Genomic DNA, 140,111 nt, shown 5'->3' with positions numbered 1-140,111 from the left:
TATAGGTCAGGGTACTATACACATTCAGGAAATGTAACACAACCTGTGAGTTCCGGGGCTGACATGCTAGTGGGATGCAGGACAGTTGTGTTAGCAACATATAGAGATGTCTTTGTGAGTGGTCCGTCCACAGTTGAGAGAACAGAAAGACAAAATTAGCAAAGCAGAAATGGTTTCTTTTTCTTCTCATTTTCTTTCTCACCCACAAAGAAGCTGATCATTCGGTTGCACGTATTTATTAATTATTTCCTCTTTCTGCACAACAGGAAAGGAACCTTTGCCATGTGGGTGGGTGTGCTCTTATTCAGGGCTTTCTTTAAGGTGGGGCCACAGGAGAAACTTTGCATTTTCTTTTTTCTTTTTCCCAGAAGTAAGATTGGACCATCAATGTTGTTCATTCAAGGTTTCTTGCCCCAAATGAGGCTGATCTGGAATTATTCAGTCACCTTTTTTCTGAATAGTTGCAAATCTTTCACTTCAGACAGATTTGTTTTCTTGTTATCACACTGTTGTAGAAACACATCAGAGACATTGATTCATTTACAGGTGGTCCTTGTTTAACGACCATTTGTTCAGCAACTGTTCAAACTTATGACAGCATTGAACAAGTGGTAATTACGACGGGTCTTAATACTTACAGCCATCGCAGCAACCCCACGGTCACGTGATCACAATTTGCAGACCTTCCCTGCTGGCTTCCAACAAGCAAAGTCAATGGGAAAGCTGGCAGGAAGGTGCAAGTTGCGATCATGTGAGGTCCTCACTTGACAACCCAAACAGTCCTCGTTGAATGACAGCAACCAGGACTGTTAGCCCTCTCAGGTAAACCAGACAGAAAACACGATTAGATGAGCTAATCCTACTTTATTGTTAAGGCTACATTAACAGAATCTTGCAAGTCTGAAAGTACAAATCTCCTACCCTCCCTATTTACTGCCTGAGTAGTTAAGGCGGGTCCTTCCTAACTTTCTTTCTCTGGCTATTACTCCGTTGTGGACTCCTTTCTCTTTTATCTGATCGTTCCCTAGGCAGCATCTCTTCCCTTTGAGTCTCAAGGTCACCCTCACATTCCATCAGAGGGACTGCCAGAACTTCTGTCACTAAGCACCATATTCACATGATTATTCGACTTTCGACCACATCACTTAACAACAGAGTTTTCAGTCCCAATGAGCATTGTTAAGCAAGGACTACCTGTATTAGATTTATATCCCACCTTTATTTTGTGCAACTCAAAGGTGATGTACATAATCCCAACAGCAACAACAACCTTGTGAGATGAGTTGAGCTGAGAAAGAGCGATTGGCCCAAAGTCCCCAGCTGGCTTCCGTGCCTAAGGGAGGACGAGAACTCCCTTAGGATTTGGAGTTTGGAGTGGTGAAGGTTCTAGCCCAGCACCTTCACCACTCCACCAAACTGGCCCTTATTACATTTAATCAGGGGCACTGAGCAGATGCTTGACAACATCGCTTCAGAATGTTGAACTGGAGCGAATGGTTCTCATACATTAGGAGTGACATTTGCGGGCTTCTAGATATTGGTGAGTTTCACCTCCCAGCATCCCTCATCACTGGTCCTCAGCTGGGATTTGCATTCAGCCGTATCTGGAAGACTCCAAGCCCCCAACACAACCCCTGGTTGCAACCTTGCAGCTGCATTTGTCCACCTTATGAATTTTACTTGCACTTTTTGGCTGAGTGCACTGTATAAATTCAACCACTGGCATTAGTTTATGGTTCAGTGTATTGGTGCAGATCTAGGAAATGGGTGAATTCCATAACCAGCTTAAATGTGCTGTGTGAACTCAGCCCATACAGACAAATCAGTGCCATATGCCAGGATCCAATAAAGTACGGGAAAAGCTGGTCCGGTTGCATTTCTCCAGCTTCAAGTTCCTTCTGCCACACACAGTGGCAAAGAAGGATTGCTTCTCCCATTCCCTGCCATAAATGGTTGGTTTGAGCCACACCCTGGGAACTTTGGATCTATAGACTTGCAAAAGATAGTTGCTCTGAGAGAAAATCACCTGTGTAACACCTAGAAGGACCACAGCCCTTCTGGATTCTACATTAAGTGGAATAGAGAACATTGGCAAGGACCAGAACCCTTCCAGATTGTAAGGTAAGTGGAAAGAGGAGTCAGTGGGAACCAGAGAAGCTGATTGGGAAGATATTTGCCTCTGTTGATTGGGAAGAGCTGCTATTCATACTGTAGTAGTAAAATCAAATAATTAATGCTATTCCCTCCTTACCTCTCCTTATTTGACTACCCACCTTTTCCTTAAAGCAGAAATGCATAAACTGAATTCTGAGGACCAGAAAGGACTCACTGGACACCTTGGATATATTTTTCAGCCTGGGTCTTCCTAATCCAACACTGACTCCTACCCCACCTTGGCTCCAAATTATGATTTTGGATATAAATCAGTGGAAATGATTAACTGCATGAAGGAGAAATCTATGAAGTATAATTAAATGGACAGGTTGTGTCCTGATCTCACCTACTTCTTTCTCATGGTCCCATCGCTTTTGGGAGTGTGTCTAGGGCTAACAGCTCTGGGGTGCAACCATCTGGACAACTGTTGGATGGCAGGAAAGAAGTAAAACGTTCAGTGCCTCTTTACTGCCACCTAATGGTGACCTGACGTTTTGCAGCTCAGAAATGCCCCTAGCATTTTGTCGCTTGGCGGATGCAATTCTAAACCACGTTTTGCACTGTGGGAGAACGATAATCCTTGCCAGCAGAATACAGTGGTGTGCATCTGAATCTCTGCTTCTTGTTTCTTTTCCTGTGAAATGTTGCAAAGAACAGGAAAGACAATTCTACTCCTGGGAAGAATGCACCTAGCATTCTTATGCTCAACCATGTGGATGAACTTTTGGCCCATAATGAAATAAGCAGGAATGTGGGTGTGGCTATATGCTGGGTTTTGACCTTGTGACTCATAACTTAAACTCTCTATCCTAGTTTGAAAGTTCAAGAAGAAAAGCAAACACATGGTCTTCATCAGATGTAGAAATGCACTTGTAGTGTGTGAGTTATCAAGGAATGCGGAATTGGACAGCAGCTATTTTTGACGTCCTCACATTATTGCTAGTTTTCATTGGTTCATAAGTGCTTTGTAACTGTTAGCTTGTTTATCCAGTCGCTCCCGCTTTCTGAGATAGTTAAGCCAAAGAGATACAGGCCATTCAAGGTCATCCAATGAGTTTCCAAAATGAGCACATATTTTGAGCCAGAGGCACTTCAGATAGCAATGTCCTTCCCCCACACCACTCTGTGTGTAATTGAGTTTCATGCTAAAACAAAGTCACCATTTCTTTCTACCAGGGCTTCTGTGCCCTGCAATGGCTACTTAACGGATGCTTGTGGAAGGAGTGATGTTCTACACTTGCAAAGACAAAGTGAATGATACCAGGCCTGCATACAACCACTAAAAGGGTCCTGAATCTCTGCTGGGGATGGTAGGGGGTTAGCTCAGGGAGACAAGAAAATGGCAAAATATGGCAGAATTGCTTCATCTTGCATCTTTAAACAGGAGCCATTCAGCAGAAAGCTATACCCATGGTCCCAAAAGCTTCTTCCAAATCATTTTCAAAGCACATGCAACCCCATGCTTTGGAAATCATTTGTAAAATGCAATGCTATGCACACACACATCTTCAGTAGCTGGTCACTCTGAACCCAACTCTGTAGACTTCCATCTGTGTCACTTCCAACTGTTAGCTTAGAACGGGATTAAAGATGGCAGTGTTTGGAGTGCAAAAAGATCATATCTCATTTCTCACTTGAACCCTTCAGCCACAATCAGCAACTCCAGTCCATTATTTCTCTAAAAAGCTGGAATGCAAGGTTACCTTCCTAGCTTCTGTTATCAGCTTCTCCTTTCAGCTTCCCTGGAGAAAGGTCATTATTACAAGTTCCATTTCTTTTTATGTTTACTAGTAGTATCCCTTTCAAAGTGAGAAGGGCTGGCAAGCCATTCAATTAGAAATAAACCAATAAAATTGGGGCAATAAGCCAGATGAAAAAAAGCCTTTGAACCTGTTTGTGAATATATTGTACTTTCCCAACTGGGAGCTGAAAAGCCACACAGCCCTTAAGATGCTGAGAAGCCAGAAAGCTTAGTTGTGACCATCTCCGTGTTCTTCTTCCTGCATTCTCTGTCTATGTGATTTTTTCCCCTCCATTTTCTCTATCAACCAGCCAGTTAAGTTGTGATGTGGGAAATCCTCAGTTCTCAAACAATTTGGGGGAGTCTGTAGATATTATCTACTATCTTGAATGAAAGTTATTCACCCATGTGATCATTCCAAAGAGTGAACCAGAATGGATGGAACCTCTTCCATGTACAGTGGAACCTCAAGTTACAAATTTAATCCTTTCTGTGACTCTGGTTGCAACTCGAATTAGTCGCAACACGAGGCAAATTTTCCCATAAGGTTCAATGTAATTACCGTTAATCCGTTCTGGCGTGGAGGACAGGGAGGCGGCTATTGCTTGGAGGGAGAGTCAGGGGCGGAAAAATGGCCGCAGACCACGTGTCAGGGGTGGAAAAATGGCCGCGGACCACGTGTCATGGGTGGAAAAATGGCCGCGGACCATGCGTCACGGGAGGGAAAATGGCCGCAGATCCGATTCGTAACTCAAGATGGTTCGCAACACGAGGTAAATTTTTGGGGCCGGAGCTGGTCGTATCTCGAAAAATTCGTAAGGAGGGGCATTCGTAACTAGAGGTACCACTGTATAAGGCCCAAGGAATTACTCTATTCCTCCCCACAGAAACTCTGACATCCTTTCTTCCTTTTTCCATCTGTGCAGATGGCTGATTTTGCAGGTTGTTCTCACCTAATCCAGGACTACTGGGATCAGCTTGTGTGCTGGCTCGAACCATGTCCAGCTCCTCTGCTCCATTGGCTTCATGGCTCTGGCCTCATCACCCAGTCGGAGTATTTCTCCTTGCTGGAGAGCAGTCTCAGGAAGAACCAGGTTATTGCCATTCTGGAGAGGGTCAGTCACAAGCCAATAGAAAGCCAAATATTCCTGGAGAAGCTGAAGGAACTGCAAGAGATCTACAGCCCCGATCTTCAGCATTGGCTGCAAGAGAATGTGTCCAAGCCGAGCGTAGCAGAACCTTTTCTAATTCTACCAGGTATCACCATGGCACGATTGGTATTAGCTAAATGGGAAACAAGGCCTGACTACATGCTTGTTCTTCAGGGGCTCTTCTGCCTAGGGATTAGCAAGTCACTCACTTAATGTTCATCTCCCAAGCCAATCCTCAAGTTTCTGTTACTATATCTTTACCATAAAAGTAGTATTGGCTTACATGACTTTGGTTTCCTGGTCTGGTCCACCTTGAAGGGCCAACATATCCACAACACAAATGGGGTTGAGAAAAGAGGTAAAACATTATTTTATACCTGGAACAGCTAAAGTTGACTTTAAGCTGCTTCAGCTGTGGGCTGGAGATTAGATAAAGTACACGTCACAAGGCAAAAATGGTTACTGGTGTAATGATCATCCTGCAGTTAATGGGACAGGAAGATGAGCCCAGTGAGAGGAATAATTTCAAGCCAAGAGTTAGACCTTTTGCAGCTTCTAAATTGTTTCTATTCTTTCTAGATCCTCCATCTAAAAAGAAGAAACCCAAAAAGTACAAGTTGCCACAGATATCTGCAGGTAAGTTATGTTTCCACATCACCCTATGGGGAGTTTTTATTTGTTTAACATATTTATTCTGGTTGAGATGGTCTTTTAAAACTGCTTACAATTAAATCTGAGGCTAGTTGACCAGATTTCTTTAACTGGGTAGAGTTTGCTTTAGGACATTCAGTTGATACCTGAGTTCCCACATTGCATTAAGCAAGTGTTTCTCAACCTCAACAATTTGAAGATGTGTGGACTTCAACTCCCAGAATTCTAGAGCTGAAGTCCACACATATTTAAGTTGCTGAGGTTGAGAAATACTGCATTAAGCTATAATGTAGTTTGCTTGTCTCCAGCTTACTGAGTCATGCAAACCCAGACCTGGGATGCCAAAACTCCAGATGGCCGATTTCACAATGATCTTCTCCTGTCCCAGCAGATATGCAAAAGAACAACTGCTCAACTTTCCGCAGGGGCTTGAATCGACAAATCAAAGGTAAATATATCAAAAAGTGAAAAACAGGGATGTTATCAGCAGGTTTGGTATGAAGTTCTTGCAAACTAGTTGCCAAATTCTTTCTTTTCCCTTGAGGCCCAGCAAGCTCAGGTTGAGTGGAGAGGAGACCTCCTAGTCTTCAGCAGCAGGCACAGGCTGGTCACCTCTATACTCTCCTGTCTCACCTCTGCCAGCTGCCTCCTTTACAACCATAGCGCCTGTTGATGAGAAGGAAGCTAGTTCAGTCCCCTCTTAAGTAAGATCCAAGATAAAATCCAGCAGTCCAACCAAGCTGGAGGAGAAGGAGGAAGCAGGGGCAGAACTGGTTGTTGCCCAACTTTGGATAAGATCCTCTAGCAAAGGAATAAAAGAAGCAGATTATCCAACAAGAACCAAATAGGGGGATGGGACATGTGGAGAAAGATAATCCCAGGAACAGGAAGGTATGGATGAAGTTTGTTAGGAGCAAACAACTGGTGGCCTCTGATCAACCCTGGCCTCAATGAGCAGGTCACAGCTGCGGCCAAGAAGGCCTTTGCACAGGTTCATCTGGTGCACCAGCTGAGCCCTTTCCTGGATCAGGAGGCCCTTCAGACAGTCACTCATGCTCTAGTCACTTCACAACTCAATTATTACATAAGGCTGCCCTTGAAGACCACTCAGAAGCTTCCAGCAGGGTTGGTGCACCTTGGGTCCTTTCAATCAAATAGTGTCATCTTTCAGGACCCAAGAGCTGCACCTTCTCTGTCACAGCACCTACCCTCCAGAAAGCAGTTTCCCCTGCAATCTGGGTGGCCTTCTGGAGGATCTTGAAGACCTGACTCTTCTCCCAGGCCTTGGCCTAGGGTAGCTGGAGCCCCTTCTGAATTTATTGTTGATTGGATTCACCATCTTGTTCTTTATCTTCTTTTACTTAATTGTTTTGTTGGTTCTGCTTTGGATTGTTGTTGTAGTTTATCTTCTTTATTATATTGTGAGCTGCCCAGAGTTGCTTGGAATTGGGTGGCATCTCAGTTGAATAAATTAAATTAAATTAAATTAAATTAAATTAAATTAAATTAACCCTGACTTAAACATGTTCACCCAAATTGCTACCATAGCGGGAAAAGAGGAATTGGAAGGAGCAGCACTGATGATAAAATACCGTCATCCTACAGCTGGCAAACTGGGGAATTTCTCAGAAATCACGGCTTATCATAAATAAGCTGAGTCTTCCTGTATATAATTTATTTCTGTGATCCCCATTAGAGACTGTAAGACAAACAAGGTTGGGTCATGGGCTACCTGATCTGCACACTGATCCAAGCGTACAGCCTAGTTTCTGATTCTGTTTTGTGAAAGGAGCAATAAGCCGGGACCAGCTAGCTGACTTCCATAACCCTCATCTCTGAGCTCCACCATGTAAAGATATTCTTCAAATGGGAATTTGATATTGATTTGCATACTCCCTAACATTCAACGCTGCCTATTTCATCAAAATCATACTGCAAATTTACTTCTGTTCTTGCTTTCCCAGCTGCCCTGCAAAACTACCGTCGCTTGTTGCTGACCCAAACTGACAAGCTGCGCACCAATGTGGAAGATAGTGAGCCATGCAAATGTCCTGCAATCTACTATCCTGACCTCCTGCTACTCAACAGGCCCTATTCCAGCCCCACCAGCCATGACTACGTGCAGCTGGCCTCTCAGCGGGCATGGCTCCATTCCTTCCATGCCTCTTCCCGCCTGGACCTGCGTCATCTTTTCTCTCCTCTTCCCCAGGAGAGCTCCCCACCTCATCGTGTGATGCTGAGTGGCCCTGCCGGCATCGGCAAGACTGTCACTGTCCAGCAGATCCTCCATCACTGGGCACTGGGCACAGCCTTCCAAGGTTTTCTTTGTGTCCTGGATTTTTCCTTCCAGGAGCTGAGTCTCATCACCACAACCCAGAGTTTAGAAGAGCTGATCTGCTGTAAGTTCACACACCTGAACGGAGTTCTCCCTGCACTGCTGGAGCGACCGAGGGAGCTCCTCCTGATTTTGGATGGACTGGATGAGTTCAGGCATCCACTGGACAGCAAAGAACCCTGCCTCTGGTCACATGAGTCAGCCCATGTGAAAGATCTGGTGTGTGGTCTCCTCTATGGGACCTTGCTTCCTGAGTCCACCATTTTGGTCACATCCAGATCTTCCATTACCCTCCCATCAGATCTTTTTAACCGTCATGTTTTTGTCCTTGGTTTACAAGAAGCACAGGTAAAGGACTATTTCTTCCAGTTCTTCCAGAGCCCCAAACATGGCATGGAAGTGTTGAGCTACATCTCATCTCACCATGGCTTAGCCAACTTTACCTTCATTCCTCTCTACTGCTTCATTCTCTGTACAGCTCTGGGGCAATACTTCCCAGATGAGGGGATGAACCAGGCCTCCCCACCCAGCACCATCACGGAGATATATCTTCTTTATGTGTGCACCATCCTGCAGTTGCACAAGCCTCCAACTCAACAAGCAGCAGCAATTCAGTGTGATCTAAGAAGGGACAAAGACTTGCTACTGCAGCTTGGTGAGCTTGCCTATGCTGGTCTGCTAAGGGGACAGACTGTGTTCTATGCAGATGACCTACAGGAGTTTGGTTTTGATCCACAGAACCTGCCATCTGCTTACCTGAATCAGATTTTCTTCAAGGAGACCAATGAAGTCTACAGCTTCTTCCACTTGACCATACAGGAGTTTTTGGCTGCATTATATTCAGTGATTATCTTGGACTTCGATGCTAGCGAATTAACTTCTTGCCTGGATCTCTGGTGGAATGGAAAAACTGCAGAAGATGGAGCTGCCAGTAGCCCTCTGTCCCCAGCAGAGGGATCTGCCAGTGGACTTTACAGTTATACCTGGCAATTCCTGAACAGAGACCCACAGTGGGACAAATTGCAAATGTTTTCCAGGTTTTTCATGGGGTTGTTGACCGCTAGACTAGAAGGCAAGCTGGAAGGATTGGCTGGGAGTTTGACAGGGAAACCATTCAGGCGTTTGGCAGACTGGTTTGGGAAGAAGGTTTCATATGAATCAGGTCAGAAGTTGCTGTCCTTGATACATTGCTTAGCAGAGCTGCACCAGGATGATGTGACCCGGCAGGTAGCTTCCAAGATGGACGAGGTGGATCTGTTCAAGGTGTCATTGAACGTGGCTGATTGCGCAGCTTTGGGATATGTACTGAGTTGCTCACAGTCTCAGGTGCTCCAGAATCTCAACTTGAGCTACAGCAATATGGGCACCGAAGGACTGAAGCAGCTTCAGGAGCATCTCTGTCACTGCAAAACTTTGCAGTGAGTATCTATTTGGCAGTTGGCTGGCTTTGACCTAAATAGGTGGGGATGATGAGATGGCAAGAAATCAATATCCTATTCCCAGCTATGCAAGAGAGGCAGAATCTGGGGCAGATCTACTCCACATTGTAGAGGTGCATTGCTTTAAAACTACTTTGAATCCTCTGCCTTTTCCATGCCGTGACATTCCTGGGGAATTAGAGTTTTATGGATGTGCTAAACCTTGAAGACTAATTCTAGAACCTCTCCTGTTCATAAAAGTGTAGTTGCTAGGATGACCTGTCCATGGAAGGAAGGATTATTTGTAGCGTCTTCATTAACTTATTCAGAAATTGGGTTACACTGTTGGACTTCCTAGCTCCTATCCACTTTTTGGGGTTTAACATCATTACACTCAACCCAATGCTTCCACCCTGGTTGGGGCTCCAACCCCTTCCTGGAAAATTCAAACCTAAACAAAGAGGTCACCACCACCCCAAAAGTATAATTATTCTTAGTCTTCTTATCCAAACTACTTTACAGAAATCAAATACTTAAAATGGAAAATGCGGTTACTGTCCTCTTATACTGCAGTAAGAATCATGTGGAACAACTCTGTTGGGAATTGATCTAGTGAATCCCTTTCTTGTCTTTATAGCAATAGCTCTTGCTAAAGGATCTTGCAACTAGCCCCTTTCCTTCTGCATACACATGGGCACGCACAGACTCAGAATCGGCAACCTTTCCCTGAGGTCTCTTTGGAGCTGGTCCCTCACTGGAGGCTTGCGGTTGTAAAGCCATAGTACCTGCTAAGCAATCCAACCACATGTCCTGCCTGATCAGCCCAATTCTTCTCTCTCCAGCCTGTCACCTTCATGTCTCCTCCTTGAATTCTGCCACCCATAACCATGTTGTTCTCTGCCACAATATTTCCTCTGCCCCCACCTCTCATTTTCCTTGCGTAGTTCTGAGTTCCTACCTAAGTTTCATTTCTGCTCTTTCACCCTTTTAGAAAGTCCCTTCCTCAAGCCTTTGTTTAAAGTTTGTTTTTTTTCTTTCTCCAACTAATCTCTTGCCAAAGAAACTCTCCCATTCCAATTGCAACTAGGTGGTGCATATTTATGCCGATGGGGCATCCTCAATCTAGTGCCTTCCAAATGGGTCACATTATATTATGAAAATCAAGGAGCTGAAACCCAAGCCCATCTGGAGAGGATGGTTAGGACAAGCAGTTGTGGGTGATGGTGGTGCTGCTTTAAATACCACACAAGTTCCCTTTTCTGGTTCATTAAATCCTGATCACACTTGTCCTAAAGAGGAATCTGACCTGTTTAACCAGGGCAGCTAAAGATAGTGACTGTAACCGTACAAGCACGCCAGAGGTGGTTAACCTTGATGTTTAATCGGTTTGATAAGCTGACGGTTCTGTGGGTTGTGTAAATCCACAAAATGGGCTAATGGGTTAATTCTGTAGCCAAGTGAAGCAAACTGAGTTCATTGTGTTTCAGACTGCGATATAATTCTCTGGACTGGCAAGCAGCAGCAATCGAAGCAGCCGTCCTAAGATCCCCCCGGTGCTGTCTGAAAAGACTGATGTGAGTAGATACTCTCATAAAATGCTTCCTTTAAAATGCAGGCTGGCTGGGGAATTCTGGGAGTTGAAGTCCACATATCGTTTCTCAACCTTGAGAACTTTAAGATGTGTGGACTTCAACTCCCAGAATTCTGAGAGTTGAAGTCCACCCATATTAAAGTTGCCAAGATTGAGAAACACTGCTTTAGGACTACTTCTGATGAAACTTTCTTCATGCAATTAAGCTTCCTAAATTACAGATTTTTATAGTGGGTTTTGGACTTCCTATTTGGTTTAGAACCCTCCTGGATTGTCCCACTGTTTCTATCAATGGAAGGTTGGAAAGAGATTGAAAGAGAGACTCTCTCCCTCTCTCAGCAGGATAACTCTCCAAAAACTGAACCCAAAGTGACCATCTTTGGTATGGTGGGAGAAGCCAGAAAAAAAAAAATCCAACCAGGGTGAAAAATGGACTAGATCTGGCCAGGGGCTACAAAGAAAAATAATTGCCCCAGGGCATCCCCATTGGAGGGATAGTTGGGCAGTGCCTCAGAAGCATTGCTGATGCTCCATTCTAAGCTCCACCTTTCCTGGCCACCTTATCCAGAGTAGAGCTTGCACGCATACACACAATTACAACATATCATTTTGTTGCACTGGAGCCTCCTATGCCAACTGTTGGTAAAAGGGATGGAAAGCTTTCCAAAAATTCTGCAAACTTTCCCCCCTTTTCCCCCATCTGTAGAAAATTTATTCAGACAAGAAAATGAATAAATAACAAAGGGACTGGTTCTTTGGGTGGCTGGGGGCCACAGCTGATATTCTGCGGTAGGAAGAGAGCCTCACCAGGAGACCTTATTATGCTAACTGGGTGGAACCCCCTTACTATATGGCCAGGGTGGGCTCTTTAGTCCTTTCTTCAGTTTTATTTGAAAAACCCTAAGATCTGCCAGATTGAATCCATTCTGATAAAACCATCTGCACTTTCCTACTTAAGACTTCTCAAGATGTTGTGAGTTGGAATGCAACGTCTGGATGATTTTGGCAGGCTAAATAAAACTGCCTGTTACTTTGCATACATTTTCTACTCCACCCTAGGCTTTGTGGAAACTGCCTGAGATCTCACGGGGCAAATCTCTTATGGAATGCCCTTCGCAATAATGCCACCCTAGAAGAGCTTCACATGGACATGACGGACATGACGGACAGAGGCCTCAATAACATTTTGGATTCTCTATCAGGAAATACAACACTCAGGCTCCTGAGGTGAGTTTGGTTAGCTACTTGTTCATTTTGAGACTTTTCGCCAACACTCTGATTGCCTTAATGTTGACTTTGCAAAGATACATGGAAAATTAATTCAAAATCCTAGGTGAGCTGTCACCAGTTCAACTGGAGGTCAATTCACTTGATTTCGAGCCAGCATTGGGCATCTGGCCTGAGAATTATGGGAACTGAAACCCAACATAATTGAAGGGCACTCAGTTGGGGAAGAAGACTACCTTAACAGAATTACAAGAGAGGGAAAAGAGTGGAACCTGTTACAAACCATCTGTGTAAAGGTTAACAAACAAAAATGCTGGAAAATTTAGTGTACGTATTATTGAAGACACCTCCAATATTGATATATTACACGTGGGATGGAAATAGCACCACTCTCATTATAAGTTGTGCAAAATTGCTCCAAAGTTTCGCTTTTCTAAAAAAATTTTTGGGATACTTCATACAAGAATTGTGTGTAGGTTGGATTACAAGACCCATCGTACCCCTCCACCTTGTGGATAGTCTGTCTGGAGATGAGAGGAGGTTCAGCCCAAGAAATAGGGAGGACTACAGGATGGGGAAGGCTAACCATCATGATGCCATCATTTTTTTCTTATAGTTGCTAATAAAATACAGTAAATTCTCATTATTTGCAGTAGTTACATTCTATAAAATTGCTACGAACACTGAATTAATAAATACTGAACCATTGTTCCTAGGGAAATACAGGGTTAGAGTCCTATAAGCCTCTGGTCACATCGTTTTAATCAACCAATCAATCAATACATAACCCTGTTTTATTGTGCTTCTGTTTAAAGGCACCTTATTTCATGTTTATATATTTCTTACAAAAAAAGAAGCCCTGGAAAAAAAAATAAAGATTAAGCATTTAAAGTTTTATTTAAAAACCTTACTTTTGATGGCCATTTTAACCAGCGAGACCACTGAGAGAACGCACACATGCACAGAGCGGTGACTAAAAAATGTTTGCCCCTCTGTGCATGTCCGCAAATAACCAAGAACCGAGTCTTGATTTCGGGGTTACAAATAAATTTTAGCAAATAGGCAAATTTGCAAATATGGAACCTGCGAATAACGAGGATTGCCTGGCCACACAGCAATTCCATTAGAAAGTAAACGCAATTGTACCTTTTGCTTTTGGTATTAGAAGTAATTCATCGCTTATCTTAGCTTTATTGTAACAGCACTCCTTTTAACTGCGTCTCACCACACCAATTTCAAATCCTTTCTCAGTGTCCCAGGAAACAGACTTAGCCAAACGGGCCAACAGATCCTCTGTGAGTTGCGTCACAGAAAACCCAAACTTAAGATTGTCACCAGTTTCCTGTCTGATGTGGGTTTGCTCCAGAAGTATCTGGATTGGGTGGAAGAGATCCAAGTCGAACCCAAGCAAATGGAGTCTGTCAAGAATGCCAACGCACTGGACTTGATTCTGGAAACTTTGAAAGACGCAGATGATCCAGATGTTAGCCAGGAAGCTCAGGAAAAGGCTGGACAGCTAAAGCAGAAGATCCATGCTCTCCTGAAAGAGAAGGAAGAAGAACAGAGCAACAAAACCTATTTAATCTGATCTGTAAACTGGGACAATGTTTTTGAGTCAACAGATACCCTCTCCCAGGAGAACTTCTCGTCTCTTCAGCTTGAGCCCATTCATGCTTTTCATTAAACAGGACAGTATTCCTTGACTTAGCCCTTAATTAATAGTGATATAGGGATGATAACTTACATCAGGTGGAATTATTGGTCGTAAATAACAAAGAATGATCTATTTGGCTGATGTTCAAAATCTCAAGAAAATGGTGCTTATGTTGTCTCCTAACAGTATCTTTCTAAGTAAAGGTGTTACATTCAGTTCCTTCTATAGGGGCTTTACAAAACCAGAAAAGGAAACACATGTGTCTTTTGTTAAACCCAAGTGTTTGTGATTTTGCAATATCCCACAGCTGGATAAATGATGTAAAGGGCTTATAGGTATGGTCAAGCAGTGCAGAAAAATCAAGAGTTTAAATTTCCTTTAGATGTTGATGAGGTTTTGGTTCAATTCATACAACCCAGAGTCAAGGAGAGCAGCAAATGCAGCTTCTTTCCCCCAGAGGTTTATTGTTCTTGTTATAACATGACTTGCCATTTAGGCAATGATTTCAGTTAACTGGCAGAATCTTCATTTATTGTATTTTTGGCTTGAGCTTAGGGGCAAACATGCTTCAGATTAACATCTTGTTTTCTAGGATCTCTCCCTTTAGAGCAGTGTTTTTCAACCTTGGCAACTTGACGATGTGTGGACTTCAACTCCCAGAATTCCCCAGCCAGCATGCTGGCTGGGGAATTCTGGGAGTTGAAGTCCACGCATCGTCAAGTTGCCAAGATTGAAAAACACTGCTCTAGAGTTTGAGAGACAAACAACATGAAGGGACATTTTATCATGTTGGTGGACATGTAAAAAAGCTAAAAAATTCTGGATACAAATACATATATTAATTCAGAAGATTTCAAAGGTTAAAGGAGAACTGAAAGCAGAGATTTTTCTTTTGGGATTAATGTCATGGAACTTTGTTTTTATATATGACAACTGCAGAGAGACTATTATGTGCTAATATGGTGAAGATGATGGAACTTGCAGAGATGGTTAAATTAATGTCCGTGATCAGAGAAAAGACAATATCTACAGTTATGCCTGACTGGAAACCCCTTACAGACTTTTTGCATGAAATGGGGAAAAAAATGCACTTATGATTTGTGATTTTGATGATTAGGAAAAAAAATGGATAACAGAAAAAAGTGAGTTTTTTTTTGTAATTGTAGAGTAAATTTTGTAATGATACTTACATTTGCTAAAATGGAAATTGGAAGCACTTTCTCTTCATTCTTTCTTTCTGCACTTTTCTTTTTTTTTCTTTTTTCTTTCTCTCTTTCTATGTTCTCTTTATTTTGAATTAGTTTGTGTTTTTATGTTCTCTTTAAAACTTTTCATAAAATTTATATATATGAGAGAGAGAGAGAATGAAACCAGGGTATAGGGACAGCAGTACAAACAGGATACGTGTCATGCGTAGCACTACATAAATCATCTCTCTTTTCCTCATCTTGATCTGTTGTGAGATGTATATTTCCACCTACAACCTCCTTCAAACATTAGGACAAAAATCCAGTTGCTCAATTAAATCTTCATCTGGGACACATTGGGAAATCAATGGGGCGGGTATAGCCTTAAGTGGGAAGCTGAAAACACTCAAAAGGGGAAAGGTAATGGCAGATCAAGTCTATCTTGTTGCCAAGAAAACTCCCTGGGCTGGTTCACGCGGTCACCAGGAACGCAGCTTGGCTGGAGCAGATCTTCGGCCCTTGATGTAAGGAGGCAGACCTTCCATAAGTTTATGAGAAATTCATTTATAACCAGAGCGATGCAGGCCCCAGGTCTGCTGATGGGACCTGAGATGCGAAGGGAGCCCAAAACATCCCTCTTCTGCCCATCGGAAAGGAAATTCATATGGCCAAAGAGATGCACGGATTTACTTTCCTGCCCTTTCTCTTTCCAAGGTGCATCACGAAGAAGCTTCAACGCCACCCCTTTAAACAAAAAAGCCCCCCCCCCCAATATCTGCTGTTAAGAATTAAAACAACTCTACTAAGTAAACTAAACTGAGTCAAGGAATTTCGACTGCTGGGATCCAGGAAGAGGGCGCTCTCTGGAACAATCTACCTCCCGAGGTGCGGTGTGCCCCACTCTCATGGCCTTCAGGAAGAGCGTGAAAACCTGGCTACGCCAGAAGGCTTGGGGGCCAGATGGGGGCTCCCACCAGTGGAAGTGGCTTGTGGGGTAATTGACCTTGCCCCCCCCCCGGTCATCTTGAATGGTTTTTAGTATTTACGTATAGGGTTGTTTTCGAATCGGATTTTAATTGATTCATTCATTTTCATTCTTTATATGGTATTGTTTTTTAATGGCTTGGGTTTGTGGTAACTGTGAGCCGCTCAGAGTCACCTGTTGGGGGAGATGGGCGGCATACAAATTTAATAAATGGAAGGGCATTGTTTTAGTACATGGTTTGGTACCATGTGGGCGTGTTCCACCTAATGCATAACATCCATTTAATAGTGCATTTTATTTTACATTATGTTGAAAACTTGCAACTTGCTTTTTGCCTTTTAAAGAGCACAGCATTCCCCCACCCCATTTTCCTTTAGAAACAGCCAGCCGTTAGATGCCTGACTGTCTTTGAATAAAGAAGTTGTAAATTAGCTTGGTACCAGGCAAAGAAAGTTGCCAAGAGAGAGAGACCCTGAATTTCAAAAAGGGACAAAGAGATAAGAAAGATTGACAGGATGTTTCCTTGGTAACAAGAAAGCTAAACTTAGATTCACCTCTTTAGGACCCATCTTTACCCCTCCCCTAGACCATCCCAAAAATCCTTTGTATGGGCATGAGAGGATGCACTGATTTGGATTTTTTTACACCTGTACCTTTCTATAAAGCCTCTGATGTTTGCTTTGCAAGGTGTGGTTTCAATCAGCATTCATTGCCACGGTGTTGATTGGGCTCAGCCAGTTGTGTCTTGGCCAAGATACATCTGTTAACTTTTACAGAAGTCTCGTCTCAAGTTTTTGTTGGGCTCTCTGAAACTTGGGTAGCGAATGAATGAAATAAAATAAGCGTGCGGACCAGTGTTTCTCAACCTTGACGACTTTAAGATGGGTGGACTTCAACTCCCAGAATTCCCCATGCTGGCTGGGGAATTCTGGGAGTTGAAGTCCACACATCTTAAAGTCGCCAAGGTTGAGAAACACTGGTTTAGGGCGTCCCAAAGTTTGCGGCGACACGGATGCAGGCGGTGGCGGGTGCTGGGCGGACTTCCATAGGGACTTGTGTAGGTTGGCCCGCGCTATATGTCAGCTCAAAGTCTTACTCTGCCCCAGGGTTTCTCAACCTTGACAACTTTTAAGAGGGGTGGAGTTCAACTCCCAGAATTCCCCAGCCAGCAATTTCCCCCTCTCTCTTTTTCTTTCTCTTTCGGTCTCTCTCCCACCCCCACCAGGTGAGGTCTTTCCCCCTCCCTCTCCCACCCCCAAGGGGCTTAACGTAGCTTGACATGTGCCATATGTCAACCAAAGTCTGCACTAGGGTTTCTCAACCTTTGGCAACTAAGATGGGTGGACTTCAACTCCCAGAATTCCCCATGCTGGCTGGGGAATTCTGGGAGTTGAAGTCCACCCATCTTAGTTGCCAAAGGTTGAAAAACCCTGGTGCAGACTGTAAGACTTTGAGCTGACATATAGCGCAGGTCAACCTACATAAGTCCCTCATTGGTGGGAGAGGGAGGGAGAAAGACCTCACCTGGTCACCCTGGGCGGAGAGATAGACCGAAAGAAAAAGAGGCGGGGGGGAATTGCTGGCTAGGGAATTCTGGGAGTTGAAGTCCACCCATCTTAGTTGCCAAAGGTTGAGAAACCCTGGTGCAGACTTTGGTTGACATATGGCACATGTCAAGCTACATAATTCCCTTGGGGGTGGGAGAGGGAGGGGGAAAGACCTTACCTGGTGGGGTGGGAGAGAGACCGAAAGAGAAAGAAAAAGAGAGAGGGGGAAATTGCTGGCTGGGGAATTCTGGGAGTTGAACTCCACCCCTCTTAAAAGTTGTCAAGGTTGAGAAACCCTGGGGCAGAGTAAGACTTTGAGCTGACATATAGCGCGGGCCAACCTACACAAGTCCCTATGGAAGTCCGCCCAGCGCCCGCCACCGCCTGCATCCGTGTCGCCGCAAACTTTGGGACGCCCTAAACCAGTGTTTCTCAACCTTGGCGACTTTAAGATGTGTGGACTTCAACTCCCAGAATTCCCCAGCCAGCCTGGCTGGCTGGGGAATTCTGGGAGTTGAAGTCCACACATCTTAAAGCTGCCAAGGTTGAGAAACACTGCCCTAAACGCACCACTCGCGCTCAGAGTTACACGCGAGATCCATCTACATGTGATCCTGTTCAGCCCCGTTGAACTCGGGGGTGGGAGAGGGGGGGAGGAAGATTGTCCTGGTTGGGGCGGGGGAAGAGAGACAGACAGAAAGAGAAAGAGAGGGGGGGAAAGTCTTTTTATGTATAGGATTTTTTTCCCTACAGTCTGACTTTTTAACTAATTAAAAGTTAAAAGTGGGTCTTTATATTTTAAATTGTTTTCGGGTTTCACTCGACCTGCGAGCCGCCAGAGTCACCCTCCGGGAGAGATAGGCGGCATACAAATGTAATAACTAACTAACTAACTACCGCAAAAACTCACACCTTTCTTCCTCGCTGCTGAAATTACTTGCTCATTAGCATTCGCCCCGCCCCTTCCCTTAGCCCCGCCCCCGCCGCAGCCCCGTGCTTTTTCTCCGCGAGCGAGATCGCGGCCCGCGAAAAGGGGGAGGGAGACACGCGGCTGATGAGGTCTGCGGACGGAGGCTCCGCGGGCTTCTTTTCCCCACCTTCTCCCCGGTACCACTGCAAGGGGCTTGGAAGAGCCCCCCCACGTCCGGATCAGCGCAGAAACTTTCGCGGTGGGGAGAAAACCCCGTCCCCAAAATGTAGAGGAGCTGCGTCCCCCAAGCTGGGTTAAGCTACAGGATACGCACTGGACCAAAGCCGCTGGCTGGGAGTTGTAGTTCAACTGAACTTAGATAGGACAGTATAAAGAGGATATCTGGTGGATCTTGGGGTGGGGGGGTGACGGGATTTCAGATCTGGAGAAAATAATGCTGTCTCTTAGGACTTAACTCGCCCTGGGCCGTCCTTAACTTGGGCAGAGAATGGAGTGCTTGGGGTTACTACAGGAGTAAGTCAACTACTGGTAGTTGGCCTTTTGCAATGAATATGCAGTGCTAGAAAGGAGAGGTGCTGGGTTTCTCATCAGTTTGCAATGGGTTCCTTATTTATTTATTCATTCATTATATTTACTTATTTATTTATTCATTATATTTATATAGCCACCCATTTCACAGACCGTGACTACTACACTATTAATTCCAGAATAGGTTAAAGATATATTAATTTAGAATTTTGTTATCTTCTCTCTCTCTTAATAAAGAAGCTGATGAATGATCTCCCAATGGCATCCAGAACCATATTAAAAGTACAAACCTGATTTGGGTTTGCACAGTATGCCTAACTGGGTACCGAACCCATATTCTGTGTTGATCTACTGAATCATACTAGGCCAGTGCTTTTCAAACTTGGCAACTTTATGATGTGTGGACTTCAACTCCCAGAATTCCCCAGCCCAGAATTCCCTAGGCCAGCCTAGAATTTCCCAGCCACCACTAGGCAAATGTTTGGGGCTGTACAAAATGCAAACATCCAAGGTTGAAATTTAAGTTTACCATGCTGGGTTAATGTACTAATGAATCTTTTTCAACCTGTTGTATAAACCTGGTAGTATGCATGATCTTGTATTAAATTCTGATAAAATGCAATCACATTTTTTCTAAAGAATGAGCTATGGGCCTTAGAAGGGCATATGGTATAAATACTATGTCATAAACCTACCTACTTATAATGATATTCTTTTTCAGAGTAAATGAGTGTTCTGCAGGGGAGAGAAAGAGAGCAAGAAATAGCCTAGTATTGTCAACACTAACTAGAAGCAACTTCTCAGGATTTGAAGCAGGAGGGTTCTCTCCCCCCAAATCTCATCCTTCTTGAAGAGACCTTTTGCAGGTAAAACAGGTGCTCTTTCCAATAGCTATTTGCCCTCTCTCATTGGAGACTAATACAGGGGAAGGGGGGAAAGAGAGAGAACGATAGTTTATAAACCACAATGACTAAATTCTTTAAATTTCCTAATATTATTTATTCATTTGGGGCTTATCGTGATGGTTGGAGTCTGCTGTGCTTCCTGTACAGGACAGAGCAGGAAGATGACTCGTAGATTTGATAAGGAGGCCTTTTCCTCGGTAGAGAGAGAAAAAAAAAAAAAACCTGTTTTCCAACATGTTTAAAACATGTTGGAGAATTAAATCGTTTTCTTGCCATTGATTTTGTATTCTCCTTCCTCCTGTAGTCTTTGTGTCTCCTAGTGGCTTTAGAACCACATAGCAGGTTCTATGGCAGAGAAGCAGCTGCCCATTAATACTGATGCTCCAGAGAGAAGGCCAGTCTTGGTGTCATCTGGGTCATCCTCCAGTGAATTATCCACATCTGGAGCTTCTGAGCTGCATCCTCTCTCCCTGGGACGTGTGTCATCAAGCCATCTGTCCTCCTTAACGGTGCCTGTGCGCTTGGATGTCCTCTACTTCTTGCTTAACAGTGCCGCCAAAGGGGCACAGAGTGCCATGGCTCCCGTACCTACTCCTAGTGGGCAAGGGTCTGTCTCTGCATGTCATTGCCCAGTTGCTTTACAAGCAGTGAGCTGCTGTAACAGCTGCCACCACTCCTCTCACAATGCTTCTGACGGTGCTCCTTACACCGGGCGCCCCAGTGGGCCTCACCATGATGAAACAGCTTATGGAAATTATGGCCGACACGGAAGATTGAGCACTGGAATCCCAGACAGACAAAACAACAAATGGATCAGGGTTTCCCAACGGAATGATGGGAAGAACTGGTCTGGATCCCTTCAAGCAGATTTGGCAAGAGGATGGAGAAATTCCCACTCCCCACTGGGATGGCAGGAGAAGCAGAGGGATGAAGGTGGAAGGCATGGGAAAGGGGACAACTGGCAAGGAAAGCAGGCGAATTTCAGGAAGTCCTGGGGCAACCGCAGAGAAAGTCTGGCTAAGTCAACCCCTTGGAATTCAGACTCACTGGATAGAAGAAGAGAAGGCACATCGTCATTTGGAGTACCTTCTGTAAACATTAAGAAGAACCAAGATGGAAGTTGTTGGCAAGCGATGTGTGATGCCCCAGAAGACCAAAGACATGTGGCCCATACCCAGATTGGATGGCAAAAGAGCCAAGGGACACAAGAACCTGCTGCTGAGCTGACTGATACAACTGGCCAGGATAAAAGAGAAGATTGGGAGGCAGAATATGAAAATACCCAAGAAACCTCCAGTGCTCCTGAGTGGTTTTCCAGTTCTTCCCTTCAGAGCAAAAAAATGGATACTTCCAAAGCAGGAGGTAGTTATGATGTAGAATGGGCTGCGTCTGCTGATCCACCCAAACAGAAGCCGGAGACCTCTCCTCTTCCCAATTCAGTTTCCCAGGATCAGGCAGGTACATCTACAGAGAAGGAACTCGCCAAGTCTCGCTCAGATTGGAGTAAGAATGGCAGGTTTGCCCGTTACCTCCAGGGCCTTTATTCTGACATGCCAGGGAAGTCAAGCTCTGAGAGTTCCACAGATCTGGCCATCAATACAGATGCAGAGTCATCCAGTCGGGAGAAGGAAGAGGCTGCAAAGATGGCAGCTGATGGAGAATCAAAACCTTGGGAGTAGATTATGGCTAGGAGATTAGCAAGGAGAAGAAGAGGATACTATGTAGTCTACAGACCTGGGATCTAAGGGGAAACTTCCCCAGAAGTTTTGATCTCTGGAATTTCAGAGCTATTTAATTGGTTAAGATAGAAGTTTGACTCCCAGTGTCTGTAAATGGTGGTCATTTTGTCTTGTTTTACAGTTTATTCACAGCCCGTGTTACCCTTTATTCACGGAACAAGGGTCTTCTTAAATAATCAGATACGCCTGATATCCGTTCCAAAACAGGCTAACGAATGGGCATATCATCCAGTAAATGCAACCAGTATCCAACCAGATACCTTTCCATCTGAAGAGAATAGAAAAAGCAATGGCGAATCGTGTTGGTGGCATCATTGCTCTGGGTATTCTAAGATACATCAGATGGGGTTAACCATCACAGCCAGGATTGTTCATTTAGCAGTTTGTTACGACAGAAGCATCCTCCTGACTCCGTACAGTCACCCACATACATGGGTGACTTCTATAAAAGCTCCATTGTGGGTTCTGTAGAAAGAATCCATGATTTTTAAACCAAGGTCTGTCTGGTTTGAACCCAAAGGTTAGTTGGTATTGGATCTACTAGCTTAAGCACAGGAGGCTTGAAACCGTCATGCAAATCTCAGGATACAGATGATATCATTTCAAAGATTGTATCATTTCAGTACATGGGAGAAACGGTTAGCAAATCCCATGAAAGAGCCATTCTAGGCTGCTAATTTTTATTTTTATTTTTTTGCACACAGAGATGGGTATGTTAATTTAATGCTGTCTGTCTAGTATATCTAAATGTTACTCTAGCTGTTTAAGCACTCATAACTGTTACGCTGAGGTTGTTTAGAAAGTTGTAAAAACATCTTTGTATAATCTTACGTAGTGAACCTGGATTTAAAAATCCCAAGAAAAGCATCGCTGATGATTTGAAGTACTTTACAGTAGAATATTATGGTTTCCTGTAGTTTTTCTGATTACTTGTCTCTTGTTGCAATAAAGTTGGCACTGTGTTAGCAAGATGGGCTGTTCTGTTTAATAAACAAGGCATGAGCGGATGTATTTAAACTTGAGTAGAACTGTCATTGTGGGTATTTCAAGGATGCAGAGAAAGTTGAGGTTCAATTTTATTTACCTAATTTTATTTCTCCAAACAGAATAGCATGATCAAAGCAGTGTGATTGAAAAAGGACACTGGGGAAGTCAGATATGAGATCATCTCCCTATATAATATAGCAGTATTTTATTTTTATGAGAACAGTTCTCTCTGTATAACCACTATTTATTTATTTCTGCCTGTATTTCACTATTAAAAACAATTTAAAAACCCAATGACTAGGATGGATGGATGGATGGATGGATATTGATACAACAATCAGTTTAGCAACTTCTTGAGGTACTCCTATGTAATTTCAGAAGTCTCTTTGTAAGGAGTCAGAATTGATACCATGGAGTCTCTGTCCACCTTTCCCCTTTTCACCTCTTCCTCCTCCTCCTCATGCTTCTATCCCTTCACAAGGAAGTTTATAAAATTTAAATTACAATAAAAACAACTTAAAACACTCTTCCCCTTGTTGCGCAACATTAATTGGCCAGAATCCTTGGGGACAGAAGAACCCCAAAACCTCATTGGTCGGAATTTGCACCCATCAGTGCAGATTCCGGTGGTAGTCTAGGAAACCAGTGGTGGTAGCCAAGGCAACCAGGTTGATTTCAGAAGAGGTTGCTGTTTCTCCATCCTTGCTTCCATTGCAGAGGTGTTGCCCCAAATGGCAGAAAGGTGTGGCTGTTGGACCTGTTGTGGGAGGGAGAAAGGGGTAAGGTCTAAAAAAAAGAATTGGAAACCTTGACCTGTATTTTGTCCTCCCCCACCCTTTCAACACCATGAGGAAAGTACAGTGGTGGTGGTTCTTAGCTGATCAAGATTGCCCTGCAAAAGATCCATAGAAATACATGAATCAGTGCATTTGTAATTATTTCCTTGTGCCTCCACCTTTTCCTATTCCCATTTGAAAAGCGAGGGATTGTACACAGTTGAGTTCTGTTCACAAATTGCCAATAGGTTTAGTTAATTGTTAAAGAAACAACCTTCAAATGTAAAGAAAGGATAGATGTACATATATTTTAACATCTGTATAATAAATTATTCTAATTAGATGGATTGGTTAACGTTTACAGGTTTCATGATCAATTAAGTTTTTCAATAAAGTTGTTTCAGATGTGTGGTGATAGGATGAAAAGTAAATACATTGATCAACTTAGCACCAACAGTACAAACAATATTTAGCTATTGTTCTCCTGGCGTCATCTGTATGAATGCCAGGGTGTACCCCATTCTACAAAGATGTTCTAGAGACCTAAGAAAGAAAATGATTTCTAAGAAATTTGTGTAATAAAATCAGAGATGGTACCTGATTTGAATGGGCCCTCAGCATCCTGCAGATGGTATCTTCCACTCTGATTTTTCCTCCCCATACCCTCGATCATTTCTTCCTCAGGAAGCCCACCCATCCAAATACTAAACAGATCTGGTCCTGCTTAGTTTTTCAGAGGCCCACCAGCGTTGGTGAGATGCTTACACCAGGACTAAAATTCTTCTCTTGGGATTTAATGGAAGCGGGAAGTAGGTAACTAAGGAGGAGGTAGACTTTGAAAGAAGGGACGCATAACTCCAGAGCCATCTTTAATTACAAGGGGGCCTAAGAGTTGAGTATATGTCCATTCATTCATAGCTAAAAGTGCAGTGATCCCATATCCCTTTGAAAGTCTCACGTGGTCAGAGGAAAACGACTTGATATCAGACCTGGCTGTTACTAAAAGAGACAAGATGGAAATCAAAAGAGAGAGTCATCTAGCCTATTGCATAGCTTGGGTACAAATCAAATGCATAAAAATATGTTCAATTTCACTATAAATAGATTACTTTTGATACAAAGCAGTTGCTGGAATTGTTTCAGAATAGCTTCTTAATTTTTCTACAATAAAAATTCCTGATCAGAAATTCCTGGATTCTTGTGTGCCTGTTGATTCTTTCCAGTCCAGCCTGCCAAGGAGAAGCCTGACAATTCCATCCATGAAAATCCTACTGGGTCATTTTTCTCTTAAGTAAGAGAATGAGTAGAACAAGAAATCTCAGAAGGGTATTTTCAGCACAGCACAGGGCCACAATCTGAGATCCTCCTGCACCTTCTTCCCAGGCCTTGCAAACAATCCCGAGGACTTTTCTCCAAATGACTATTAATCAGGAATTAAAAAATAAATAAATTAGGAGTGAGCATATTAATGCATTTAATTTACAGTTTCTTTCCTCATCCTCCATGCAGAGAAGCCACATCCACCGCAGTTTCTTTAACAAGCGTCACCAGTTTAGAGACACACTTGTCTTTCTTGACCCATCCTCTGAAGATCAGCAGTGGACTTTGCTCAGCTGGCAGTCTACTGTTGGAATATATGTCCTTGACTACCTCCTACTGGGTATTGGAGACAACTCACAGAGGCATGGTTCATAGTGGTCTCTGGAAGATCTGCTTAGATCCAAAATGCCACCTGTATCAGTTCAATCTCTTAGGTAAGATCTCTCCACTCCATCTTGTAATATCTTAAGGTTGATCATTCGTTCATTCATTCATTCATTCATTCATTCGGTTTATATTCTATCTTCCCTCTAGGATGTCAAAGCAGCCTTCATAGTGCTCCCTTCTCCCATTTTGCCCCACAAAAAGAACCCTGGGAACTACTCTGGGTGGAAAGAGAAAGGGGATCAGCAGTAGGAGGCTGCTGAGACTTTGGCTGAATTTACAATCCGGTTCACAAAAGAGAGGGTTTGCACTTAATGCAAATATGCATTCAGGGATGCTCCCAGTTTTGAGAAGCCTTAGGTTAGGAAGGATGCTCTCTGGGGGGCTATTTCAGCTGTTGCTACAGCTGTTGTTACAGAGGTGGCTGTTTTCCCAGCCCAGAGCAAAAGAAGCGAATTGCATTTAAAATGAATTCTAAAAGACAACACCTTGGAGCCGAACTCAGGATGACGATGATTTACCATTGCCTTTTTCCAGGATGTTGATCTAATTTCCCCATCTAGCCTCTAACCCTGGATTTTCCCATGCAAACACTCGTTTCAAGAGCAGACAAATGTGGCGAGGTGCTGCTACCTAGTGGGGCCAAATTGAATTTACACCCCAATTAAAGTCTGGCTAGGTGGAGACGCAAACCCCCGCTACTTTTTAAAAATTCACTTCTGCACACATCTCACTTCACCTTCCACCGCTAGCGGTGTGATAACAACAGTAACTGACCCCGGGGTTCCTTTTATTTAAGCTTTTTTTTTTTTTTTACATCCAAGGGTTACAAGAAATGGTGAGCCAGACTGGAATTTTCAGACTTCTTTCTTTTCTAAGTGGAGTTGTAGGGTTGTTAGTAAAAGGGAGCATCAAATATATTGGGGGTTTAGCATGCCTCTTATGGGGGTTATGATTTAGACGAGGCAACTTGTTATTAAATGTTGTGGTGCAATCTTTGGAGTACTGTTTGAGGCACAAGAACCCACAAATGTTTTCTTTTCTCGGTCACAGCTTTGCACATCCATGTTACCCGTGCCTTCCTGCTGACAGCGCTCTTCTGTGGCCTCACAGGATTGCTCTTCATTTGCATTTCTTTTGAACGTCATAAGCTCTACGAGGTATCGGTGATAAAAGCAGCTGCCGTCTTCAGCTTCAGTGCAGGTGGGTCATAGGGCCAGGCATCCTTTTAGAATTAATCTAAAAAAAGGTGTTTTGGAGTGGGTACAGGGTGCAAACATAGCCTCTGCCTGCAACTCTTTAAAACAGCTGGGTCTCTTCCTGGAATCATGTAGCTCTGCAGTGGCTGCACCATCTCAGGACGAAACGTTCAGGGAGGGGCTATGTTCATGCCTCCACATGCTCAAGGCATCTTTTTGGAACTTGAATCAGAAGCATTTCTCAGCTCTTATTTGTGGGACTTTGTAAATACAGAGGCCATCCCTCGGGCTGAACCTGTGCTTTGCATGCAGGATGCCCCAGGTATGAACTCAGATATCTCTTAAATTATTTCATCTATCAGGCTGTTTGGCAACTGTCTAAAACCAAAAGGGATTTTGCAGGCAATCCTTGCTTCCCAAAGCAGCTCAGACAAGTTGAAAAGAAGGAGCAAAAGAGAGAAGCACTCCCTGTCTTTAGGGTCACAATCCAAAGGGACACGGGTGGAGAGAGACCAGCCCTTCCAGCCCAGAAAGAAATAGTGAGCTATAGGTTGGCCTTGGTGGACCATTCAAGTCAGCTGGTCACATGTTGTTGGAGCTCCTGCTCGGTTACTATGGTGTAACTCTCGCTCCTATGGTTGATGGATAGCCCTAGTCTGGGCAGTCCTTCAGTTCCATTGTCCTAGAGCAACTCTCAGTTAATAGCTGATGAACCTAAGAAACTGTCCACAGTGGTTTCAGCTGTAGCCAGTGGAAGAACTTCAGCCATGGTGCTCCTTGAAGATATGGGGTGCAGCATCCTAGCAGCCTTGACTGCTTGGTTGATGGGTGAGGATCAACTAAGCTGCTCTTCAACACTCAATAGATTCCCACACTTTTTTTCCTTCCCTTTTGGCCTTAGGTTTCCTCATCCTGGTTGCCATGTCTCTATTCACAGCCATTCTTAGGAGTTCCCCAGGGTACGCCCAACATTTACTAGTATTTGGCTCATCCTTCAGCTTGGGCTGGGCCTCCGTTCTTATGTACATCATCACCGGTGAGTTGTGTTTTCTAGAAGTGCTAAAAGTCCTGCAGTTGTCTCTTTTCTACATTTAATGCCCATGTAATGCTTGTGTCACTAGCAATGGTTTGAAGGACTTCACAGTTTCTTGCCTTTAGCCATGCTGGCTGGGGCAGTTGAGAGATGAAGTCCAAAACATCTGAATTTCAAGGCTGATAGACAGGTGTAGATAAGCACCAGGCATGTTTTTTTTTAAATTAATAAATGAAATATTACTATCTCTGGTTTTGACTTAGGTGTCTTAATATGCCTCATTTTTTTCTTTTCTCCCCCAGGTATGCTACTTTTGCTGACTGACAAAACCATCATTTCTTAAGTCTAGGCATCTACCCTTCCACTGGGACTTTTTAAAAAGTCACCCATAGCAGATTTATTGGTTTCATAATCATGGAAACAATTATGCAGTAGGGCATTTAGCTGGGGCAAATGGAACCTTATCCTGGGTATAAGAAGAAGGTGTCACATTTCTCCTCATTCCAATCTAATCGGGCCATGATTTGCTACTATTAATGGCCTTCAGTCAGTTCCCTCCCAGTTTGACAGAACACTGGGTATGTAATATTGTTTGACAGCTGGTTGTGACCATGGCTTGCTATGACATTCCAAAAACTATGATCTGGGAAAATATAGGTGTTTGCTTCACATTTAAATTAGAAACCGTGGTTTGACTTGGGGTTCCAGTTCTGATTTGCAGCTAAGCAATGACTCGTGCTAATTTCATACAAGTTGGGTATCGTAATGCGTCACAGAGGGCTGAAGGCAGGAAATGAGAAGGGAAGAGATAGATAAGAAGAAAGCACATGTGAAGCTACTCCTTGGCACTCATTGTAAATAATGCCTCATTCGTCTTCATGCACCTCAAAAAGACACCTTAAAATTACATTGCAGTTGTCAGCAAAGGCAGGCAATATTTCAGCCTTTCTCCAACTGAAGATGAGTCACACCATGCGTAGGTTTGCTGAAGGGGCATTGGCTTCAGCTGTAAGTGAGTGAGTATCTGGTAGTAAGGTTATGCTGGTAAAACAGACATCTTAAAGAGAACAGTGGCGTCCATTTTGTTTAGGCCTTCTTGTCTGAGGATCTATGTGCAAATGCATGTGAATCTGGCATGTAAATATCTCTTTGTGGAGATCAATTTACCTGTGAATTGTATTTGTCAGTGAAAACATACATGAATATGGTTTTGTTTGCTAGTTGTTGTCAATAAACTCTCTTAACTGTGTGTTTTGCCCCAGTGTTGCCTATCCTCTCTTGCTCCACTCAGATTTTCTTGACCTCTTTCTAGATCATGCCTGTCTTGTTTGAAATTAAAGAAGCCATTTTTCAATGTTAAAGTGTGCAATGATTTTTTTCCCACAGCTGGCATGATGAGATATATAAAGGGTTTGATGTAGGCTGAAGAGATCCAGGTTAAATATTTGTTCAGTCATAAAGTTCATGAGGTGGTCATTGTGTGCTCTTTACACAATAGCAATCATAATTTGTTTTGGCTTAACATGAGTGACAACCCAGCCAACTATTTTATTCAACAGATCATGATTCATTAAAGCATATCTTGACAAGTTAAGTGAACCAAGTTGTTCTTTCTCATCCTGACTTACTTCCCATGAGTGTTGCAAGGCTACAGAAGGTTGAAGAGAGAATCAACAAATGTCTCCATGAGCTCTCTAGAGAAAGTGGGAAAGAAATCTAATAAATAAAAGTACCTCTTTTCATCCCTCATTTGACTTGACTTTTTATTAGTATGTCTGTATTTCAAAATACAAATGAAACAGATTAACATATTTAGGGCAATGGGGAGACCTGTGCGCAGACAAAATATGATGGTTTCATTCAAGTTCTAGAGTGAATTCTGAGGAAATAGCTGCTAAAGAGTCTTATGTTTAGTGGAACCCTAGTATGGAAATTAGTATTTGGAAAAAGATTCCTTGGATCCCCTTTTATCCCATAATATTACTTTTCAGGGAAGGAAGTTACAGGTTTTACCAATGGATTCATATTTTGCAGATATGGATACTATAGCTGGCACTTGGGTCTCCCTCAAAGCAACAGAAAGGAAGGAAGGCTGGCAGGAAAGCATGAACTGAATGCCATCAACCTGAATGGCAATGTGTGTGTGCACTGCCACTGTTTACTTTTTGGTTCAGAGAATAAGGCCAGTTGGTGGAAATTTTAGTTGATTAACTGGTCTTGATGATTAATACTTCTCGAAAATGAGGGGGGGGGGGGGAAACCTCATGGACTCCTACCAAAAGAATTCTGCTGTTCAAATTGTTTCATAGATGTCTTCTCTCTCAGTTTGGTGGGCTCACTCAGTCTGGGTTGACAATTTTCTGAGAATAATGGGAAGGAGAAGACCTGAGCTGGGGTTCCTCCCATCAAGCTTTTGTGGTTAGATAAGAGGCCAGCAATAGCTGGGGAGGACTGAGGGATCACCTTCTCCTTAATGGAGCCTCCTGAACAACCAAACTTTTGGTGAGGACTTGCTGGCAGGTCAGAAGTAGGAAAATGAACAAAATGTTTTGTTGTGTATTGTACAGAAGACCTCTAAGTCTGCACAAAGACCTTATGAGAGCTATTTGTCATCATAGGTTGTTCTATCTTGGTTTAAATTGTGCTCTCTCATTCAAATCAATGGGACATGGGGAGGCATTGTCTGCTCAGGTCCAGCATGGCTTAGCAGGACTGGGAATTAGGGAGGAGGATAGATTAGAACTAACCAAGCCAAGCATGAGCTGTGTTCAGGAGCCATAGCATTTTCTATGAAACAAACCAGAAGTTAGAAGAGCACTGACATGAATGATTACAACAAAAGCAGAGTAGAAAACAAGGCAGCTTAGCAGGACCCATATGACTTCTGGCTGAAAGCAGGCTGAACGTTTCCAGAATGGTGCATGACCACTTTCCCTGTTGCTATATCTGATTGGTTTAAATCTCCGCATGTAGAACACTCCAAGAACCTGATTGGTCAAGTTTTATATTGCTTGGTAGTGACTGGATCAGCTGTAGTATCCTAGGCAACTGGATTTATTTCTGCAGGGGTTGATGCTTCTCCAGGGTCAACCCCCGACATAAATATGGCAGACAGGTGTGACAAGAAGAGAACCCATTGTGGTAGGGGAAAGGGAGGAAGTGTAGAACAGACAAGATGTCATGGAATACCTAGGGTATTGTGTGGCAGAAGGGTCATGTGAAGCTATCCAATTTTGTGAACTGATGTGAAAGATGTGGTAGGGCTTGATCTCATTTTTTAGGATTTTACATTGTCTCCTGAGATCTCCAGGAGAAGATATGCCCCAGAATCAAGAAGGTAGGAGAGCTATTTTCTGCTTAGCTTGAGAAGCTAAGCATCATTCTTATAACCATAAGACATCAACGGATTCTCCTAGGCACAGTCAGAATCTGCCCTCATCTTCTGCATCCACCAGGCACTGAACTGAATTGCTAAATTGTTCATTATTCTTAGCTGTTGGGTCCCTAGCCTGGAGGAATGGCCTATTTAGTTTTAATAATAACCTAGTCATCCATTCCACATAATAAGCAACATTATTTCCAGACTTGATGGACATGGATCTTCATATTGTCTTCTAAAACAAATGCTATTCTGAATTGTTCGCTCCCCTTTCATTTGTCCCAGTCATGAAAATTGGACACGTGTGAGAGTGAAAGGAGAACGGAGAGAAAGAAGAATGCACGTTCATTCCAAAATCTGGGGAAGAAGAAGAGGCACTGCCTTCTAGTGGTAGCTAAGGCAGTCTTAATTTCCCCCTTTTTTTGGTTTGCTCGTGTTTGGTTTTAATTGTGCATGCCTGTCCACTTACAATGATGGGTGGGATCTGCTTCTACCTGTATTTTTTGGGACAGAATGATCACCTAATGTTGGATATCACATGATCTCTTTTCCAATATGAGCTATTTTGATCACTAAGGCAAGTGGCAAGAGATGGATGAGAGAAGGACCTTCCCACATCTGTTTTTCACCTGGCTGTCATTAGTCAATCGAGCCTCTGTCTTTAAAGACAAAGGTCCCTTCCTGTCTCTATCTTATCCTCCCCTTTCTTCAAGATGTTGTTTTGCTAGAAGGGAGATTTTTTTGTCCCTGAAGAAAATCTAGCTCTTTCTTCAAATATGAATGTCTGTTACCATTCATTGACAGCCAGGCTAGATTCCAACTAGCTACACTCAAGACTACTATTATTGTGACTCCTTTTTTAATGAGAGATTCTGTTACTTAATCATTTAGTACTCTTGCAACATTCTGCATATCCTCTCCTAAGGGCTTCTACTGAAGTTAATTCTCCAATCCTCAGAATTACCATTCTAGAATACAGAACAGAAAGGAAACAGAAGAAGAAATAGAGATCTTAGAGGCTGGAGGTCTTTGTTCAAGTAATGGGAAGCAAGCAGGGTGGTCTCCCCCATTAAGCACCTAAAGAAATATAAGTGACTTCCTCTTCCTCTTCTTTTTTCTGGAAGAGGGGAAGCCCTGTCTCTTTTTAACCATGGTGACGTACTTTGCAAACTCCAGGGACCGGATTTGGTGCCTCTTTACTGGCCACATCTTTTGCCCTGTAGCTTCTCTTTCACAACAAATGGGGATAATGTCTCACTTCTCTTCCATTCTAGGAGTATCTCAGCCATATCGGTGTATTCTCAGAGTAACTTCCGTTTCTTGATGCAGCCCCTCTGGTTCAGCAGCCTGGTTTTTTGCACTGGAAGTCTAACGCTGATGCTGACGGCCTTGTTCACCCCTTACTGGGTGACAGAAAGCACACCCCATGGCCTGCTTCATGGGGGTCTCTGGAAGATTTGCTTAGATCCAGATTGTGACTTTTATCCAATTAACCTAGGTAAGGCTTCCCACTTTGAATATTGTGCAATGAATCTCTCAAGTTCAATTTCTCTCAAGGTCCCATTTCTGCCATGCATGCATAAATACACTGATGCTACGTCTGCTCTATGTCTGCACCGGCTTACAGATTTGCCAGGGGCAAGGCCCTGGAGAATTTTTTTTTCTGCATTGGCAGGCTCTATTCCCTTCATATATATATATATATATATATTTGCATATGTGTTTTCCTGGTGTGCAAGGTTTTTGTAAATCTTTGGTAAATCTTTATGGTAATATTGACAAAAATTCTACTACACAAGTTTTCTATAATAAGTTATAATAAGCCCTTTTCTCTGATATCTGTGTTTTCAGGAGTGGTGTCATCCAAAGTTTACGTGTTCATGGGGTTTGATTTATTCATTTTATTTATTTATCAAATTTATATGGCTGCCCATCTCACACAAAACAATGCTGGGCAGCAGACAATACAACCAACAATTAAAACGTTCTACAAAACCACTTAAAAATAATTAAACTTAAATAAAAAATTGAATGCAAAATTGTTTTGGGATGTAAACACATTCAAGTTTATATATAATTAATGTAAAAGGGGAAAAAAAGACTCCAACTGATTTTTATATTATATCCAGAGAAAATGACCCAAGGAGTGTCACGAGTGGATTTCTTTTGCATAAATATCATGATCATCTAGCTGACAACAAAATAGGGTTTTTTCCCCCCAATAAACCCAGATGTGTGTATGTTCTTGTTTTGTTTAACCATTTAAGAATTAAACGCATAATTTTCATGGAGCACGCATGGAATTTTTGTTGTTATTTTTGTTATTATGCTCTTCCTCCTGAAGAAGTGCAAAGCAGTGCACCACAAGTAAGAAATCAAGTTGCCCTGAAAGCAATGTTGCTAAAAGAAGAACCTGCTAGAAAAGCCACAAAGATACAACCTATTTATTTATTTATTTATATTTCAAATGTGGTCACTGCCCGTCTCACTGAATATAGCTACATAGCTATTGTTCAACTTACTTCTCCTGAGGTTCTGCTGATGGCAAAACTTATTTTGTTTTTGTGAAGGTGGGATAGGAGAAACCATCCATCTATGTACCATCACTGCATAATGCTTTTCTTATCCTTTTCCTCCCTGGCTCCCAGCATGGTTTGCCCACACTATCAGGACCTTCCTAGTGCTTGGAACAATCTGTGGCTTCCTAGCTTGGTGCTGTCTCTCTCTCTCGTTCATCCGTATCCAGGTCAACTCTGTCTCCCTGATCTTGCTCTCTGCTATCTTCAGCATCGCAGCAGGTAACAATGCTTGAAGTTCCTCCTTTTTATTTTATTGTATTGGCAGGCCCACCCTTCTCTCTTGAAGGATGCCCCATTCTAAAGCTGAGGGGAAAGCGATTTAAAGCAGGCTCTTCTTCACCTTGCACAGTGTGAACCTGTGCATGATGATGGCCACTAATTTGGACAACCTAACAAAGTGGATTGGATGAATTAATGGGGTACCCGTATTTTTCCGACTATAAGACGATACTTTTTTCTAAAATCCTTATCCTAAAAACTGAAGGGCGTCTTATTCAAGGAAGTCAGCCAAGAATCGCGCGGTTCCAAACTGCCCATACTTTGTTTCTGCAGAGAGGCTTCCTCCTATTGCTAGCCTCCAATCACGAGGGAAATAGCTTGTCTCCCAAACAGACTTCCTCCAATCACGAGCCTGATGTAACTGACGTCAGCTGATGCTGAACAAACCAATTAGAGGAAGGCTGTTTGCAGAGACAAGCTATCGGCAGTTTCAGTCGTGCTTGAATGTAATCAGTTATGCAAAAGAGCCTGGAAATAGAGCTGCAGAGAGACGGTTTGGACCTCCTCCCACCGAGTGTATCAGGTCCATGTTAACTAATTACTAAATAAAAATGTGTTCTGCGCTATCTTTAAAATATTGATTTTTTAATTTTGGGCTGGAAAAGTGGGGGACGTCTTGTACATGGGGGCGTCTTATTGTCGGAAAAATACGGTATTTAATTCTTGAGAGTCATTGTTACCTCTAGGTTGGGAGCAGCATGCCTTCAAATACCATTGTAGGGGAACAAGGGCAGGAGAAAGGTATGTCATCACGTCCTGCTTCTGGTTGACCATGGTTGGTCATGCTGACAAATGGAATATTGGACTACGATGGGCCTAGCCCTGAATTGGAAGGACTATTCTTTTGTTCTAATCAATGGGAGGCAAGGCAGAGTGGTTGGTTTCCCTGGGCCTGTGGGACATGATGTATCGATACCCCGATTGGAGGATGGTATCACTTCTTATTATCTTATGTTCTTATTATTTATCAGCTTATGTATTGCGGTTTTGTGTCCTTTTCGTTAGGTTTGATCAACTTTGCTGGAAGCCAGCCAAAGTCACTTTGATTGAGTTGAGTGGCCATGCAAATGGCTTTAAATAAATAAATAAATAAATAAATAAATAAATAAATAAGTATTATATGATATGCAATGTTCTTTTGAAGCAAATTCCTTTCTTCTCCCCCCCCCCCCTCCTATTTGGCCCTAGGTATTCTCTTCTTAGCTGGCATGTGTATATTCACATATATATACAAGAACAGCAGGCCTTATATCCAGCACTTAATTATCTTTGGATCCTCCTATGGCTTGGCCTGGGCTTGCATTCCGATGTTCTTCATCACAGGTGAGCCATGGCATCAGTGCTGACTACGATAGCACTGATGTTGGTACCTAGTCGGGTAATGAAACGTCTGCAAGCAAACATCCAAGCTCAGAGAGCACCAAGGACTCCACAATGGGTTTAAAATGAAATAAGGGAAAAGAATACAGATGTAAAAAAAAAATGTGTAAAAAAACAAACAAACAAGCAAGAAAGCTAGCCTATTTTTAAAACAAAAAAAATACAGCTGGAATAAAACAAATATGAGATGAGCAGCTAAAAAAATCAGCCAAGAACTCAACCAGGAGAGAATACAGTTAATAAACACCAATATATACTAGGCATTAATATAGTAAAAGTTGAAGATGCAGGAGAAAACAACTTTGTAACTGAAGCAAATATTTTAGCAGCAAACCAAACCTCCTGATCAAAGTGTTCAGTCACCGGGCAGGGGTGTAAAGGAATGCCCTGATTTCTGCCGGAAGCACATTTGCGTCCCATCCAAACTTTGCAATGGGACGAATGCTAGCCCTGAAGTCTGCTAGCACCAGGGCTGCCTGCAGGGTGGGGAGGGGGTGGGTTGCATTCCAGATATGGGAGCCTCACTCTTTATAAACAATGAGGGCTTGTTTGGATGAGTCTCAGCTTAGTCTTAAATTAACTTATTAATTATTCTTAGGACTGTTTTATATTGTATTTTAATGAATTTTATCTCTGCTGTAAACCACCCAGAATCATTTCAATGAGATGGACAGTGACAAATTTGATGAATGAAAGAATGAATGAATGAATGAATGAATGAATGAATGAATGAATATTTCTTCCACTTTCCCATCAGGTGCGTTACTGATGAAGACACACCGAATCCTTTTCCCTTGATCCTGGAGCTGCTGGATGCCCAATTTGCCTGGATAATCACCAAGGAAAGCATAGTTGATTTCCTGTTACGATTTTTCCCCAGGCAGTTGTCTTAGCTAGATAAAACAGAGTTTCATACTAGGAGTGGGGACACAGTTACAATATAATGGTCTTCTTGTGTCTCCATTGGAAAGGCAATGTACAATACTAAGTATGTCCTAAGAACTTTTCGGTCTGTTCTTGAACTAAGGAGGACTAAATAAAAGTCTGAGAATTTAGTCTATTCCATAACACTGTTTAACAGAATAGGTGCCGCGATTTTAAAGGATTTTATTTTTCATTTCAGTAGGTCTTCAGCTAGTCAAGATTTTGTCTTCTACCTGTCTTGCAATCAGTCACAGGGATAAAGTTGCTGAGTGAACCTGTGGCTTCTGAAAAAAGAAACAGGTTCCCACTTCAATCATTTTCCAACTAATGCTCCTGAGTTCCAAAACACAGTATAGGTTTTCAGTCTGTCTTTTGAACTGGTGTCTATCCTAAATTCTCAGAGTTCTATTCAATTCTACTTGGTTACAGCATCAGACAGAACCGTAATTGATCTTTTTACTGTTGAATTAAACAGTTCTAATAATAAGGGGGAAAAAGATTCTAGGGCTGACTCTGAAATTGAATTAACTTATTTCTGGGTTCAGGTTGACCTTTAGAAAAGTGAATCATGACATTACCAAACTTCAAACAAAAATGAATCACAAAGGGCTTTTCTACCGAAGCACTCCAAAGTTAGAATTAACTGTTTTGTTTTCTCAAGCAAACCATTTGAGGGACAGGATTACAGCCTGTCACCTCAGAAACTTACATTGCTGTGGAGTATTAAGTATACAATAAGTAAAGTGATGTGATTGTTTGACAGTCTCTGTGTCAGTGGGGTTTTCCCAGAACTACGTTGAAAACTCCTTTCTACTTTTTGAAAGAGCTTCTTGTTCAACGTATCCCTTTTCAACACAAAAGTTGACACCACGGTTTACATTTCAGAGAACAAACTGTCTTCTTGGCTTTTTATGCCAGGATTTTAGCTTGTTTGTTTGCTTGCTCTTTGATCATTCAAAGGAATCAAAATATCAGAAAAAGTTAGGGCATTTATTCTGAAGGAAGTTGCCCATAAGGATCGAGGACGAGTGAAAAAGAGGCTTTGTCCCTTATTCTGCTTTAAGCTATTTTAGATGTTGTTTCTTCATCTTGACAGGGACTTTTTCAATAGCGTAACATTTTTTTTAAAAAAAAAGTTAAAGATGCCTCCTTTTCCCTTAGTGTTTTATTTTAATGCAGAAAAGCTAATTTTAATCAAGTGACCAGAAATGATTATTTGTGTTTCTGGCTTGTTTGGTGTAACAACTTTCAGCAAGTGTATATAATGCTCACACTTAAATCCTAAGGTGGGGTTTCTGGCCAATAGTAACTGGAAGGACAATTACTAGGAAAAACTGTTTAATTCTGCCCATGCCTTCAGTGGTACAATGGATTAAGCTGGTACCGCTGAACTCAATAGGTGTGATTTAGCATAATGGAGATTTCTTGGATTCCTTAGCCTCTATTTAAGGCATATAAGGTTGTTCTGAAGATAAAAAGATGCTTAAAACATGCAATAAAACAATTGAAATATAATTAATGAAAACATAAATTAAGATAAAGTTCATTTTTGTCCTGGGATTGTCTGCTTTCTGGAACATAGTCTCTGGCATCCAACATTAGCAGTATAACATTATATTGTTGTTTGTTTTAACTGTGTCAGCTGCCCAAAGTCAATAGAAGTTGGGTGGTGTCCAAGTCAAATAAAGAAACAATCTGAGAATAGTATTTTCTTTTCATTATATGTTGCTGCTGGCCTAGCTTCTTTTAATAAAGATGGTCACAGCTCCATAGGGATTGTTTTTAATTTTTTAAAAAATGATACTATTTGGCCATTTGTATTTGTAATGATAATAATATAATGCTGCATTAGGTGAGAAAAATAGCAGGTGGTGCAAAATAATTGTGCAAAGAGTTTACACAAGAAGTCCCCTGTCTGCAGCACATCTTCTGTTTCTGGTGGTGAGCGAAGCTCAGTATAGTTGCATTGAGCAAGCTCCTTGCACTCATGTTTCGACCCCCCTATTTACTTTCAATCAGCGGCAAGAAAAAGACCCACAGAAAAATCATATGATCGATATAAAATCAATATAATTTGAAGGTACTGTTATAATCTATGATAGCTGTGTGAGAAATGGCATTTTCTTCTCTGCAGCTCACGTTTCTTACTGAAAAAAGTAATGGCCCACTGTGTCCACTTTACAAATGTATAGGGGCAGATTTGACAACATTTATACTTCATTGCAGGACTTTTCCAAAATCTTTGTTTTCGTGTTTATTCTTCAGTCAAAGCAATTGGACTGAGCCAGACTAGAAAGCAGGAGACGGTGAGTTCGAGTCCTGCCTCTGGCATGGAAGCCGGCTGAGTGGCTTTGGGCCAGTCCCTCTCTCTCAGCCCAACCAACCTCACAGGGTTGTTGCTGTGAGGAAGGAGTATTAGGTGTGTAGCTGCCCTGAGTTATTTATAAAAATATTAAAAGCAGGATAAAAAATGGAAGGAAAATAAGTGAGTCACTGATCCCATGCGTTTTCATTCCCAGTCGGGAGGGAAGAGCTGAGATGGCAAGGAGTGCACACACGTTGTCTACGTGCTCTTAAAATCCTTTTTTATTTTACCTTATTTTACCTTGCCTTTATTTTTATATTTTATCATTATTTTTTTACTGAAGCCTGAAAAGACTTTTTTAAAGAATCCACATTACTGTCTGTTGTTAAAGAGTCAAATAGTCACCCACTGCTCCAGTTTATTTTCCTAGTGAACACTTTTAAACACTTTGTGGAACAAGAAAAAGAATGGAGAAAAGAAGTGACGCAGAATGAATTTGGGCACAACCATCCCTTGAAAGCCTTCAAAGCGTCCAAAAATTGCCGGCTATTCAGCCAAGAAGAACAACATACCAGTAAGTAAATCTAATAATAACAGTGATGGTAGAAACTGTGCTCATGTGAACCGACAGGATACCTTGGAGTGGGATTTGCAAACAGAGACTGAGCAACAACAACTGTTAGATCTCTCTACCTCTCTTCAAGAAAATGGCAAAAATGCTTTTGCAACACACTCTTCTCCTGAGGCCCCGATGACTTTAGCTCCCGTTAGGGAGGGATGGGTCAAGAATCTCATCAACGGGTGCGCCCATGACTTTTTATCTTGACAATGTCTTAACAGCACAGATTTTATTAAGATTCAGCTGTTCCCAAATCTTCGACTATTTAACAACAATAAACAGCAACGTGGATTCTTTAATGAAGTCTTTTGAGGCTTTTCCTCAGAAACCATTAGACCAACTGACTGCCCTTATGGAGGAACAAACTAATGCCAGGACAGAGGAGCCTGAGTTCAATAGCAAAAAACAGTTGGACTCCAACTGTGACACCAAAAGGAGAGAGGACTCCCCATTACTGTGCACTGAGAAGAGGGAGAAGGGAATTGGGAATACTTGAATCCTTCAGACAAATCAGGTCGCCCAACATATATATCTTAATAGAGCTGCAGGGGTCGTTGGGATATAAAAAGAGCTATTGCTCTATCCTTAAGTCAACTCCTCCATTGCCAACTCCATCGGATAGACTTACAGGGAGCAGAATGGCTACCCACTAAAAGAGGAAGTAAAAGAGTCTTGCTGATATTTAAATGTTCTACCATACCTGGTATGCTGCTTAAAATGAAACCTTTTCTCGGTACATTTCAAATACGCCCATTACGTGTGTTTCAGGAAAATAAAATATGCTCACTTTTCCACCCAACTATGCAAGTTGAAGTCTCCTTCTACGTTCTAGGAATGATAAGCTGCCCACTGCAAATAACCTTGAGAGTTTGATCTTGGCAAAAAGCCATGTGATGGCAGAAAGGTTTCTGAGGAAGCTTTAGAAGCACAGCTGATTCATTCTTTTGGCGCACTTCCAAGTAGCGAGCCAGATAAACTATTGAGAAAACAACAGACACTGTTAACAACATGTATAGCAGCAGAACCTCTGATTGAGTTAGTGGCAATGTCTCCTAAAAAGGGTTGCAAGCAACAATAATAACGATCTACAGACACCTCTGATACATTTTGATCTAACTGAGGATTTTCAATAGAGCAGTAACCAGAAGGAAGGCTACCTGGCAATTCTAACAGAGGATGATGGATTGAACTGCAGCACCCAATCAATGACTGTATCTCCCCTGATGTAAGACCTGGTTCATGGCATACCAATGCTTTGCTTGTCTCTCAGGCCACAGTTCTACCAAATGGACTGCAGGCTACAGGGACCTCTCAGAAGAAAATTGTAAACCCTTTGGATGAACCCCCTGCCATGAACAATTTAGCAACACCTCTATCCCAGCAAACTCAATCAAATAATGGAGACAGCCAGATCCTCAGGCACATTGAACTTACAATAGGTGACCCTAACACCAGTGCATTGGAGTGTCAGGTGAAGACTCACATGGACACCAGACAAAATACTACAACAAAAGGAAGTCAACATGGTGAAGAATCTCATACTCCTAGTAAGCTACTTCGCTATGGAAAATCTCCATGAAAAATTCAAGTCGCTAATCAGTGTGTAGACCTGAATACCTCAGGTTCCCTTGATCTCATATCTGAAGATGAATGACTGAACAAGATGCATTACAACCCACCCCCAGTTAGTCTCTCTTACCACTTGCCTATAGATATGATTAATGATACAACTATTTGTATATTAACTTGGAATCTAGCAGGATGGAAGAACTATGTGATTTATCTGAATTTCTGTCAAATTTTGCTCTGATTGCAGTACAAGAGACGTGGTTAACATCTGGAGATGAACAGATTTCAATACCTGGCTTTAAGTCCTGGATCACCCCAGCATGGAAAGTAAAAGAGAAAGGCTGGGTGATACGGGGTTTGGCCATATTGATCAAGGAAGAACTAGGGTGGAAGGGCATAGATCAGGAGGCATAGTTACAACAAGGGGGCCAAACAAGCATGTATACTGGCTCCCATCTTGTTTAACCTCTGAATTAATGATATTCCAAAGTCCCTTTATTCAACCAATATGCATATGCCTGAAGTTAAAAATAAACAAATATTCTGCTTTATGCAGATGACATGGTATTGATGTCATACACCCAGGTAGGGATGAGAAGACTGCTGGGTAGGTTTAGTTGATACTGTTCACTCAACTACCTGAACATCAATAAGTCTAAGACCAAGGTAGTTGTTTTCAGGAGGAGGTGGACTAGCTATAACTGGAGCCTGGATAGGGAGCATATAGATCAGGTTAAATCCTATTTATACCTAGGACTTGTTTTTACAGAAACAGGCTCCTGGCTCCCACATTGTAAGAGGAGGTCTTTAAGGGCTACGGCCGGTGCCAACACCATAAGGCAACTCACCAACCACAGCTACCCAGGTTCTCTAATTCCAATCATAAAGGTATACAACAGCAAAATAGTCCCAATGATTACATATGGCGCAGAAGTATGGTCTCCTTACTGGAACAGATACAGTCCACTTTCTTGAAATGCATCTTGGGAGTGGACAAATCTACTCCAGCTCCAGCAGTAAGGACAGAGTTGGGTATACCCCCTGTGCAAAGCCATTTAGTAATTAAAGCACTCAATTATTGGCTGAAGATCTTATCTATGGGCCCAGATAGACTACCCAAGCTCTGTTTGAAGAGCAGTTGTATAATATGCCTTCTTGTGCTTGGGTTGTCCAACTCTCAAATGCCATATCGCAAAATGGATTGTCCATCCAATTCCCAGTCCAATCAGATCTGAAGGCCAAGAAAAGTTTCAAACCAAGGGTCATGGATGTGGCTGCCCAAGAGGATATTGCATCCCCTTAAACATGTTAAGTCCTTGAAGTGGCTGGCTCAGCACAAATCAGCCTCCCAGCTAGAAAGTATTTAACAGCTTATATGCCCCAACATCTTAGAAGAGCTTTTTCAAGAGCTTGTTTTGAACAAGTAGACTCCATGGTAAGATATGGGAGGTTCCATGGAGTTCCATTTGAAGAGAGACTGTGTATCTATGGTGCACCAGCTACTGAAGACATTGCACATATCCTCTTTGATTGCAAATTATATCCAACAGAACGGACTGTTTGCTTAGATTCCTAGTTAAGAACTAAAAAATACTGGGATATCCAGGAGAAATTGTCTTACTTTTACAGGGGATGAACTTGCATATCACTAGTAAGACTGCACTCTTTATTTCAAAGGTGATTTTGAAGAGGACAGATTATTTAGATCAGATTGGGGTTAACTGCAAGGGTGATGACTTATTATGAATTTGTTCTACTGTTTTCTTTGTATTTACTTGTATACTTGTATTGTTTTTATACTTTTGATATGGTCATATGACTAAATCAGTAAAGTTTCTGTTCTGTTCAGTTCATTCCCAGTCTTTTGAGATGACCATCATGGCTATTCCGTTAATAAATGGTGGCCTATTTGATCAAACACTGTCTGACATCTTCATTTCTGGGAACAGATTACCCTTCAACATTTCTGCAGGTGGGTGTGGTCAGTGAGTTTAAGTGAACAATGCTATTGTATCTGAACATTTTTGGCCCTCAAAGCCTGCAGTTCTTTGGAAATTGTAGAATGTGATAAGACAGGAAACACACCATACATTTTGGCAGAGGAATGAAGTCAGTAAGTCCACAAAAACAATTTTGTGATGTTTGGCAAACTACAACCTGAAGTTCTTTGGAAAATGAAGATCTTGATAGCTATTACTTATTAACAAGGAGTAAAGAGGCCTCAAGATCTGATTGGTTCCTAGAGCCTCTAAGGTTTGATTTGCATTTTCTGGGATTGAATATAAAACGATGGTTGCTCATCTGTATAACTGAGAGCAGCATCAGACATCAACCCAAGAGTTGCCAATCATGGCTCAAAGATCAGGTGACCACAAGGTGAGTGTTGTCTCAACATTTCAGCTTTTCCTTCTAGGTTTTCTTTAGCAGATTCAGAGTTTGAAAATGAAATGAGTTGAGAAACTGCCTCTTCCTGATCATGTCTGCCCGTCTTGTCAGGTCCAGCAGAAGAGGTATGTTGCAGGTCTCATCTGTTAAGGAGTTACATCTGGCAGGACCCAGGAGATGGACCTTTTCTGCCATGGTGTCCACCCTGTGGAGCATCATCCCCCCCCCCCCCCAAAGTTGAGGTTAGCCCCATCCCTGTTAGCCTTTTGGAAGGCTCTGAAAATGTAATAAAGGGTCAATATTGCTTCCATTCCAATACCCAACTGACATTTACAATCAAGCCCAATGGTTTTACTTAAAATTAGAAAAATTATAACCGTAATAAGAGTGACATAAACTGCATATTTTCCTGGGAAAATAACCCCTAAGTCTTTAATAGCTTCTGAACAATATATAAATCTTTTCCCCACCCCCTACAGCCTCTGGAAACTTCTTACGCAAATTTATACTGGGCTCAGAATAGATAACATAGAACGGTACCAAGTCTACCCATTTACATGATGGTTTTTGATAATCATCGACAAAATAAAAACTGGTCAAATTACTGGTGAAACATGGCATAAGGCCTGATTGCTTGAGGGACCACCTGTCTCCCATAGTATTGGCCCGACTGGATTGATCTGGCAGGGTTGGTGTGCTCCGGGTTCTATTGATTAAACCAGTTCTCAAACTCAACAACTTTAAGAGATGTGGACTTCAGCTTCAATTCATTCTTTCTGTTCCCTTCTGGGCTTGTCTCCTTTGCCCAGAAGGTCTTCTGTCTTGTGCTGTTTTTGTGTGGGTGGTTTTTTTCCTATTGTTTTTGTTTTTAAATGTTTTAATGATTGCAAGCCACCCAGAGTCACTGCGAGTTAGGAGGCAATTAAATTTAATAAATTATTATGATTGGTCGCACAGTCAGCCAGATGTTTAGACTGGATCTGGCATTTTTATCCACCTAGTGAGTCCTTCCCAAGGACCTGGTATAGGCAGATGTTGTTGTTTGATTGTGTTAAAGGTTTTTTTAAAATAATAATAATAATAATAATAATTATTATTATTATTATTATTATTTGCCTTTAGTAATCATACCAGTAGAAGGATGAAGTTAATAAATTATAGTGCATGTAGTCCTTGCTTAGCTACCACAATTGGGACCATCAATTCCATCACTAAGCACTGTGGTTGCTAAGCAGAAAATTCACATGACTGCAACAGACTTATGATGTCACTTCCCTTTTGGTGATTAAGCAAAACTTCACATGACCACGACTTATGATTTTACTTCTGCATTCTCCATTAACTCTGCGTGTCACAAGCCAGTTGGGAAGCGTGCAAATGGTGATCATGTGACCACGAGATGCTCCAATGGTCATAAATGTGCTCTGGTTGCAAAGTCCCCAAATGGTGATCATGTGAACATGGGAGACTGCAACCGTTGTAAATGCAAGTACAGTGGCACCTCGGTTCACGAACTTAATTCATTCCGCGACCCGAATCAAATTTTCCCATAAGGTTCAATGTAAATACGGTTAATCCGTTCTGAACCATATGCATTTTTTTTTAAAACCACAAAAATATGACACAAAGTACAGTACGAAGAGAGAGAACGCTAACCTTGCTCGACGTGACTTCTGGCGTGGAGGACAGGAAGGCAGGTGGGGAGGCGGTTATTGCTTAGAGGGAGAGTCCCCCTCCCTACAGGAAGCCACGACCACGTGTCACGGGAGGGAAAATGGCCGCGGATCCTGTTCATCACCCGATCCAACGTTCGTGAACAGAAGCAAAATTTTGCGAACGGTGCTGTTCATGACCCAAATTGGTCGTGAACAGAAGCGTTCGTGACCCGAGGTACCACTGTATTGGTCCCAAATAGTTTTTTACACTGCCATAACTTCAAATTGTCACTAAACGAGGCCATTGGTAAGTGAGGACTGCCTGTATCACCCAAATGGGTAGAACCTATGTGCATTTGAAAGAATTTATCTTTTATTGTTCAAAGTGCAAATCTTCCAACAAGGTTGTATTAAGATATACTATTTCCGCTAATTAGGATATTTTGTCAGTGATATTACCATGGGTTCATGATGAAAAATCAAAATTGAAGTAATCTTTAATTTTTAGGCTAAGATAACCATCAAATGAGATTTTTGTTTTTGTTTTTTTGTTTTTTAACAAAAATCTTACTAACATCTCCTGCTGAAAAATGTCTGGCCAATGCATGTGGATGATTGGCTCAGACTAACAACGTCCTTCTTGGCCTTATTCCTTCTGCAGAGGAAGCCTTACTGCACAGATTTCCCTGAAGGACTCGCTGCAGGGCAACAACTGAAGATTGAGGCCTCATTGCCCACGGATTGCATCAGGTAACCATAATTCCACCAGCATTTCAGAAGGGTGGGTGGACAGCTGCTATCTTGACATTAAGGCTGTGCAAAGCTTCAAGTGTTGCTTCAGCAGAATCATCCAGTGAACGCAGGTTTGTGTAGTCAGCAGAGATCCCCTTGGATGGAGGAACTCAAATCAGTTGATAAGATGTTCTCCCATGGAATCCTGGGAATCATCGATGACCACAGGAAGCAGCTGGGATGCTTCATTCCTTATATCAGCTGGTCTTCCAGGGCTCTCTGACAATTTCAAAATACTAGTATGAGAAATAGAACCTCAGAAATTGAAACCAAGATATAATGAGATGGGGATTTTGTCAGGGGAATGATGAATCTGATAGGAACGTGAAGGACTGAAATCTCAGTCAAGGTTGCTTTCTTTTCTTTTCTTTTCTTTTCTTTTCTTTTCTTTTCTTTTCTTTTCTTTCTTGTCTGTTTTTTTTAGCTTCATGGTGAATTTCCTGTGTGGTAAGGAGGAAAAAGCCAACAGTGCCTTGTTGCTTTTGTTCAAACTGGGTGACCCTAATATGCTTATACTGAACAACGTCCTGGATAAAACCTTTGGTAAAGAAGAGAAGTACAGTAATGTTCCTATAGCCAAAGGACAAAATTTTGACCTGATTGTCATCATTGAAAAAGAAGGCTACAAGGTATGGGTATGAATAAGGTCATGCAGAAGTCTTGCATTTTAGAATTTAATTTATTAGTAATTTCTTTTTTCTTGCCTCTCTTTCTGGTAAACTCAGGACACCTAAGTAGGGCCACCTTCTATTTTCCCCACAACAACCCTGTGAGGTGGGTTGGGCTGAGAGAGAACAGCTGGTCCAAAGTCACCTAGCTGGCTTTTATGCCTAAGGGAGGACTAGAATTCCAACCAGGTCTCCCAGTTTCTAGTCCAGCACCTTAGTCACTACACCAAACAGGCTTCCTGAGATCAGAGTGGTGAATCTGAAAAGCAACTTGTTCCCTTCCTCCACTGGATAGATGGGAATAAGTAAACTACCTATAAGCAGACCTGGTCAAGATTTCCCTCTGAAAAAAATTCTGTTTTCACTCAGAAAAAAAATGAGGTGGCGGGAATTTCCAAAGTTAGGCAGGAACCTCCCTCAGAAATCCTCATTCCAACCAGGTATTTACATTTCATCAATTGCCAAAGCAAGATGTACATTTCAGCCCATCTACTCAGAGCCTTACAAGAGTCCAGCGGAAATATGTTTCCTGGTTGTCCATGCAAGATAAGCCGAGTTCTTCCTGTCTGGGAGGATTTGAAAACCAGCCTGGAAAAGTGAGATTTATCCAGTTTAGGCTTTTCAAGACCAGTGTTTCCCAACCTCAGCAGCTTTAAGATGTGTGGGCTTCAACTCCCTGAATTACGCTGCCAGAAAGTTGCCCAGGTTGTGAAACCCTGCATGAAACTATTCAAGTGAAGGACTTTTGTAGACATCAGTCAAGTTAGAAACATGGTTATCCTTATCCTGTTGCCTCACTGAAGCCTCTATTATCCTAGCAGGCTGGGAGTACTTTGCAGAATTTCAGGCACAGGTTTTCCACCCTAATCACCAGTTACACTTATTGGAAGCTGATCTTGAGATCTTTAGGACTCTGAGCAGAAAGTAAGAAGAATGGTAATCATGGGTAATGGAAAATGTGAATGTTTTCAATCTACAGCAAGCAATCATTTCCTTCCTTCCTTCCTTCCTCCCTCCCTCCCTTCATTCTCTTCTTCTCGACATCCAGGTATCGATCAATGGTGAGGAGTTCTGCCAACGCAAGCATTACATCCCAGTCGAGCAAGTGCGTTTCCTGCAGGTGGAAGGAGATGTGGATGTCGAGGCAATCAAACTGGCAGGTGAAAAAGAAAACAAAGTCGAAGAAAAAGAAGGAGGAACAGACGAAATTCAGTCCCGAAAAATGTATGCGTGTAAAATGAATTTTGGATCTGCATCAATTATGGCTGTATGTCCGCCATGCCCACCATGTCCACCATGTCCACCATGTCCACCATGTCCACCATGTCCACCGTGGTATTATTATAACGCTCGTGGTTGCTGCCGTTGTGGTTGTTACATCTGTTGTTGCTGATTTTCTTCAGATGTTAAAAAACTGCAGCCATATAGCAGACAAGCTGCCAGTAAAAATTTCAGGTATCTATTGATGACTTGAGCTTCTTCAATACGATTGTCTTCCATTTAATATCGGTTCATCGTTGATATATTCTTCTGTTTCTCAACCAATCACAGTCAAGGGAGGAGGCAGCAATAGTGGAAGATCCTAATATTGAGTCAAATTTCCTTTTGGGCCCTTGGACAAGCATTTAGGACATGCCATTAGTTATTTTAAAAAGTCTATAATTATTCAGGTCAGTCAATAAAGTTCATGTTTTATACATAATGAAAAACATATGTCTCCCTTCCTTCCTTCCTTCCTTCCTTCCTTCCTTCCTTCCTTCCTTCCTTCCTTCCTTCCTTCCTTCCTTCCTTCCTTCCTTCCTCCCTCCCTCCCTCCCTCCCTCCCTCCCTCCCTTCCTTCCTTCCTTCCTCAAATCTAGCAAGTAAATGAAGGATAAAAGAATTCCAAAAACATATCTTTTACAATAAAGAATAAAATGAATAATACTTTAAGCGCGTATCACATATACCGCATCACATATTTCCAGCACAGCACAGGGCCACAGCCTGAGATCCTCCTGGACCTTCTACCAGGCCTTGCAAACAATTCCCAGGACTTTTCTCCAAATGACTATTAATCAGGCATTAAAAAAAATAAATTAGGAGTATATTAACTCATTTACTTTACACGCATGTGTAAGATTAAGATTTGCAGAGATCAATTTACCTGTGAATTGTATTTGTCAGTGAAAACATACATGAATATGGTTTTGTTGGCTAGTTGTTGTCAATAAACTCTCTTAACTCTGTGTTTTGCCCCAGTGTTGCCGATCCTCTCTTGCTCCACCCAGATTTTCTTGACCTCTTTCTAGATCATACCTGTCTTGTTTGAAATTAAAGAAGCCATTTTTCAATGTTAAAGTGTGCAATGACTTTTTCCCCCAAAGCTGGCATGATAAGATATATAAAGGGTTTGATGTGAGGTGAAGAGATCCAGGTTAAATATTTGCTCAGTCATAAAGTTCATGGGGTGGTCATGGTGCATTTTTACACAGATAGCAATCATAGTTTATTTTGGCTTGTTTTGGCTTAACATGAGTGTCAACTCAGCCAACTATCTTTTATTCAACAAATCACGATTCACTAAAACATATCTTGACATGTTAGGTGAACCAAGTTGCTGTTTCTCATCCTGACTTACATGATTGTTGCAAGGCCACAGAAAGTTGAAGAGAGAATCAACAAATGTCTCCATGAGCTCCCTAGACAGAGTGGGAAATCAACCTTTTTTCATCCCTCATTTGACCTGACTTTTTATTAGTATGTCTGCATTTCAAAATACAAATGAAACAGATTAACATATTTAGGGCAATGGGAAGGCCTGGGCGCAGACAAAATATGATGGTTTCCTTCAAGTTCTAGAGTGAGTTCTGAAGATGGTGGAGTAATCTATATACTACTAATACTCGCCTGCCTGTAACCTTCAACTGGTGAAATGGTGTATCAAAGGACAACAGTTTTTGAACCAAGGTACCTCAGATGGGCTACCTTACAATTACAATTTGGGAAATTTGTGGTCATTTCAACAATGCTGTGCTGCCACGCCACTGCCGTCAGCCCAGGTCACATGATCGTCACAGGCATATCCCCGACCTGTTTCCTGCCTCCCTCTGTCCCCTGCACCCAACCGGCTGGCGGTGAGGCCTGACGGGCAAGCACCCATTGGCTGCTTTGGAATCGAGGCATAAATTTGAAATCTCTTAATGGTGGTTGGTGTTGAGGGAATGACTTGGGTTTCTGCTGGCGAGGTAGGGCTGGCTTGGGGGCTGGCAGTCGATGGGTGAGCCCTCTTCCTCCCGCGAGGCAGGGGGCCCTTGGGGGACACGCCAGAATGGAGAGTGGGGCCACAGTTTTCTCATGGTCTGTGGATCCCTTTGTTCCATCTCCCCCCAGCAAAGGGGCAGGCAGTTCTGCAGGTCAATTGAGGAGGAGGGGGAGGCTTCACTGGGGCTCTCCTGAGGGTTGTGAGGGGAGGGAAAATGGCGCAACCCTATATTATATGGGGGGGAGGGAGGGAGGGAGGGAGGGAGGGAGGAAGGAAGGAAGGAAGGAAGGAAGGAAGGAAGGAAGGAAGGAAGGAAGGAAGGAAGGAAGGAAGGAAGGAAGGAAGGAAGGAAGCTGAGAGGAAGCAAGGAAGCAAGGAAGGATTTCTGACGCTCCCTACCAGCTTCCCACAAACAAAGTCAATGGGGAAGCCAGCAGTAAGTCACAAGTCACTCCCACTCCCACTGCTTCTTTGCCCTTGGTCATTCTGTTTCTCCGTTTAGGTAAGGAAATCTCTCTGAAATGATGACCCAACGGGTCACAGTTTGTCTAGTCCATTCTACAAATGGGTTTTAAGTGCTTTTTAAGTACTAAGTACAATCTATTAGTAATACACCTTCCTTATTTGGGCTGTCAGACTAGAGAGAGAGAAGTGTTGTCTTATGTCATACTAGAGGTTCCATGACTCCATAACCTCAGAGGGGGGCTTCATCAAGCATATATTCCTATGGTTTTACACATTATGGCCACAAGGAGGCAGTGTATGACTGGTTTTGTCCTTATTCCCAGCAGGGGGCCAAAGAATATACTTGTTTTTCTGAAAGAGTTTGCTGGGCTCACTCAGTCTGGGTTGACAATTTTCTGAGAATAATGGGAAGGAGAAGACCAGAGCTAGGGTTCTTCCCATCAAGCTTTTGTAGTTAGATCCTGAAGAGGCCAGCAATAGCTGGGGAGGACTGAGGGATCACCTCCTCCTTAATGGAGCCTCCAAAACAACCAATCTTTTGTTGAGGACTTGCTGGCAGGTCAGAAGTAGGAAAGTGACATCAGGCTCGGGCGACAAGCTGGTTGGTCAATTCCTGTCACAACCAATGGATCAACATTAGGCTGATCTGAAAAAAGTGGACCTTGCACATGAGGGTAAACCACTAGGAAGGAAAAAAAATGAGATGGAAGGATGGAAGAGAATCAAACATAGGAAAAAGCCAACACATTTACCCCCCCTTTAGATATGGAGCAGTCTTGAAAAGAACGGAAACTAACAATATAACTGCACGAAATGACTCAGAATGAAGTCAAACCCTATAAGGGTGGGGAGAGAATCTGGACATCAGACTCATTATGTTTTAAAAGAGGTATTGTAGTTACATGTTAACATATAGTAACTGGGGAGTAGAGCCTTACTCCAGAGAGTTATCACCTGCAGAAAGGCCAAGGAACATATTCTAAGCTGGTGAGATAGTATTTCTTTAGATTTTTACAGGAGGGAAAATATTTTCTTTATTTCTTTAATCATTTAAGGGCTGGCAAATTTTATGCTTAATGAGCCCCAGGAAATACTGAGGGGGTCTAATGACTAGTTTATGAAATCAGTATTTTACACTTGACTCATTCAGACAAGGGAAAGGAAAAATTACATCTTTTTTGCTTGTTCAATAATACTTCTAAATTCTATTAGTTTTCTAACCAATGAAGTTAAGAGACCTGGTTTATTAGCTCAAAACGTCTTGAGAAATCTTGAACCTCAGGATACACCTAGGCTTCTTAAAATGTTCACTAATTTCTTGTAAATGTGATCACTTGTCAGTTTGAATGATAGCACTCTGGGTGAATGGAGGGAAGGCTTATGACTTTGAATGGAAGATGTGTTGGAATTAAATATAAATGGAAGGGCACAAAAGAAAATGGGCTATTGAATCCAGTTGTCAGAGCTTCTGTAACAAACCTTTAAATTTCAATAAGATCTGGGGTGATGTAGTGCTAAGAGGTGCTTCCTGAAGATGAACAGAAATAGTTCAAGACATTGTGGGGAAAATTTATGTGAAAAAAAAGTGAATGTCTTGCCTAGAATGATGTTTTTGTTTCAGACAATACCTGTTTTGACAACCGATGCAGCATTTAAACAGTGGCAGAAGGATACATCTAAATTTGTGTGGCAGGGGGGAAAACCATGAGTTAAATATAAAGTGTTACAAGATACAAAGGAAAGAGGAGGATTGGGTTTACCTGATTTGAAATTGTATTTTGCAGCTTGCTGTTTGGTTTGGATGAAAGAGTGGATGTTGCTGAGAAGTAGAAGGCTCTTGGGGTTATAAGGACATGGCCTGAGATTTGGGTGGCATGGATAATTGTGGTAGGATAAAGTCAAGGTTAATGTGGATTTTAAAAATCATTATGTGAGACGTGCCATACTGAGAATATGGAATAGACTCTATACAGTCTATACACTCTATACAGAGACTTCTCACAAGGAGACCATAAGACAGCAGTCTCTGGTGGGTTTCAGAGCTCTGGGAATCAAGGAAAAATCATCCTAACTAAGCTGTGTTTTGGCACCTTCAAACGGACACTGGGTTCACATACTTCTTCTCTTAACCACCTTAGGAAATTGCTTGTGAATGGCTTTTTGGATGGTAACAACCTTCATAAGGGCAAGTTTCATTACACCAGGTGAACTTCCTTCTATCCTTGATGAAAGAAATTTCGTACAGGTTTAAGGACTTTAAAAGAAAAAAAAATACTTTTGAATAAACAGCAAAAGGGTGGCTAGAATGGCGATTTTGGAAAGTTATAAATTAAGGGGCCAAATGGACTTGAAGCAAGTTTCTGAAATTAATTACAAGAATACTTCCTGTGGGTTATTTAAAATTTTACAAAATATATATATGAAGATTTTGAAACTAACTATAAGAAATCTTCCCATGGGAAAGAATTTTTGATTAGGAAAAAAAACATGATAGGAGGGGACTTTGAAGTTGAAAATGGATTTAAAAGTGTCAGGCTACAAGAATGATACGGAAAATGAAGTTACACTGGATTTACAAATGAAACCGGCTTGTGAAGGAGTTTCTGCGAGGACACAAAGAAAAAATGAAAAGAAATCAACTTGTGGGACACTATTTGAAGGGATTAAAAATCAAGCTTCTTAAAAGTAAATGGAAAGAATACACATCGGGTTTATTTGATCAAGGTTAAAATATATGTTGTTTTTAGTAGCTCTTAATGGACTTTTTTTTTTTTTTACTAGGACCAAATGATGATTTTTCCTAGGACCAAATGATGAGGCTTAAACAGTTATTTATAACTCCCATATAAGATATGGGAAGATTTTTTTTTTTTTTGCTGTATTTTTAGAGAAAGTGATAAGTTACTGTGTTTAAAAGTAAAAGAAAGAATATAAAACTGATTTATTTGATTAAGGTTAAATATGTTATTATTTCTGGTAATTCTTAATGGGCTTTTGCTGAATAGGACTGAATGATGAGATTTTATAATTTGTTTATTGATAAGAGATGAGATATTGGAAGAAGAGATCTTTTATTGAAATATCAGAGAAGATGATAAGTTACTGAAGTTGTTTGTACTTGTCTGGAGGGAGGGGGAGTCATTTCTTTATATATCTTTTTTCTTTATTATTATTTTTTTTTCTCTGCACTTTTCCTTTTTTTTTCTTTTCTATTTTTCTTTTACTTTTTTCCTTTTCGTGCATTTTTAGCTTTTTTCTTTTTTTCTTTTTTCTTTTCTTATTTTATATGAGCTTGTATTCGTTTTTGTCTTCCTTTTTAAAATCTTCAATATTTATATACTGGATATGTGAGGGGAAAATTATTAGTAGTTTTTTTATATGTTTTAATGTAAGAGAGTTCATTTAATAAGGCCTAGATAACTGATGTATGACCTGTGGGGGCATTTACGGGAAATAAGAGGAACTAACAAAGTGAAGGAAATTACAAATATGTTGACGAGAACAGAAGGCTAAGCAAAGGGCACCGACACGACACGTGTCGACATCTGTGCTGGGAATGATCTGATCATCATAATATGGTTTGTGGTTTAACGGAATAAAAAGGATAGCAACCAGGTAAATGGCACCTCTTGAACAAGCTGTCAGTTTGATGGCTCGGGCAAGCAGGTCGGCATTGCAATGTGTAAGTACCTTGTATGTTGTGATTGCATTTATTTTTATGCTGAATTTTATTTTCAATAAAGTTTTGGTAGAATTTAGAACTTTGAAGTGACTTGTTTTATGGTGTGTCTGCCTTCCATGTTTAACGTGGCTTTTTCCTTGACAGTTTTGGTGCGTTGGCCGGGAAAGGACAAGCTGAGCATTTGCTCTCAGCTGCTCCTTCCTGGAACTACCCACACCGTTGCTTCAAAGGTCTAAGGTAAGAATATATATTTCAAAAGACATTCTTTTTCTGAGAAAATGTTTGAGATTTTTCTCTCTTTCCTTCTGTCCACTTCCCAGAAAAAAAGAAAAAATGTGGAATCTTCTTTAAATACTCTCTGTTCTTTCAGAGTCTCCCATTGCAAAGGTGAGAGGAATAGTTAGCAAGTAAGTCCGGGAGTGGAGAGAACTTGATTTAAATGCCAATATCCACTTTCGCTGAGTGAATTTGAGTTGGGTGCTTTCTCTCAGCAGTAGCTACCTAACTTTTAAGTTTCTGAGCAGGATAAAATGGAGAGGGGCTCTCTTCTCTCACACAGGGAGAATTACTTTAGCTCTGGAAGGAAGGACAGAATATAAATGGCCTTAAGGCCTTTGTACAACTTGCAGTTGTTTCTCCAGCAGCCACAGGGCTTATACTGAAAGGAGACGAGGATTCCAACTTCAACCGCTTAAAAAATGGAAACGTAATTGATTTCATAACCAGGCAATGGCTACTGGCAGCACAAACAGTATTCCCTATTTTTGAACTTCCGACAACAGTAAATGACAATGAGGACTCTCTAAAAGAAACCCTCACCCAGCTCACAATCAACCAAACAGCCCTGCTGAGTCAATGAAATCCCACAATTCCTGTGATCTAAAAGCAGCCAGCTGTGAAGACAAGGTTGATCCTACTCTTGAACTCAGAAAGAGAGAGAGAAAGAGGGAGGGAGGAATGAACAGGGAGATTCAAACACATGCCCACAAAGGGTGAGAGGCAGGTGCCAAGCTCCCAAGAAATACTGGACAATGGGCAAGAAAGTTGTAGATGTTTCCTTCGGACTAATCAGATTGTCCTACATATCCAAAAAAACAAAGTAAACAGAAGAAAATAAGAATCTAGAAGTGCAACCAATCTGTTCCTAGCCCAGCTGTGTGTTTATTTATTCAATTTATATAGCTGCCCATCTCAGATCAGTGATTCTGTGAAAGGCGGCTGATACAGAAGGCTGAAGGGCTTCCATCCAGAAGAGACAGCAAACAAATTCCCTCACTCTACCATCCCTACGGCTGGATCATAACTGGTCCCTCTGACATATAAATGTAACCTCTATATTTTAGAAGGCAAAGAAATTGGTTTTACTTTTCCTTATATGTATCACTGAGGGAATTCCAGCAGCATTTTGGACTCCACATGTCTTACAAGTAGCAAGACTGAACTCTTTTCAGATATTCAAGTCCATGTGAGGGAGGTCAGCAACCATCACTGATCACTGTTAACTTCTATGGCAGTTCTGATTTTCGATCATCCATGCCAAGTGATAAGAGGCTACTAGCTGACTGTGAAGTGAGGCAGAGCAGAAGGCTCAAATGGTCCAAGGTGGACACCAAAGCAATAGCTAGCTTTCTGAACTCAGAGCAGGCCCAGATTTGGAGGAAAGCCATCTCCTCACTGATCCAGGTCCTGGTGAAATTCTCACTGATTATACTAACCTGTGTTTTATGTTAAGAAGCTTCCTAATAGACAACTTATTTGATAGGAACCTACAGCCAATAAGACCTAACTGGTTCAACTCTGTCTACACATGAGAAAGATATTAAGGGCAACCATGCATCTGGCCCAGAGATATCCTACCCCAAAATAATCATCCTAAAATGCTAAAGCACAGTTGCCACTACAAGAATTTAATAACCACCAAGAAGGCCCAGTACAAGGTAGCACTTTGGTCACAACTAGAAATATCATGGAAAGAGACCAACTCAATCATATTTTAGAATACCATATCTGGAATATGGAAGGAATGCAAGTTCCTATTTGACATTCCCATTCCAGCATCAACATGGGAGAATTTTTATGCTAATCTATTTGCTAACCCCAACCAGGGCTCCTCACATAAGTAGATGCTGTGACACTAATTCCTCAAAACCTTCCTCTCTGACCACCAGTGTCAATGACAGAAACTAAACTTATTATGGTTGCTTGCACAGTCGGTCAGATGTTTAGACTGGGTTTGGCATTTTTATCCACCTATCGAGTCCTTCCCAAGGGCCTGGGATAGGCAGATATTGTGGTTTGACAGGTATCATCGCAGGACATAGGCTGTTCCAAGTAAAGCTGCGTTTTGCAATTGACCAATGGTGATTTTGTCAATGCTGATGGTCTTCAAGGAGTGCTCCAGATGTTTTGGGATTGCACCTAAGGCACCTATAACTATTGGTATTACCTTGCTTTCTTTTGCCGTAGTCGCTCTACTTCTATTTGCAGGTCTTTATATTTTGTGATTTTTCTCCAGTTCTTTCTCTTCTATTCTGCTGTCTCCAGGTATTGCAATGTCCACTATCCAGACTTTCTTGTCTTTCTTATCAACAATTGTTAGGTCTGGGGTGTTGTGTGGCAGATGCTTGTCTGTTATTATTATTAATATTAATATTCAGACATTGAATTCTAACAAGATGCCCGGTGAAGACTTTCTAACTCCAGAACACTTTAGGATACATACTGACTGGTGGGTCCCATTGCTGGCAGGACTGACTTCTTACATAAATAACAGAGGCCACATCCTAGTAGAATGGAAAATTCCCATCTAGTCCCCATATACAAAAAAGGAGACAAGGAAGATTCCCAAAACTATAGGCCCATCCGTCTTATTTATACAGTCGCCAAAATGTATGCAAAACATCTTTTGAGCAAGATATAGGACTGGATGTGGGGGGAAAAAAAACCTCTTGGTGGAAGAACAGGCTGGATTTAGACTGGGATGTTCCACAATAGACAACTGTTTTACTCTACAGCACACTGTGGAATATACAACCATTGGCAAGAAATTGTTTACCATCCTTATAGCTTTTGACTCCATAAATAGAAATATCTTGTGGAAGAAACTGGCCATGTTAAACATGGAACCCAGACTCTTATTTCTGGTAAGGCCTTCTACTCAAATACCTACTTGAAAGTTCAATTTTCCCAGGGAGTTTACCATGCACTAAAATCACCCAATAAAATTCTTAACATACAAAGCAATTAAGATGTATAACCATAAATGATCAAAATAAGGAAGTATCAATAACATAAAATCAATGTTTTCCTCCAGTTCCATCAACAGACCATTTGGTGGTGACAGACCAGAGCACTCTGTAGAAATGAATGCCCTGCATATTGGTGTAGCAGTCTGTTCCTGCATCAGCCTTCTGTTCCTGCTCCTTGCCTTGGGTTCAAACAATTGGATAGAGAATTCAGTCACCAGTATTGGTCTGTGGAAAGTGTGTGTAAACACAATATGTACCACATATAGTATGGATGTGGTGCCAGGTAAGATCTCCTCTGTCTTTGTGGAGAAGAAGCACAAGGGTCTTCTTATGAGTTCCTTAGTACTATTTTGACCTGAAATCCTGGGGAGGGCTTAAGGCTGGGAAGACCTTCCCAGTTCAACTAAGGGCCAGTCTTGTTTTTTACCAGGTAGGACAATCAGGAAGTTTCATCAAGATACTCTCTAGGAGGGCTGAGAATGCTATAGAGGAGAGTTAGGTAGGAAAGGACAGGTTATATGATTCAGTTATTGATCCAATCCCAATCCAAATACAAGGAATTATTAAAGACTCTATAGAGATCAATGAAGGGAGCTTGGGCTCAGCTTCATCAACTTCATCAGCTTCTCGGTTGGTTTCCAAGATTGGCCATCTCCTGTTTGCCCCCAGGTAGCTAGGAGTAGATGTAAAAGGCAGAGGGAATGTCCTTGAGGGACAGGAGGAAGAGCTGCTGCCAAGGCAACAGTTAGATAAAAGAAACCTGAGTCCTAAGGCAGAACTGTAATATATGCAAACATCTCCAACAATCTCCTCCCTAGTTCATACAAAGATAATGGGAGGAAGGGGAGAGCTGCATTCAGACTTGTAAGATTCTGTTACTATAATCTTACAATAAAAATAGTATTGGTCTACATGACTTTGGTTTCATAGTCTGGTCTATCGTGAAGGGTTGGCAGTGAATAGTATGCAATTTCTGTATGCAGAGGATCTATTTTCCCACCATATGTAATAGCTACTGTTAGCTTTATCTTCCATCAATTTGTCCAATCTTTTTTTTTTTTTGAAGGTAGCCCAGTTTCAATCTTGCACTACCTGTAGACAATCCAGTGCTATCTTGCATGAAAAAGTTGAGTCAGTTAGGATGACACCTTAGATCCCAGATGCCAGGCATACTGTAGGCATTCAATGTAAAGGAGAATAGGGTGACACAAGCTTTTGTTAGGAAAAAAATGATGGATTGCATCCTAGTTCATTGCGGGAAAATATATTCACGTATTTATTTAACTTGGTACACCATCAACTACAAAAGGAAAAGAGGAATAAAGGGTGATAGGAAGTATTCTGACCAGCGGTGGGGGGCATGGGTGTCTGCAAGGGGAGGGGGTAAACAAATGACAAAACATGCATCACAACATCATGGTGCAAAGTCCACCTCTTTTACGTTTGCCTTGTGACATTGCATCCAAGTATCTCAGGGCAGAACTTGCCTCATGACATCACAATGCATGCTTCAGCATTTTGACCAAACCCTGATTTCTGCTGTCAGCTCTTCGAGGTTATCCGGACTTCACAAGAAGACTAGAACTGCAGTAATATTTATTGAGATAGCCTATATTAACAAAATCCTGCAGGTCTGCTCATGTTTTCCTGCCCTCCCTCTCACACCCCAGTGAGTCAAGGAGGAGACAGCCTGAGTCTCTTCCCAAGGCTGTCCTTTCCCAGAGCTTAAGGAATGCTTCTGCCCTTTTTGTTTCTGTAATGGCTTCTGAATATTTCCCTCAAGGCCATCTCCATGGCTGTCTACATCAGCAGACACCCATGGGGAGGAACAGAAGTTAGAATGAATGATATGGAGAAATCTGATTAGAGCAGTCTGTTGCAGACCTAGTATACTTGGGTTACAAAAATCACAGATGGCAGCAAAAAGAAACAGAAAACATGAGAACATGTGTTGCCTTCCCGTAGGCAGGGCAGATATGGTAATCCAAATGTTTTTTGGCTGGCTATGTCCCACACTGGAGCCATTATGGGAATGAGCACTCATCCATGGCAGCCATTTTGTGAGAGTGCTCCTGACATGGTCTCAATATTCCAGATGTGTCACTGTTCTGAGATGTGCAGAAACCCCGGCCTTTAATTCTTACCTTGTCTCTCCATTGACTCCCTACAGCCTATTTCCATGCCACCCGAGCCTTCCTGATTCTGGGGATGATTGCTGGAGCTGTCTCTTTTGGTGGCCTTTGCATCATGTTTAGTCAATCCAAGATTGGCAATATCTCCTTGAGCTTGGTATCATGTATTGCCAGCTTTACTGCAGGTATTATCTTTAATAAGAACCTTTACAAGAATCTTTTCCCAGATATGATTCCTATCCTTTGTGTTGCTTAACTCAATACCATCAGCAGTATTTGAAACTTCCCCAGATTTGTGCCAAGAAAACTTGAACTGAAAAGAACTTCAAAAGCAGGCAGAGTGTAGGATCTGGAATGGTGGTATGTGTGAAATTTTTCAAATTATTTGATAAAGAGTTCTTTAAAACAAACATATGGGCATCTTACAGATGACCGCCCAGGAGAAAATTCTCTTGAGTTCAACAGAACTCATGTCCCAATATACTGGTTGAAACCTTACTCTTATGAACTGTTTTTTAATACTTGGAATTTGGAATGGCGGCAGGGGGGAGTTTTCAAATTACTAGTGTAGAGTGCTTTCAAAACAAACAAACAAACATATAGGCTTTGAAACCCTTCATTTCATGAAGTTCTATTTTTTAAAAAAATGGTAGTGTTATCTACCATCTCAGGAGATGGTAGCACCTACCTGTCCTTGGATGATCTCAAAAAATTAAGTAAAATTGAATCTGCCTAATATTTGATTGGGAAATCACCCCAAAATCCCAGAGATGTAGGCTAGATGGGGAAGTTGAAAAGGCATTCCAAAAGAAGACCAATCACTTACTATTGTTGCCAAGACTGCAACAATATGGACAGGTCTATCCATGATGATGATGATGATGATAAAATCAGAAAGATGCAAGGCAGAGTACAAAGTTAAAACATCAAAAAAAAAAAAAAACACACAAGACCAAATACAGAAATTAAAATATTGGGGAAACTGTATATAGGTAGTAGGACTTATGACCATTTGTTTAACGACTATTCGAAGTTCCAATGGTGCTGAAAAAAGTGATTTACAACTAATCCTCACATAACTGTCACAGGGTCCTCGTGGTCACGTGACCAAAATTTGGGTGCTTGGCAACCAGCAAGTATTTACAATGGTTGCAGCGTTCCACAGTCATGTGATCGTTATTTGTGACCTTTCCAGGGGGCTTCCAACAAGCAAAGTCAATGCATTTGCTTAACAACCACAGCAAAAAAGGTTGTAAAATCAGGTGCAACTCACTTAACAACCACATCGCTTAGAGACAGAAATTCCAGTCCCAACTGTGGTCGTAAGTCAAGGACTACCTATAACTCTAATTGTACCAACTACCCATCATCAACCAGACGGGATTACCCCAGCCTCTGGCCTGTTTGAAAAGCCAGGTTTTTAAAGCTTTTCTGAGGGACAGCATGGTGGGGGCCAAATGAACCTCAGGCCTAGTGGGTATTTTCAAGGGCGGGAATAGCATCAGAAAAGGCACGGCTCCAGTATCTCAGAAGTTGGCATTGTTTAGTTGATGGGAGATGGACCATGCCCACCTTGTCTGATTTTATAGGATGGACAGGGACAATTGGAGCAAGATGGTCCCATAAAGAGCCAGGAACCAAATAATGAAAGGCTTTATAGATGAGAACCGACACCTTGAATAGCACTCAGAAACCAACTGGCAACCAGTGCAGTAGAGATGTCAGATGGACATACTGAAGTGCATTCGTAATTACTTATGGACCACCTTTAGTTTCCAGTGCATCTCTCCAGTGTATCTTCAAGTGTGGCCCCATGTACACGAGCCCAGACAAGAGGTGACTAAAACATGAGTGATTGTGAGAAGTGTCTGTTGATCCAGGAAAGGATGCAGTTCAGTATTAGAAGAGATTTATAAATGGAAAAATCTGTAACTACATTTTAAAATACAATTGGCAAATCAACCCCTTCTCTAATGCCAGCTCCTGAGACTGGAGCACATATGAAGAACTTGGACTATCCCAATGCAGTAAACATCCCAAGAGGCTGCCTCCTTCTTTGTAGTGACAGCAGAAGAGCCCACTGGTATCTTCCATACTTTTGAAAGAGATGTTTCTACCTCCTTTTTGATTTCCAGCCCTCTGTGTCATGATTGCTATGGCCGTTTTCACAGCAAAGGCAGATTCCATCGCCCCATATGGATGGTCTTTTGGCATAGGTTGGGCCTCCTTTCCTTTGTACCTTATAACTGGTAAGTATATATTGTGTATACGCTGGTAAATTTTTTTAAAAAAATACATCTTTATGCATTCTGTATATTTTTACAACTGCTAAATGTTTTTCATGCTGGGGTGGGAACTAGCCACTTTTCCCTGGCTGGAGAGGAATCAGCAACATCTAAACATCCGAACATCCAGATATTTTGGATTACAGCTCACACAACCTCACACAGTTTAAAAGGCACTAAGTTACCCAGTACACCTGATATCAGGAGTATATGTGGTTTAGAGAAATAGCTCTATTCTGGACCATTGACTTTTGAGGGACAGAGCTTGGTCATAAAGAAACTAATAAAGAGATGAGCTTGAGTCCAGAGCTCCATAGGTTCCTGGGTTGTTGTTTTTTTTAATTCTACTTCATCTGCTGTGTGGCTAATCCATGTTTTTTCCCCTCTGGACAGGTGGGCTTACTTATAAATTGCATAAGGATGAAACAGCTTAGGAGAAATACGATGCTGCATTTTGAGATGACCCTTGAAGCCACATTAGTAACCTGGGGGCACAGAGAGTGTCCAATCAGAATTATATGCACTGGAACAAATTCATACATTTATAAGACAAATGTGGAAGGCAGAATAATTACTTTGGATTTAGAAGGCGGCCATGATTCCCCACCCCCAACCCCACCTGCTTTTCTCTAAAATATTCAGTTTCTTTGAGGAAGCAGGAGAGTTGTATTCACACAACATGCTTAACCAGGTCAGTTATAAACCTAGTGGCTGTGCTCAAAGAACATGCTAATTTGATTAAACTTACTAAGCTTGATTAGTTTGATCCTTGGCTAGTTTGTACCTGACAGGGGCTTAGTATAAGCTTAGACTGGCCAGTTTAAGCTTCAGCATATTGTAGAAATCAAGAACATGTATTAATCCAAGAATTAGGGTAAGTGTGTTGTGTGAAAACAATCAAGGGGTCGCTTAATAAATTCATTGCTTATTTCAGCTCGACTGATATCGCTCACTCCAGGTCATTTGGAACTGAATGTCCATTCCTATACAAAAATCTTGTGCTCTGTACTTGGCAAAGCATTTTTCAATAGAGCAGCCATCCTGCGCATTTTGGGTGGATAGCGTGCCTTCAAGTGAAGTTTCCTCTCCTCACTTGTCTGGATACGTATTTGCAAAAACTCACATGGCAGAGCTCTTTCCATATCACGTTGGTGTACTCAAATTGTCAAGTGTGAAATGTGTGAAATTACTGGCATCCCTTCCTTCCTCTGCTGGTGATCAAGGTTGTAGAATGGGAGTTCTCTGGCTACAAGCCCAAATTCACCTTTGCTGCATCTCAGATTTCCCCCTTTTTCTAGTCATGATATTGCAGCTTTAAAATCTGATTTTCTAAAATCAGAGTTCTTGTACTTTCTGGACTTGGATAGGGAAATCCAAAATATTATATAATTTTTGGCATACACTCTCAGGGTACATCATTTTACAATCTTGTCTGTATGAATGAAGTCATCTTTCACCATGTTCTTTAACAGAATCTTCAGTTCTGAAAGTTTTGGGGAAAAACCAATATTTACAATTTGATTGATTTAACATAATGAATGCCACTACTTTGAAAGATGGTGGTTGAGTGTTTTTATCTCAAAGCTTGTTATGTGCAAAATGTATTCTTCAATAAAAAGGCATAAGTATTTGCAGTGTTTCGTGAGAGTTTCACTGGAAAAGGGAAACGTGGTTTGATTCGGATGCCAACTAAATTAGCTGCCCTTCAGTGCCAGTGAAATCAGTGGGAATTAAGTAATCATTAACATTTTAATGAGCTTCAATAGGGACTTATTTGTACCTTAGTGAGTCCAGTTTAGGACTTAAGCCTCTGATAATAAACTCAGCTAAAACTGTAATAATCAATAATAAAGACGATTAAAGAACAAACCTGTTCAATGGCCAATACTTAGATAAATAAGGAGAAAGAAATGAATATAAAGAAATGTTTATTTGATCACAGACCAAAATACATGGGACCAGCGGGAAGTCACTCCTAATTTACAATAAAATATAATAATCAGGAGGCTTTCATATCTGGCATAACAGCAGTGAAGGTAATGAGGGGCTTGGAGGCTACATCCTATGAAGAATGGTAAGGGAACTAGGTGTGTTCCTTTTGCCTAAAGAGAAGTTTAAGGAGAGATAATAGCATTATAACAGTCTTCCAGTACTCAAACAGTGTCACAGGGATGTTGATGAGCAAGGCCTTGATGACAATGTGGAGGGAATGGCCCCGTCCTGCAAAAGCAAACCTGACTTGGGATGCCTCTCATAGGCCCTGTGGAGATCTCCAAGGCTGTTGCTCCTCTAACTTCAGAACTCTGATGCTGGTAGAGGCAAAAAGGAGAGAATGAGAAGGGATGTCATAGGCAATCGATGCAGTTCCAAAATGGTGTGGAAAGGCAGTGGACAATTGAACAGGGTAAAACTGGGGAAGGAAAAGGAGATAACCAATGTACTTAAAAGAAAAGAGACGTTAGCCCTTGTGGCAAGCTAGACAATCGTTCTGGAAGTAAACATGGAAAAGATGATTTGTTGATGTACTTCTTTAAAGTGAAACAACTGATACAGCACTCTCTGGGTACACATAATGTTCATTTGATCATAATCAGCAGGTACTTTGAGTAAATGAGAGTAGAGTATAATATCGCCCCCCCCCCCCTAACTTCCATATAAGAATTTTAAGTTTATCTTTTTGGGGAGTCATAGCTAGGTTTTAAAGTATAATTGTTTATCCCTCCTCCCAGCCCAAGAAAGCCTTAAAAAAAACTGTCGCCCTTCCAGCCACATAAACCTGGTTTTCACACATCCTTTAAAATAATGTTCTTCCTCATAAAATAAAAGGATATCGTTTCCTTTTACAAGCCAGTTCTTCAAGCATTGCAGACATTCAAAGTCCAGTTCTTCCTTCTTAACAAGAAAGTTGTTCTTAAGACTCGAAGGGCTTTGAGACACTGATAAGGGGAGAAAAAGACGTTACACTCTCTTTATGTATTTCTCCCCCCGCCCCAAACCTACTGAAATGCCATGCATCTCTATATTTGTTGCTACAATCCAGCCAGAATTTCTCTTTGTGGAGTTTACCCATCCGTCTCTATGGAAACATTCATGTATGTCTCATTTACCTGTTGGGATATGAGAATGGACATAAGAAATCTATCATTTTACTTCTGGAAAATCAAAACTGATGGGGCAACCTTGGCTTCTATGAAGCTGTTTCATAAAACTGAAAAGCAGTATTTCCCCCTGGTCTCACAGCCCCCCTCCCCACTTACTTTACAAAAAGTGGAAAAATTAAAAGTTTCTCTGAGGACAACTTGAAGGGTTAAATTGAGATGAGTTGGAAAAATTTGCCCAATTCAGAGCTCAAACCTAATCCAGGTCCAAGTGAGATTTTTTTATTGGGGGCGGGGGAAGAGAAAATGACTATATATTACTCTGTGCTTCCACTGTGAAAAACAAATCCTGTATTTACATGCAATATGCACGCACATATTCACACACACAACCCCTGTCATGTATATTCAGGTATCCATACATTGTAGGTAAATTTCTGATTTCCTTCACTCCCAGTTCTGAGATGCATTAGTAACCTCCTGCCTCTTCTCCAGGAGCTCATGGTGACTTCTATGGGAACTCCCCCTTCATTTTATCCCCCAACATCAACCCTTTGAGGTAGATTGAGCTAAGAAAGAGTTGCTGACCTGAAGTTAACCACTGTGTATTGCTGCTTGAGACTGGGTCCATATATCCCCGATCCCACTCCAGCACCTTAACCACCACAACATCTTGTCTCGGGGGTGGAGGGGGGGAATGCACATTAGCAAGGAGTAACCAATAGAGGTGAATATGTGTAGCTCAGGGTTGAACTGTGGAGTCCTTGGGGTTCTCTGAGCTTGGTTCGTTTCTTGCAAACAATTCATTACCCGGCTAGGTAACATCTTCAGTGCTATAATGGGATCGGGTTTGCTCGCTATTTATGTGCTGTGGCCTTCCTTGCCAGTGCTGGTGGGGGTGGGGGTTCTGTTTTGCTCCTCTGGTAGTTCTTTGATTGGCATATGTTTGCTGCTTGATCGTGTGCCTGGTGGTAACCTTTGCTCATCTGGATGATTGATTGCTGGTGATTGATTGCTGGTGAGGCGATCTTCTGGTCTTTTGTCTCTTTTGAATAGTATATAGATGCTGTTTATGTGTCTGTTGATTGCTGCCTCGTCTGAATACCAGGCTTCCAAGAATTCTCTTGCATATTTGGATTTAGCTTGGTCTAAAATGCTGACAGTTTTCCAGTTAAAACTATGGTTGAGTCTGTCCATGTGTTGTGAGATTAGGGAATTTTCATCATGTCTTCTGACTGATGAAACAAAGGACTGATTGAGACAAAAGATCAGAAGATTGCCTCACCAGAAATCACCAGCAATCATCACCCAGATAAGCAAAGGTTACCACCAGGCACACGATCCGTGGTTAATGGTTAAGAGTTACAGCATTCCCCTTGCCAAGAACCAAACAGCTCTGATCCAGCTGTCTTGAAAGACAGCCTTGAAGATCTGGCTGTTTCCCCAGGCTCTGAGCTAGGGTGGGCTGAGAAAGAAAGAAAGAAAGAAAGAAAGAAAGAAAGAAAGAAAGAAAGAAAGAAAGAAAGAAAGAAAGAAAGAAAGAAAGAGGGAGGGAGGGAGGGAGGGAGGGAGGACCTTTAACCACACAGTCACTATGCCAGCAAAAGCTTGAGGTACAGAAGCAAAGAAGCAACAGATTTTTGTTGAAGGCTTTCACAGCCGGAATACGATGGCTGGTGTGGGTCTTCCGGGCTATGTGGCCGTGTTCTGGAAGTTTTGTTTCCTAACGTTTCGCCAGCACCTGTGACCGGCATCTTCAGAGAGCAGGAGCACAGACAGGAGCAGTTCTCTCTGTGCCCAGGATGAGGTGACCCTTTTGTGGGTATTTATGAGGGTCACCTCATCCTGGGCACAGAGAGAACTGCTCCTGTCTGTGCTCCTGCTCTCTGAAGATGCCGGTCACAGGTGCTGGCGAAACGTTAGGAAACAAAACTTCCAGAACACGGCCACATAGCCCGGAAGACCCACACCAGCCAAGCAACAGGTTGTTTACGCTCCCTACATTCCTCCCTTTTATTTTGACCATAGGATGCGTCCTATGGAATTTTTATTAAGGGAACACATTTCTTAGGGATGGGGTTAAGGAGCAATATTTCTGCAGGCCGTTTAGTTAAAAGCTGTGTCGTCGGAGAAGCGACTGCGGCCATAGCAGAAATTGCAGATGAAACCATTCTTTTTACGAGGGGTATTGCACATGGAAGCAAAAATAGTATCTGTCTTATCCAGGCAGTTCCTGGTAACCAAGACAACCACTGATCCGAATTAGTGAACCTTTGTCTTAATTCCAAGGCCTTATCCTTCAGGTCTTTAACAACCTGTTGGACTACACCTGATTTATTGGTGTAGAAGCAGCACTCTTCCTCCAGGAAGAGGCAGAGGCCTCCTTTTTCAGCTGTGAGGAGATCAAGACCTCTTTTGTTTTGGAGAACCACAGCTGCTAGTGAATCCAGCTGGTTTTGGAGTTCTAATACACCTTGTGCTATTTGGTCTAAACTGTTCTGAAAGTCTCTTGATAATTGCTGGAACTTAGTAGCGGAATGCGTTATCCCAGCAATCCCAGTTCCCACTCCAGTAGCTATCCCTGCTGCTATTAACAAAGGAAGAATAATTGGATCTCTTTTTCTGCGAATGTGTCCTATTAAAGGTTTAGGTGGGTCTTGTTTATTCACAATAACTCCAATGTCAGGGAACAGAAAAGCCAGTGTATATACTCCCTTCCAGTTAAGGGGCAGGCATCGAAACGCCTTGTCTCCACAAAGAAAGAAAACTCCTCCTTCTTCCAGGCAAGCTCTCAAGGTGAATTCAAAGGCTTTCATAAAAGAGGTCTCATTAAACCACTCCTTAAAGGTCCCAGTCAAATACATCCCAACCAATGGCTGCACACCCCCTTCTGGGGTTACAGGAGCCTCCATTGATTTGTTAACCACTACTCCGGGGAGTGAGGGGTCCACAAAATATGAGGAGTTCTCCCATTGTCCCTCTTTTGACATTTGGGGAATGGGCGCACAATCTTTTCCCTTCTTCTTCTGTGCAAGCCAAGGAGGAAAATCGAACTGGGTGTAGGCAGGTTTATCCGAACACCAGTCCTTGTTTACCCCTCCTTTTGTAATGGACACATCAGGTGCTCTGGCCAAATATACATTATTTTTGAGCCTTAAATTCTTTGGCACATTTGTTGGATGCACAAGTCCAGTTTTCATAAGTGTGTTGCTGTGGACCAGTGTAACTATAAGTAGACAGTCATCTGGATCAATTCGTCCCACGTCGACTTGTTCTTTGGGATTATGGGGGTCGTGCTGCCTGACACATAGCGGTGCCTTTTCCAGTCTTTTTACCTCAATAGCGACAGGCCCATCTATGGGAGGCCCTTGCTTTAATCCCATTTTCTTCACCCCTTTCTTATACATGTTAAAATATGCTTGGGCCAAACTGTTTCGGGGTGTAGCTCCAATAAAAACTAACTTAGCTTTAGTTTTATACCACCATTCTGCTGGAACAGGAAGGGCTTGGTGAACCGCTGGGGCCATGGGCAGATATACCCAACAATCTTTTGCTACTTCAGGGTTATTTTCCTTTAGTAGGTTTTGGGACAGGATTACAGTATTATACATATACGTGTTATTGTGCTGATGGCGAGACACAAATTTCTTTGTGTCCTTGTGGCTTGGTAATTTGAAAGTAGGGGCAGGAGGGGGAGGTTTCAAAACCCTGTCCCTGCTTCCGCCAAGTGCAACAAACTAAAAATATTCCTGTACAAATAAGTGACGTAAATAAGACACTATCAGTGTTGCAGTATTGGCAGTCACAGGACAGCACACCCGGGAGTTGTGTGACCAGTGGAGTTTGAAGTTCCAGATTCTTTTGCTCCTCTTGGGGAAATAACATAAGCATTCCCTCCTCCCTATAACAGAAGAGAGCCAACAGTGCTGACAATCGTATGCAAAACAGTATGCCAGCTATGGTCCACACTGCCAGATCCTCAGTGTGGTACATTCAGTCTACTGTCTGCAGTGTGTTCTCTAAGGGAGAAGCAGGAGCCAACACAGTGCAGTTTTTTTTATAATGTGTAAACCCCCCCTCCCCCCCCAATTCTTCTTTCAACAGGAATGGGCCTTAGTCAGTTAGGTTTTCAAAAAGGTCTTTAGGAGTTGCAGGTGTACATGATAGTTTGTTTTAGTCCTTCACCAGATTGGCACTGCCACTGCTGAAGTGAGGCTGGAATCTTCTTGATCCGGGTAATGCGGACCCACGCCTTGATGCCTTCCACTTTCACAGCCGTTGGGGTGCTGAGAAGGACCTGACGAGGCTCAGACCACTTGGGACTGGTAGGACCCGGAAACAATTCCTTCACTCGAACCCACTCTCCTGGTTCCACAATGGGAGGTTCATCTGAGGATGGGGGCAGTGCATTCTGGACCTGTTTGGATATACAAGATAACACTTGCGCCAGTTTCTGTAGGTACTGGGTGACATTTTTCTCACCTACATCATTATTGACTTGTAGAGGGGCAACAAAAGGTCTCCCATAAAGCATCTCAAAAGGGGATAGACCTAACTTTCCCCCTGGCATTGCTCTAATTTGGGTCAGAGCAATTGGCAAAGCTTTGGGCCACTCTAAATGGGCTTCTTGACAAATTTTGGCCAATTGTGATTTCAAAGTCCTGTTCATACGTTCAACTTTAGCCGAGGCCTCTGGACAATAACTAGAATGCAAATGTCATTTAATGTTCAAGGACCTCAAGGCAGTCATGTGGTTCTCCCTCTGGTTGTACAGGGAGAAGAGTGGCTGGGTTCAACTTTTCACACCTAGATAACCTAACATTTTCTTGTTCCAAAATCTGGCTCACATATTTAGACACTCTGTTGGAAGTTGCCCAGGCAGGTAATTTCTGCTCCAACAACGTTTGGACAGCATGCGGGGTAAAAACATGTAGGGGGGCTCCCAACACAACTTTCTGGGATTCTTGAATTAAGGAGGCTATTGCGGCTATGGCCCGTAGGCAGGCAGGCCATCCTTTAACAACATTGTCCAATGTTCTAGAAAGGTATGCAACAGGAACCCTCTCAGGGCCCATCTTCTGAAGTAGCACACCAAGGGCACAGCCTTTTTGTTCTGTGACAAACAATTCAAAACCCTGGCTCTGATCTGGCAATGCAAGGCTGGTAGCTTTCACCAGGGAGTCTTTGAGAGTTTTCCAAGCTTTAAAGTGTTCTCCTGTCCAACCCCAGGCCACATCTTTCTGAGTCAGCTGATACAGCGGTTTGGCAATCAACGAATACATTGGGATCCACAGTATGGCATAACCTGTTATCCCTAAGAAAGTTCTGAGTTGTTTCTGGTTACATGGGAAGGGCTGGGAGGAGATGGCTTCAATTCTACTTGAATGCAGCAATCTTCGTCCCTTGTCCAGGACATATCCCAAATACTGGACTGTTGGCTGGACCCATTGCACTTTCCTTTGAGACCCTGTGTACCCTCTATGAGCTAAGTGGTTTAACAATCGCACAGAGGTTTCAGTCAATTCTTCTTCAGTTTCTGCTGATAACAGCAGATCATCCACATATTGCAGAAAAGTTGTATTGTTTGTGTCAAAACTCCTCAAGTCTGCAAAAAGGGCGGCAGGAAAAATGGTAGGACTGTTTTTATAGCCTTGTGGAAGCCTTGCCCATGTGAGTTGGCGTTTGTAGCCAGAATCAGGGTTTTCCCACTCAAAGGCAAAGTATGCTTGACTTTCAACAGCAAGGGGAATGCAAAACAACGCATCCTTCAAGTCAATTACTGTATACCACTGCTGGTGATGGGAAAGGGTTGTCAGCAGGGTATAAGGGTTGGCTACAACAGGATGAAGAGCCTGGATGTGAGCATTTACTTCCCTGAGATCATGGACCATTCTCCAAGAGCCATCAGGCTTGGGCACCGGGAAAATTGTCATTGACCATGGTGACTGGACAATTTTCAAAATGCCATGATCCAAAAATAGGTCAATGAAAGGCTTTATTCCCCATCTGGCCTCCCTTTTAATTGGATATTGCCTAATGGATACTGGGCTGGTATTTGGAAGTAGTCTGGCCACGTGGGGTGTGGCAAATTTGGCAGACCCAGGTATTCCCTGATACCAGACATCAGGGTTCACTTCTTTAAGAATAAAAGGGCTTGCTGAAGCTGCTCCAAGAAAACACAAATAAGCCCTCTCTGGTGGGATCTCCAGACTCACTTCTGGGGTGCATTGGAGTGAAGCTCCCAGTTTTCCCAGGAGGTCGCGTCCCAAAAGATTTACAGGACATTGAGGCAAGACTAAGAAGGAGTGTTCCAATGAGGGGCCTCTTGTGTTGGACACTTTGAAGGAAACACTCTGGGGCGCCTCTTCAGATTTTCCAGAAACTCCTACGATGGGGGTAAATTGAGATTTTAAACAGGGGACATCGGGGTCAGTCAAAACGCTGTATGTTGCTCTGATGTCCACCAGAAAGGAATAAAACTTTCCCCGACTTGGAGCTCCACTAGAGGTTCGGGGGTAGAATGAAGTCCTCCGGAGCCCCGTCAGTACACATCAGGGTGAAACTCGGGGGCATTCACACTCATCTGATAGCGGTGCGGGCATCTCTCTCGTCCACGCCGACGAAGACCTGTTTCTGGCATCTGGTCTTGGGGCTGATCTCTATTCCCCGGGGCTGGGCCCTTTCTGAAGTTGGGGCAATCTCCTCTCCAATGTCCAAACTTCCTACATCTTGCACATTGGTTCCTCTGTAGGGGTGGTTGGGGTCTGTCATCCCAGGGACCTACATCAACTCGGTTGGGCATGGAGTTAGTCTTTAGGGCCACAGTGAGGAGAGTTGCCTGTTTCTTCATCTTTCTTTCCTCTTTCTCTTCTTCTTTCTCTTCCCTCTGGGCATAGACTAAAAATGCCATCTGAATCAGTGTTTCAAGGTTCTGCGTAGTGGGGGCTTCGGGTTTCTGGAGCTTCTTCCTAATATCGGGGGCACTTTGTCCCACAAAGGTCATTTTCAGCAAAACCTCATTCTGGGGCGCCTCGGGGTCTAGGTCGGTAAAATGTCGGAACCCATCTTTCAAATGATTTAGGAAATCAGTTGGGGTCTCAGATGAATCTTGCAAAATTTGGTGGACTCGGTGAAAATTCAGTCTTAGGGACCCCTACTTTTAAGCCGTGTAGAATGGCTTCTTGTGCCCATTGGATGGTTTCCATACCAGGACCATTCACATTCACCTCATAGTTAGGGGAAAGGAGGACCTCTGGAGCGGGCCATTGGGTAGCAGGCTACCCCCCTGCAATGGCGGCCGCTTTTTGTCCCCTGTAATAGTCTTCTGCTGCTTTTAAAACTTGTCTTTTATCTTCAGCACCCAAAAATGCAGCTAAAAGGGTAAACATGTCTGGCACGTTGGGCTGATGGATAGCAAGAATATGTTGGACCAGTTCCACATATTGTTGGGGCACCTCCCTGTAAGGTGGCAGTCCTTTTTGCCAATTAAAAAGACTACTGGTCGTAAAAGGTATATGTACAAAAACCAAGTTATCCCCCAATAGAACTTGCTGGAGGGGTGCCATCATAGATGTTGCAGAGGCAGAAGGGCTGTAAGACTGATCCGTCCTGGTGTGGGGTAGACTGGCAAGTTCAACTATTTCCCCCAAAGACTGAGGTGGCAGAGGAGATGGGGGTGCCAAGGCCGGTGGGGGTGCCAAGGCTGACGAAGGCGGCACCGCTTGGGGTACTATTGGAGGTGCACTTGGTCCTCCATATGGTGGTGGAAATTCCTCCTCTGGTTCTTCTAGAATCAGTTGCCCTTTTTCTTCCAATTTCTTTTGTCTCGGGCGGACAGGGCAAATAGTTGATTGAACAGGGAAAAGACCACACTGACTTAAAATGTCTTTCCGTAGGGCCAAATTGTAAAAGAAACTTAAATAATTATCTTCTTCAACCTTCTCGTGTTCCGCAAGGTAAACGGAAAGGCTTTGTATACTTTCAGGGTCTATAGTGCCTTCTTTCAGCCATGGTCATCACTGAAAGCCCAGAAAATAGGAGGGCCACATAACTGAGCACCAAGTCTTCAATATAGGCTTTTTAAAGTTTGTTTCTACTGCCAGTCTGGGTTTCAGTGCATCCCAATAAGTCAATATACACTCTAAAGGGGTACACGGCTTCCTTATACCTGGGCCAACTCTACTGTTGGCATTACCCATGGCTCCTCAGGAAATTTCTTGGGCCCGGGCCAGTTCGAGGCAACCGCTTCGCCCCCCTTCCTCGGGTTCTGTCAGTTGCAATGGGGGCAGCGCCTCCCAGCAGGCGCTGGCAACTTTAAAGACTGCTCCCACAAGCAACACAACCCGCGGAAAGAGTTTCTTGAACAGCCAAGCAGGACTTGGGGGTAGCTAATCCCTTTCCTGATGTGAGGAACCCTCCTGAAGGGGTCACAACAGTCTCTCAAACCATTCGTTTTGGAAGTCTCTGGCCAGGGGTATGGAACCGCGGGGTATGGAACCGCGGATCATTCCTCCACATTCACTTCAGAGGCAGATCCCTTATGGAAGTTTCCTGTGTCTCATATGTACATTCACACAACACTGAGGGCACACTTCCCTTTTTCCAATATATTCCAATATATCCTAAATTATACAGTTACTCACCAATGTTCCTCAGGCACGACATTCCCAGGTGCTGAAGGGGAAAAACCTCTAATGCCAGGGCATTCAGATTCGACTTCAAGAGGAGTCTGCCACTGCACGACGGGTGAGAAGCCACCAGGTAAAAGGCTGGGCGCGCGCTGATGTCTCTCCCTCAACCAGCGTTGGTTTCTTCCGGAAGTCAAAGTGAAGACCCGCCAGTCCTAAACATGAGACTGGCCATGGGGAATCCTTTGGGGATTACCCCGAAGAAACGTTGTCTTCGGGCCCCACGTTGGGTGCCAGAAATATGTAAGGTTTTCTAGCCCAGAATCTATAATTTCAAATGAGAGTTCAGCTTTTATTTTGGCCAAGAGAAAAGCAGGATGGGCCACTCTCTGTCCGGCTGGCAGAAAGAAGACAGACAACAGCCACACCCTAAAACAGTTTACAACAGCTTTTATACCTTTTTTTCATCAGAAAGCATATAGGAGGAGGGCAAAATGTTTATTTTTATTTTTACCTTACTTAGGGAAAAGAGAAAACTGCAGACATGTCCCCTTTTCATTACCCCTGAAGCAGGCGAGACATATGTCCTTTTTGGCTTAACCACATTTCCCCTCCGTTTCCTCTTATAAAACTATTACCATCAGCATAACTTTTACATGCTCAGCATCTTGTAACTTTCACGAGTTCCCTACTTGCAAAAGCATTTCCAGTTTCCTTAATGTCAGAATCCTCGCAAGATTTAATAGTTTAATGGAGGAACGAGGTGGCGGAGCAATCAGCCAAGGGAGAGACCTCCAGCAAGGAGGAGGAGGACCTCCCACCTAGCAGAGCCAAAAAGAGCCCGATGCAGCAGCGGGGGATCTCCGTGAAATTCAGGGGAGATGCTAAGCAGCTTGCCTGCTTTATCACCCAGGTTCGGATCCACGTGGAGGGCTATGGTGGATTGTTCCACAGCGAGGAGGAGAAGGTCTCCTATGTGTCCGGTTTTTTTGAAGGCACAGCAGCCAAATGGGTGGTTGGCCTGCACCAGGCGAAGAATCGGGCTTTAAGGAAATCAGAGGATTTCATGGTGGCTCTCTGTGTGCACTTTGAAGACCCGTGCATGGCGCTAAAAGCACGACGTGACCTGGAAAGTCTTACGCAGAGGTCCAAGACAGTATCTGAGTTCTCCTATGACTTTCGGGGTTTGCCACAGAGGCTGCCTCAGGCTCATGTGCCTGAGGAGCTCGTAATCGAGTTCTTCCAGAGTGGCTTGCAACCCAATTTACTGCAGCGCATGATGTGCCAGGGTTACCCCAAAACCTTTAATGGATGGGTCGCTATGGCCGGCAAGGTGGAGGAGCAATGGCGCACTGTAGAAGCAAGAACCCGACTTCCACCCTTACCCGGAACAAAGAAGGCAGCACCCAAGGTGAAGATCAGTGCGCCGGAAAGTAGCCGGAGTCGTCGCGTCTGTTTCAACTGCAGGGAGCCGGGGCACTTTGCCGCGGTGTGCCCTAAAGCGAAGCCGGAACCGGGAGGTAAGAAGTTGGAGCGGAAGGGGCTGAAGTCTTCGAAGCCCGGCAAGAAAGAGTTGGCGGCTGTCGGCAGCGAGGCGGGCGTCAGAGTGGCCACATGCAGACTATTTAATTCCTAGTAACTCCCATGGCATCCAACCCAGTGCTTCTGGGCATGAACTGGTTAAAAAGGAAGAACCCAGAAGTAAACTGGGGAGAAAAGATTGTGCGTTTCCCGAAGGAGGGAGGAGTGGAAGTTGAAGGAATTAACGAGACGTTGTCGGAGGGGGAGATGGGTGCTGTGAGTGGGTAAAAGGCAGTGGGGGCTGCAACTCAGATTCCCAAGGAGTACCGCGACCTATAGGAGGTGTTTAGCGAATGGGAGTCAGATCAGCTACCCCCCAATCACGCTAGTGACTGTGCTATAGAGATTGAGCCTGGGGCTAAATTCCCAAAGAAGAAAATGTATGCTATGACACCCAAATAGTTGGAAGCCTTGCGGGAGTTCATTGATAAGAATCTAAAGAGGGGCTTTATTGTACCTATGCATTCTCAGATTGCTGCACCAATGCTTTTCAGGGAAAAGAAGAATGGCTCTTTACCTTTATGCACAGATTATCGGGGCCTAAATGCCATTTCTGTAGACAACCAGTACGCACTACCCCTAATGAAAGACCTGTTAGCCCATTTATCCAAAGGGAAAATTTTCCTGAAGCTGGATTTAAGGGATGCTTACTTCAGGGTGTGAATCCGTGAAGGAGATCAATGGAAAACCACCTTCAATTGCCCCCTGGGGTGCTTCCATTATGAAATAATGCCATTCGGATTAAAAGGCGCAGTGGGCGTGTTTATGCAACTCATAAATGAGGTGTTACAAGAGGATTTGTACCAGGGGGTGTTGGTCTATCTGGATGATAACTTGATTTACACTGAAACCATGGAACAGCATGTACAATTAGTTAGGAAGGTACTAAAAAAGCTACTGGAGGCACAATTGTATGCCAAGTTCTCTAAATGTGAATTTCATAAACAGCAAATTGACTATTTGGGGTATAGAATTTCGCATCAGGGAATTGAAATGGACCCGGTCAAGGTGAGGGATGTCACGGGTTGGGAAGCTCCCAAAACCAGGCGACAGCTTCAAAGTTTCCTGGGGTTTGCTAACTTTTATCGGCAGTTCATACCCAACTTTGCACAAGTAGCACTCCCACTCACAGACTTGTTGAAAACCAAGCGCAAGGACAAGGCAAAGGCCTCAAAACCTGGAGCCCCCTTGGCCTGGACTAAGGAGTGCCAGGAAGCTTTTCAAGATTTAAAGCATCTGTTTATGGCTGAACCGATCCTAAAGCACCCTGATCCAGAACAGCCATTTGTCATCCAGGCAGATGCTTTGGATGTGGCGGTGGGAGCTGTGCTGTTGCAGAAAGGAGGGGCGGGGGAGCTATTTCCATGTGCCTACATATCCCGGAAATTTTCAGAAACAGAAAGATGCTGGTTGGTGTGGGAAAAGGAGGCGTTCGCAGTGCGCTGGGCTTTAGTTTGCTGTAGACACTTGTTGGAGGGATCACCCCACCCCTTTGAAATTTGGACTGATCACAAAAATGTAGAGGCCTTGACTGCACTGAGGAAACTGTCTCCCAAGCAAATGAGATGGGCACAAAATTTCATCGGTTTAACTTCTCCCTGAAGTATGTTCCTGGGGGAGAAAAAATTCCTGGCAGACGCCCTGTCTCGATTGCCTCAACACAAGAGCAAGCGAGAGGAAGTGGTTGCCCCTGTAATTCCATGTGCCCAAGCAGCCTTAAGAGTGGTCACTAGAGCTCAGAGAAAAAGGGGTGAAGAACAACCAGAAGGAGAATTATTGAAAAGATTAAATGCCCAGATTGCCCAGGATGACTGGTTTGAAAAAAAAATAACCAATCCCTGATAAACAAACAGGGGGCATGGTGGTGGCAAGATAAGCTGTATGTCCCTGCAGACGCTAGGAAGTGGGTATTGCAAAGAGGCCATGATAGGAAAACAGCTGGGCACTTTGGCTTTGTGAAAACTTTACATCTACTCAGACATCAATTTTGGTGGCCAACTATGAGAAAAGATGTAGGGGAATATGTGGCTACATGCCCCACGTGTGCAATGGCCAAGGCGGGGGGGGGGCAAACCAGTGGGGCTTCTACAAACAGTGGCGAACTCAGAGACTCCTTGGAAGCAAATTTCCATAGACTTTATTGTAGACTTGCCAGAAAGCAACAAAAAGACAGTCATCTGGGTAGTAACAGACCTTTTTTCCAAACAAGCCCATTTTGTGGCATGCCACTCCCTTCCATCAGCCCCCAAACTGGCTAAGCTATTTATACAACACGTCTACCGAGCTCATGGTGTCCCAGAATGAGTAATTTTGGATCGCGGGGTCCAGTTCACTGCCAAGTTCTGGAGGGCGTTCCTAAAACTACTGGGGGCATCGCAGGGCTTGAGTTCTGGGTACCACCTCCAGACGTCAGGATCCTGTGAACGTCTGAACTCAGTACTGGAACAATATTTGAGATGTTTCATTAACTACCAGCAAGACAATTGGGATGAACTGTTACCTTTTGCTGAAGCAGCCTATAATAATTCAGTGCACCAAAGCACTGGCCTCACTCCTTTTAAAATAGCTACAGGACAGGACTTTGTACCCATCCCAGAACTACCTAAAGAGTCCACTCAAGTCACTTCAGTTGATGAATGGGTCCAACAAATGATGCAAGTGTGGCCTCAGATTGCTGCATCATTGAAGGAGGCCAGGGCAAAGTACAAAAAATTTGCAGATGCTAAGAGAACCCCAGAGAAAGACTGGAAAGTAGGCGACAAGGTTCTTTTGTCTACCAAGCATCTTAAATCATTACAACCTTCGAAAAAACTTGCTCCAAAATTCGTAGGTCCTTTTGTTATTGATAAAGTGATTAATCCAGTCTCAGTACAATTGCAGATACCTGCTACATTTAAAAGAATCCATCCAGTCTTCCATTGTGATCTACTTAAACCCTACAAAGAGTCATCTCAATGGCATCCCTCCCCATCGCCACCTAAGCCCATTATGGTCAAAGGAGAACAACATTTTGAAGTTAAAGAAATACTGGACAGTAGAAAACATAGAGGGGGGATTCAGTTTTTAATTCAGTGGAAACATTTTCCTAAATCATTGGCTGAATGGGTTGACAAGAAACATGTAAAGGCTCCAGATTTAGTTTAAAAATTCTATAATGCTTATCCTACAAAGCCTTAACACTTGGAATTGTTCTTTTTGGTTTTTTTTTGTTTTTCTCCAGAGTGAAGAATATGAGTCATCTGACTGACATCCTCACTTTTGGAGGGGTGGCATGTCAGAATCCTCGCAAGATTTAATAGTGGATTGTTATGTTGGCTAGTTTAGTATTTGCTTTTTACATGCTGCGGTTCTGCCATTGTAAAGCGGGGGGGGGGGGGGGGAGAAGGAATGGGAAACCATTAGAAGCAGATGGCTCCTTATCACAGGTGCTGGCATGCTCAAGGTCGTACCAGCAAGGGAATCAGGAGACCAGGAGGTAAGGGGGGTAAAGGAGGGAAAAGTAAGAAAAACAACTTTTGGCGCGCTCAGGCTCAGTCTTAGCAATGCTTTGGAACTGTACACTTGTTCTCAATAAATGAACTTTCTTTTGAATCAAAACTGGTTGCAAGGAAAGTTACTGGATTTGGGATCAGCGGGTAGCAGATCATTACACTTGATAACACTTAGACTGACCTTTAACCACACAGTCACTATGTCAGCAAAAGTTTGAGGTACAGAAGCAACGAAGCAAGAGGTTGTCTACGCTCCCTACACTAACATATAGTAACTGGGGAGTAGAGCCTTACTCCAGAGAGTTATCACCTGCAGAAAGGCCAAGGAACGTATTCTAAGCTGGTGAGATAGTATTTCTTTAGATTTTTACAGGAGGGAAAATATTTTCTTTATTTCTTTAATCATTTAAGGGCTGGCAAATTTTATGCTTAATGAGCCCCAGGAAATACTGAGGGGGTCTAATGACTAGTTTATGAAATCAGTATTTTACACTTGACTCAATCAGACAAGGGAAAGGAAAAATTGCATCTTTTTTGCTTGTTCAGTAATACTTCTAAATTCTATTAGTTTTCTAACCAATGAAATTAAGAGACCTGGTTTATTAGCTCAAAACGTCTTGAGAAATCTTGAACCTCAGGATACACCTAGGCTTCTTAAAATGTTCACTAATTTCTTGTAAATGTGATCACTTGTCAGTTTGAATGATAGCACTCTGGGTGAATGGAGGGAAGGCTTATGACTTTGAATGGAAGATGTGCTGGAATTAAATATAAATGGAAGGGCACAAAAGAAAATGGGCTATTGAATCCAGTTGTCAGAGCTTCTGTAACAAACCTTTAAATTTCAATAAGATCTGGGGTGATGTAGTGCTAAGAGGTGCTTCCTGAAGATGAACAGAAATAGTTCAAGACATTGTGGGGAAAATTTATGTGAAAAAAAATGAATGTCTTGCCTAGAATGATGTTTTTGTTTCAGACAATACCTGTTTTGACAACCGATGCAGCATTTAAACAGTGGCAGAAGGATACATCTAAATTTGTGTGGCAGGGGGGAAAACCATGAGTTAAATATAAAGTGTTACAAGATACAAAGGAAAGAGGAAGGCTGGGTCTACCTGATTTGAAATTGTATTTTGCAGCTTGCTGTTTGGTTTGGATGAAAGAGTGGATGTTGCTGAGAAGTAGAAGGCTCTTGGGGTTATAAGGACATGGCCTGAGATTTGGGTGGCATGGATAATTGTGGTAGGATAAAGTCAAGGTTAATGTGGATTTTAAAAATCATTATGTGAGACGTGCCATACTGAGAATATGGAATAGATACAAACCCAGGTTGTGCCCGAAAACATCTTTGTGGCTCTCAGCACAAGAAGCATTTTGTAGATGAGAAATAATTGGCAAACAAAAATGGCTAACCTATCATGAGATACTAGAATTTTGTCAAAAGGAATATAAAATAAAATCAAGAGAAGAACTGGTGGCAGAGGGATATATAGTAGTTATCAATGGTTCTTTTATTTACAATTATTAGAAAGATTTAAAATAGACAAAATAATTTATGGTTTTAAACATTGTAAGAATGAGTTTGTAATAGAATTGTGTACAAATGATGAACATGTAATTGCTAAAAGTATAAACTTTTATTGACATTTGAAACAGAAGAACAAATGAAAAAATGTATGATAAAATGGCCTAAATTTTTGGTTATAATATACATGTGGAACAATGGGAATATATACGGTTGAAAGGATTGAAATTTACACTATGTTATCATCTTAAAGAAAAATTTTATAAAATTATGTACCATTGGTATAGGTCACCAGGGAAATTGTCTAGAATATATAAAGGCACTTCAAATTTATGTCGGAAATGTGAACAACAAGAAGGGACATTTTATCATGCTTGGTGGACGTGCAAAAAAGCTAGAAAATCTTGGATTCAAAGACACTGATTCAGAGGATTTTAAAGATTAATATACAATTGAGACCAGAGGTTTTTCTTTTGGGATTGATGGACAAACAATTGGAAAAAAGTCATGGAACTTTGTTTTTCTACATGATAACTGCAGTGAGATTATTGTATGCACAAAGATGGAAAGATTTGGCATTACCCACAATGGAGGAATGCCTGGTGAAGATGATGGAACTTGCTGAGATGGCCAAATTGACTTCTTTGATCAGATATAAGACAATATCTACGTTTATTGCTGACTAGAAACTCCTTATGGACTTTTTGCATAAAACAGACACAAATGAACTTACGATTTATGGTTTTGATGATTAGAAAAATTAGATTAGACTCCTATAAAGAGAGTCATGTTGTAACCATAGAGTAAGAGGTAAACTTGTAATTGTACTGATAACTGCGGACTTCCAGGGAAGCAATGCTGGACTGAAGACGGCTCTGTGGAGAGCAGAGCCAATGGCCTCAGTGGAAAGAGGAGCCAGTGAATGGATCAGCTCCTCAGATTCCTCTCCGCAGTAAGGAGAAGACCAGGATCGCTCACAAGCACTCCATACAGAGACTTCTCACAAGGAGACCATAAGACAGCAGTCTCTGGTGGGTTTCAGAGCTCTGGGAACCAGGGGAAAATCATCTTGACTAAGCTGTGGTTTGGCACCTTCAAACAGACACTGGGTTCACATACTTCCTCTCTTAACCACCTTAGGAAATTGCTTGTGAATGGCTTTTTGGATGGTAACAACCTTCATAAGGGCAAGTTTCATTACACCAGGTGAACTTCTTTCTATCCTTGATGAAAGAAACTTCATACAGGTTTAAGGACTTTAAAAAGAAAAAAAAAAGACTTTTGAATAAACAGCAAAAGGGTGGCTAGAATGGTGATTTTGGAAAGTTATAAATTAAGGGGCCAAATGGACTTGAAGCAAGTTTCTGAAATTAATTACAAGAACACTTCCTGTGGGTAATTTAAATTTTTACAAAAATATATATATGAAGATTTTGAAACTAACTATAAGAAATCTTCCCATGGGAAAGAATTTTTGATTAGGAAAAAAAACATGATAGGAGGGGACTTTGAAGTTGAAAATGGATTTAAAAATGTCAGGCTACAAGAATGATATGGAAAATGAAGTTACACTGGATTTACAAATGAAACTGACTTGTGAAGGAGTTTCTGAGAGAACACAAAGAAAAAATGAAAAGAAATCAACTTGTGGGACACTATTTGAAGGGATTAAAAATCAAGCTTCTTAAAAGTAAATGGAAGGAATATACATGGGGTTTATTTGATCAAGGTTAAAATATATGTCATTTTTAGTAGCTCTTAATGGACTTTTTTTTTTTACTAGGACCAAATGATGATTTTTCCTAGGACCAAATGATGAGGCTTAAACAGTTATTTATAACTCCCATATAAGATATGGGAAGATTTTTTTTTTGCTGTATTTTTAGAGAAAGTGATAAGTTATTGTGTTTTAAAGTAAAAGAAAGGAATATAAAACTGATTTATTTTATTAAGATTATGCATGTTATTATTTCTGGTAATTCTTAATGGGCTTTTGCTGAATAGGACTGAATGATGAGATTTTATAATTTGTTTATTGATAAGAGATGAGATATTGGAAGAAGAGATCTTTTACTGAAATATCAGAGAAGATGATAAGTTACTGAAGTTGTTTGTACTTGTCTGGAGGGAGGGGGAGTCATTTCTTTATATATCTTTTTTCTTTCTTGTTTTTTTCTTTTTCTCTGCACTTTTTCTTTTTTACTTATATTTCTTTTTTTCTTAGTTTGTATTAGCTTTTTATCTTTGTATTTGTAAACTTTAATAAAATTATAAAAAAAATACTTAAAGCTTCTGTAAAGATCAGAAGCTACTTCTTTGTATCTTTTTTCTTTCTTTTCTATTTTTCTTTTTCTTTTTCTTTTTTCCTTTTTGTGCATTTTTAGCTTTTTTCTTTTTTTCTTTTTTTCTTTTTTCTTTTCTTTTTCTTACTTTATATGAGCTTCTATTAGTTTTTGTCTTCCTTGTTAAAATCTTCAATATATATATTGGATATATATATATATTTCAAAAGACATTCTTTTTCTGAGAAAATGTTTGAGATTTTTCTCTCTTTCCTTCTGTCCACTTCCCAGAAAAAAAGAAAAAATGTGGAATCTTCTTTAAATACTCTCTGTTCTTTCAGAGTCTCCCATTGCAAAGGTGAGAGGAATAGTTAGCAAGTAAGTCCGGGAGTGGAGAGAACTTGATTTAAATGCCAATATCCACTTTCGCTGAGTGAATTTGAGTTGGGTGCTTTCTCTCAGCAGTAGCTACCTAACTTTTAAGTTTCTGAGCAGGATAAAATGGAGAGGGGCTCTCTTCTCTCACACAGGGAGAATTACTTTAGCTCTGGAAGGAAGGACAGAATATAAATGGCCTTAAGGCCTTTGTACAACTTGCAGTTGTTTCTCCAGCTGCCGCAGGGCTTATACTGAAAGGAGACGAGGATTCCAACTTCAACCGCTTAAAAAATGGAAACGTAATTGATTTCATAACCAGGCAATGGCTACTGGCAGCACAAACAGTATTCCCTATTTTTGAACTTCCGACAACAGTAAATGACAATGAGGACTCTCTAAAAGAAACCCTCACCCAGCTCACAATCAACCAAACAGCCCTGCTGAGTCAATGAAATCCCACAATTCCTGTGATCTAAAAGCAGCCAGCTGTGAAGACAAGGTTGATCCTACTCTTGAACTCAGAAAGAGAGAGAGAAAGAGGGAGGGAGGAATGAACAGGGAGATTCAAACACATGCCCACAAAGGGTGAGAGGCAGGTGCCAAGCTCCCAAGAAATACTGGACAATGGGCAAGAAAGTTGTAGATGTTTCCTTCGGACTAATCAGATTGTCCTACATATCCAAAAAAACAAAGTAAACAGAAGAAAATAAGAATCTAGAAGTGCAACCAATCTGTTCCTAGCCCAGCTGTGTGTTTATTTATTCAATTTATATAGCTGCCCATCTCAGATCAGTGATTCTGTGAAAGGCGGCTGATACAGAAGGCTGAAGGGCTTCCATCCAGAAGAGACAGCAAACAAATTCCCTCACTCTACCATCCCTACGGCTGGATCATAACTGGTCCCTCTGACATATAAATGTAACCTCTATATTTTAGAAGGCAAAGAAATTGGTTTTACTTTTCCTTATATGTATCACTGAGGGAATTCCAGCAGCATTTTGGACTCCACATGTCTTACAAGTAGCAAGACTGAACTCTTTTCAGATATTCAAGTCCATGTGAGGGAGGTCAGCAACCATCACTGATCACTGTTAACTTCTATGGCAGTTCTGATTTTCGATCATCCATGCCAAGTGATAAGAGGCTACTAGCTGACTGTGAAGTGAGGCAGAGCAGAAGGCTCAAATGGTCCAAGGTGGACACCAAAGCAATAGCTAGCTTTCTGAACTCAGAGCAGGCCCAGATTTGGAGGAAAGCCATCTCCCCACTGATCCAGGTCCTGGTGAAATTCTGATTATACTAACCTGTGTTTTATGTTAAGAAACTTCCTAATAGATAACTTATTTGTTAGGAACCTACAGCCAATAAGACCTAACTGGTTCAACTCTGTCTACACATGAGAAAGATATTGAGGGCAGCCACGCATCTGGCCCAGAGATACCCTACCCCCAAAAAATCATGCTCAAATGCTAAAGCACAGTTGTCACTACAAGAATTTAATAACGGCCAAGAAGGCCCAATACAGGTTAGCACTTCGGTCACAACTAGAAATATAATGGAAAGGGACCAGCTCAGTCATATTTTGGAATACCATATCTGGAATATGGAAGGAATATAAGTTCCTATTTGACATTCCCATTCCAGCATCAACATGGGAGAATTTTTATGCTAATCTATTTGCTAACCCCAGTCAGGGCTCCTCACATAAGTAGATGCTGTGACACTAATTCCTCAAAACCTTCCTCTCTGACCACCAGTGTCAATGACAGAAACTAAACTTATTATGGTTGCTTGCACAGTCGGTCAGATGTTTAGACTGGGTTTGGCATTTTTATCCACCTATCGAGTCCTTCCAAGGGCCTGGGATAGGCAGATATTGTGGTTTGACAGGTATCATCGCAGGACATAGGCTGTTCCAAATAAAGCTGCGTTTTGCAATTGACCAATGGTGATTTTGTCAATGCTGATGGTCTTCAGGTAGTGCTCCAGATGTTTTGGGATTGCACCTAAGGCACCTATAACTATTGGTATGACCTTGCTTTCTTTTGCCGTAGTCGCTCTACTTCTATTTGCAGGTCTTTATATTTTGTGATTTTTCTCCAGTTCTTTCTCTTCTATTCTGCTGTCTCCAGGTATTGCAATGTCCACTATCCAGACTTTCTTGTCTTTCTTATCAACAATTGTTAGGTCTGGGGTGTTGTGTGGCAGATGCTTGTCTGTTATTATTATTAATATTAATATTCAGACATTGAAGTCTAACAAGATGCCCGGTGAAGACTTTCTAACTCCAGAACATTTTAGGATACATACTGACTGGTGGGTCCCATTGCTGGCAGGACTGACTTCTTACATTAATGACAGAGGCCACATCCTAGTAGAATAGAAAATTCCCATCTAGTCCCCATATACAAAAAAGGAGACAAGGAAGATTCCCAAAACTATAGGTCCATCCGTCTTATTTATACAGTTGCCAAAATGTATGCAAAACATCTTTTGAGCAAGATATAGGACTGGATGTTGGGGGGGGGGGGGAAACGGTGGAAGAACAGGCTGGATTTAGACTGGGATGTTCCACAATAGACAACTGTTTTACTCTACAGCACATTGTGGAATGCACAACCATTGGCAAGAAATTGTTTACCATCCTTATAGCTTTTGACTCCATAAATAGAAATATCTTATGGAAGAAACTGGCCATGTTAAACATGGAACCCAGACTCTTATTTCTGGTAAGGCCTTCTACTCAAATACCTACTTGAAAGTTCAATTTTCCCAGGGAGTTTACCATGCACTAAAATCACCCAATAAAATTCTTAACATACAAAGCAATTAAGATGTATAGCCATAAATGATCAAAATAAGGAAGTATCAATAACATAAAATCAATGTTTTCCTCCAGTTCCATCAACAGACCATTTGGTGGTGACAGACCAGAGCACTCTGTAGAAATGAATGCCCTGCATATCGGTGTAGCAGTCTGTTCCTGCATCAGCCTTCTGTTCCTGCTCCTTGCCTTGGGTTCAAACAATTGGATAGAGAATTTAATCACCAATTTTGGTCTGTGGAAAGTGTGTGTAAACACAATATGTACCACATATAGTATGGATGTGGTGCCAGGTAAGATCTCCTCTGTCTTTGTGGAGAAGGAGCACAAGGGTCTTCTTATGAGTTCCTTAGTACTATTTTGACCTGAAATCCTGGGGAGGGCTTAAGGCTGGGAAGGCCTTCCCAGTTCAACTAAGGGCCAGTCTTGTTTTTTACCAGGTAGGACAATCAGGAAGTTTCACCAAGATACTCTCTAGGAGGGCTGAGAATGCTATAGAGGAGAGTTAGGTAGGAAAGGACAGATTATATGATTCAGTTATTGATCCAATCCCAATCCAAATACAAGGAATTATTAAAGACTCTATAGAGATCAATGAAGGGAGCTTGGGCTCAGCTTCATCAGGTTCATCAGCTTCTCGATTGGTTTCCAAGATTGGCCATCTCCTGTTTGCCCCCAGGTAGCTAGGAGTAGATGTAGAAGGAAGAGGGAATGTCCTTGAGGGATAGGAGGAAGAGCTGCTGCCAAGGCAACAGTTAGATAAAAGAAATCTGAGTCCTAAGGCAGAACTGTAATATATGCAAACATCTCCAACAACCTCCTCCCTAGTTCATACAAAGATAAAGGGAGGAAGGGGAGAGCTACATATGGTCTCAATATTCCAGATGTGTCACCAGCCTGAGATGTGCAGAAAGCCCAGCCTTTAATTCTTACCTTGTCTCTCTATTGGCTCCCTACAGCCTATCTGCATGCCACCCGAGCCTTCCTGATTCTGGGGATGATTGCTGGAGCTGTCTCTTTTGGTGGCCTTTGCATCATGTTTGGTCAATCCAAGATTGGCAATATCTCCTTGAGCTTGGTATCATGTATTGCCAGCTTTACTGCAGGTATTATGTTTAATAAGAACCTTTACAAGAATCTTTTCCCAGATATGATTCCTATCCTTTGTGTTGCTTAACTCAATACCATCAGCAGTATTTGAAACTTCCCCAGATTTGTGCCAAGAAAACTTGAACTGAAAAGAACTTCAAAAGCAGGCAGAGTGTAGGATCTGGAATGGTGGTATGTGTGAAATTTTTCAAATTATTTGATAAAGAGTTCTTTAAAACAAACATATGGGCATCTTACAGATGACTGCACAGGAGAAAATTCTCTTGAGTTCAACAGAAGTCATGTCCCAATATATTGGTTGAAACCTTACTCTTATGAACTTTTTTTTAATACTTGGAATTTGGAATGGCAGCAGAGTTTTCAAATTACTAGTGTAGAGTGCTTTCAAAACAAACAAACAAACATATAGGCTTTGAAACCCTTCATTTCATGAAGTTCTTTTTTTTAAAAAAATGGTAGTGTTATCTACCATCTCAGGAGATGGTAGCACCTACCTGTCCTTGGATGATCTCAAAAAATTAAGTAAAATTGAATCTGCCTAATATTTGATTGGGAAATCACCCCAAAATCCCAGAGATGTAGGCTAGATGGGGAAGTTGAAAAGGCATTCTAAAAGAAGACCAATCACTTACTATTGTTGCCAAGACTGCAACAATATGGACAGGTCTATCCATGATGATGATGATGATGATGATGATGATGATGATGATGATGATGATGATGATGATGATGATGATAAAATCAGAAAGATGCAAGGCAGAGTACAAAGTTAAAACATCAAAAAAAAAAAAAAAAACACACACACAAGACCAAATACAGAAATTAAAATATTGGGGAAACTGTATATAGGTAGTAGGACTTACGACCATTTGTTTAACGACTATTCGAAGTTCCAATGGTGCTGAAAAAAGTGATTTACGACTAATCCTCACATAACTGTCGCAGGGTCCCCATGGTCCCGTGGCCAAAATTTGGGTGCTTGGCAACCAGCAAGTATTTACAATGGTTGCAGCGTTCCACAGTCATGTGATCGTTATTTGTGACCTTTCCAGGGGGCTTCCAACACGCAAAGTCAATGGGGGAAGCTGCATTTGCTTAACAACCACAGCAAAAAAGGTTGTAAAATCAGGTGCAACTCACTTAACAACCACATCGCTTAGAGACAGAAATTCCAGTCCCAACTGTGGTCGTAAGTCAAGGACTACCTATAACTCTAATTGTTCCAACTACCCATCATCAACCAGATGGGATTACCCCAGCCTCTGGCCTGTTTGAAAAGCCAGGTTTTTAAAGCTTTTCTGAGGGACAGCATGGTGGGGGCCAAATGAACCTCAGGCCTAGTGGGTATTTTCAAGGGCAGGAATAGCATCAGAAAAGGCACGGCTCCAGTATCTCAGAAGACGGCACTGTTTAGTTGATGGGAGATGGACCATGCCCACCTTGTCTGATTTTATAGGGTGGACAGGGATCATTGGAGCAAGATGGTCCCATAAAGAGCCAGGAACCAAATAATGAAAGGCTTTATAGATGAGAACCGACACCTTGAATAGCACTCAGAAACCAACTGGCAACCAGTGCAGTAGAGATGTCAGATGGACATACTGAAGTGCATTCGTAATTACTTATGGACCACCTTTAGTTTCCAGTGCATCTCTCCAGTGTATCTTCAAGTGCGGCCCCATGTACACGGGCCCAGACAAGAGGTGACTAAAGCATGAGTGATTGTGAGAAGTGTCTGTTGATCCAGGAAAGGATGCAGTTCAGTATTAGAAGAGATTTATAAATGGAAAAATCTGTAACTGAGAAAATACAATTGGCAAATCAACCCCTTCTCTAATGCCAGCTCCTGAGACTGGAGCACATATGAAGAACGTGGACTATCCCAATGCAGTAAACATCCCAAGAGGCTGCCTCCTTCTTTGTAGTGACAGCAGAAGAGCCCACTGGTATCTTCCATACTTTTGAAAGAGATGTTTCTACCTCCTTTTTGATTTCCAGCCCTCTGTGTCATGATCGCCATGGCTGTTCTCACAGCACAGACAGGTGCCGGCTCCCCATATGGATGGTCTTTTGGCATAGGTTGGGCCTCCTTTCCTTTGTACCTTATAACTGGTAAGTATATATTGTGTATACGCTGGTAATTTTTTTAAAAAAATACATCTTTATGCATTCTGTATATTTTTACAACTGCTAAATGTTTTTCATGCTGGGGTGGGAACTAGCCACTTTTCCCTGGCTGGAGAGGAATCAGCAACATCTAAACATCCGAACATCCAGATATTTTGGATTACAGCTCACACAACCTCACACAGTTTAAAAGGCACTAAGTTACCCAGTACACCTGATATCAGGAGTATATGTGGTTTAGAGAAATAGCTCTATTCTGGACCATTGACTTTTGAGGGACAGAGCTTGGTCATAAAGAAACTAATAAAGAGATGAGCTTGAGTCCAGAGCTCCATAGGTTCCTGGGTTGTTGTTTTTTTTAATTCTACTTCATCTGCTGTGTGGCTAATCCATGTTTTTTCCCCTCTGGACAGGTGGGCTTACTTATAAATTGCATAAGGATGAAACAGCTTAGGAGAAATATGATGCTGCATTTTGAGATGACCCTTGAAGCCACATTAGTAACCTGGGGGCACAGAGAGTGTCCAATCAGAATTATATGCACTGGAACAAATTCATACATTTATAAGACAAATGTGGAAGGCAGAATAATTACTTTGGATTTAGAAGGCGGCCATGATTCCCCACCCCCAACCCCACCTGCTTTTCTCTAAAATATTCAGTTTCTTTGAGGAAGCAGGAGAGTTGTATTCACACAACATGCTTAACCAGGTCAGTTATAAACCTAGTGGCTGTGCTCAAAGAACATGCTAATTTGATTAAACTTACTAAGCTTGATTAGTTTGATCCTTGGCTAGTTTGTACCTGACAGGGGCTTAGTATAAGCTTAGACTGGCCAGTTTAAGCTTCAGCATATTGTAGAAATCAAGAACATGTATTAATCCAAGAATTAGGGTAAGTGTGTTGTGTGAAAACAATCAAGGGGTCGCTTAATAAATTCATTGCTTATTTCAGCTCGACTGATATCGCTCACTCCAGGTCATTTGGAACTGAATGTCCATTCCTATACAAAAATCTTGTGCTCTGTACTTGGCAAAGCATTTTTCAATAGAGCAGCCATCCTGCGCATTTTGGGTGGATAGCGTGCCTTCAAGTGAAGTTTCCTCTCCTCACTTGTCTGGATACGTATTTGCAAAAACTCACATGGCAGAGCTCTTTCCATATCACGTTGGTGTACTCAAATTGTCAAGTGTGAAATGTGTGAAATTACTGGCATCCCTTCCTTCCTCTGCTGGTGATCAAGGTTGTAGAATGGGAGTTCTCTGGCTACAAGCCCAAATTCACCTTTGCTGCATCTCAGATTTCCCCCTTTTTCTAGTCATGATATTGCAGCTTTAAAATCTGATTTTCTAAAATCAGAGTTCTTGTACTTTCTGGACTTGGATAGGGAAATCCAAAATATTATATAATTTTTGGCATACACTCTCAGGGTACATCATTTTACAATCTTGTCTGTATGAATGAAGCCTTCTTTCATAGGAAAAAACCAGTATTTACAATCTGATTGATTTAACATAATGAATGCCACTACTTTGAAAGATGGTGGTTGAGTGTTTTTATCTCAAAGCTTGTTATGTGCAAAATGTATTCTTCAATAAAAAGGCATAAGTATTTGCAGTGTTTCATGAGAGTTTCACTGGAAAAGGGAAACGTGGTTTGATTCAGATGCCAACTAAATTAGCTGCCCTTCAGTGCCAGTGAAATCAGTGGGAATTAAGTAATCATTAACATTTTAATGAGCTTCAATAGGGACTTATTTGTACCTTAGTGAGTCCAGTTTAGGACTTAAGCCTCTGATAATAAACTCAGCTAAAACTGTAATAATCAATAATAAAGACGATTAAAGATCAGACCTGTTCAATAGCCAATACTTAGATAAATAAGGAGAAAGAAATGGATATAAAGAAATGTTTATTTGATCACAGACCAAAATACATGGGACCAGCGGGAAGTCACTCCTAATTTACAATAAAATATAATAATCAGGAGCCTTTCATATCTGGCATAACAGCAGTGAAGGTAATGAGGGGCTTGGAGGCTACATCCTATGAAGAATGGTAAGGGAACTAGGTGTGTTCCTTTTGCCTAAACAGAAGTTTAAGGAGAGATAATAGCATTATAACAGTCTTCCAGTACTCAAACAGTGTCACAAGGATGTGGATTTATTCTCCACAGCTCAAGAAGACAGGACGAGACGCAACGGGTGGAAGCTTTACATGGGGACATTCAAATTTGAAATAAGGAGGTGTTTCCTGCCTTTGAGAGGTATGAAGCAGTGGAAGAGCCTACCTCCTCAGGCTATAGGTGTTCAGACATAGAAGGTTTTCAAGCAAAGTTTGGACAGATATTTGTCTCAGATGGTATGATGATACCCGCCCCTTCTAACCCTATGTTTTTATGATTCCATATGCACAAGCATATGGTACTCATAACCAAGTTGCCACTTGGTCTTTACAGGCAGAGTAGCCAAACCTAGCAACTCAGATTGTGGTGTTTTGGCCTTGGTCATTCAGAAGATATCTAACATAACATGAATGAGAGTGTCCCACAATCTTCTAAACTAAGAGAATATTATATCATTTATGTTTATCTTGATAAAAGGTGCAGTAAAGTGAGATGGATATGGGTGTTTCACATAAACATAGATATTTGTCACTGCAGGTGCTGTTCCTAAATCCATTGAAGGAGAAGGAAAGAAATGCAGGATTCAGGATTAGGTTGGAAGCTGATCAAAACCAAATTATGCTCTGAAGCCAACTCAGAAGGCAACTAATTTCTTCCAGGAACAAAAGCAGATAATTTAAAGCCCAACAGTTTAGTTTCAGTTTGTTTGATGAGAAGTTCAGCCTCAGTTTTTTGAATGGCACCTCCACCCACTCCTGATCCACCCACTGCTTAGATGAAGTTTCCTCAGTGTCAAGGGAAATGGGTTAAAAGGTCATATCTGGGCTGCATATATTCAGATGATGCAGGATGGCAACAAAGAGTAGAGCTTTATCCCTTTGATACCATCTAGAGGTCATGCATATTTTCAGAACACTATTCTGAAACACAGTTTTTTTAAAAAAAAATCTGTGTTTTGTAATCATTCACTGTGTGCAAACACTCTCAAGGAATGCCAAGGCACCTGGTGTTTGACCATTCCTGATAGATCACTCAGAAACACAGGTTTTTTTAAACACAAATTATCACAACATGAAAGAATGCATATTATAGCCACTGTGACCCAGAGGCTTTGACAAAACTGCAATATTTTGTGAAGGGTAGAATGCCCATTGGGACATACATACATACATACAATATAGCTAGGTATGCCTGAGATTTTTCTCCCATCTCCTTATGATTCATCAGGGAAAGAGAGTTAATTGCTTACTTCAATCAAATGAGAAAAGTGGATCCAATCAAAAAATCAAAGTGGGTTTTCCCCAATTAGAGCAATTCATTCAGTAATGAAGAAGGCTTGCTGCTTAATAGTACTGTACGTTCTGAGCAGATAGGAAACAGAGAATAAAAGATCAGTGTCAGTGGCTTCAGCACCTTGGACAATACACTAAACCAGGGTTCCTCAACCTTGGCATGGACCAACTTCCAGAATTCCCCATCCAGCAAGGGTTGAAGTCCACCTGTCTTAAAGTTGCCAAGGTTGAGGAACCCTGCACTAAACTACAACAGTCTTACTTTTCGTGAGGCAGAAGGAAAAGAGATGTGCAGATTTGGACTCTGAGTATCTGCAACGTTCTGAACCATTCCTTGAACATCTTTACAAACCTTCACCTTCAAAAACTCTCCATTCCCAAAGTTGGTATCCGCTATAGGGGCAAAGAGAAGTTTCCGGGCCAAAGTAAAGAAGAACAACCCTGTTGCAACAAGGAGCAATACATTTTTTAGCAATACAAGGCAGTCACGATTAGTGTGGGTTTGAATAGTGCTGTATTCAGATTGGGTTGAATTATAAATTGATACTAAGTCATGTTTAATGTGAGCCAAAATTCAGTTAGTGAGAGGCTAGCCCATGAGCAGTTGCCATTGGGGTTTTAGACACCAATCATTGTTTGTGCAAAATGGAGAAAAAGAAGGTTCCATTCAAGGAAACCAGAAAAAAGAAGAGGCTCGCTTATTTATTTATTTATTTATTTATTTATTTATTTATTTATTATTACATTTGTATGCCGCCAATCTCCCCCAACGAGTGACTTTGGGCGGCTCACAATTAAAAATCAAAAGCCCATAAACAATTAAAATACCCCATAAATAATTAAATTACTCAATCCATAAAAATCCACTATAAAACAAACCCTATACATAAATACTAAAGAGATTCAAGGTTTTGAAGAACTAAGATAGCAGGTACACTCTAGATATGGGTTTACCCTCTTCTATGGTTATACAGTATTTCATTGATAAACATATAAAAATTTACGTTTAAAAATTGTAATTGCCTACTTCCACTGAGCTGGAACAGTTATCCTATTTTTCATAGAAATATCTTTCTGAATAGTGTGAATTTGAATAATGCGACCATTTCATAGGATCCATTAACTGCATTAATCGAGACCTTCCTGTATGGGTTTATTAAGAAAAGAAAAAAAACTTGTGGTCCTGATCTTGACCATGAACCCTTTGGCTCTTGCAGACAGCCATATCCCTCTCTCTCTAAGAGAGGCAGAAATTCAGATGGAAAGAAACATAAAGTATGGATCCCATTTTATGCTTTAATATCAGAAGAGAGAGAAAGAGGAAGGAAGGAAGGAAGGAAGGAAGGAAGGAAGGAAGGAAGGAAGGAAGGAAGGAAGGAAGGAAGGAAGGAAGGAAGGAAGGAAGGAAGGAAGGAAGGAAGGAAGGAAGGAAGGAAGGAAGGAAGGAAGGAAGGAAGGAAGGAAGGAGAGAGAGAGAGAGAGAAAGAGAGAAAGAGAGAAAGAAAGAAAGAAAGAAAGAAAGAAAGAAAGAAAGAAAGAAAGAGGGAAAGAGGGAAAGAGGGAGGAAGGAAGGAAGGAAGGAAGGAAGGAAGGAAGGAAGGGGAAGGGGAAGGGGAAGGGGAAGGGGAAGGGGAAGGGGAAGGGGAAGGGGAAGGGGAAGGGGAGGAAAGGAAAGGAAAGGAAAGGAAAGGAAAGGAAAGGAAAGGAAAGGAAAGGAAAGGAAAGGAAAGGAAAGGAAAGGAAAGGAAAGGAAAGGAAAGGAAAGGAAAGGAAAGGAAAGGGCAGTCTTGTGACCCCTGGATGGGTGTCCCAGGCCAGAGATGTTGATGAGCAAGGCCTTGATGACAATGTGGAGGGAATGGCCCCATCCTGCAAAAGCAAACCTGACTTGGGATGCCTCTCCTAGGCCCTGTGGAGATCTCCAAGGCTGTTGCTCCTCTAACTTCAGAACTCTGATGCTGGTAGAGGCAAAAAGGAGAGAATGAGAAGGGATGTCATAGGCAATCGATGCAGTTCCCAAATGGTGTGGAAAGGCAGTGGACAATTGAACAGGGTAAAACTGGGGAAGGAAAAGGAGATAACCAATGTACTTAAAAGAAAAGAGACGTTAGCCCTTGTGGCAAGCTAGACAATCGTTCTGGAAGTAAACATGGAAAAGATGATTTGTTGATGTACTTCTTTAAAGTGAAACAACTGATACGGCACTCTCTGGGTACACATAATGTTCATTTGATCATAATCAGCAGGTACTCTGAGTAAATGAGAGTAGAGTGTAGTATCGCCCCCCCCCCCAACTTCCATATAAGAATTTTAAGTTTATCTTTTTGGGGAGTCATAGCTAGGTTTTAAAGTATAATTGTTTATCCCTCCTCCCACCCCAAGAAAGCCTTAAAAAAACTGTCGCCCTTCCAGCCACATAAACCTGGTTTTCACACATCCTTTAAAATAATGTTCTTCCTCATAAAATAAAAGGATATCGTTTCCTTTTACAAGCCAGTTCTTCAAGCATTGCAGACATTCAAAGTCCAGTTCTTCCTTCTTAACAAGAAAGTTGTTCTTAAGACTCGAAGGGCTTTGAGACACTGATAAGGGGAGAAAAAGATGTTACACTCTCTTCATGTATTTCTCCCCCCGCCCCAAACCTACTGAAATGCCATGCATCTCTATATTTGTTGCTACAATCCAGCCAGAATTTCTCTTTGTGGAGTTTACCCATCCGTCTCTATGGAAACATTCATGTATGTCTCATTTACCTGTTGGGATATGAGAATGGACATAAGAAATCTATCATTTTACTTCTGGAAAATCAAAACTGATGGGGCAACCTTGGCTTCTATGAAGCTGTTTCATAAAACTGAAAAGCAGTATTTCCCCCTGGTCTCATAGCCCCCCTCCCCACTTACTTTACAAAAAAGTGGAAAAATTAAAAGTTTCTCTGAGGACAACTTGAAGGGTTAAATTGAGATGAGTTGGAAAAATTTGCCCAATTCAGAGCTCAAATCTAATCCAGGCTCCAAGTGAATTTTTTTTATTGGGATCTCACCAAATGGCATCTGGACCTGGGCCTTTAAAAAAGAAAAAGAAAAGAAATATTACCTTTTCGCATGGCACCAGGGAGTAGCACAGTGCTGATCCGCGCATGATAGACCAAGCACTGGACTCAGCAGAAGGCAGCTCTCAAGGGCGCCACCTCACCTTTGCTGAAAAATGATTTATAAGTGCCGGTTTGATCAACTTCTTTAAATGGAATGAGAAGGAGCAAAGAATCATGAGTCCATTTGGGGAAACAGGACCGAGGCACTCAAAGAAAACAGGAATTGGTCATGGGGACATAGCTCCCAGAAATATTGGTCTGTTTTATTGGCTGGATCGCGCAAGCAATATTACAATGGGGGTTTGCAGGCAAAAGTACAGAACCCAAAGCCTGACTTAAATGATCCTATAGAGTGAACACCTTCCCACCTGGTGCTTGCAATGATTGTAGACAGATACTCAGATTGAAGAGAGCCTCATCAGGATGACAGTGGACCAGCTGAAGCAAGATAGCACTAGTTACTTTGAACACTGATAGTAGGTGGAGGGCTAATTGCATTATCATCAACATCATTGTTCATAATGATACCTGTGTGACTCCCCCCACACACTATCCCCATCCCCTCTCTCTCTCTCTCTTGATTTCTTGTATCTTCATGCCACTAGAGCAGGGTTTCTCAACCTTTGAAGTTTGTGGACTTCAGCTCCCAGAATTCCCCAGCCAGCACGCTGGCTGGGGAATTCTGGGAGTTGAAGTCCACATAACTTAAACTTGCCAAGGTTGAGAAACACTGCACTAGAGCATTCACACGGATGGCAACAGCCAGCGATGCTGTTTCCTTTTTTGACATTTGGATATCATGCTGTAAACTGTACATTGGCCCCATCTTCCTGCCCCTCCGGGTGTCAGCTATGGCCAGCTTGAGAGCAGGCGTGTTATATAATTATTTAATGAAATGGGTAACGTGACATGAGATCAATATTCCTTACAACCTAGGTGGTAGGCTTTGGTTGATCTTGCAAAGCTAAGTAGGATCAGGCCTGGTTGGTATTTGGATGGGAAACCAGCAGGAAACCCTGTGATTGGAGGATAGACTGGGAAGTTGAAAATCATCCCCAAACACAGGGACAAGCCATTTTCGAACTGCTGCCAAGAAAATTATATGGATCTCTCCATGACATCAGGAGGAGTTGAGCATGACTTGAAGGAGAGTTTATCTGTACTATATTACTTTCTGCCACACCTTCCGGGTGATATTACAGGAAAGGTCGGTTTCCTTTAATGACAGAGTTTTTTTTTTTTAAAGGCCTTTTTTGGTGTGGAGAGAGAAAGGGAAGGAAGAAAAACTGGTTTTTAAAAAAGAGAGAAAGTAGCTTCATACAAACTCCAAAGATCTGACAAAATAATAAGAATCAGAAATAGAGCCAACATTTTGAAGGTGAGCTTTATTTATGTCTTTGAAACATTTCCATAACCCTTTGCATGAAACATTAAAAAGCAAAACAAAACCATGGACCATTTACGGTCAGTGGGAAAAGCCTGTCTGAAGAAGAAGGTGTGAATGCTAAAAGTGGAAAGAGTGAGGGGGGAATGAAGCTTCAGAGAGACTGCTTTTTAAGGATTATGAGCAATAAAGGATAATTTTGGCTTAGTAAGTCAACAGCCCCTTTTTTTCCCTCCCAAACTCCTCTTTAACTCAACTACGTATTCTCCTGAGGCCACATAGCTACTCCTGGAGCCCAGAAAGAGATGTGGCTTCTTGAAAAGAGCAGCCAACGGGTCTAACTAGGATGTCCAGGTCAGTTTCAAAGCACCCTTACCCACTTTGGATCCAAATACTGTACATCTGTCACTTTAGCTAAGATCTATTCCTTTCTGCTGGAAGCATCTGCCACATTACACCATCCAAGTCCAGTATATGAAGTGAGGATAGCAGGACTGCAGATGTGTACCAATTTCTAGACGATAGTAATATATATTTTTTACTCTGAGGAGCCAATAGGAATTTCTGCCTTGACTGGTATCATCGGAGTATGTTAAAACGGCTACATGCAGATACCCCACACTGTGTACAACTGGTCCCTTGCATAAGCTGGACATCCAGTCGTACATTTCTTTTAACCAGTAAATATATATTGAATGGCAGCACTGGAATTTCTTCACACCTATCTACTGTCTCTGCATAGAATTTCCAGGCAACCCATATTGGCCTGAACCAGAACATTTGCAGAACATTTGGAGACACCCTGTTGTTGGCCTGAAATGAGTGCAAGCTAACCCAAATCTCACCCAAAATATTTTTTTTCTGAGATGGTTCTGAATGCCAAGGGTCCAGAGAACATCACCTATTTTGCAGAAGTGTGGACCACTCCCAAGGGTTTTGTAACAGGTGCTCTTTTGATTTCCTATTCTCAGGATGGGTTCACAAAACAGACTAAACTCACTCCAGATGAACAAAACACGAGTGCTAGCTTACATAACATCCTGCTACCAAACAAAGACACATTAGGGCTTAACATGCTGAATTGGGTCACACAAAATGCTCGGGCAGAAACTACACAACCTCATTTGAGCTTAACCTGGAGTAATATGCCAACCCCTCCCCTTGGACACTCCCCAATTACTTCTATAAGATTCTGTATGCCCCACCTAGAAGGCTCTTCTCCCTGGCCCGTCTAGATGTTCTCCCTACTAGGGAGGCAGCTGGTCACTGTGCCAACCTGCCACATGAGGACTGAGTTTGTATCTGCTCCAACACGGAGATTGAGCCTCTTCCTCACATCCTTTTCAAACAGCCGCTGGCACCGGTATCCACTCCTGAGTCTGATCACCTCCGCTCCTGGTGTTTCGAAGGCAGTGGCAGCCTTTTTATTCACTGCCTTAGCTTACAGAACCCATTGGGTGCCCTCAGTGAATTGTTAACTTTATAGGGTTTCCTCCTTTTATATATGCATGTACTGTTACTTATGCGTGTATTAATGGCGTGCTGTATTTTTAAATTCTGTGACTTGGTCTTGGACCATAAATAAATAGATAGATAGATAGATAGATAGATAGATAGATAGATAGATAGATAGATAGATAGATAGATAGATAGATAGATATAGAAAGAGATAGATAGATAGATAGATAGATAGATAGATAGATAGATAGATAGATAGATAGATAGATAGATAGATAGATAGATAGGCCAACCCAGCTTTACAGTCCCCAAACAAAAGCTTCTGGTTTTACAAAATTGTCAAAATGTTCCAGCCCTGCTGCAGCCCTGCTATTCACATTAGAGGGCTTTGAAAATCATAGTGTGAAGCCATTAAAAGAATCAGAGAGAGATGCTAGATTTAATAATTCAGCCGTTATTCGAATCGATACCTTTTTCTTCCTTAATAGATACACTGTCATTTAAAGTAAAAGTCAACCCAGTGATCTGAAGACTAGCAAATGACATGACTGGATTTTATAGCAACGTAGGCGTTTCTCCTTTCAAGTATAAATGAACATGGTGATCTGTGCAGCTTGGGAATAACCCCAAGTAGCTCTTTAATTATAACATTTGAATGTAAATCATAAATATGTATCGCAATCTGAGCCAAGGCCATGTTGTACATTTGAGTGGCAGGCAGTGGATACAACTAGGACAAAATAAGATACCTGATCCGATTTCATTTACATTATATTACAACTAAATAGAGTTAACATGATTACTCTCCACTCATATGTTTAATAATTCTCTCCCATTTGAAGATTTCAGAGAACCACGTTCCAAACAATTTGTGCAATGCTGGGGTCTTCAGGTTGCATATTCCCAGTGTAAATGGTCCCCCCTTAAGTGCCATTTTTGAGAAATCCTGAAGGGAGTGGAAAGTGTTTTAGTGACAGTAATGATGGTGTGCACTTATTACCTGCAATGAATAAACATGCTGCAAAACAGGAGTCATTGTGGTTCCAGAAAAGATTAAGAAGATGCAGTTGTCACACGTATCAAACACTTAGAAACTAAACCTCTCTCTTCATAAGAGGCCCTTCTTTACATCCTAGCATGCCCTAGCAAAACCTATGGAGAATCTGTGGCTCCCTTTGTTGGGTTAAAACTTCCATCTTCTTGCCATGCTGGCTAGGACTGATAGGAATTGTGGTCCAGCAACTCCTGGAGGACCATGGGTTCTCTACTTTTTCTGTATAACCTGATTGAGAAAGAAATTCCCATGTGGGCATAAGCGTCATATGAATCTAGAGCAGGGTTTCTCAACCTCGGCAACTTTAAGACGTGGGGAATTCTGGGTATTGAAGTCCATATGTCTTAAAGTTACTAAGATTGAGAAACCCTGATCTAGAGTGAAGAGCACAGACATTGGGCTAGTGAAGGAATAGATGTTTCCTTATTTCTCCAAGATTTGGGGAAAAGATAATCTCATTCCTATCCATCTACACATTCAACATACTTGGCTTCCTCCACTTCAGAAGTCATATTCAAAGAACATGTAGAACCTTGACACAAAATTTCAGAAGAATACCCAAATTTCAAGCAATGCTTTGTGTTGCCATTTAGAATCGTATGAGGTGAAAAGTAACCTTGGAGGGCAAGAGTCCTCATACCATCTCAGAAGAATGCTACGCAAGCTTTGTTTGAAATAGGTCTGTAATGGAGCCCCCATGACTACAAGAGGCAGGCTGTTCCATGGCTTAATAGTTCTCATGGTCAGGAAATTCCTCCTTGTTTTGAATTTTGATCTCCCTCTATAAAGCTTCTATATGCTGGTTCTTGACCTACACTGGAGAACTCCATACCTTCTTCCCTGTGTTAATCCCCTTCAGGTATTGGAAGACTGTACCATCTTTCCCCTTAGACTTCCATTCTTTAGGCTAAATATACTCAGTTCCTTTAATCATTCTCCGTGGTTAACGGTTAAGAGTCACAGCATTCCCCTTGCCAAGAACCAAACAGCTCTGATCCAGCTGTCTTTCAAGATCTGGCTGTTTCCCCAGGCTCTGAGCTAGGGTGGGCTGTGTACCTACAGGGAGTCCTCATGTAATGACCACAACTGGAACCAGCAACTTAGTCATTAAGCAAAATGGTCGCTAAGTGAAACTGCGACTGTGCTTATGGCCTTCCTTCAGCTCTCTTTTGCTTTACAGACCTGTGACAGTTGTAAATGTGAGGATTGGTCATAAAGTTACTTTTTCATCGCTGTCATAACTGTGAACAGTCACTAAACAAGGCAGTTGCTAAACAAGGATGACCCTCTACTATGGAAGAAATACTGTGTCATATTAACAGTTTAGGGTTTTTTTTTCTCCCCTGATATGACAGTCTTTTATCTGTGGTTTTAAAGTATTTTTTCTCCATTTTTAATCTTTGTATACTGCCCAGAGGCTAACTCTAGAAATATAAATGAAAAAGAAATAAAGGTCTCATTTATGTTTCAGAGGTGGGTACATCACCTGTTGGAATTTGGACTTCAGCAAGTGTTGCTTGATTCAGGGCTGAAGAATCATAGAGAATAGAAGACTTCACCCAGAGAGCAGCTGGTTCAATAAATCAGCATAATTTTTCTGGTGGCAGCGGGGTAAAGTACATGTCATAAACATTTGTCTGATATTTACCAAAGGCAGGGGTTATAAATAGGACAAATGGCAGCTCAGATATAGTTGAAAGGGGAGAAGACAATTGAAAAGAAAAGGAACCTGGCACTGAAGCTTCACTGATGGATCCATTGATCTTTCCTGCCAAGCAATGAGCCAATTTGATGATCCACCAAAATAGGCAAAGAGCTTTTCAAAGGATACATAATGCTGGAGCCTATTTTGCTTTGTAGTTGCGCTGGAATATTTGAAGATTCTTTCACCTACAACAATATTTATTCCTATGATACATTAGTTCAGGGTTCTCCCAAGTGGTCAATATGACCCCCAAGGGTCAATGATAGTATTCAAGGGGTTGATAAATGTCTGGGGGTCAATAGGTGGTTGATAAATGAAGGTTGATTGGGATCAATTAATCTTTTGGGGTCTCTGTAGAGCCCCACACCAGTCCCTAGTCCTGATGGTGAGGTGGCTAGGGGCAAGACCATGTTCCCCAGGGTTGGATGGTCAGCTTTCTGAGAGAGGGGCCTTGAGTTGTGGTCATCATCATCATCATCATCATCATCTAAAGTAGTATTTATTAAATTATATTCATATAATAAATGTTTGAGAGTCAATCTGAAATTTCATGAAGAGGTCAATGAGCTGAAAAGTTTGGGGATCCCTGTATGGGGAAAGCCACCACATTCTGTGTGTCAAATTTGGGAGGGTGGGGAATGTACCACTGGGGTGAAGCAAACACATGGCATTGCGAAGCATGTGCGAAATTCTAGATTTACATTATTATCTGTAATGGACAGTGGTGGAAGGAATGGAATGGCTTGGAAAGCCCCATCATGGCTCTCACACAGTGTGCACAGATTATTTCAGTCTGCTGGCTAATGAAATACACTAGAAATTAAGGAAAAAACTCAGGTACAGCCTGGAACACAATTGTTTAATGAGGAGAAAAGTCAACAAGATAACAACCGCTATTAAGTCAACTGGGGAATTCTTGCTTAGAACTCCAGTGAACACACCCAACAGGTGTGTTTAGCTTGCTTAAGCAGGCTCAATGGCTCATCTATTCATGCAGATATTGGCACATTTCTGGAAATTAATCCTGCAGGTAACTAACACATAATTAGCAGAATGAGGAAGTAGAATCTCAGATACATCAACACTTCTGCTTGCAAATCGATGCTGCCAATTTTGAACATCCACCTTTGTTAAAAACAAAAACTCCATGCCTTCTTTAAAACACCCACCCACCTATATCTCAAGAAGAACATTTCCAATGTGGACCATTCCCATTCTACTCATTCTTTACTTGCAAGAAGTATTGACATTTTGTATGTATGTTATGTTTTATCCTAATGAAATAGTTAGAAGTAAGTTTTTCCTGTTGAGAAAATTGGACTCAGATACGGATGGATTGCTGTATGTATCTCAATGATAGTTATATGCATTGAATTGGGCCAATGGAATCATTACAGATTGCTCAACCTGTGACTCCTGATGCCCCATTTTTGGCTCCCCAGACCCTCCTCTGACCATGAAGTTAAAGCTCAGCAAAGTGCTTTACCATCGCTTTGAAGACGGAAATGCATGGATGCTAAGCACAGTTTTACAACCCAGAACAAAAATAATCAAAGGAAAAAACCCAGGCGGAAATTGAAAATTGCAGCCCAGATCTTGTACGTTAATACAGCCCACTCACTGCAGTTCTTGACTGATTATGTGCCATCAAGTCATTTTCGACTCCTAGATGGATTTTCTCCATGAAAATTAAGATTTTCTCCAGTCCTTGCTTCCATCCAAATATTGAAGACAGCCTCCCAGGTACCAAAATGTTGCCCACACTTCATTTAGAACAGGTTTTCTCAAGCTTGGCAACTTGAAGATGTGTGGACTTCAACCCATGCTGGCTGGGCAATTCTGGGAGTTGAAGTCCACACATCTTCAAGTTGCCAAGCTTGAGAAACACTGATCTAGAGGGAAACTCAAAGGCATATGGATATGATGAAAAAATCAGCCACTTTACTGTGATTGGAGAGTCAAGATTCATATAGGAAGTGTTTTTAGCATTGCAGCCATCCGTTTAACATTTCTGGAATTCCATGATGTAATTAGGGGAATTCTCAACCAGACAACTACAGTGTGTAACATCTGCCTGGGCTGGGTTAGCCTTAGACACGTGCCCAGCAGCAAGGTTAGGCTCCAGCCTTCTGGTGCCTGGAGTAAGGACCTCAGAATTGTAGCAGGAGTGCATTTTCCCCCTGCCCCCCCCCCCCTCCAAGAGGCTAAATACCAGATCCAGCCTTTAGATGGCAATCCCTAAAGTAGTGGGTAGGGGCAGGGAAAAGAAATTATTTTTTACTTTATTTATGTTTAAGGTGAATTAGAATTCAATCAAACCTTTTCCAGTCCCCACCAGCTTAATTTTGCCTGCCCTACCCCCAATATTGAAACACACTGAAAACACCAGTGGCATAATTGAAACTGGTGATATCCAAGCTCCACCTAGTCTCTCTGTGATCTCTAAAACCTAGTGATAAATCGTTAGCATAATGTACTTTGCTCCAAGCAATTCATTGCTCTTAATTGGGGACACTCCACCACCTCCACCGTGGTATTATTCCATCTTTTTCATCCTTCTTCATCTTACGTTCCTTGAGATACCTCATCTCGGAGTTGAAGCCAAAACTGAAGTTCAACTTCCTGGAGTTTCCTGAATCAGGAATACTAACTATGTGGTGGCCAGTCCTTTTCCTAAAGATCATCAGCCCAGTTCTTCTGTGTCTTTCTTCTGCACTGTTGTTCAGTGCCCTGTTCACCAATAACTGGGTTGTTCGTCCTACTCCCTGGGGGATATATTATGAAGACTTGAAGGTATCCTGCATCGACTCAAGTTGCTCATCTTTGAATCGAGGTTGGGGTAAGATATTTGTCAGGACCTAGCATATGACACCACCTGGGCCACTTAACTTCTGAGGTGGCTCATTTCTTTGAACATCGGAGCCAGTAGGCTTCATAGGTCTCTTTTGAAATGTCTCAGCTTCCAGAGCCTCTTCTCCTTTGCCACTGAAAATTGTTAACAATACAATTGCCCACCAGTCTTTTAGTTGGCTACATCTGGAAAAGCACTTTATAATGCAGAGGGCTGGGTAGTCTTTTTTTTTTCCTGAAAGTTTTGAGATGTGAAAAACTGCTGAAGAAAAAGTGAATATCTAGAATGGTTGGCATTTGAGATTTGAGGATGATATTTAGATGAAGTTAAATCTGAAAAATATTTTGAGACATTTTTATTAATTGATAGCTTCAACTGATTTAGTACTAAATATTAATTTATATCCTGTCTCTTTGGATATAAGAGTCTGGTCCCACCCACTTTCCCTTCTTAACCTCATTTATAGTTTTGCCTGTCTCCACCCATTTTTCTTGAGGTATTCTTATGAATTTTTATTTCTGCCTTCCTAGCTTTTAGATTCCCAAGGTGGCCAACAGTTTAAAATAAACTATTGGACTTTGGAAAAATAACAACACACCAATTGGATTTGCACGATATATTAGACTAAGGACTGGGCAGTTTGTGACCCATGTTGTTGTCAAAACCCAGTCATTGTATTAGAATGCTGTTTGAAACAAGCCATGATACACAGCCACCATAAGGTTGATTTGCTTGGGCATAATCCATAATGTCAACATAGGAACTGTATTTATTAACCTGGAGTTCGGGCTTAGAGTGTTATGTGAACCCAACCTATGAGTAATGTAACTCAAAAGTCCTGACTCGCTTCTGCGTTCTGACACAATTTGCTATCATTATACTTCTGCAGAATATAATGTCTTCGTCATCGGCTTTCTTGGAACAGCAGCATCATATTCAGCCCTCCTAACCATTGCCCTCCTACTGCTCTACATATTCAAGACGAACAAGAAACTGTCAAAATATTTCAAAGAAAGCATCTTAATGCCAGGTATCTACATCACAAAATTCCCCTTCTGACACAGAATGGATGTGCTGAGCTCACAAGTCTACCGTAACCCTAACCTGTTAAACTTGTTCTTATTATCCCGTGGCAGTATTTATTCATTAATAATTTCCACTGGAACCTTTCTCTAAACATATCAAGGCATATCTTTTTATATGTTTATCCATTGCCCAATCTATTAATTACCCTATGCTGCAGTGCAAGCATTGCAAAGCTGGCCAGCTCATAGTTTCCTGCTTATCCAACTTAAATCCAACTTATAATACTTGGATTTCTAGAAAGATCTTTAGTGCTAGTAGGGTAGTGTAACAGAATCTTGAAAGCCTCCCCAAGTAATTATCTCACAAGTTTTATACCTAGTATAATTAAGGCAAAGACACTCTCTTTCTCACACTTTCTCCCCTCTCCTGGACTCAATAATCCCTTTTGTAATGGCCCTGTTTTCTCCCTGAACTGTTTCCCCCTATGAGTTCCCAAGATCTATTAAGAATACCATCACTCATACTGAACAATAAATTTGTTTCAGATTATCTGAACCTAAAGGCTATAGAATCAATCTGAAATACTCTTTAAAACAAGATGAACACCAAATAGCCATAAAGCCATAGCTCATTCTTAGCTAATTTATTAAAATGAAAGGCCATGAGTTTTCTTTTTATATTCCCTTTGGTTTAAAATGAAATACCCCTTTGAAACTGATTCATGAAGCAAAGTTTTCCTCTTGTCTCTAAAAAGGGAAGGTAGGTTCTCCTTCACATTGTTGAGTGTTCTGGAGGAGATGTGACAAAATGTGCCCCGCTCAGGTAAACTGTATCATGGGCTGCTTTGACAAGAATAGTGTTGCTAGGCACCTTACTGATGTGAAACATCTGTCTCATGCAGATTTAGAGTTGACCTATTGAATTGTCCGTTAAACAAGTGGGCTGGGCTTGCACAACATGTGAAGCCATAGAAAAGCAGGCTGGGGTGAATGCTAAGCAATCTTCGCATGAGGTGAGGAAGCCTCTGCTAGGTCTTTGTCCAATGTGGCTAAATGTGTTGTGTGAATGCATCCTGCAAGAATGACTTAGTGCTGGTGTTGCAAGTTGGTCCAACCTCACAAGTTAAGAAAGCTGAAACCTTGCAAAGGAATGCATGTCTTGGGTTACAGTGGTATCCAGGACCTGAAAAAGTGACTGAACCCTGGCTTAGTGTGCTCTGTGAAATGACAGGCTCTTCTGAGCCTCAGATCTTCACCCACCTTTGAGGTCGCTTTCATAGCTAGGCATGATTAAGATGTTTTAGTTCCAGCTTCTTGCAATCAGGTTCCCCTACGAGCAGGTACTTTAAACCACTTCCTCTTAAGCTTAACTTTCCCACAGTTTGTCACTTCCCCTGTTTCCTTTAATGGCACTTAATCCCCTGAAACTATGTGTATGCTTTCCCTAATACCTTGGCTCCGGCCGCTTATGCACTGATGATCTTCATTGTGTGCTGTGTGCACTCACATTATCATGACTAGCCATGGAACTTCAGAACTGATCCTACACCTCTGAGATGTTTCAATTTATTTCTTCCTAGTTGGTGCTACATTGATTGCAATGTCAGTTTATACTGGATATTACACAAACGAAGCGGTTATTGAAGACCGTGGGTTTTCCTTTTGGCTAGCCTGGTCCTCCTTCCTTGTCTCCTTTGTTTCTGGTGAGTTCAATGGGAGTATTTGAAACTTGGGCTTCATCCATTTTTGATCTTGAGAAGCTCCTTTTTCCAAGTTGAGCTTCTTATTGTTCCCTGAGACATACCATCTTGGTTGTCATCCTTCAAAAATAGGGGGTCTCTGGAGAGGCCAGACAAAGTAAGATAGACTAATGATTGAACTTTAAGCACACCCTTTGGAAATAATGGGATTTCCTTTAAAGCAAACAGCATCTGTCACAAAGCAATGTGTGGCCTTCCAGCTGTTGTCAAACTGCAAGTTCTCCTTGCCTCATTATTGTCCATTGTAGCTAAGGGTGATGAGAACTGTGGCTTGACAACTTCTGTTACATTGATCCAACTTCTGCCAACAGTAACAAGCTGTTTTTCCAGGATGAGTTTCATCTCCAGATGTTGAAGGCCTCTCACCAAATTTCTCCTATCATGCCTGTTGGTCTTTCCATTTTAAGGGACTGTTGGAGTCCATCATTGGCTGGGTGAGAAACCTCCATGAGCAGAGCAGAGAAAGAAAGGAAAGAGGGATGTAAATAGAAAGGACAAGAAAAAATGATGTATAACACAGAAGCAGAAGCATTTGACTAAATGCCCTACCAGATCTTGTTTGGATAAAATCAGGGCTCAACTATCACACACTTTATTGTCATTGCTAAGTTTCACAAGTAGAAGTCAAAAACAGCTTCTCCTTAAACAACGCTACTTCTTTCCTTATTTTTTTTTTTGTCTGCGCTCAGTCATTGCTGACCCTGCAGTGACTGCTTGGACGAGTCCTTGCAGTTTTCAAGGCAACTGTTTTCAGAAGTGGTTTGCCAGAGCCTCCTTCCTAGGGCAGAGCCCAGCTGGCAAGCGCAGGAGGCGGGGTTTCCGTTGCTTCGCACCCTTTTTCGGGCGCGCACAGTTTTTCGCGCTTACCGGCAACTGCTCCCAACTCCTTTTTTGCAAGGCGCCGCCAGCATTTTTCCTCCCACCAGAGTGAGAGTCCCCATTTATCTACTCACGTAAGTTTTTGAACTGTTGGGTTGACAGGAACTGGGGAGGAAACAGGAGCTCACCCTGTTTAACGCGAAGGCTGGACTCGAACCGCCGAAGCGTCAGCCATTTCTGGCCGGCAACTTTCGGCGTCATTAAGCTGCTGCGCCACCATAAATGTGCTTGTTCTTTGGTAAGAACACTGAAATTTAACAATGTATAATAAATTTATGAAGCGGAATGAACTGGAGGCTAAATGACTGCACAAAACAAATTAAGTCAAAAGAAGAGAAGAGGAAAACTTGAAATGCTTAGCTCTAAAACCTCTTCCTATGTATCCCTGAATGTTCAACCATGATTGCAGAGCTGAATTCAATTTGAAACCATTTATTCCCGACCAGCAACTTATCTTTCATGCCTAGATGGAAATCAGTCAGTCATGCTCCTCTCCATGGTGGGAATGGCTGAATCCCATCACCTATTCAGGGTATCAGTAGCCCCACCTGAAGTCCTTTTCAAATCCAAAGTGATCTGGAAGAGGAATGTTCAACACAGAGTGTGTGCCAATTGCTCTTTGCATTGTGGGAAGAGAAAACAAAACAGATGCAAAATAGATATCATGAAGGCTTCTATTGAAACTCAAACCTTTGAGTTTCTTAGAGTATTTCTTCTGGCAGATGAATTCTTGCATCTATTATTGCAGACTTGTCTCCTTTATTTGCACACCCACATGTACCCACATGTGTGCATGTGTTACATATACGTATGATAGACCTGTAAAAAAAAAAATAAAGACTCCTTTGAATCCAGTTCACTCTGGGTCACATGGGCATGTGGTTTCCTTAACCATACAGAAGGGATTTCCCACTAGTCCTTCTGGGATGTTTTGTCAACTTTCCACTTAGTCTAGAGTTCTGGGATTTCCTAGTGTCTCCCATCCAAATATTAACCAGCTTCAACACTGCTTAGCCTTTTCAAGATCACCCACACTTGTCTTAGTGCTACCATTGGCTTCTCATTTACTGATAGGAAAGCACAGAGCACAGGATGGGTGGAACATCAGTGCTCTGGAGCATCTTCCCCCTAGAAATGTGTGTATAGGTTCTTAGAAGTTAGAATGAACAAAATTTCAAACTAGCACTTTTATGCAAGCAGATAAGATGCCTGATTTCTCTCTCTCACCTCCTAACCCCTTAGCAACTACATCATGAAATAGGTCAGACAGGAATGAAATATTCAAATCCAAGGCGGGTGAGATTTCAGGGTAAAGATGATCAAAGCTGAATTTTCAGTGTATTTTCAAGAGAAATCTAGTCTCTTCCAGATCCTAAAGATCATGATGCATGTTTCTTTGGCTTTTCTTCTTTGTCCCCTCCAGTTTTTGCAGCAACGTGTGTTCTCATACTCCAGGAAACCCAAGAAGAAGAGGAAATGTTAAGTGTAATCCCCGGAGTCTGAAAAGCACGAGGCCACGGAATATGGTTTATGGATTTCAAAACAATATTTCTTGTTTAAATGAATTCAAAATGAGATGCTTGCATCAGAAATGCTGCTTGGCTTATAAAAGACTCAGTATGGTTTTTATTAATTTAAATTATTTCATTATACAGCAGAATTGATATACTCCATTAGGGATTCTCTGTGGTGCTCTCTCTTAAGGCTATATTTTGTACAGAGCTTTGCATGCACAACTGAAGCATACTGAAACTGAACTTAAATTTTCTAGACAATATCATTTTCATGCCTTCTCTTTTTCTCACTTCCCCTTAAAAACCCACACACACACACACACATTGTATTCTAAACAATTCCCATGGTGTGTGCTCTGGTCTCCTCTGACTTGGACATGTCAGAGGCTGAGGGAAGGGCCTACTTCAGAAGATGGAGCCAACACAGGAGCCAACACAAGATGGAGCCAACACAGCCAACACAGGAGAAACGGTTGATGGGGGCCCCACTCCCCAGAGGCCACCCAGCCTGAGAACACATTGGGATTTCCAGAAAACCAAGCAAAGCTGTCCTGTTCTGCTCCTTGAGCAACAATTGACCCACATCTGAACCTGGGATGTACTAAAGTCATTGAACTTTTTGGGGGAACAAGTGTGCCATCTCAGATCCATGTTCCTGGCTAAATAACTTCCTTGATGCCTACGCTTCTGGGCCAATGTTGACTACATTTAGCTGTGTTCTGTTTCAGCTCTGCACTGAATTTTCTAAACCCCCAGCTCTTAGGCAGGACCTTACCCTTCCACATAAGTTTCTGGACCCTGCCTGCATTTGCACATGTCACCTCAGCCTGCCTTTGTGTGTGACCGCGTGCTCCTCACTAGTAAACTATCTGCAGATCAATTCAGTGTGTGCGGGCTCAGCTGGGAACAGGATTCTGTGTAGATGTCTGCATCCTCATGCGTATATTTTGCTATTCCATCTCCCCGATACACACATTGGCGCTGTGATGTAGTGAGTGTCAGGTAAGATTTAAGGAAACCCAGACCTGATCTCTGCTCAGCTATAAATCTTACAGGATGGCTGCTGAGTTAATGATGATCTCCACTTGAACCACCACAGAGACTGTTATGAAAATAAAGGTGTGAAACATAAATCTGATTGTTTAAAAATGTCACAGCATAAGACCGCACCTTATGCTGCGTATAAATGAATGAGCAGCCACTATAATGTGGCAAAAAGAGGAAAAAAGGAAAAGTACTTAGTGCATCATTAATCTCTTCAAAAACTAATGGGGAATTCAGCAAAAAGTTAAATACTATTCTGATTCTTCATGATGATTTTCCCCCTCCAAATTACTTTGGGCTGCTACGCACTAATACAACAATACAACCCAAAACAGTAAACCTGGAGTGAATTTTGTAATCAACAATTGCTCAGTCCCTAATAAAGACACTAGGCTAGAAACTGGGAGACAGGGAATTAGTTCCACATTAGGCACGAAGCCAGCTGGGTGACCTTGGGTCAATCCCTCTCTCTCAGCCCTAGGAAGGAGGCAGTGGGAAACTGCTTTCAAAAATCTTGCCAACAAAATCACAGAGATTGGTCCAGGCAGTTACCGGGAGTCAAGGCTGCCTTGAGGACACAAATATACATAAAATAAAAATACTACATGTGTTTTGGACTTCTTTTAACCGATTAGTGAACCCTAATTGGACCTCATCTCTTACTCTTTGATACCAAATTGCTTAAGCATCTTCAAGAAGATCCTTTGTCAAAAACCAAGTCCAGCTGACTTTCTACCAAATCATCCAGACATTTTCCCCAGACATAAAACATACCTGCAACTTCCTCTACTGAAATGCTCATGCTGAGACGTGAACTGTTTGTAGAAAAGAAGAGAGCGGGGGGCGGGGGGGGGGCTGATGGCAAAATATCTTCCATGATTCATTGTCTTCATGGGGTTTCTTCTTCCACCCACCTGCAATTGCCAGAGTTAAGTGTTTAAAAAAATTGTCCCTTATTTAACTTACTTGACTCTTAATCATGACTAGACAACCTATGTACAACCTGTTGGGTCATCCTTTGTCAATATTTACTTACCTAAAGAGATAAACAGAATGACCACAGGTAGGCAAAAAAGCAGTGGGAGCAGAAGCAACGTCTGACTTCCTGCTGGCTTTCCCATTGACTTTGCTTATGGGAAGCTGGCAGGGAGTGTCAGAAATCACAATTACATGACCATGGCTGACCATGGCGGTGCTGCAGCAGCCACAGGTTTGCAAATACAACTGGTCTGAAGATCCTTGAAATTTCAATTCCACAGGAGTAATGAGTTGTGATGGAATGGGTTGGTGAAGGCCACGCTCGGGGAGATAAGCATTTGCTTAGCCCCCAGAAAGAGCATGGGAAGGTGAAGAGGATGAGACTGGCACCACCCTAAGGAATTTGCAGTGTTTGCTTGCTGGCTTGGGAAATTTAGATTCAGTCTGGCGAGATTCTGTCTTGAAGGTGAAAGCTAATAAAGGCTATAGAACTAAATCTGTACTGTCTCATGGAGTTCCTTGGGCTGAACCTGACATCAATCTCTCATCCTCTTCACCTTCCCACACTCTTTCTGGGGGCTAAGTGGACAGGATCCTCCAGACTGCAAGGACCACCACTTGTCATCTGGACCCATGCCCCTCCTGGCTGGTGAAAACAGCTCAGGAAGTGACATGTGGTTGGATCCAGGCGATGGTTAATGCATCCTTGCAGGAGGGAGTGTTTCCAGCGCCCTTTAAAGAGGCTTTGGTGCACCCCCTCCTCAAGAAGCCCTCCCTGGATCCTACTGTACTGGACAACTTTCGTCCAGTCTCCTACCTCCCCTTCTTGGGGAAGGTGGTTGAGAAAGTGGTGGCTTCACAACTCCAAAGAGTCCTGGAGGAAACGGATTATCTGGACCCTTATCAGTCAGGTTTCAGGCCCGGCTATGGAACAGAAACGGCATTAGTCGCACTTATGGATGATCTCTGGCGGGAGCGGGATGGTGGAAGTGCGACCATCCTTGCTCTCCTTGATCTCTCAGCAGCGTTCGATACCGTCGACCACAGTATCCTGTTGGGACAGCTCAGGGATATGGGGGTGGGCGGCACAGTTTTGTGCTGGTTCTCCTCCTTTCTCCGGGGCCGATCCCAATCGGTGGTGATAGGGAGCAAGAGGTCCCATCCTCGGTCCCTCCATTGTGGGGTGCTGCAGGGTTCGGTTCTCTCTCCGCTCCTTTTCAACATCTATATGAAACTGCTGGGTGAGATCATCTGTCATCATGGGATGAGGTATCATCAGTATGCTGATGATACTCAACTATATATCTCCATCCCTGGTGAGGTAAGTGATGCCATGACCGCCCTCTCATGGTGCCTGGAGGCTGTGAGGGTCTGGATGGGGAACAACAGGCTCCAGCTGAACCCTGGCAAGATGGAGTGGCTGTGGGTTCATGGCTCCTCTGCATCCGGGATGTTGTCATCGTTGGTCTTGGATGGGGTAGCACTGCCCCAGACAGACCCAGTGCGTAATTTGGGGATCCTCCTGGACTCACGGCTCCTGCTCAAAGAGCAGGTGGCAGCCGTGGCCAGGAGGGCTTTTGCACAGCTTTGGGTTGTGCACCAGTTATGCCCTTTCCTGGATCGGGGTGCCCTGCGAACAGTCACTCGTGCCCTTGTTATCTCCCAGATAGACTACTGCAATGCGCTCTACATGGGGCTACCCTTGAAGAGTATCCGGAAGCTTCAGCTGGTCCAGAATGCGGCCGCGCGAGCAATTTTTGGGGCCCGAAGAAGGACCCATATAACACCTTTGCTCCGTGAGCTGCATTGGGTACTGGTTTGCTTCCGGGTCCAATTCAAGGTGGTGGTTATCACCTTTAAAGCCCTACATGGCATGGGACCAGGTTACCTGAAGGACCGCCTCACCCCCATGATGTCAACCCGTCCCACCCGATCTCACAGAGAAGGCATGCTCTGGATCCCCGCGGTAAAAGAACTTCGATTAGCGGGGTCCAGAAGGCGGGCCTTCTCTGCTGTAGCCCCCGCCCTTTGGAACATCTTGCCCCTAGGGGTGAGACAGGCCCCCTCACTCCAGGCCTTTCGGAGGGATTTGAAGATCTGGCTCTGACATCTGGCCTGGGGCGGGGAGGGAGGATATCAAAAATGGGGTTGGCTGGCTCCTTAGCAGCCTGGTGTGGCCTCTATCGGCCTCTTGGATTTTTTAGCCTTTTTATCTTTCTCTTTGTAACTTTGGTTTTATAATCTTTTAATTATGTATTGACAATTTTAGTTTGTTGTAAGCCGCCCAGAGTCCCCCGTTGTGGGGAGATGGGCGGGGACAAGTCAAATAAATAGTAAATAAATAATAATAATAAGCAAATGCTTATCTCCCTGAGCACAGCCTTCACCAATCCATTCCATCACATGAGTCCTGGATTTCATACGCATTCTTGGTTAGCACATTTGAGGTACCTTGGTTCAAAAACTGCTGCTCAACAGACCGTTTCAGCTAATTAAAGGTTACAAACAGACAGGAGAGTTTTAGTAATATATAGTTTCCTATAGATACAGACAATACCTGATCAACCCTTGTAGTGGTTCCGGCATCAAGATAGAAGTTCCATGGCAGTTGGAGGAAGACATCTAAAACTGCCACACTGGGCAGAAGCTAGGGGGAATGTTCTTTAGGAATCTCCTTGTTTTCCAGATTGCTTCCCCAGTCCCTTCCCTCTTTTAGTGTTGCTTTTGGGACCAGGAAGGGATCGAGGTCATAGGAATTAAGAGAAATGCCTTTCAGCCCATGGTTTGGAAGGATGCCCCCCAGGCTCATAAGTTTTTGCCTTTGCTTTCTTAATGTCATGCTCCTGATGCTAACGCATGGGTCTCATGGTTGGACTATGTATCATCCTGAAATAGATCTCATTAGTGCTGGACTCTGGGTCCTCTGTTCCAGGAAGTACGGGTGTCAGTCCTTGCAGTCTGCTGATGGTATGCTATAGAGGGTCAAATGAAAAGAGTACTAACATGTGAACCAAGCTGAGTATGCATGTAAAATGTATAGAGAAATACAAGAGAAGGCAGAAGGTTCTTTCTGTCATCAAACAGGCAAATAAGTGCTGGGAAAAGCAGTCCTTCTCTTATCTAGAGCCAAGATTTGCTGTGTTCCTTCACCCAGCACTACTTATAATATTGCATCAATGACCTATTTCATGGATTTGTTTCGCTCTGTCAAGAAAATTTGAAGAAAGGCTGCAAAGGGCACCTTAACATTCAGAGCATTTGCACAAGGCATGGAAATGATTGCCTTTCCAAGTTCAGAACACTGAATTATGGATAATATCAGGGGGAAGAAATTATTTTCTCACTGGAATGCTACATAGCCTGAGCCTTTCAAACACCTGAACTGTTCACTTAAGCATGGAAGGTGCTTCTTGAGCAGATGGCTACATTACTGTTGTTGGGTGATGATGACAGTGATGACGATGATGTCACAGAAGGCAGCAGCATTTAGATGACCTTGCTTGCTCTTGAAAAACTAAAAACTAAGCAGGGTTGTACATAGTTAGCATGACTAGTCCTTTGATGGAATATAAGGAAATTCCAAGACTTTAACAGCTGGACTGGGGAGTTTAAAAACCAAAATCAAACCACTTCTATATTATGGCTAGCAAGACAATCTGAATATGTCCATGTAGTCACCAGGAATCAAACATGACTCAGATAGTAACTTTGTTATTATTACAGACCTGGACTGAACAGGCAAGGTGTAAATCAGTACTATACACCTAACGATGTGTTTCATACTTCTACTTCTGCCTCCTAAATTAGCAATACAGGTAGTCCTTCTTTAGCAACTGCCTTGTACAGTGACTGTTTGCAGTTATGATGGTGATGAAAAAGCAATTTTGCGACCAGTCCTCATATTTACAACCTTCATAGGTCTGTAAAGCAAAGGAAAGCTGAAGTAAGATGATAAGCATAGTTGTGGTTTCACTTAGTGACTGCTTTGCTTAACAACCAAGTTGCCACTCCCAATTGTGGTCACTAAACGAGGACTACCTATATAATGTCTAAGGTATGGGTAGTCATATACAGCTGATAGATGTGGTTGAACTACAGTTCCCAGCATTCGTCATCACTGACTTATCCTTCTGTCTGTTAATCTGTTTCTCTGTCTTTTCTCTCCCTTTCTCTGGTATTCCCTTCTAGCTCTCTTCCTTCCCTCTTCCTTTGCTCTGCAGGCTGCTGGGGAAGAGCCCAATGACTCTTACCAACAATGAACAAATGATTTGTAGAGGGATTTATCATTAAGCTGACCACATAGTCTGTAATCCAGATATTGCTCATCGTTGACATTATGGATTGGTTTGGTAAACAATGACTGTGTAACGTTGTTAGACAGTAGTATATTGACTACATAGTATATTCACACCTTGAATATTATTTATGAACTTTTGACATATTTTTTAAACATAACCTAAGGACTATGCAAATATAGTCCTCCCTTTATTTTTCCTTTTACTACAGTTCCACCCTCTTAGGGCTATCAACTTGCCATCTGCAACGTATAATGTGAAATTTGCTCAGTCTCAAAGCACCATTCTCCCAAACATATTACATTTCTTTGCAGTTTTGCCAAAAGTACATAATTCTTTGCTGTTTGTCCTTACTGGAAGGTTTTGCCTATTATTTTCAGAAACTGATCCATTTTGGTACACACGTTTCCCTAAAGTATATTATTTTCTATTCTTTCCAGCTCAACAGAATGTTTGCAGTCAGTAACGTACAAGGCCTCTGGACTTGGCCTGTCCATCAGCAGGGAAACTCTCCAAACCCTGAAGAGAATGGGACCAAATTGGGTGTGGGAGTAGGTAGCTGAGCAGTGGTTTGGAATATGGGTGACTGGTGCATATTCTTAGCCTTCCTCCCTGTCTTCCTCAGTCATGTGATCCAGAACAGTAGATTGGCAGCCCATCCTGTGCTTCCTAGGGCACATATCCACCCCAAAACACACAGAAACAATCCAAGGAGAGAACAGAAGCATATACACTCAGGAGCAACACCCATGGACCTATCCTGATTAGACCCATGCATACCCGTGCACATAAACAGATGTACCATGTGACTTTGTTACACAGAAGAAAATACAGAGGACTCCTAAGTGCACTGCTGGTAAAGAGATTAGAAAGAATTCTGGGCACACTGCTTGGTTTTACAATCATATTTAATCCTTGGTCAACTATATTGTATAATTGGGACACCTATATATTTTCAGCAATAAGCAGGTTTAGGGAACGGCTGAAAAATATGGAACTAGATGTCCATGTTCAACTAATTCAGGAGTTCATTCACGTAAGTGAAGGCCTTCTCTATCACTCGTTAGATCCAGGCTAAAATGAATTTGGAATAGGCAATCTATGCCTGATGCAGGTCACCTGGGCTCCCCACCTCTTCTGCTTTGATGGCCAACAATTTGAGTCACTAGAGGACAAGTGACATTTAGTGGCAAAATGGTGACCTTTCACAGCATGGATTTTGTTGGTCTTTGCAAAATCAGTTTAAGTTGTAAAACAGGGGCCCTAACCTTCTGTCAAAAAGAAATCCAAAAAATATTCATTTTTCACCTTGGGGGAAAAAAAGAGCATATTGCTAAATTTTCATTAAATATGTCTTTACCATTTTTTTCATACATGATTGATAGCAATCACTGATTCTCCCCCACTAGGCACTAGGTCCAAAATATGGTGGGCTACGCAAAAGGGGGGCCCTGTGCTAGCCAAGTCTAATGATGATCAAACTATAGATCAACCTTTCTCCTTGCAGGGCAGAGGTGGGACATTTTACAATAGCCAAGAACTTCACTTCTTTTTAAAGGGTCAGAATGGGTGGGGTAGTGAAGCAAAGTCCAGCAGACCTGTGGGCAAAGTTGGGGTGTGTTCTTTGATGAGATTTGGGGGGAAATTAGAAATCTTCTCCTGATATTTTTCAAAAAGACATTAAGGCAATGTTACAGCTTATGCTATCTTTGTTTCCTGCCTTCAGATAAAGGCTGAATGTTGGCAGTGTGATCAGAGAAGGGTTCTGGGGGCAAGGGAGGGAGGAATGCAGGTTGCCCACTCTTGTCATTGACAAACCACTGTTCTTCTGTCCAAAAGCAGAGTGTAATCTTCCAAAAAACCATTTACATCCTCTTCTGATTTTTACACCCTGCGTTGTTTAATATGCTATAGTTCTGCCTTCCAGAGCAAAGGTAGGAGGTCAAATTCTATTGGCGGGCAATAAAAGGAGCTATATCCTTTTCCAAACTGGGTAATCTCCGTTTAAGAATAGATTCGTACTCTTTGATCAGGGAGCAATAGAATCCAGTCTTGGCTCAGTTGTACCATCCTTGAAATAATGACCTTTTCTCTCTACATTGTGGGCAGGAAATATGAGTATATACTGTAAGAGTCATGATCTGTCTTCTTTTTTTTTAGTTTACCTGAACATCATTCGTATTTTCATGGTATTAGGTCTTCTTACAGCTGTCATAGCAATGCTCTGGTCAGTAGAATGGGATCATGTCATGCAATGCAAATTTATTTTTCTCCCAAAGTCCTTGATGACCGCCATCTTCAGCTTCCTTGCAGGTATTGTTCATTGTGAAATGAATCAATGTCTGTAGTATTTGGCTAGGGCCCCACTGTACAAGATGCGCTGTTCGGGCAGAGCTCAAAGAAAAGGTTGCTCAAAATGGATTCATAATCCATCTCTGTCTTTTTTAAAATAATAATAATGTAGATTTGTGTGGAAACATAATGGAATTAGGGGGTTAAAACTTGATAGAGCACAGTCACCTTCCTACCTTATGGCATTCATGCCATGTGAGAAACAGAATCGTGCATCACTAACCCTGTGAGTTACAGCAACTGGCAGGATTCCCATGTATTATTTATTTCAGAGAGAGATGCCCTCAACTACTTTTGGTTATGAATAACTCTTCACTGAATGCTCAGATCTGTTCTACTCCTGGACATTGCCCTTTAAAAAATCACATGTGAAAATTGATCTGTGGACAAAAATTAACTCCCTGGGGCTAGACCAATCATAATTTTCGGGTTGGAATTGTGCAATTGGAAAGAAAGAAGTCATGAGAATGACCACACAACAAAGTGAACATCATCGGAAGATTTCTAAAAAAACAAAATGCCACACCGTTTTAGCTAATTCAGTTGCTCGGGCATCAGGAACATTGACAATAGTGTTATGATGAGCTGGGCAGGTAGATCTCTTAGGACCTCACAGTTTTTGTTTGAAGACAAAGACAGATTTCCCCAGACAGAAGGATTCTCAGTAGAGTCGGGGTAACTCCTGGAGAAGGGAAATGAAACTGGCCAATCTAGGAGGACCTGATCATATTCTGACCATTATATATTTTTTCTTGGGATTTAATGGAAGTACAGCAGATGACCTTATAGTATACCCACTCCAGTGGTCCCTTTATGACTACAGAAGTGCAAGAATACTATTCCACTCATCAGAATGTCTCTGAACTTCTCTTTTCCTTGGAAACACTTTCTAGAGTAAACTTTCTTTCATCAAGATGAATGAAAGAGTAGGGTATTTTCTTAGACCAGTACCAGAATTGAACATTGGCCCTAGTATGTTGCAGAGAAAGTACTGTACATTTTCAATGGAACTGGAGAACTGGTGTCCTGGGCACAACAGAAATCTTCTTGTGTTCACAGAGCCCTACCTCCCCAACTGTCTGCATTGTCTCTTCTAGGGCTCTCTGTGCTGGTGGCGGTGCTGCTTTTTGAAATCAAATATAACCAGGCGTCAGGCTCTGTGGCAGCATCGCGGAAATGGGCTTTTTACTTGAGCTACATCATTTGCATCCTCTGCTTTTTGTCAGGTGGGTATTTATTTATTTATTTATTTATTTATTTATTTATTTATTTATTTTATTTTATTTTATTTACTTCTCATACAGGTAGTCCTTGACGTACGACCACAATTGGGACCGGAATTTCTGTTGCTAAGCAATGCAGTCATAAAGCAAGACATCGCATGACCGCATCGCTTAGCAACTGCAATCCTGGCACTCCCCCTTGCCGTCATTAAGTGAATTCCACCGGTCATTAGCTAAGGACCCACCCCAAACCAAGCCATCCCAGGCTTGGTCCCTCCCAGCCTGAGCCTCAGTAAGGTAAGGGACTGCCTCCAACTCCCCCACCCACCTATCTCCCTCCCATCTCTGCCCTTTCGGCCATCCTACAGGGCAGCAAGCAGGCCCAGAACCATGCAGCTCTGGGGCTGCAAGAAGCCCCTGAGCCGCAGCACAGCATGAAGCTGCAGCCACCCCAGCCCAGCTGCATGAAGCCACCCCAGGAATCTGCAGTCACACCAGCTCAGCCACCCCAGGCCTCCCCATGCAGCATTGGTTCGCCCAGCTACCTTCTCTCCCAGCTCCCCACACCAACCTTTCACCTTTTGCACCCAGCCCCACGGCCAAAGCAGAAGTGCCTCGCTGCCTTTGCTGTCTCCTTTTCAGACCCAGCTTCTCCGGCGAACGTTTCCTACACGGGGCTCCTGGAGCCTTCAGAAAGGGGCTTCCTTTTGCAGGCTTCACACAAAGGATTAGGGTTGGTTCCTCTCATCCTAACCTAGTTTTGTCCCTTTTTCTCCCAGGAGTCTATAACCTACTGAACTACAAGTGGGCACTTTGGGGAACAGGAATATCAACCATGGAAATGCCTGAAGAGATGTTCGAAAAAGAATCTGCAGTTGCCCCAACTTTACTGCTTTGAACAAATTACCTATCTGGATCAGTTTGGATGGTGGGCATCCTGAGGGGCGGAGAATCTCCCCTGAGCAGGGGAAATTTTGGACCATCATCACATTTTTCAGTTCTATACTCTACAATACTGCAGAGATTTCTCTATTTGGGGAAACATTCCAAGGCTTCTTTCGTTTTTATTAAACTTCCGTTCAATGTATTTCCCTGCACCACCCCTTATACTTTCTCAGATTTGTGTATAATTATTAAATAATCTCTTCCAAAAAAGGACTCATTGATCTTTCCATTGTTACATGACTTCTACATTATTCATTGCACATTTATTTGTTTTATTGATTAATTAAATAATTAATTGCCTTACAAGATTTGTATGACCGCCTATCTTAAGGACACAACTCTGGGTGGCTCACAACGATAATAAAAATCAAATAGGTAAGGATGTGTGTTCTATGTTATGTGTGCTTCTAAAGACATATCATGCATTATTTTTCCATGGCTGCAATTCTCTCCCTGAGAAGTCTCTGAATGAGACTTAGAGAACTGAGTTTGCTAAAAAAAAGGAGTTCAGGTTGTCCAACTGAAGCTAGTCTAACAGATGCCTCTGATTCGATCTTGTTCTGAATTCAGATACACTGCCTGTGTACATGGAGGCATGCTTGTTAATGTTATTGTGTTCCCCACTTGAACATTAAGCTTGGAGTAGGAATTCCTCATTTCCTTATTACCTTTCAGAGTACAACAGACAAGGGAATTGTCATAACGAAAAACACTGCAATAGCTGTAACCTCTTCCGGGGCAAGGGGAAAGAGGAGGGGAAGGAGAGGGGAAGTGACATCATGCATGTCATGACATACTCAAATGATACACATTACCTGATTTGCGTCCATCGTGATTGATGCAAATCACATGATGACATCACGTGGCAGATAATGTCATTACGATTGACTGATGATGTGACATCAAGTCATTGCCGATTCTCGGCAACCACATAGATAAATTTTCTCCATTGAGGAGGGCATTATGGCTTGCTCCAAAAACCATCAGGGAATGCATCTATTTGTTCTTTGTGCTCGACTGTAGCTTGCTCCTCCTATGCTCAGGAGTAGCAATATTATTATTATTTATCATGCACTCATAACTAAGGAAAGTGCAGACAGAGAATAAAACAGCAATTGACACCATAATGTATTAAATAAATCATGAGCATAATATAAAATAAGAAGCCTCTAAACTAAAAGGTCCAAGGTCCAAGATCTATAATAAGATTAACATCTCTACATTCTAAACAACAGATAGGGAGGTATTCGTTCATTCATTCATTCATTCATTCATTCATTCATTCATTTCATGTATTCCTTCCCTCCTTCATTTTAAAGCAACTTTACAGAGGCTCAACTGATGGGACATTCCAGAAAGCCTTACCTTATTTGGGTTTATTTCAGAGAAGTGAGTTCCATGTTTGTAACAACCTATTTTATTACCAATAAACACATGGAACTGATGGAAGGGATTAATTGAGCACCAACATATTAACTCTTGCCCAACCTGGTGTGATCCAGACTTGCTTTGACTTAAAAACCCAAAATCTCTAACCAGCATGGCCTTGAAATGATGTATGGGCTTTAGACTCCAAGAATTAGAAACAATGGTAATAGACAAAAACTAAATTGGATTCGATTTCAATGTTATATCAATTAAATTTTAATTTCAATTTAATGTAAATAATAGTAATTAAATTATTGATAGGATTCTTCCCCAGGCATGTATTTTGTATTTAAACATTTTCCCCTCCTATCACATTAACAGTTACAATCTGGTGGCAGCCTTTGGAGGAAATCAGAGTTTTCACCAGATACTTTTGGGGGTCTGCTGGGGTTCTTGTATACCCTAAGCACATTTTTTCACCTGTACAAAAGCTATACAAAATCTAGTAGTTCAGTTTCTTTCGTTTGCAACAGTATGTAGTTTCACTTCCACTGCTGCTTAGCACTGAGATAAGGTGTGTGGAGATCTATCTCCCGTCCCAGCTCAGGGACTTTCATGCACACATGTGTATGTGTGTCGAAATCTGCAAAATGGCAGGCTTGGTGTAGTAATGGAAGCTCTGCCTTTTTCTATGGTGCCTCCTTTAAAAAAAACAACTATATATTTTTATCCCCAACCTATTTCCCTTAGTGTAGATCTTTTTAAAATATTTTTTTTAAATTCTACATTTATTTTAAAATATTGTTTTACTGTTCCTGGAAACCTCTTTGGGATTGGTGTTTATGAGAAGCAGAAATTACATCCATAAGTAAATCATTTCCAATACTTCTGTAATTATATTTCATCAGTGAGGGAGCTTAGCACCCATCCCATTCTTGTAGATCTGGTTCTAGCAGCAGAACCGCTGTTCCATGACAGTTGGAACCCAGGATGAAAGAAGACAACTAAAACTGTCACCATAGAGAGGAAACCAAGAAGGATCTCTCCTTGGGTTCTCCCCTCTTCCAAACCTTTCTTCTCTTTCCCACCTTCTCTCTCTATGTTGCTTTCACCTATGCCTAAGTCTTCCTGCAGAGATACATTGCAGATAAACGAAAGAGCAGAAGACAATCATAATAGTGGGCCCCATGACGTCCTACAAAACCGTCAGTTCCATCTTCACCTTCTTTAACTTTTTGCTCTTCCTAATTGTTGTCTTATCTCCCAACTGGTTTGCATATTATACAAATATAGATCTGTATTTGATTGGCCTCTGGACCATCTGCTCAGAAAAATTTGGCTGCCGATTTATGAAAGATGTTGATGGTATGGTATATGGGGTAAAAGGAACTTAAAATTTCATAGGTGTAGAAGTGTTGTGCCATAAAGGTTCTTCTCTGTAGATGGGTTCCTTAGTATACTAAACCCTCAACCAGAATCAACAAACCACAGTTGCTGTGTTCACATAATATGCCATGCTCCTCCCTCCCTCCAAACCATATTATGGCTTCATGCAATGGCCTGATTCACCTAACATGCTAAGTCCATCGCTGGGTTTTCAAGTATGCTGAATGACCAACTAGCCAACCCCATTTTAATTAGAGACAGAATGCTCAGCAAAGCCAGCCTGTATATATGCATGATTTAAAATAAAAATAATAATTAGATTGAGCTGAATAAAGGTTTGGGTTTTTTTTTTCTTTTTTTACTCCAAAGTGCAGGAAATTTCACTGAAATTCACCTGGGTACAGTGCAGGACTCTTGCCTCCCAGTTACAAGATGCGGGAATCATTGTCCTGCTTTTTAATTTATAATAAGGGCTCTAGAAGTCAATAACTTCTCCGACTTTGCCCACTTCCACTCAGTCCCTAAGAACAGAGCGTACAGGAATCTACTCAGAAGTTACATTTCAGACTTTAAAACACAGGCAGACGGGAATGCCAGAGTGATGGTTGGGGGGCCACCAATACATACATGAATGAAATAGCACCCTCCACCAGTTCACATAGAAACTGATCCGGCCACCCTAGGAATTATCCTTCATAACTTTCATTGTCTCTTTTTCTCTTCCCCAACCCCTTTCTTTCAGTGTACATGCACATCAGTCGAGTCTTCTTGATGCTGGCTCTTGTTGCATCTGCCACATCTGTACTGTGGATGCAGGTGATGATCAGGCACCAACTCTTTGGCTGTCGTTTCCTTTTTCCTCCCCAGGCTTTGATGGCTTCTATCTTGAGCTTCAATGCAGGTATCACTGCGCTATACACAATTGGCCTTAAACATATGACCTGCTTTTGCATCATTGTAAATAGTCCCAGAGTAAGGGTTCCAGGACAGAGCAGAATCCAAGATTTACATTAAGGATTAGTGACAGAAGTACAGTATTTCTATGCCACATCTTTGGCCATTCCCAAAACCATACTAGTATCACTCTTAACTTTAAAAAAAGCTTTAATCAAACCTTTGAAGATAAAAAAGCTTCAAAGAACATATCTAAGCAGAACTTCATTGATGAAATTTCAGAAGGTTAGGGAAGACAAAAGGAGCCTTATTTTCCATAATTTACAACCTACCTTTACAAGAGAGCCAGTTTGGTATAGTGGTTAAGGCACCAGGCTAGAAACCAGGAGATCATGAGTTCTAGTCCCACCTAGGCACAAAGCTGGCTGGGGAACCTTGGGCCAGTCCCTCTCTCTCAGCCCCAGGAAGAAGGCAATGGCAAGCCGCTTCCAAAATTTTGCCAAGAAAACTATAGGAACAGCCTTCTACTTACTCATCAAGTGCATCAGAGATAATAGTGAGGAACTGACCCTATGTCACTAGAAGATCTGAAAGGCAAAGTCCTGGCAAATAATTTTTTCTGATAACCTCAGCCTGGACCATAGAAATACTCAAAAGCCCTGAGTCTGAACAAGGTGCCATAACAAATGCAGACTGAATAGCAACAGAACTGCAAATCGTATCAATAGCTAGGCAGCAGCATCCTGAATCTATTATACTTTCTTTTTTTAAAAAAAATATTTTTAAGGGTTTTTTTATTACAAAAAGAAGAAAAGAATACATAAAAGTGCTTTAACATAAAAGTGAAAAAATACAACAAAGAGAAAAATGTGTCCATATGTCATTATAACAGTAAACAGTTACAATTCTATATATGCTTATTTAATACAAATATTATTCAAGTACATACTGTATATATTTCTAATAGAGTTATATGACTATCATTTTTTTAACCCAGTGTGTTTTGTATAAACGAGTCCCATATTTCATTGTACTTGTCCATACAAAGTCTACATCTATAGGCAATCCGCTCATAAGTAGCAAATGCAATTCGGTCTTCAGTCCATTGACTAAACGGGGCCATACATTTATCTTTCCAAGGCTGCAACATCACTCTTTTAGCCAAAGGAAGGGCACAGAGAATCCATTTACGTTGTCCAGTTGTCAGGTTCCATGTACTAGGCATATAGTTCAAAAGAATATTATCCTCTGAAAATTTTAGTTTTTGTCGCACAATCCTATTTATATTTATTATAGTTTCTTGACAGTCTTCAAAGGTAGCCCTGTGTAGTTCATTTTTCTGTAGGTGAACCAGGTTGGGACCTAGTATAAAAGGGGTTGGATTTGCCTTGTTTTGGAAAATATTGATGGTAGAAGGACTAAATGGAAGGTGGTTTGTTTATTTATTGGGTTGAGGTCCCTCCCGTGATGGTATCCATAGTGTCACACACTATATAAGTGTGCCATATGAAAGCCAAATTTCTTACTGTTCAGACTCAGAGGTAGAATCTGCTCCCATGTGCTATTAAAATATCCATTGTACACCCAAGAGTGATCAAGTTTAATATTCCCAATTGTTAATCATTCTAATTACTATTGTGACCAGGAGGCTGTTACCCTTCTCCTGGGTGACCACTCTTCAGAAACCTCTAAGAAAGTTGCAGAATTTTTATCAACAGCTGTTAGAAACCATCTGCCTCTTCCTCCATGCTATTAACTGCTAGCTGCTAAATGCTTTATTTTTTAAAAATTTATTTTATTTATATACCAAATTTGTCACCGCCCATCTTGTTGAACAACTCTGGGAGGTTTAGGATTACCTTGCAATTTTAAAATTTTTCCTTTACAGATATTGTATTGTATATCTGGCCTTTTATTGTGTCTGGTCTTGGACTGTAAATAAAATGTTGATTTGGTCACACTCCGCAGGCAACGAAAGGCCATAGTTAGGAACTACATCTTTGTGGCATTGCAGGAACAAGAGTCCCAACAGACAGTTGATGGCTCCTGAGTGAATGGGAATGTTGGAATAGAATTTATACTTGGTCAGATTTCAAACCTTTATCTCTCCTTGGCAATACCATCCTCTAAGATCTCTTGGATTTTCTCACGTGTCTAGCCTTATACAATCTACTGAGCCTGTTTACATTCTTTGCAGCCTGGCCAATCCATTCTGATACAAGGTAGGTTGGAATTTTCCAGTTAGTAACTGAATCCTGACACGTGGTACTCCCTGGTCTAATTTTATCCTCACAACACCTTAGTGATTGGCTCCAATCATGTACAGGCTTTTATTGTAGAATGAGACTTGAACTTTGTTCTTTCCAATCATAGTCCAGTACTATTATATCACATTGGATAATGATACCTAATACAGGGGGAGATGGGCGAGTAGAGCACTAGGATGGCAGCAAAAACTTGAGATGATACTGAACACAACATAGCACAAAGAAATCCCACTGGCAGATGTTCCCTCACATTCTAAGCTCTGAAAAATTGCCTCCTTTCAGGCCTACAGGAATTCTAACACCTGACCAGATCCATCCCTTATTTCCTCCTTGTGTTTCGTAGGACTCAGTATGCTGGTTGCCATGTTGATCTTTGAAACCAAAGTTAATGATGAGAAATCAAACCTAGCTCATAAGAAGAAATGGGCTTTTTATTTAAGCTATATCATCATGATCCTTTGGTTCTTTATAGGTGAGTACAATGGAGGTGGGGGAGAACATTGTCCATAAACAGATGAAATGATTACTGTGAAATCTGTCTTCCATGTTGGATGATCAAAGTCTAGAATGTGCACACACCAAGTAGCACTTGGAATGTTCTCTTGGGGGAAGTCTGTATGCTTTGGGTCAAAGATTCACCAAAGGAGTAGAACTTCTGATGAGTTTGGGACTGCTTTCTAAACTATCAGCAGACCATTAATAGGCCTTCTAGTGATTCTTCAATGTCTCCAGAAATGCAGGGCTGAAAATGTTTGACTACTTTTTATGAATTTGCAAGTCTTGGGGAGAGAAAGTAGAAGATGGGAAGGGAGATGGCTTCCTTTCCCAAAAGTTTTGACCTCCCCCCTCCCACACACCCAGTGCCATCACAACACTGAAATGTGGTCATTTTGCCACTGAATTTTGCCAGTGCAAACTAGGGGTGCTTCAGTAGCTCCAAAAGAGTTGCTGAGAGTTGCACAAGATACAGTAGATACAGATAGTTTACCCTTGACTTTCACCAATGCTCCAATCACCTGTTGTCTTCTCTGATTTTTTTTTTTTTTTTGGTCAATTTTTCCTTCAGGCATTTATAACTTAGTGTGTCACAAGTGTTCACTCTGGGAGGCCACCGTCTCTTGGGGCTGCCTGTCTTCATCAAAGATCAAACAGGAAGAGGAAGCAACCACAGAGGCCCCTTGAACAAAGTGACCAGAATCTTGGTTAACTGTGAACATGTTATGTGGACAAAATTATCTCCTTACATGGCAGTTTCTCACAGATGCCAACTTATTTGAGATGTCTCCTACCAAGGGACTCATTTTGGAGTGCCCATTTGTCAAAAGGATTTGTTTTTTTGCTACAACGGTTTCTGGACTATAATATTTTCCCTTTTCGGCAACGGGCCACCCTGGAGAGACCGTTCCTTCAGGAGAACTTGGGCTCCTCAGTCAAATATTGAACAAGTTTTTCATTAAACATCCCTTCACTTGATGCAATTCTCCTGACAGTACTCAGTGGGTATATGTGAATAATGCTATTGGGTATCCCTTTACTAATAAGAAGGTTTTGGTCTGGATATACAGCTAATAAGGCTAATGATTATATTATAGAAATGTGTGGTTAATTATAAAATGTATGTTTTGTGATTAAATGTATGTGTGCAATTTCAAATTACATTTATTTTTATTTTGACATCCAAAATAAATAGAGAAACCACAACTGCCGTGGCCTGATTAATGATACATGAACAAATATTGATTGCCTGATTATGTCCCATCAAATCAGTATCGACTCTTAGCAACCACATAGATAGATTTTTTCCATGACAATCTGTTTGAAGAGATGTGAGTTTGGCTAACGGTATAAGATTATCTTAAAGGGAGATTAGAGAAATTATGCAGAAGAAGAAATCTCGGAGTGATTTTAGGTAATAAAAGTTTGAAGGATCCTCCATCTTCAGGGAAAATATATCACTTCATGGGATACCTCTTAACAACAAAGAAGAGCTATTCAAGAGCTTCTTGTAAGATTCCCAGAAGCATTATGGTAATACTATATTTGGGGCTTTTGACTGAAATGTTGTTGAAATGAAGAGCCACAGCCCTCAAGATGTATTTTGACAGGATGAAAGAGAAGAAGTGGAAGGAAAATTTGCCTTGTAATGTGATGCCAGAGGCGATCCTCAAAAAATGGATTTGGCCATGACAGCAAAGTGGATATGACTAAGGGAAATTAATTTTTAATTTGCCCAATCATAGTTGTTTGGAGAGATCACCAGGCTTTTCGAGGTATAAAAGCAAAACTTGATCATTCACCAGTAAGTTGTGCAAAGGTGGAATAATTAATATAATAAAATAATAAAACACACTCTTCTGACATAAGGAGGGTGCTAAAAATCTCCAAATTAAACTATTCAAATCTAAAACATAATTGTGTGAAGAGGCCGGCTTTGCAAGAACACAAATTAAATGAAATTGCAACCTTTAGGTCGAGGTTCACATACAAATCCCTCAATATAATTTTAAGACCTCCAGAATTTCCTCTAACTGCACTAACAAATGTGGATGACACGATTAGTGAAAATCAACAGCACAGTTCCTTCCCATTTTGACGTGGGCAGCCTACAAAAACAGTAAGGAAAGCCCTAAACTAAGTAGGCTTTATTTTGTTTTTCAACCCTTCCAAAGAGGTCCAGCCTGGGCCTGTGCTCAGAATGGATGAGTCTGCAAAATTCCATGCCTCTCTTAGAGGGACATTTTGGGGATCTTTTTTTTTTTTTCTGGACATTGTTTCCCTGCAGCCCCAAGTTGGATCTGGCCCATTCAGTCTTTCTCTTGCCAATGTCCCTCCCTGCACCAAATTTGGTTCCATTCTTTTGTTTTTGGAGAGTTATCCTTCTGATGGACCAAAAGATGGGCAGATGGATTTCTCAGTCCCTTCACTCAGTCTAACATTCCAACAATCCCCACTGTTTCGCTAAAAGAGGAGGAAAAATGTTTCAGAAAACATGGGTATGGTCCATATATGGGCACGACCATGCAAACTTTTCCTTACTGTTTTACTTTATGGTCACCATCGTGGCCCCCAATGTCAAATGGAGGTTGCAGACACCAAAAGTCATCCCAACTGACCTTCAAGAGCTGCACTGCTCCTCCTGCTGACATCCTGAGCAAACTGTGTTGAGGTGCAAGTTAGTTCTTGCCTTCTTCCTTAGCATTCTCTCCCATCAAAGTCAACAGTTCCATTTCAGTTGGGGCCCAAGAGAGAAGGAATCAATGTGAGCAAGTCCTAGGGCAACACTGAACCAAGTCTACTACCTGGAGCCTTCTGTCCTGACCATCCTCTGCCTTGTTTGGATGGTGCCTGTGCAAAAGCCAAGAGCAATTTAAGCATACTCCAAAGCCCATCATGCTTTCCTATAAGCTTATTAGTTGCACTCTTTCCTGTATCAATTTTGTGCTTCTCCTGATAGCTCAATCATTTCCTGGATGGGCGATGATTCTAGAAGATCCTTTCCAACCCACGTATACTGGCTTATGGACTATTTGTAACGAAGATGAATGCAATTATTTGTCCGTCAGAGAAGGTACAGTGGCATAGGATGGGATGGGGGTATTCCCAGCATCACTATTATTTTTCTCAATCAGAATCAGTCTCATTTTTTAAAAAAACAGGTCACTCCTTTAGATTTTATTGAATACAAAATTTGGCTCAAAACGGAACCTCTCTTGATCCAAAATCAATCTAGCTATCACTTGAGGGTGGTGGGTTATGGACTCCTATAATCCCACAATTGTGTTCGTTTTGTGAATGTGCATCGCAGAGTTATGTGAATGCACATTCATGTATGCATACACTGCATGATCAGATTGGAAAATCCATCCCAAGTGAGTTACATGAAAGCCACTTTTGGTGGGTTGAACTTTTCGTAACCTAACCTTGACTGACTGATAGTGGGGGTTGTCAGTGTGGTGTGCTGCATATTATAGTCAGAACTGACGATCTTGCAACTAAACTACAAATCCTAGGATCCTACACTTTGGCAACATTGGAAAACTAAAGATCCCCCCCCCCCAATTTAAAGGTTATAGCTCATAGTGAAAGCTACAGAACTGGACTTCACAGAGCAGCACAAGCACATGAGATTTGATATTGTGTGACCTTTCACATGACCTCAGGAAGGGGGGACTCATTCTGATGTTTTCTGAGGCTCATTTCTTTGATGGGGAAGAATCACCATCTCTTATTCTTTTTAGCAAACCTGGATTTCATCCGAGCCTTCATGTTGGTGGCTCTGTTTTCATGTCTTATGGCCATAATATGCTCAACAGAATGGGATTACCTCATTCATTGCTCCGAGGACTTTTTTCCAGAAGGTCCACTAGCTGCCATTTTCAACTTAGTCACAGGTACGGATGGTTTGCAAGGCTGTGTGTGTGTATGTGTGTGTGTAATGTAAAGTACAAATGAATATATTAAACTGAATGCATGCATATCCAGCTGGTAGCAACTGCAGGAAAACGGTAGGATGCCAGAATGATGCCTTGTGCCATGACATCATCGGGCAAACGCTACCATTAAGCCCTCCAAACAGGTAACACAAGTACGTATGTTGTGGCCTTTGTGCGATGGTATCCTCACACCTATGTTGTCATTTGTGCTCCCTTGCCCCTCCCACACTCTCTATCATTTTTGTTTCCTTGATCTTGCCCAGCCGCATGGAGCTTGACAGAAATCGGTGTGAAATAATTGACTTGATGTAAGAATTGGTGCTATGCAGGCAAGGAAGAGGGGGACAAACAGTGGCCCAGATGGGAGGAGACCCTCAAGTAAAGGCCCCAACTTCTGTACTTGACACCCCTTCCCCCAAGTTGCTTTGCAAACCAGGCTGGCTCCCTTGTAGACAAGATGAGGACGAGACAGGGATATTCCCAGCATTACTATTCTTTTTCTCAATCAGAAACCAGTCTCTTTTTTTTTTTTTAAAGAATCACCCCTTTAGATTTGATGGAATACAACGTTTGGCTCAAAATGGAGGCTCTCTCGATCCCAAATGAATCTAGCTATCACTTGGGGGTGCTGGGTTGTGGACTCCTATAATCCCACAGTTTTGTGCATTTTATGAATTTATGAATGTATGAATGTTATGAATTTATGAATTCATTTTATGAATTTATGAGTTCTGCAATATACAAACTTGCCTCTCAAACACGTTATTTTGGTGTCGTCATTTGCCGCTTGTTTTTTTCAAGGGCACCCCACGTGAAAAGGAGTGGGGCTTTGATTCTGCAGTTGTGACTGCAGACATGAGTTTTTCTGACATCTCCCCACCCCCAGATGCCCTGTGGACCCAGCCCACTTTATGCCTTAGGGTTAAGCACAGACCCTGAAAATGGGTTAATTTGGTCACCAAATTCAGAGCGTTGGTTTGGTGGCCAGCCAGTAACTGGGCATGGGGGGGTTAAGAAATCATAACATTAAGGATTAACCCTCTTCGATTTTGTCTGGCAGGAATTAGCGTGCTGATTGCTGTAATAATGTTTGAATACTCAGCTTCTACAGTGCTGGAGCCAAAAGTGGAGCTGTTTTCTCATAAATGGGCATTTTTCTTAAGTTGTGCTACCTGCATGCTCTGCTTTGCAACAGGTAAAAAAGTTGTGATTTATTCCCATTGCGATTATCCCACCCTCCCTCTAAATGCCCCCTTTCAAGGAGAGTGGACATCTCCCTTCATTTGATCATCGCCACAACTCTCTGAGGCAAAGAAGGAGCAAAAAACCTGGACTTGATGAAATTCACAACAGCTAGGTTTACACCTCCCACTTCACCATGCCAGTTATAAGCCTAGCAGAAGCATTTGCATACAATCAATGCTTGATTAGAGGTCACCTTGGTTAGTTGCCCTCTGGCTTAGCCTGGGGTGTGAATCCAGCCATTGGGTTAGTTTATGGTTCAATGCTGTGTACAAGCCCAGAAAGTGGATTAATTCTGTAACAAGACTAATACAGACCTTCAAGGTAGATCAGATCAGGAAGCAAGAATCATAAGCAATACTGCTCTCTATTGATATAGGCTATAATAACACAATCTTGAAAGTTTGACAAAGTTTCCCTTCCCTCTAATACCAAAGAGAGGCAAGGCGGGGCAATCTTGAGTTTCTCACACTGTCCTATTTTCCCAGGCTAAGCTCATATTTTAAGTTCTTACTTGTAGCTCTGGCTTTATTTTGCTGTAAACGTTTTACATCTAACACTCTTTTTATTACTTCATTTTACAATCTTGCTACTTTAATTATATTTTATGGCACACTATATTATGGCCTGTGGTTACAATAAACCTTCTTCCTTAGAGTTGCCACATATTTTCTTATAGGCCATCTCTGCACTCTACAGTTCAATATGATGAGAGAATTCAGCCAGCTGAGCATGGATTTAAACTCAGGCTTCTCCCATTCTGGGAGTTGAAGTCCACTCATCTTAAAGTGGCTACAGTTGAGAAATACTGGTCTAGACTATCTCGAAGGGCTAACATCTCCTTGTGGAGTCCTTGGGGTTCTCTGAGCTTGGTTGTTTTCTTGCAAATGTTTCATTACCCCAGTAGGTAACATCTTCAGTGCTAGAATGGAGTGGGGTTTGCTCTGTTTATATGCAGTGGCCTGCCCTGCCTGTGTTGGTGGGGGTTTTTTTCCTGGTAGTTCCTTGGTTAGGGATTATCACCAGACATACGATCAAGCAGTAAACAATACCCTAAGGAGAGAAACAAAACAGAAGGAAACCACCAAGCTCAGAGAACCCTAAGGACTCCACAGTTCAACCCTGAGCTACACATATTCTCTTCTGTTGGTAACATCTCCTTCTCTTTCTCTTCTAGGTATATTCAGCCTGGTCCTTTATAAGCGCTCCCTTTGGAAAGCACCACTCCCCTTCTGCCAAGTGTTTCCAGGATAGACCGTGGGACCCAAGAGGGACTGGAGCTTGGAACAGTCACAACAATGTCTCGCTCTTTCTTTGAAATAGCCCCTGGACCCAGGCCATCTGTTCTGGTCTTGAACCCATGACCAATCAATCCTCTCTCCCCACCCTCCCCAGGTTTGAACCAGATGTACAGTTGGTGCCAGATTCCTTTCAGTCTTCCTTGATCAAGTTTCCAGGCTGTAGTATTTAGTATCATTGATGTGTCCCTGAATGGTCTTTCTTTCCATGTCATATTGAAGAACAAAGCAACAAGAACATTAATAATTGCAGCAGAGGAGTGCAACCAGAATTTGCTATATTTCTTAGTAAGGCAATTACATCATGTATTTTATTACTTCTTCCCCACCCACACCCACCCTCCTCCTTTGGTTTTTCTATTAAATGTTTCTGTAGTTTAAAGATATACACCTACCTATAGGTTAAATGTTTGCTGGGAGAGATTCTTTGATCGTTTGTTCTCAAATCTAGGAAACATTGCTGACATTTTTCATTTACTTGGTCTAGGCCAGTGTTCCTCAACCTTGGCAACTTTAAGCTCTATTGACTCCAAATCTTAGAATTCCCCAGCCGGCCATGCAAAAGCAAACAGCCCACACTTTGGATTGGCTCCAGGTATATACCCAACCAATTGATCAAAGTCTGATGAAATAGAATTTGTGTTGGGTGTTTCTCAAGCACCCTGAATATAAGATGTAACCCAGAAGTCTCTTTTGTGGTAGAAGAAAAATTCTGGGAAAGTGTAAGACAAATTAGTCACAATAATAGAAGGACGTTGTCTCTGCAATGTGGCTGGGGCTGCATTTGACTCTTGAGACACGTACAGACAGATGTGATTGTGCAGGATTTGGAAGTGGGTTGAGGACAAGAAGACACCAGAACTAAGGCTAAAGCCAAATTGGATTTTAAAAATGGAATTCTCTAGGTATCAAAGTAAGGAAGAGTACCCATAAGGTGGCAGAACAGCCCTGTCACATCTGGTCCTGGATCTCACCTGTATGTAAGTGACTCAAGGATCCAAACCTAAAACCTGTAAAAACTGATGCGGACACACACCTAGCTAAAATGAAATATATTCTGATCCTTACAGATCTGACATTTTTTCACGGCCTACTTCTACCCATGTCTACCACACCATACATGACTGGCATTGAGAAACTAGTTGCAGCCAAGGAAGAGAGATTCAATAAATCAACCACTGAATAAAGATAAGCTCACCAAAGGGAGAGGGGCATACAGCACAATGGAAACCTGAGATGCAAATCCAGGCTCATTCAAGTGTTTGCAATCATGTTAAAATAGTCAGGTGACAATTAACTGCAGAAGAACCCTCTGTCTGAAAAACATTCATTTGAAAGAGATTTATTTTGGGTGGTGCTATAGAAAAAGAGGTAAGTGTTCTGGAATGGAGGGAGATATTCCACTTTAGGCAGAAATCTAGAGTGGCTTCTGTACTGAAGAAATTATGGAGTTTCAGGGATAATCCAATAGCTGCAACAGAGCAATCAAAGAGGATTTATTATTATTTTTTAAAGGCAAGTTCCATATCCTGAATGGCTTCTAGTCAGCTGATGTCACCACAGGAACGTCCATCTCCACCAGGGCCTAGGGCCTCCTATTTAGTTCAGAAGTGAATGCTTGTGACCATGATCGTGGCTCATAAATTACACGGAAGGTCTGGCTGAAACCACACAAGAGTTTTCGCTCTCTCCCGGTTTAGCTTCAGTACCCAGGGGTTTCACTTTTAAGCACTTATACCAGAAGAAGCTGATGGCACCTGGAAAAAAAAGTAGGATGAAAATATCTTTGCTGTACAGAGTCAGTCATGTAATGTTGTTGCTAGTCAACAGACCAAATTGTAGGGACCACAGATGGAAAAAATGCCCTTTCAAAATTGTTTTCAAAGAAGGGGTATCTGGGCGGGCTCTTTCATTGTAGAATCAACTTTCTTATAGTCTGTAGCCTCGTGGACATCCTGCATTTCCATTCGATCCCAAGGGAAGACATCAGAAAGGAATTTCTTCCATTTTTTTTTTTTTTTTTACCCTCTGGAAAATGTGGGCAACCAGGGAGCTTTCGAGTGATGGAAAGATGTGGAAAAGGGAACAAAAAGACCATAGTAGCAACCTTCAGTCTCTCCAAGCATAAAGTTAGTTCGCAAACACCACCCAGAGAAATCCCAAAGAAATTCTCATGCACATTGTGAATAAGGTAGAAAGAGAAGCCATTTTAACAGGAAAGAAAAATGTTGAGAACTTCCAAGGCAGGTTTTAGCACAGTGTTAGTTCCGTGGCTTGCTGGAAACATAACAGTTCCCTTGTTTTGCTATACTAGTTGGATGGGAGCGCTGCTTTGGGGGAATGCTGGGAAATTCTTTTTCCCCCATTCAACTACTCAGGATTGGTTTGTCAATCTTTAATTATAGCATTTGTACCAGACCTGCATAAGAGACACTTTTATGCCTAAAGACGACCCTGTTTATCTAATGATAACACCTGTATTTACTGGGACATGCTTCCATGTGCCTAGAGTCAAAGAAAGACTTTCAAAATCATCTTACCATTTTTGGTTTGAATTAGGGTCCCCCCCAACATAACCTTATTGTACAATAAGCACCATCCTTTGAATCTTGCTTAATCTGGATGCCCTGGCTCAGGGTTCCTCAACCTCAGCAACTTTAAGATGGGTGGACTTCAACTCCCAGAATTCCCCATGGCTGGCTGGGGAATTTGGGAGTTGAAGTCCACCAATCTTAAAGTTGCTGAGGTTCAGGAACCCTGCCCTGGCTCATTTTGCTTTATGGCTTCAATCTTCAATTGGATGGTTGCTCTGTAAATTGCCACTGTTATCATTACTCTTCCATCCCCAAACCTTGTCAGAGATATTATTCACCTAAGATGAAGGACAGAGTACAGACGAAGCAACCTATGTAGAAATCCCAATTTAGAATTAGAACTACACGTGCTTCCAATTCATATCTAAGCTTCATATTTGTAATCACTATAGTACCCAACAGAGAGATTCCTGCAGGCAAGGAAAAGACAGTTAGAATTAGGGGGGCATTTCCTCCCTCAAATAACCTTCTGCCAAGAGCGGAACTCCCTCTGAAATTCATACCAGCCTCCTCCAACCTAGTGCTTTCCAGATGTGCTAGGACACCAATGCTCCAGGCTCCTGCCATGGCATTCAGCAGACCTGGCACATCTGGAAGATGCCAAATTGGGAAAGGAGAGGAGCACACATGACCATCTGGATGCTAATTAATTAGAATTCCCAGCAATCACAGTCAGTATGACCCACAGCAAGGAGCCACAAGTTCTCCAGCTTTGATATGAAGGCCACCCCATCCTTGTCTACCTTCTGGATATGTAGGCCTAATACATGCATTTAAGAGATCAATGAATGAATATAAACATGACAAAAAAGGTACCTGCTTTTTAAAAAAACTTTGAGGTTTACAATGTCCTTGAAACAAGCAGGTTGAATATTCAGAAATCAGGACTTGTAAACTTTGGGACCACAAATGATGGTTCCTTGAAGCCCATGAAAGTTATTTTGAGTTCACGTCACATGGTAAGCCACAGATTTTGACTCAGGTTGCATGTGAACAGGAAGGTAAAAAAGTGAGGGGCTGTCATCCCCATTCACTGCTTTTTTAGCTTAATGAGTCATACAGATAGGTTATTTTTATAAGGGCATGATTGATTGATTTATAAATTATATTTGTATGGCTGCCCATCTCACAGAACGTGACTCTGGGCGGACTACAGTAAAACCATAAAATAACAATATTAAAACAGAATGCCATTAAAAACATTGATATTATTAAAAAAGGCTAAGTGACAGCATTAGATATTATGAACAGCGGAGCCACCTCAGGAGATCACCATTCGCTTGAGACCCCCAGGCCTGTTGACACAGCCACGTTTCGAGGGATTTCCATAAGGATGGGGGGGGGGGAAAGGGCCAATCTCAACTTGGGGTGGGGGGCCATGTTCCACAGAGCGGGTGCCATGGCAGAAAAGGTGCGTCTCCTGGGTCCTGCCAGATGTAACTCCTTAGTAGATGGGACCCACAGCATACCTCTTCTGCCAGATCTTATGGGACAGGCAGATGTAACTGGGAAAAGATGGTCCCTCAAATAACCCAGCCCCATGTCATGAAGGGTGTTAAAGGTCAAAAACAGCACCTTGAATTGGACCCAGAGGCAAACTGGCAACCAATGCAGCTCACAGAGCAGAGGTGTAATGCACGCCAGCCTCCATTTAAACATCTCAAGCGAAGGAGAATATCCCACCTCCAAAGGAAGTCTATTTCATGAACAAGGTATCACCCCTACCAGGTAAGTACAGGTAATCCTCGACTTATAACCATCTGTTTAACAAATGTTCAAAGTTACAACAGTGGTGAAAAAAGTGACTTATGATCAGTCCTCACACTTGTGATCGTCACAGTGTTCCCATGGTTATGTGACCAGAATTCGGGCGCTTGGCAACCAGCATGTATTTATGACAGTTGTAGCATCCCAGGGTCATGTGATTGCCATTCACAACTTTTCCAGGGAGCTTCCAACAAGCAAAATCTTTCGGGAAGCTGGATTTCCTCAACGACCATGTGATTCATTTAACAACCTCAGCAAAAAAGGTTGTGAAATTGGGCATGACTCACATAATGACTGCATTGTTTAGCAATGGAAGTTCCGGTCCCAATTGTGGTCATAAGTTGAGGACTACCTGTATTGCTTGCTTTTTTATTAGCCCTGGTAAAAATATTCAACCAGTAGTCTGTTATTTATAGTTAGGTGACTTACACAATACCTGTGATGAAGTGGGCTATGGAAGAAGGCAGGCCTTCTGCTATATTTACTTTCAGACAGCGAATTAAAAAATGCCGTGACAAAATCAATGCAGATAAGCAACAGATAATGGCATTTATCATCAGAATCCGGGCAATAATCAGAGATGCTAGAAGAAATATTTTTTAAAAGAAAAAAAAATCATTAGCATTTAAGATGGGCATGGCAATCTGTGATTCCAAGACCAGATCTAGTCCAAGTTCTAATTTGAAAAGAGCCTGAAAAATCTTTGCAGATCACTTTGACGAGTGTGATCTGTCCTTCACAACAGCTCCCTCTTTTGCCTCTGGTCCCCACAACTGGCACACACTGGGCTACCCCCAACAGTAGGTTATCGGAATATAGCCCTCATCAGAGAAAAGGTTCCCTCTCTCTGATTTAAAGCTACAGACTGATTTCTCATCCCCACTGGAGCAATGACTTTAGGGGAATGATGGAACCTACTCTTTGAAAGAGGGGAATGAGAAAGAACCATGTAGAAAAGGGGTGGGGAACATGTGGATATCCAGATGTTGTTGGATTGCAATCCCCATCATTCCTGATCACTGGATGAATGATAGTCCCATCCATCCAACATCTGGAGAACTATTGTCTTGGAGATTCCCAATGAGTGAAACTAGTATAAATTACACAGAATAGTAGACACCCTTGTTGAAAAGATGTCATTTTATCAAACGCCCATCTCTGATGCAGTGTGATGTCATTTGTTTGCTCAGGGTGGAATTTGTGGTTTTAGGAATAACCCATTTGCCCCAAACAGTGAAAAGAACAGGTGAAATTGCAGTGCATCCCTCTTACTTGTACTCTGTGCAATAACGTGACACTTGTGGTCATAGCATCTGGCCCAGAATCCCAATGAGAAGACATATTCCCCCTCTGGATGCATCAGCCAATGGGGAGAGGTTGAGATGACCACAAGCATAATAAAGTTAATACAAGCAATGATATTGTATCCATTTCTGTAGAAACTGATTGGGAAGACAAAGCAGAAGATCTGCAGAGGAAGGGAAGATCAGCACCAAGGTTAAGTTAAATGACATCAAGTTTTGCTTTTGTCCTGACCCCACCTATTTCCTTATCCTGACTTCACCTTCTTTATGCTGTGGTTGTAGCATCCCACACCATGGCTAAGAGCCGAAAGACCCTGGCCTAAGCTGTGATGGAAGCCAACAATAGCATCAAAGCCTCTCGGAAATAAACAAAATGGAGAAAAAAATGGCAGCTTTCTCTTCCATCCATTCTTAAACAAAACGTGCCCTTTATGAAGCCAATCACTGATGTTCAGTTGGAATCAAATGGCACTGCAGAATTGTACTTCTCCTTGCTCGACATGGAGCTAAGCTATAGACCATTATCCGTGGTGAACTAAGAGCTATGGACCAAGCCCGTAGCTCAGAAGTGGACAATGTACAGTTCTTGGTCATTGGAAGGTTTTCTACCCTGCCCACCAGGATTTCAAAGCATGGCAGGATTGAAAGCCAAATCAGATGTCAGGATGAAATGTGACATCACTGCTGCCAGCCATCAATTTATTGTATCTTCCAAGCCTGTGGCTCCATGGGCAAAGCCAATAGACTGCTCGGTTGCAGGAGTATTCCTACAAATGGACTTCAAGTCTAAAGCTTTACAGCCAATTGAGGGGGATTATCAGACAAGAGCAATGATGGGATAGTGGCAACAAGTTCCACCAAGGGCTTATCAAGGCCCACTGGGGTTGGTGTTCCATGCCACAATGTAATTTTTTAAACAAAATTCGTATGCTCAACCACTTATCCATGTCTATGTTGTCCATATTTCTTCTATTATATGCACTTCAAAACAGATTGTAGAGATGTAGCCATTATAACCTCTTCCAATTAGGCAATTAGGGTCCAGGTTTTTTTAAATGAACTACAGGCATCACTCTCTGGTCAGATGAGACAAACTGCTTATACAGATGCTACTATGGTCACTTGTCATACGGGACATCCATGCACAAATTCCCAAATGACTGAGATACGCTGGTTCTGCAGAGCTGACCTTATTATGAGACTACTGCCTCAGGCTGTAGGACTTGGGGGACAGCAAATAGACTTTCCCCAAGCATTCCTTCTTAGTTTTGTATCCACTGGAGCAATGCAACACCAAACACCCATTTCTGAACTCCTGAACTAGCCTGTTACTTGCAGTTCCAAGGGAAAATATTGTCTTCTAATGCTGGGGACCACCATTCACTTCTCCAACCAGCCAAATCACTGCAGGTGATAGTACCCAAAGGATGGTGATGTCAAATTTTGGTGGTGAGATTTTAGGCTACTCTGGGTGGGATTTAAGGGTGGAAACAGGAGCAGTTTGTCACCTTAAAGCCTTCCACTCACATTTTCACTATTATTTTAGAAAAGAGCAAAGGGGGCAGGGACTCACACTGCTGAAATGTGACTATTTGCTGATGAATTTCAGCTGCATCATTTCAAGATGCTGTAAGGAGCAAATTGGATGCAAATGGCCTAGAGTACCTTGGACTTCTTCACCCTCTTCTCTTAGGATACTGCTGCTTTTCTCCTCGTTAAGCACCAAAGTGGAGTGAGGAAAAACAAATCTGTTAAGAGCAGCCAGCCAACCCTTCAAATATAAATGAAAAACTATTTTGCTGAGGAACTAAGGCACATGTTGAAGCCCTGAGCATGCTGTTGTGACATGCTTTAAATGGGTCCCACAATGGTTTCCTTCAATGTGCTAACCCTTCCACTGGGGTTTTGAAGAGACTTTTCATGAGCTAATTTTTCTGGGCAAGCCACTGCTCAATAAGATTCAACTGCAGATGGCCTCTTCTTCCCCAAATATTAGTGACCACGTTTCCAAGAATTTGTACATCTACTTGCCCTTAGATATGCCATTGTGGAATGGCAAGGCCTCAAACCCAAGAGATGTCTGATAAGGAGTAATATTGGATCTGATGTTGGGTAAAAAATGAATAACACCTTTAGGTTTCCATCCAGTTGGGACACACTGTCGTGATCCTCATGTCCCAGATAGTCTTCCATCTCCCTTGCTTAGCAAGCCCAACGTTGCTTGATTCTATCCCATTCAACCAGTTCTAACTGTCATGGAATCTTCTCCACTGAGAAACCAGGAAGTGCCGTTGCTTAAGCGTGTGTGTGTCTTTGAGTCAGTATTGACTCCTGGAGACGGCCTGGACAAGTCCTTGCAGTTTTCTTGGCAAGATTTTGAAAGTGGCTTGGCAATGCCTTTTTCCTGGGGCTGAGAGTGAGTGACTGGCCCAAGGTCACTCAGCTGGCTTTGTGCCTAAGGCGGAACTAGAACTCATGGTCTCCTGGTTTCTAGATTGATGCCTT

General features: G+C 42.0%; 6 protein-coding genes and 1 long non-coding RNA gene across 10 annotated transcripts; all 7 read left to right on the top strand.

The window, feature by feature from the left end:
* The first annotated feature begins 2,036 nt into the window (after positions 1-2,036).
* LOC103051693 (NACHT, LRR and PYD domains-containing protein 12-like) lies at positions 2,037-14,580 on the top strand. 2 transcript variants are annotated; one of them, XM_088139979.1, is made up of 8 exons: positions 2,037-2,121; positions 4,822-5,152; positions 5,626-5,682; positions 6,089-6,145; positions 7,662-9,450; positions 10,938-11,024; positions 12,101-12,268; positions 13,520-14,580. In XM_088139979.1, exons 2-8 carry the CDS (start codon positions 4,822-4,824, stop codon positions 13,854-13,856), a joined length of 2,826 nt encoding a protein of 941 aa, XP_087996105.1. In that variant the 5' UTR covers positions 2,037-2,121; the 3' UTR covers positions 13,857-14,580. The 2 variants fall into 2 exon arrangements, with proteins under 2 accessions (XP_087996105.1, XP_087996104.1); XM_088139978.1 differs by having other exon boundaries at positions 6,086-6,145.
* A 4,107-nt stretch (positions 14,581-18,687) lies between these two features.
* On the top strand, positions 18,688-23,189 carry LOC112542701 (uncharacterized). The gene is made up of 3 exons (XM_025176177.2): positions 18,688-18,810; positions 19,822-19,966; positions 20,310-23,189. Exon 3 carries the CDS (start codon positions 20,353-20,355, stop codon positions 21,682-21,684), a length of 1,332 nt encoding a protein of 443 aa, XP_025031945.1. The 5' UTR covers positions 18,688-18,810; positions 19,822-19,966; positions 20,310-20,352; the 3' UTR covers positions 21,685-23,189.
* Positions 23,190-23,801: 612 nt separating this feature from the next.
* LOC103051933 (protein NKG7-like) lies at positions 23,802-28,993 on the top strand. Its single transcript, XM_007443047.3, has 4 exons — positions 23,802-25,261; positions 26,265-26,414; positions 27,312-27,446; positions 27,746-28,993. Exons 1-4 carry the CDS (start codon positions 24,976-24,978, stop codon positions 27,784-27,786), a joined length of 612 nt encoding a protein of 203 aa, XP_007443109.3. The 5' UTR covers positions 23,802-24,975; the 3' UTR covers positions 27,787-28,993.
* Positions 28,994-42,801: 13,808 nt separating this feature from the next.
* LOC103051462 (galectin-7-like) lies at positions 42,802-47,763 on the top strand. The gene is made up of 4 exons (XM_007443045.3): positions 42,802-42,853; positions 45,179-45,267; positions 45,734-45,938; positions 47,026-47,763. The coding sequence occupies exons 1-4, from the start codon at positions 42,827-42,829 to the stop codon at positions 47,368-47,370; spliced, it is 666 nt and encodes a 221-aa protein (XP_007443107.2). The 5' UTR covers positions 42,802-42,826; the 3' UTR covers positions 47,371-47,763.
* Positions 47,764-50,489: 2,726 nt separating this feature from the next.
* On the top strand, positions 50,490-62,661 carry LOC107326761 (protein NKG7-like). 3 transcript variants are annotated; one of them, XM_088139977.1, is made up of 6 exons: positions 50,490-50,575; positions 53,513-53,605; positions 56,682-56,899; positions 58,787-58,933; positions 60,884-60,997; positions 61,427-62,661. In XM_088139977.1, exons 3-6 carry the CDS (start codon positions 56,731-56,733, stop codon positions 61,465-61,467), a joined length of 471 nt encoding a protein of 156 aa, XP_087996103.1. In that variant the 5' UTR covers positions 50,490-50,575; positions 53,513-53,605; positions 56,682-56,730; the 3' UTR covers positions 61,468-62,661. The 3 variants fall into 3 exon arrangements, with proteins under 3 accessions (XP_087996103.1, XP_087996101.1, XP_087996102.1); XM_088139975.1 differs by lacking the exon at positions 50,490-50,575 and adding an exon at positions 50,582-50,673; XM_088139976.1 differs by lacking the exon at positions 50,490-50,575 and adding an exon at positions 53,197-53,368.
* A 15,383-nt stretch (positions 62,662-78,044) lies between these two features.
* Positions 78,045-89,681, top strand: LOC112543344 (protein NKG7-like). The gene is made up of 5 exons (XM_088139973.1): positions 78,045-78,173; positions 84,915-85,132; positions 85,799-85,945; positions 87,948-88,061; positions 88,490-89,681. Exons 2-5 carry the CDS (start codon positions 84,964-84,966, stop codon positions 88,528-88,530), a joined length of 471 nt encoding a protein of 156 aa, XP_087996099.1. The 5' UTR covers positions 78,045-78,173; positions 84,915-84,963; the 3' UTR covers positions 88,531-89,681.
* Positions 89,682-102,677: 12,996 nt separating this feature from the next.
* Positions 102,678-108,335, top strand: LOC148216118 (uncharacterized). The gene is made up of 4 exons (XR_015795993.1): positions 102,678-103,026; positions 103,928-104,068; positions 105,644-105,766; positions 108,126-108,335. It is a non-coding gene; the product is annotated as an uncharacterized LOC148216118 (long non-coding RNA).
* Positions 108,336-140,111: the final 31,776 nt, after the last annotated feature.

The sequence above is a fragment of the Python bivittatus genome, unplaced genomic scaffold (assembly GCF_059951505.1).
Source record: "Python bivittatus isolate LINGU-HERP-01145 unplaced genomic scaffold, Pbiv_v1 ctg000310_np1212, whole genome shotgun sequence".
In the NCBI taxonomy this organism is placed as follows: domain Eukaryota; kingdom Metazoa; phylum Chordata; class Lepidosauria; order Squamata; family Pythonidae; genus Python; species Python bivittatus.
Note: the sequence above shows the minus strand (reverse complement) of the source record. Positions and strands in the feature narration are given on the sequence as shown.

What these genes read in the sequence shown, in the direction of transcription:
- LOC103051933 (XM_007443047.3), top strand. Translation starts at nt 24,976, where the DNA reads ATGCATTTAATTTACAGTTTCTTTCCTCATCCTCCATGCAGAGAAGCC. An exon ending in GTATCAGTTCAATCTCTTAG is followed by an intron (nt 25,262 to 26,264) that starts GTAAGATCTCTC and finishes TCTCGGTCACAG; the next exon opens with CTTTGCACATCCATGTTACC. An exon ending in TCTTATGTACATCATCACCG is followed by an intron (nt 27,447 to 27,745) that starts GTGAGTTGTGTT and finishes TTTCTCCCCCAG; the next exon opens with GTATGCTACTTTTGCTGACT.
- LOC107326761 (XM_088139977.1), top strand. Translation starts at nt 56,731, where the DNA reads ATGAATGCCCTGCATATTGGTGTAGCAGTCTGTTCCTGCATCAGCCTT. An exon ending in TAGTATGGATGTGGTGCCAG is followed by an intron (nt 56,900 to 58,786) that starts GTAAGATCTCCT and finishes GACTCCCTACAG; the next exon opens with CCTATTTCCATGCCACCCGA. An exon ending in TCCTTTGTACCTTATAACTG is followed by an intron (nt 60,998 to 61,426) that starts GTAAGTATATAT and finishes CCCTCTGGACAG; the next exon opens with GTGGGCTTACTTATAAATTG.
- LOC112542701 (XM_025176177.2), top strand. Translation starts at nt 20,353, where the DNA reads ATGGCAGAGAAGCAGCTGCCCATTAATACTGATGCTCCAGAGAGAAGG.
- LOC112543344 (XM_088139973.1), top strand. Translation starts at nt 84,964, where the DNA reads ATGAATGCCCTGCATATCGGTGTAGCAGTCTGTTCCTGCATCAGCCTT. An exon ending in TATTGCCAGCTTTACTGCAG is followed by an intron (nt 85,946 to 87,947) that starts GTATTATGTTTA and finishes TTTGATTTCCAG; the next exon opens with CCCTCTGTGTCATGATCGCC. An exon ending in TCCTTTGTACCTTATAACTG is followed by an intron (nt 88,062 to 88,489) that starts GTAAGTATATAT and finishes CCCTCTGGACAG; the next exon opens with GTGGGCTTACTTATAAATTG.
- LOC103051693 (XM_088139978.1), top strand. Translation starts at nt 4,822, where the DNA reads ATGGCTGATTTTGCAGGTTGTTCTCACCTAATCCAGGACTACTGGGAT. An exon ending in CTTGAATCGACAAATCAAAG is followed by an intron (nt 6,146 to 7,661) that starts GTAAATATATCA and finishes TTGCTTTCCCAG; the next exon opens with CTGCCCTGCAAAACTACCGT. An exon ending in TGCTGTCTGAAAAGACTGAT is followed by an intron (nt 11,025 to 12,100) that starts GTGAGTAGATAC and finishes ACTCCACCCTAG; the next exon opens with GCTTTGTGGAAACTGCCTGA.
- LOC103051462 (XM_007443045.3), top strand. Translation starts at nt 42,827, where the DNA reads ATGGCTCAAAGATCAGGTGACCACAAG. An exon ending in TTGCCCACGGATTGCATCAG is followed by an intron (nt 45,268 to 45,733) that starts GTAACCATAATT and finishes TGTTTTTTTTAG; the next exon opens with CTTCATGGTGAATTTCCTGT. An exon ending in TTGAAAAAGAAGGCTACAAG is followed by an intron (nt 45,939 to 47,025) that starts GTATGGGTATGA and finishes CTCGACATCCAG; the next exon opens with GTATCGATCAATGGTGAGGA.